The sequence below is a fragment of the Prionailurus bengalensis genome, chromosome B2, assembly GCF_016509475.1.
Source record: "Prionailurus bengalensis isolate Pbe53 chromosome B2, Fcat_Pben_1.1_paternal_pri, whole genome shotgun sequence".
Taxonomy (NCBI): Eukaryota; Metazoa; Chordata; class Mammalia; order Carnivora; family Felidae; genus Prionailurus; species Prionailurus bengalensis.
Window position 1 is genome coordinate 88,670,708 of NC_057349.1, and position 144,179 is coordinate 88,814,886.

Sequence of the window (144,179 nt, forward strand, 5' to 3'; positions counted from 1 at the left end):
TGCTCTCTGAGATGCATGCATCTCTTCCAACTGGAATCACTTTCTCTTACTGCCCAGTGACTCCAACCCCACTATATAAGACCTGCTCAAGCTCCCCTATTTCCATAATATTTTTATGATGCCTGCCTCCTACATCATGCTGTATTAAAAGCCTTTGCACACTTTGTGATTCCTACTTCATTGGTTTTGTTCAGTTCTCTACTTCTTGAGGCAAGAACTCTTTTTTTGATAATTCTCTCTAACCACTCCCCTTTCTCCATTCTCCCCCGACACACACACACCCTAGCACATAATATATACAGAAATAGGGAATAACTGTTTGTTCATAGAATATCTCTGAAGTTTTTAAAAGAGCCAGAAAGAGTTGGTATACTTTCAGTATTTAAATACTGTTGTTTTGTAGTTGTTAACAGAAGCAGATAAAAATCTAGATTTTTTTTTTGTAGGACACACACTTTAACAGCTAAAAAAAAGTCACTTATCACAGGAACTTCTATGTATTAAAGAGTGTGATTGAATATGTGGCTCAGTCAATCCTCAGGCTTTCCCAGAAGATATATTCCTAGCCTGTCCCAGAAGAAAACCTACTCAAATGTTTTGTCAGTTATCCTGATAGATCCTCATGGTTCGTGAGTTCGAGCTCTGTGCTGACAGCTCAGAGCCTGGAGTCTGCTTCGAGTTCTGTGTGTGTGTCTCTCTCTGCTCCTCCCCGACTCATGCTCTGTGTCTCTCTCTCAAAAGTGAATAAACATTAAAAAAATTTTTTTAAAGAATGAAATCATAATCAGATCAAGTCCCATAGAATAACTAGTCTTTGGCAAATATATTGTTTTCTATATTTTGTTCTGTTCTCTATCACACCAGAGAGAGATTCAAGGGACCTGAGATAGGCTATTGTAAAGTTTCCCCTTTTTTAATTGGTAACAGAATAAAAGACTACATTTTTAAAAAGGAAAGTATTTCTCATGCCATGGCACCTCCTTCAAGGTTTAAAAAGCAAAGATCAGGTAAATTAAGTGCCTAGATTTGCCCTGTACAGAAGTATTCAGAACACTTTTTAAAAATGGCTTCTCTATCATTTTTGTCTCTGTGTGTCTGTCTCTGTCTCTATCTCTCTCCTACACACATACACACACATCCAAAACAGATAGCCACCACTTATTTGATATCTTATTTGCTTTGCTGGCTGCTCTGTATCTAAATCTGAATTTTGCTTACAATAGAAATGTTAAATTTCTTCCCCTCACGATCTCCTGGGAATTACATTTGCTATTAGGTTGTGCATTTACCGATTCCAGAATTTACTGATCCAAATTTTGGTCTGTGTTGTATTTGTCTCTTCCTTCTCTCTCACATTTATCATCATTTTCTGCTTGTATATCTGTCCATTTGTCTTTCTTTCCTTTAATTTCTGTTCCATGGTCCCCAGATACAAAATGAAATATTAGGTTTGTCAAGCGTATATCATTGTTTAAATGCCTGGAGATGATGGGTTAAGCAGACCAATCAATGAAACAAACCTCCAGTGCATTGAGGGGGCTGCAAGGGATGTTCCCTTTGGCTCTTTAAGACCTAACAAGTCAATAACCTATTAATATCATATTCTGCCAGTCACTTTTACACAATTCACATGTGACTTTTTAGGATACAACTTTATAGTTTTGTAGTGAATTAAATAGAATGTTTGTGGCAAAATCCAAACTAAAAATAAGAGTGTATAGAGATTTAAAATTGAAATGGAAATAATAATCATGTGATTGTTACTCTATGATACACAGTTACTTCAGCTATACCATAAATATTATAAATACATAAAGTGATCCAAAATTTTAACAATAATCCAGACAGGACCACATGTAATGCCCTAAAAGTTAAATGTCCAACACATAAAAAGGTAGGATCGTTGAACTTTAGGGAGTTTGCACAGAAAGAGATGACAGAAAAAAATCATTTTTTAGTATATTTTTACCCATTTTGTGCAACAATGGATCAAAATTTGATAGCCTAAATATCAAAGAAAATACATTGCTCATTATGTGAAAGCAAATTTATTTAATGGATGTAACTGACAACCCTTTGTATTTATAAAGTTTTGTATGCATTTATAGATAGATAATATATATATTAGGGATAACAGCATCTGAGTTGAAAACAGACAACTTACTTTTGATGATTCACATTTTGAAATCCTGTTTCTCTTTCTGAAGTAAAAAAAAAAAAAATACTGGAATATTTTGATGCAACCCAAAACTTCTCTAAACATTAACTACTTAATTCCAAAACTGATTTTACATCATTCTTTTGCACCCAGTGGAAATCAATTAATCAGTAAGTCCATTTCCTCAAAATAAAATTCTTCACTATGGTATATCTAAAGATCAAATGTGTTCTGGGACATCAGAAGAATTTAGAAGTCTTCAGCAGTATCCTTTCCCAAACAGAATTACTACTAACCTCGTGGTTTTGGAGTCTGGCAGATTTCATATCAAATCCTGGCTCCGTTACGTAGAAATTATGTGTCCTCCGTTTTTTAATATCCATATGTAAAATGTAGATATTAACCTCTACTTCAATGGATTTGGTGAAGATTAAATAAAATGTTGTATCATAATGAATGCAGAGCATATTGCCCAGTACTGGGCACAGAGTATTTAATAAAAGGAAGAGAATGGCATTCATTCAACGAACTACATTCAAGGACTCTGGGCATAATTTGTTCAACTGTCCTTTCCCAAGTATCCCTTATATATCCTGTGTTTACCTACCTATGTTACTATAGCACTGTCTTTTGAGCTGAACATTATACAGTATTAACATGTTAATTGACATTAACGTTATTAAAGCAATCCAAAATCAACTTTTCTTTTCTTTTGTGTTGGTATTAGCCACATCAAACTTGTAGTAATGAAAAGGAAGCATCATCTCCCATTCCAGATGACAGCAATAAGGCAAGCAATAGGAATATGTTTCATCTTTGGGGAAAGTACTGTGCCTTGAAAGAGAGAACATTATGAGTATAATCAACCGGATTACAAAATAGACAGGTAGCTCTTCCAGCCTATATCCGATACTTCCAGTTTCTCTCCTGAGCACTCCCCATCAATTTTCATTCATTCAAACATTTGCTAAGCACCTCCTGTGTTAAATGCCATGAAATAGGCCTCAAAGTTAACTGAAAACACAAACATTTCTTATCCTCACAGAGTTCTTGCCCTCCCATTGTCTAACACACCACATGTTCACCATTTTCAAACCAAGTAAGATTCTAGTCAAGAGTTTCATCAATTGTTTCAGTTAGATTTTTTATTAAAAATAAAAAAGGTCACTATCTGGTCTCTACCTTTTTTTTTTACTTAGCTTCCTATTCCACCTTTTCTTGTGACACAACCACCCTGAGCTACTTACAGTTCCACTCTGTCTAAAATGTAGTCCTAGCTTTAGTTGTACTTTAGAACCACCTGGATAGATTTTTAAAATCTCAATATCGAGGTTGCAACCCAGACAAATTATGTCAGTATCCCAAGGAACGGGACCAAAGCATCAGTTATGTTTAACTCCCCAGGTAATTTCAACATGCTGCAGTCAAGGCTGAGTTTCTGTGCTCCAAAGTCTTTCTCTGCATGTAACCCCCCTTACTTCTCAACTTGCTTCTTGCCTGCTCATCCAGCAAGACACAACTCAGCTATTCTTCCTTCCTTTGAAGTCTTTCCTGAACCCAACCCACCCGGCCTAGACTGGTGTAGGAGCATGCTCTGGTTTCTTATTGCTGCATAGCAAGTTGCCACAGACTTAATGGCTTAAAACAACACTCATGTATTAGATCATAGTTCTCTAGGCCAGAAGTCCAAGCACAGTATGGCAGTGTTCTCTGCTCAGGGTCTCCACAAGGTTGCCGTTAACGTGTCAACCATATGTGTCCTCATCTGAAACCTCAAGTAGAGTGAGATCCATTTCCAAGCTCCCTCAGCTTATTGGCAGAAATCATTTCCTTGCAGTTGTGGAACTATGGTCCCCATCATCTTGTTAGCTGACAGCCAGTGATGGCTATCGGCTTCTAGAAGCGGCTCTTGGGTCCTTGCCACATGGCCTCCTCCCTAGGTTCTTCCACACTTCCAATATCCCTGACTTTAGAAAGGGCCCACCAGTCCTTGTTGAAGGCTCACCTGATTAGGTAAGGCACGTTAGAGAATCTCCCCTAATTCAAAGTCAGCTGATTAGCAACCTGATTTTGACAGTTATCCTATCATATCCACAGGTCCTGCACACACTCGAAAGGAGGGGTTTATCAGGGGCATGTGCACCAGAAAGTGGGAAACTTAGAAGCCGTCTTTGAACTTTGCCTACCAGGTACCCTTCCTATGGTCTCGAATTCATCTGCTTGCCATAGCACTTCTCACATGCATTTTTCCTACTTCACCAGACACTGAATCTTAAAAGGGCAGGGACCATATTCATATTCATATTTGTCTTCCCAGCATATAACTGAAAGCCTGGAATAAGGCAGATGTTCACCAAGACTTACCAAGTATTCATGCAGTGCGTGAGCATAAATTAGACCTTTTACATATTAGAAAATAGAGCAAGCACACATTTGGATAAAAGCCTGATCTAGGGTCTTAGGGAAGATGCAACTAATTCAATAATTTCAAAAGTTAAGAAAGGATAACTTCAAAAGCAGCCTAATAAACATAACAGTATTTTTTTCTTTGAAGATTTTTAATTAATTTCATTGTTTACAAAATCGTTGTGGTCTCAAAATATGTATGAACTTTTTTTCATACCTATTGCCTTTGGACCCAAAGGGCCCTTTTCCATTTTGCATCCTTATTTTGATGGTTTCAGGAATCAGTTTTCTCTCTACTGACCAACATGCTGAATGTATCATTTATATGATGCACAATATGCATGCAAATTAACAATAATTCATTGATCTTTATGTTTTGATCATCAGGTTAAATGTGTCATGGGGATCTTCTGCCTTGAAGGTGCTTAACAGTGAACAGTCGAGACGGGAACTTACATCACAGTTCCAGCATTCTCTAGCCTCTAGATTTGGAGAATTGACCTACACAGTCCTCAGTTTTCTCATCACTAAAATGGAGATAGCAATACCGTTTGAAAGTATATGGAAGGCTTTGAGGTAAGTTAGGAGGAGGAGCTGGCAAAGAATAAACAGTGATACTGTTGATAAATTCCAACAACTCACCCTATGCCCATCCCCCCCAACACCAAGAGATTTGCTGGAGGGAAGGAAAAATCAATTATGTATTTACCTGTCTTCTTGGGAGATGAAGGTCTCTTATGTAAAATTTTCATCTGACCTAATGTAAAGATAAAATCGTAAATTTAAAGTTTATTCTGAGGTACATTGTAGACCCAGGATTGAAAGCAGGAGAATGAATGAGAAAAGGCCACTAAAACTACTTTGTTTTTTTTACCTTTTTTTAATGCTTATTTATTATTTTGAGAGAGAGAGAGACAAGAGTGCAAGCAGGGAGGGGCAGAGAGAGAGAGGGAGACACAGAATCTGAAGCAGGCTCCAGGCTCAGAGCTGCCAGCACAGAGCTGAACATGGGGCTTGAACTCATGGACCACAAGATCATGACCTAGCCGAAGTCGGGCACTTAACTGACTGAGCCACACAGGTGCCTCAAAACTACTTTATATAAAGTTAAACAGGAAACACTATTCCCAATAATACTGCTGTATTAGGAAAATCTTTCTCTTCTGTAAGAAAGCTCTAGACCAGCGCTGCCCAATACAAACAGAATATAAGCCATATATGTAATCTTAAATTTTCTAGAAGCAACATTAAAAAGAGTTTTTAAAAAAGGTGAAATTAATTGTAATCATGTATTTTATTCAACCCAGTACATCCAAAGTATTACTTCAACGTATAATCAAAATAAAAACTTATTAATGAGATACGCCAAGTGTTCAAAATCTTAAGTGTATTTTTTACATTTATGGCACATTTCAATTCTAACTGGCCACAATTCATGCACTCAATAGCCACACGACATGTCTATGTGTGCTTCTGTGTGTATATTTATGACTGTGTATTCCCATGTATATGTTTTAACCTAAAGACTCCTAAGCCACAGGAAAAATGAAGTACACGTTTTCCTTCCCTTCACACAAGTGGAAAGGAACCTTACTCAGCTCACCAAAGTTCTCTTTGGACCATCCTGCTAGACTTGAGTACTCTGTGTGACTTCTGTCTCTGGTGGGCAGGCTCGCAACCCCCTTACCTCCTTGCCTCATCCCTCAGTAGCAGAGGCCCATGGCAGTCCTAGGATGGGGGGGAAAGAAAAAGCAAGGGGTTTGTTATAGGAAGGCCTTCAAAGGGGAGGCAGACACTTGAGCTATTTCTTTGTTATTATTGTTATTAAAAGATAATTAATTTGCTTTCTTGACAAAAGGAAGGGGGTTGGTTAAATGGATGGGATAAAAATCTGTGATTCTGCTGAGCAATAAGCCAGAGTTCTTACCTTAAATCTTCTTAGGCTGTGTGCCAAGACAGCTTTCTGTGCATGTCTGATTTGATAGAGCAGCAAAGTCTCTATGAAGAATACAGAGACATCAGGTGCTCTAGAAATAGTCTGAGAGGTAGAGAAAGTAAAATATTTCTTCAAGTATCCTGGTTGGCAATTTTTGAAAGCTTCTGTGGTGCAGAACGGCCTCCCCACCCACTCACCCCCAACACGAACATATGACACACACGTCCAGTAAACAGAATCAGAGAAAAGCTACTGTGAATTAGGTAATTTAGTAAGGGTCTTGACTTTTTTAGGCTACGAGGTTTCTATTTCCTCAGCTAGAGCAATGTTAATAACCCCCTAGTGATCCAATTAAAAAGAGAATGAATACACTATGCAAAAACCAAGCCAAAAACAAAAAACAAAAAAGCCAAGCTTTTTTAGCCATCGTGATCTGACCCTGTGGGAAATATGCTACAGCAAGTACATATGCAGTTTCAATCAATATCCTAACCTTGAAATAATCCCAACATGATATTTGATAAATCATGTGCATGTGTAGACATATGAACACACGCACACACTAGCATATAAAAATGTTCTGATGGGAAGAACTACTCACACGGATGGCTCCTGGTGGGTGCAAATGTCAGGTGAATGGGCCAACAAAAGGCCAAGTGTCCTCTCCACATGTAAATAGCACCCTTTTATCTGCAGCTGCATCTGCTATTTTTCAATGCCTAAAAGAGACTACCCATAGACAAAGCTGTTGCCAAACCAATTCTTAGGACTTAGAATCCCAAGAAAGAAGACTTTGCCCTGTCAAAAAAGATATTTGGAAAGACACTGGGTCAGAAAGAAGCCGTTTTTGCATAACTGTTTAAGCAAACCACAATTTAAAAGTCTTACTTATAATTAATGCACAAAGATCCTACTTTGTAGACAGATAAAATAAGGCCGAAATCACATCACTAGTAATCAAATAGCTGAAGTCTATCTAATGAGTTATGTTGCTGTATTAACTGAAAACAAGGAAGATGAAAGATCTGTGATCCACTCTGAAACATTTAGGGATAAATTTGAGGTTCCAATTCACTGAATATATCTGTAGAGTTTATTATAAGACCAAAGTTGCTGGTTTAAATTGACTTCTTCCCGAAGATTGGAGTGTGTAAATTGCATAGAGATGGAGAAAGAGGTGTTGTTTCTCACCAAAAATGGAGCTCAATTTCAAAGAAACTAGTTTATAACTTGAATTATTCTATCTAATAGAAGTTACCTACCACAAAAAAAGATAGTGTGAAGTGTGACAATTGCAGGTCATGTGTACCTTCTGTCAAAATATTTCTCAGATTCTTTCAGCTAGATATCTATTCTTGATCTGGTCTGTGTCCCTGTAAGAACTATGCTTCCTGTGCTTTTAAATATGAGTGTTAAAAACATCAAGAGTGTTTCCATGTCAGTGGATTTCACTGATTTTTAAAGCTCTACTTTACTTTTTTTCAGTACAAAAAATAACCGAAGTGTTAGCCTATTTCTATAATGCATATTTAATAACTGTTGAGTCTGTTCATTTTATGAGTTCAAGTAAATATCTCTTGTATACTAAGTACATATGTATGTATACATCATACATATAGAGAAAGAGAATATGCTATATATAGGTTTTTTAAAGGTCTTTATGGTCCTTACGAAGAATAGTTTTGACAATAAAAAAAAAGGAAGTCTAGAAAAATTTAAAGCACTGCTACCAAGAAATTAAAGCATCTAATTTTACGAATTAGATGAAAGAATAACCAGAGACATTTTGAAAAATCAAAGCATAGTCTAATCTATCCCACCAGCTATTGAAGCATATTATAAATCTACCATAATGAAAACAGCTTGGTATTCCAATTGTTTGTTCTTGCCTTTGAATGCCTTTAATTTTTCATCGGGATCTCCATTCTCCATTCTCCGTGTCTATTGCTCCTCTCTCTCTCTCTCTCTCTCTCTCTGGTGGTTTTCATTTATTTGCTGCAGCTTTCCCTCTTTGAAAGGAACTCTTTGGGGAGCCCACAACAAATAATGTGGGCTACTTCAGAGGTTGTCGAGCCTCAGTACATTGCCTTTTCCTGTCACCATTGCAGAATTAACACTTCGCGATTCAGAGGGTACGAGCAACGTACCTGATGTTCCGAACACTGCATGCAAGTCAGTGTGGAATATCAAGTGTCAGAGTAGCGATTCATCAAGTCCTTGAGTGCCAACCAGAAAACACAGTTCTTGACGTGATACAACAGCAAGCCAATTAAATATCCTCTACCAGAGGAGGCTGGTCAGAATGTACCGTTCCCCACAGCTAGTTAACTCTCACTCGCTTCATGTAATTAAACCTGTTGTGTGCATCTCATTTACCACTAAACCTGCATATAATGTAATACAATATATTGACTTAGGAAATGCCAACAGGCGATAGATTGTCATAATCAAAGACATTTATTCTACACCAAGCTTTCTCATCTCCAGGCCTTTGCACATGCTCTTGCTGTGTCTGGAACATGTTCATTGTGCTCCTCATCCTCTCTATCACCCCTTCCTTAACATTACCTACTCATTGTTTGGGTTTCTTTTAAATATTATGAAATGTATTCAGTCATGTAAACTTATTTAATTTTGCAATTTTTCCTCAGTCTCAATGCAGACCTGACTTACTTCAAAGCCTTTTCTGTCTCCCAAACATTGTATTAATTAGTTATAGAAATTTCCACTCTTCTTAAACAGTGCTCTGTGCCTCACCTGGGTAATTCATTCTGACCCTCAGGTCTCAGAGTCTACTCTGTTCTTCAATATGTAGACAGCCTTACCTGGTATGTTTTCTCATGGAACATGTGTTTTTCCCAATGCGTAAGTGTTTTCTTCTAGAAACGATAAGTTCTAAGAAGGCAGCGAGCACACCTGTTCTCTTCACCACGCTATCCACAGTGTTCAGCTTGGGACCTGTCTTCCAGTAAGTTCCTGATAAATGCTTTGAGTGAATGAGTGACTACTAAAGGTGGCAGATGCAGGAAGAATTCGGAATAGAAAGCTGTTATCGGGGCACCTGGGTGGCTCAGTCAGTTAAAGCGTCCAACTTTGGCTCAGGTCATGGTCTCACGGTCTGTGAGTTCAAATCCCGCATCGGGCTCTGTGCTGACAGCTCAGAGCCTGGAGCCTGCTTCAGATTCTGTGTCTCCCTCTATCTCTGCCCCTCCCCTGCTCATGCTCTGTCTCTCTCTCTCTCTCTCAAAAATAAATAAACATGAAAAAATTATTTTAAAAAAAAGAAACAAAGAAAGAAAGTGGTTATCAAGGGTGAGCCCTCTCCTGCCAGAGGAAATGTGGTGATTAGAAGAATGATTTCCAGACATTAAGACTTCATGGAACAATTTTTTAATGGAGACTTACAAAATGTTGCCAACTCTTAATTTTTCCAAGTAATGCCATTAAAACCAAAAATAATTCCAATTAAAATAAACATCGTTTTATTTAGAATGATATGTTTTAACACTGAAAACTTAAAAAAAATACCACTCAAAATAAAAGACAGTTCTTTAAGCTGGTGGAATCTGGCCTTATGAGAAATAAATTATCGTGGTGTATGTGTGTGTTTCTTCATTTCCCTTCGGAAAATTTCAGCATGAACTGGTTCACATCCGTAGACCAGTCTCTCAGTAACCACCCACCTAGATGACATGTTGCAGAAGGCAGACCCAAGGACTCAGGAATGCTCCAGAAACATTCATGAAATAATAGAGAGCCAGAGTGCAGGTTTCATGTAGGGGAGGAAATGTTAACCAGATAGACAGTAGAGGCAAAATGCTTGAACAATTTAACAAAAGTGCTTCTTTCCATTCTGTGTGGGTCACACATAGAAAGATCAGTGTTTCCAGTAGGAGGAGAGGCCAACGGAAAAGGAAGAGGAAAAGCCACCACTGATTCTCAAGAATATACTGAATATCTACCAAGTGCCTGCCCTGAATGGGGGCAGGGAGAAAGCAAGAGAAATGTGTACTGTGCTCCCTTCGTGGAAGGGCTAGGGGACAGGACCAAGGGCAGTGAAATAGCGCACAGAGTTCAACACCATCAGAGAGGCTGGGAATCGACCCAGAATTTTCAAGTATATAATAACAGAGAAGAAACTGAAAGCAACAACAGCACGTGGGAATGACCCCATTTCTCTGCTTGTTTTGTACATGCATTTCTGCCTCCTTCCAGGGCTAGGCATCCAGTGATCTGGGGGAGAAAGGCAGCCAGAGCTGCTGGGTAAGGAACACCAAAGAGCTCTAGAGAGGATTGCTAACCCCTTTTCTCTTCCTTACTCCATCCCAAACCCAAACCTTGCAAAATTACAGAATGTGGAATCATCCAAGAATCATCTTCACCTGCTTTTTTAGATAGCTCAGCTCAACTCCACCCTATCCCCAAACCCAAGATTGGTTACCTCATTTCCTCATCACAGCACAGAAAGGGGGATGATAGTGTTTGCCACCATTCCTGCTTATTAAGAATTGGGAAAATCAGTCTGAAATAAGATTACAGGTCCAAATTCGAATCAAAGCTAAAATTCTAGTTGGCCAGACTTGACTATCCAACTGAATACTGTCCACTGTTAATTTTATTACTCTGAGTAATTTGCCACATCTGGAACATCTCCTTTTCAGAGAAATCTTTCTTTCCCTAGCAGGTCCATAATATAGAATAAGCGTGTACTGCACTTTGCCCTAAATTTCTTTTTCTTCTAAATCAATTACATTTTAAATGCACTTCCAGAGCTTTCTATTTACAGGAACTATTGAAGATGCCAAGGGAGTGATGAGTCAGTGTTACTGTTTATTCATTTTAAAATGTGCATGGTTGATTGTGTAGGCTGAGATGTAGGGTGGGTTAGTCTGGAGTCCCTCTTGAGGCCACAGACAGTGCTGTCAGGAAGCATCCTGCTCCTGGGTCACTCACAGTGCATAGACTCCTCCAGGAACTTAAGTCGTTTCGTAAAGCGGACTCTTTTGTGAATGTGGATTACCATCCCCCAGTTCATTCTTTGCCTCTATTCAGAATTTAGAATGTTGAGTGTTCTTCAACCACTGTATACCTTTTCTACTTTGAGCATTAGAAGACTTGCTTCCTAATTCTTCACTCCTTCACTCTCTTTGGTATACAAGTAGCCTCGTTTCCAACTCATGGCAATGAGGATGACTGCAAAGTACTTGGTCTTTCTTGGAAGAAATCATCATGAAAATAGAAGTTCGTGCTTACCTATTCGTTTTTATTCACTGGTTTCCTGAGTCTATTAAATCCTATTTGAATAATACAAGCTTATATTTTAGTTTTGCGCCTCTCTTTACGTAAGCTCATGCACATCTCTTAGCAGCTTCAAAACCAATTTCCCACTCCAAGTGTGTTTAGCAGAGCAACTATTGAGGCTTGCTTCATCTTCACCTATGTTTCACATCAATTCTACTTCCCGGTGACTTAAAGGCGTCTGATGTGAAGTGACAAATAATATAAAATATTTCAAGAGATTTCCCCCAACACTTGGGGGGAAAAATGTCGATCAACTGAAGAACGATTGGATAGATTCCATGAGGTGGGATGTTGTTTCACAGCAGTTTCAGTGTGTACCTAACCCAGGGGGTTGTTCACGATATGTTCGTGATATGTTCATGATATGTTCCTATTAGGTTAAAATGAAACCAGGTTTCAAAGAAATTTGTACAATATGGCATCATTATATATACATATGCATAAATATTAATACACATACTGGTATGAACATCAATAAAGTTTCCGAAAGATGCACAGCAAGCATTTATAAGATTAATCTCCTTGAAATGGCAATGGGAGTAAGGAGTGATGACTGTTTCATTATATACTTTTCTACCATTATACATGTTACAACCAGTATGTGCTACTTTTAATTATAAAATAATAAATACAATTTAAAAGGAAAACAGTTGCTGTATATTGTAGGTCTGTAATAAAATCCCGAAGCAGGAGAGTTTAACTGATTTCGAATTTGTGAATCTTGATTGCTCTATGGGTAGCATTCCAAATACCGTATTTAGATGAGAACAACCTTAAATTTTATGCCAGTTTCGGTTTCGAACATTCTTGGGGATGATTGAATGTTGCAGCGTTCAATACAAAGAAAGAAATTCTGATACCAGCTAAGTATTTCCCAGCTCCTGCTCTCAGGTACTTTTCCCCGTGACAGAAAGAAATCAGAAGCTTGTAAATCATAACCAGAATGTTCTGAGAAATTTTCTGTTCTTGGTTTTCTCTGCCAATTATCTGTCCACTGACAAAGAATTAAAAAATAGCGTAAGTGATGTGACATTTTAAGGAGCAAGAAAAGTAACAGACAAGGCTGTGGTAGGCTGCCAGATGCACAGCTACTTAGCACCTTTACAGTCCTGTCATGAAGTGAAGTTATGACACCAAGTTTTCCCACAAGAGTCTTCTTTCTCTGTGGACTTCTGATTCCTACAAATTACCCTGTGACGCTTCTTCTCCCTCCCCGACACCATGATCTGTCCCCACCGCTCACCCCATTCCACCCTTACCCTACACACACACGCACATGAGCACCGAAGTCCATATATGTCATTTCCTTCCTGGATGAACTACAAACACTTATGATTTTGCAAAGATGAAGGTGGTGTTTCTACGTCTTTCAGCAATGGTGTGGGGCGTTCTGTGGCTACGAAATTATGCCTTCCTAGAACTCTGACTTCGTAACAATGGTACATCAAGAGCAAGAATCCAGCTACCAGGTTTGTCAGCAGGATTAAAACTACTTCCAGACAGGCACTGCATCACATGAACTTGAGTTTACCGGATAATTAATCATAATCAAATTGAAGGGATTCCTCATTTATCCAATTGTTACTTTATTCATATATTAATGTCACCTTGCCCTATTTCAGAAAAACCCTGTAGACTTTTCCCTTTTCTGGCCAGGATGATCATATGCAACTCATCTGTATGCAAAATCATTTACAATGTCAGACTGCCACTGACCCATCCTTTATTCTGGTACTTTTCTCTCCTACCATCACTCACCTAGTGCTTTCTTCCTCCTACTGTCTTTTCCGTTATCCCCTTGATTTTTCTTTCTGTACCTCGCATTCTATTGCCTCAAAAAGGTCTCTGTTTCTGCCCATCTTTTTTTTTTTTTTTCTGAAGCAACATCCTCTGTGTCTCACAGTGATGTCCTCTGAAGTGCCACCCCAGGTTTGGGGTTCTGGGTTGACAATAACACCTAGACTCTGAGGTAGAATTAGAGCTTTCCCACCCAGGCCGTGGTCATGGAAAAGGCACTGTGGCCACGTCAGTAAACTGTCATTATATTTCCTCTGAAGCAGGATGGTAAGGAAGTTATGATGGGAGTCATATTTCTTTTACCAAAGGTCCCTACTTAAACTCTTATAGATATTATCAAAAATATGCTTACCTTGCTATCAGGTCATTTCTTAAAATTTTCAAACATTTTCTATGAATTCATGTGACAGGCAATAAATAAACACGTGACAAAATAATTGTAGTTATTCAAGAAATGCTCCAAAGTGTTGGGGCACCCGGGTGGCTCAGTCAGTTGAACATTTGACTTCGGCTCAGATCATGATCTGGCAGTTCCTGATTCAAACCCCACATCAGGCTCGCTGCTATCAACCCGTCAGGGTGGAGCCGGGTTCAGATCCTCTGTCCCTCTCTCTCTGCTCCTCCCCCACTTGTGCTCCTCAAAAAATAAATAAATATTTTTTAAAAATCTTTCAACGCGTGGAGAGGGGAGGAGGGATTGTAGATCTTATGAGAGCTTGCTTAGTGGACTCGTACAGAATGGGGGTAAGGCTGGAAGCCAGGCATTCTCCTGAACCCTCTGCCCCTCTGCTGCCTTCCCCTGATTCCTTACCCACCTCACCCTGCGGGCAGTCCTTAGAAGTGCACTAGACATTGCAGCCTAGATCCTGAGACAGGGAGCTGGGGAAATCACAGTCCTTGCCCTTGGGGTGTTCTAATATGACTGGTAGACGGATCAAAGGGTCCCCTCCATAACCCTTTGGTCAACTATTAAACACACAAAAATAGAATCTTCTCACATCTTGGTTTTCTAACAATGAAAACATTTTTTTTCACAGTAACTGTGTTATCTGGGCTCCAAGAATCAGTGATTTGTATATGGAATACAAATACAGAGGCTTTTTATTATCGAACAGTTATTTTTAATCCAGGAATTATTTTCACTTATATTTTGGGTTTAATATTTATACAACCAGAATATATTTTAAGAAATCTTAGTGAAGTATTTGTATAAGTTATGGTGATATTTGGTGAACATCTACTACAGTATGAGCAGGATAATTTTCCTATATTGCAGATGTAGGAAAGATGTGAAATCTTGAAAAAAAAATGTATTTGGTGAACAGCTCCTGGGTATGTGGGCCAATCTCAGCCAATTAGAGGCTATTCATTAAGGCCCAAAAAGTGTTGCCTGGGTAGCAGATTAATAATGGCACAGACCTCTTTCAGGTTTCATGACAGGGCTTATTCTTTGCCAAATGTATCACATTTGAGAGTCTGTAGCTTGTTAAGTGTATTCATTAGAAAAAATAATTATAATTTCCCAAGTTTTAGGGATTACTTTTTTAAAAATTCTCCACATTTCCTCTAAACTCCAATTTCCTAATAACTTTACAATACAAGATCATAGTCTAAATTCACTAACTAGTAACTCTTTAGAAAAATATTGTATTTACTGTGTTAGCAAATGATTTGGTAAACTTGGAATGCTGCTCACCACTGCAGCCACAATTTAAACTCTTGCTTTCTGAATTTCTCTCTTCTCCCTTCTGTCTTCCCTTTGTCTAAAACAAGGGAGCGGGTTGAGCTAATTCCACGGGGGGGGGGGGGGGGGGGGGGGCAGGTGGAATTGGTTTGTTTCTGTGCTCTAAATTATCCTTCCTTTTTGTCTCTCTCCCTCCTCTCTTTCTTCCTTCCCTGGTCTCCTCTCTTCTCTCTGTCCCTTCTCCATAGTGGCATCATCACCATGAAACTTTCCTGTCACTGTCCCACATAACCTGTCATAGCAGGATACTAGGCACCAAGGAAAGGACAACAAAAGCATAGCATGCCTTCTCTGCCCTTCAGGAATTGGCAACTAAACCAAGGAGACCAAATATGTACACATATCCTTTACCCTACAAACATTTATTGAGTGCCTACTATGTGCCAGGCTCCGTGCTAGGTGATAAAAAAGACAGACCCCACCCAAACAATAACTACCAAAATAAAGTAGATGATACAGCAAAACATAGTAATCACCAAACGTGTTCGGTGGCCAAAAGTGTTACGGAAGACCAGAAGAAAAGATTTCAAACTGAAGGGATCATAGAATCCAAACAGAAAAGATACCGTGGGAAACTGTCGTCCTAACTCCATGAATATTGAAATCTGCTCTATATAAATTTGAATAGCTCTATGCCCCTTCTCTACCATATGTCAGCTAGCAGACATATGTTTGTGCTTGATTTGGAATTGTGGGTAAAGAACCGTAATCCAAAGACCTGAGTTTTAAGTCCTGTGTGTCTGTTCATTTCACTGGCATTAAATATGATCGGAAAATTAAAATTACATCATAGGTGTAAGTATTATCTGTCCCTAAAATGCCAGGTGATTTTGCTAAATTTCATTTCTTTGTCCTTTAAAAATGACGTTTATTGGTCTTAGAAAAAGAGAATTATTGAGAAAGCAGATAATGGCATCATTTTTAGGAGTCTCTGTAGTACAACAAAACTAAAGGGTCTGTATTGACAATAATTAGCAGAACCAGAAAAGGGATTCCAACTGTGAATGTACTTCCTGACATTTTTCTTTCTCACAGATAGTTGGAAGACTAAGTCAAATGACACATTCTTAAATACCACCACACCTGTACACACTCGATATGTAAATACAGCTCCAGACACTACGTTCTTGATATATAGATAAGTTGTTGCCGTTGTTTTTAATTCCGGCCCAGCCTCCTTCCGATATATTTTTTAAGGAGTCCTCCTATACTTTTCTAGCCAATTATTTAGCAAGACATTGGGGGTTTCAGTCTGGAAGAGGCCATTTTAATGTCATTGTCCTGGTGTTTAACACATCTTAGTATTTGTCACCGGTCGCTCTTGCTTTGCATTCAAATGGTTTTGGATATGATGCCCTTTAAACAACCACAACAACAACCACAACAACAACCTCCGTGGTATTGTGTAATACAGCACTGCTTCATTGTAATGCAGAACGCATAGCTTCAAGTGTTTGCTACACTCTCCAGCCAGTTCCCTTCACACTGAAAATAGACATAGGGCCAATGTGAATGCATGCTTTTTTTTTTTTTTCCCAGCTCCACTAATCTTGCAGCTGACGTCCTAGCAAACAATTAAGCATTCAAAAAAGTTTAGGAAATTTAAAGCCAAATTGCCAGCCACTCCCTACTGATAATCTCAAAGTCACATATTTTGCCAAACATTGCACCAAAGAAAAACGTGGTCACCTTAAAAGGACAAATTCAGTTATTGTCCAGCAGCAGAATCACCTGGGCCAACCCGAGCTGGCTATTACACTTACCAAATTCTTTTTTGTTATTGCGATCGTTAGAAATAAAGATATTTGGGGGAACTTCAACAGGGCTTTACCTGAAATTTTTGTCACTTATAAAACATTATATAAAACAATATATTTTATTATATATCTACATATATAATAAAATATAATATAAAATAGAGACCTGTAAAAGCCACAGTGAATCTCTGCACAGCTTTCTTTATGAGATTATAGGGAAGAATGTAAAATATAAGAAGTTACTCTTCCAGTTCTAGAATTTTCCATTCCCAAGGGGGTTGTACAGATACTGTCATCAAATCCCAGTTTTGGAGAAGAGAATAAAGATTCTTCCTCTGTTCTTTCATTTACAGTAATGATGCATCCTAAGAATGTAACACAGAAGCACTTTTCTGGACCACAACCTGGCCGGTCCCCAGCCACCCCAGATTGCAGCCCCTCACACTGGGCTGTATGATTCTAAAGGTCATTGATGGGGGACTTTCGGAGGCACAGGTCTTCCTGACATTTCTCTCACGTGTTGGGGTAATTGATAATTCTCACCTCTCCACTTCCAAGACTGATCTATGCTACATGCTGCCCCCACACCCCAGCTTCCGTCACCTGACTATTTTCTATGATCATGACAAAGTCAACCAAAGCCAGACCATCATTGCTGACAACCCTTCAGTGGCTCCACTGCCTATGGCATAAAAGCAAAAATCACTGTTAGGGAATTCCAGCTCCAACCTTTCTGTATCCAACAGACAGGTTTGGTCAGCACTGAAACTATAATAGGAGCATGAAGCACTTTCTAGATGGCTCTGCATACATTGGGTGTATGTTTGTGTAAAGCGGTTACCATGTTTTAATCACCTTTGCCATTTTCAAACATGCCACTGCCTCTTTCCTCAAACAGGCCCTCTGTCTCTTCCTTCAGATTTCAGGATGTTCTCCAAAAGGTTCTTTTATCATCTACTTGAGCCCTTGGTGCCTCCTCAGAATTTCAGTAGCATGTTACCATAAATACTAATCACCATTTCAGGCATAAATCTTTTTTTCCCAAATAAATTATGACAAGGATCTATAGGCAGTTGGTAGCACAATGCCTTGGAAAGTAAATTCTTGGTATTTCAGAGAACTTTATTAATGATATTTTCTAAAAGCTATATCCTGAATGGAAGAACAAATACATAGATTCAATATCGATGATCTTGTAATGACCCTAAAATTTTCAAATGAAAATAACATTAAAAAAGAGTGGCTTGTGGAATAAGGAAAGCAGCTCGCCGGGTCTTCGTGTTCTGGACTACACAATCAGAAATTAGCACCAAACTCAAGTGGTCACCATCCTTAAATCCTGACTCTGTCTATGGTCTTGGAAAAGTTGATTTATCTTCACTTTCTTTCAGTTTGCCCTTTTTGGGAAAAGGAAATTAAAATGTAGCTTTCCCAGAAACATGGTGACACATTATAGTTTTGGAGAAGTACAGCCTATTTAAGTAATGGAAATCAGGCTAATAAAATGCTCATAGTTATTTTCAGAAGGTATTTCAACAGAAACAAGATTGACTTATTCTCGTGGAAGTTGTTTCACCGGATGACTACTTGTCTACCAAAATTTGAAGTTCCCAGTCTTTCTGTGTGAGTCCTAATCCCTGTCGGTTGCTTAGTTAGTTCCTTTTGACGTTATCACTGAGAGAGGGAGCCTGTTACAGGCGATCTAGCTACCGCCAACGTATTAGAAGATTTTATCTTTTTAAATCATTCTCTACATTCTGCATGTAACAATTTATTTGTTTTTTTTTTTTTTCACAGAATACTTACAGAGCTCTAATGGCATTAGATACCCGACATTCAATAGGTTGGATGGCACTTGGTGGCACTGGCCTCCGAGTATTCAATGAGAATACTGTTTGGTTCTTTTTCATTTTAATTGCTGGAATGGCGTGGATATAAGTTGCTCCGCACAAAAGGGTGACAAATAATGATGAAAGACACCAGAGTGCTCTCATGTGTGGCTTCGTCAAGAAGGAGAAAAGAGATTATTGCAGCTGAACTGATCACATGGAATTTGCTGGGCCTTCCTTTACCCTCCACCCCCACCCCCATTGCCACCATGTCCCCCAAGTAAAATGCGGTTCTTCCAGGCTAGGAAGGATCCAGTTGAATAACACACAAAAATTGATCCTATTAACAATGATCTTTAGAATGTTCAAGGACATAACGCCGCTTTTGTGAGGTTCCAACATAAGCATTCTCAAATCCTTAAAGGAGCAAATTGTTTCTGCTTCTGTTGTTTTCTTCCTAGGGAACTGTTGCCTCAAAACAGGGCTTCTTCTGGGGGGGCGGGGGGATGATGGGGAGGGGGCGGGTGTGGCAAGGAGAACACAGGCTTCCAGTTTAAAACAGTGCTCATGTTGGTCTTCGCAGCCACTGAGATGGCACTTACTATTTTTAATTAACATTGTAATCCTTTAAAATCATTTAATACTAGGCAAATATGTTAATGCCACAAAATCGATGCCAAGAAAAGTGTCAGACGAAATAATAGGTAAAATTAATTATCTTATGATCTACTAGGTTTTCAATTGTTCTTTTATTTAAAAACAAGCAAAACAAAAAACAACAACAACAACAAAATCCTCTTACAGGGAGTATCGGCGATCTTCAAGGAAAGAATGAGTTTGTGTCCCAAATCACGTTTATACGCCTAATAGAGTCTGGATATTTCACCCCCTTTTTTCTGGTGGCAAAGTGGCATCTATATTAGGCAGCACTGGAAAAACCTGGGCTTCCTCCGGCTGCTACAGTTACTCCTTCTTTTTTCCTCTCCTCTTCCTTCTGTTATAGGGAATTGCCTCTGCTACCTCAGAGGTGGCTTTCCAAATGTCTGCAGCCAGTGCCCTCCCTCGGCCCCACTCCTGCGGCTCTGTGTCCCTTACTCCCTGCAGCCAGCCTGCAAGCCCCCACGGCTATGGCCCTAACTATTGGCCCTTGCCTCAAAGTTTCTTTGGTACTTTTCTTATTTAAGCCATTGGAAGGATCCTATGAGAGACTGTGACTCATAAAAGGATGAATAACTTTGTGCATATTGCACAAACGCTTCAGCAATGGAAGGCTAGCTGTTTCATATTCTGTTTCTGGATCTTTCAAGATAGAATCACACACACACACACACACACACTCTCTCTCTCTCTCTCTCTCTCTCTCTCAATCTCTCATCTTCATTCCTAACCAAGCTGTTACTTGCAGGCATTTTCATTATTACATGGGGACGCTAGTACACAAGAGCCTGGGCTTTATAGTCATTATATACTGCTGGTCATTATAGAATCCAGAGAAAATTCACCGATGACTACAGATAAGGGTTATGGTTTTAGACTTCTCTCAGTGGGCACTTTATGAATAACGCCAGGGGTGACAATTCTACGTTAAAGGAGAATGCCTATAATTAGGCCTTGGGCACACATGTTAATAAATGAGTTTCAGCTACGTCTTCCCACAATAGAGCCCCATCATTTCCATCAGGGAACCAGAGACAGAGAAATGTTTTCCTTCATTAAATTCTACTCATTCTGTGTTGGCTTTTTAAGTTCTTCAAAATCTGGGCAGCAGAAGATTTACGTGGAAAAAGGGCAGCCTCCCTGCACCCCTCCCCAAGCTAACTTCTGAGAATAGGAAAAATGATAGGCCTTAATCATTTTCGCTAACACTAAGGTCTCTTTGTGTGACAATATGGCTTTCTATTGAAGGGCCCAACAGTGGGGGAGGATTCGCGTCTATGTACAGCTGAAGCCCCCAGTGGCAGGCAAAATGAGGTTTAGTATCTTAGGGCTGCAAGAATTTTTTTTAAAGATGAAAGGTGGATAATGAAGTAGAGTCTGGTTAGAGTTGAGGGTGGGGTGGTCTCTCAGATTTAAGAAAGGGCCTTCCCATCACACCCAAGTCCTCTGCATTGTGTTGTGAGATGGTTTAAAAGCTCTCACATGGAAGCCCCTGTTTATCCCAAATAGCCACGGTTCATTTCTGGGATGACCAATTTCAGGGTTTCCAGTCATCCACTGCAAATGATATTGGATGTTTCAAAAGCACACACACACACACACACACACACACACATACACACACAGTTGCTGGTAATGAGTTAATTAAGTGGCTTCTTTGCTTGTTGTCTGCCTTTATGATACATTCAGCCAAAGAAAAAAATTAGGAATTAAGGATCTGTTGTCGTTAATTAGACTTTCCCAATTTCCATATTCTAAAGTAGGAAACATGAAAAGGTTTTGTAAACGGTAATAAACGATAAGACAATGAAAGGTGTCATCGGCATCCACTCTCATAGAGCTTTAGTGAGACACCTCTCTTTTTGAAAAAGAAAACCTGGTTTGTTGTTGAAGTTGATGCTGAAGTTTTAACAGGACCTTTCAACACTCCAACACCTAATGGAGTCAATGGAACGGGAACATTCCAGCAAGTGTTCATGTAAGATTTCCTTACGTGTTTAAGTTTCAATTTTTTCCTACACACAGACCAAAAAAAAAAAAAAAAAAAACCCTGTTGAGCTGAACAGTTTAAAATCATTTTTATTGAAAGTGGGAGGGGCAGGGCTTCATGTCAGGAAAAGGTCTTTTTGAAGCTTCTGAGGAGTCCAGCATTTTCTTCTTCTGTCCCATGTACAGTGGGAGGGGGATCGAAGAGGGTGAATGGGAACGGAAAGCAGTGTTCTTTGTGCAGCTCACCCTCTCCTGATGTGGTATGTGTTCCAGGAAAGAGGACAGGCACTGAGACTAAACACAAAAATCAAAATGGACTTTGCTCTGCCTTCAGTAAACAGCACGGCACAAAAGTGCATTGTGCCATGAGGTAACCGCTGAGATGAATGGAGTTGGCTGTCACGGAGGTGATTGTGGGGCCGGTCTCTATTGGATCACAGTCCGGGGCTGAATTCCTTTCTGGTTCATCAGGGTCTGTTGGTACCACAGGAAGTGTCATGATCCTTTTTTTCACTAGGGCCAGATGGTGTCCTTTTTGAGGCCTTACTAATGCCCAGTTTTCCACATGTAAAACTCCTGGGAAAATGACCTAACTCACAGCTGCTTAGTGAGGCTTGAGCAGATCTTTAGAAAGACTTCTGTCAAGAGCAAGAAGATTGTACCACTAGCAGGATAAAGGGGGAGGCTGTGGCCAGAAATGTATCAATTACAAACTATTTTTAAACTACTATCATAATTTGAATTGTGAGTTGCACAATGTGTGTCTTCACAGGCAGTGGCTGTAAGGGTAGTTCACAAAAGCTCCCAATTGCTAGGGATGCTGATTGTTTTCTTCGCAGACGTTTTACCTTCCTTGAGAGCAGATGGCCTGAATAAGAAGAGAAAATGTGGTCCAGAAGGGTCGGGAAAGGACAAAAAGTGAAAGATTCCCTGGATAGCTGCAAGAAGCCTGGGGAGAGGGGAGGGACCTTGGTGTTAAAAAGAGCTGGAAAAAATGGAAACTTTTGATGTATGTGGGTTGTATTCACCAATGAATTGAATGATTCCCAAGGAGGGACAACTGCAGGTGTGATATTTAGAAAGCAAGATGCCTTTTTTATTAACTGACTTATACGGAGAAGGCATCCAAGTTGTTACAGGGGTCAGTGAGATTCCTACAGAAAGTTAGTGTAGGATTTTTCTCCCACCCCAGAAAGCACTGGTAATAATTACCTTTGGGATAAAGCTACTGGCAATAGCATCTTTGAATCCTTGCTTATTTTTGCATGTTAAGTAGTGATTGATTTTTGCCTGTCTGTATATATTTCCTTTTGTGGGAATTTTTTTTTTATCTTGACTGTTGTTTTCAACTTGTTTAAAGGGGCTCTTTCTAGCCATTAAAGTTTTCAGTACCATTTTAATTAATTAATGTGTGGCAAATGACAGATTTTTCATGTCAGGTTTAAATGGAATGTTGATTTTTTAAAAAATCTAAAGCTGTGTAAAAATAGGTTTGTATTTTTTTTATTCCAAAGTGTAACTAAAACAATTAGTACCGTCTCTTTGCAAACAAGTGAAGCATCAAATAATTACCATGGTGATCTACTTCTAGAAAGCTACTCTTTTCAAGTCTGTAATGTTCATCCAAATTTGCCTAACTTTTTCATCATAAAAATCTAATAATGTGTTCCTGGAGAGAAGAAGGAAAAATAATGTAAAACGTTTGACTTGTGTTTTCAGCCGAGTGCCTCCTATTAAGTCCACTTTTCAGAAATGTCTCATTCACTTCTTTTACACCTAACAATAGCAGAGTAGCAAACGGCAGGTCAGTAACATGAGAAAAATGCAATACTTCTGTAATTTGTATTCTCGTTGAGATTTTTTTTAAAAGCATACAAGATGATGATTAGCTATCTTCACTGCTCAGAACCTGGAAAGCATCAACATCCATAATTTGCAGATTATTGACTTAATTGTTCGTGAATATTTCACAGAACCTTGCCTCTCTTATGTAACTGATTGTGGCTTATGCGAGGATGTGAGCTGTCATACAATAAGGCAACATTCATAAAAACATTTTAGTGAGAGGCCGCCAACCTCAAGGGATGATTGATATTTTGCTCGAGTGCTACCGGTTTTGTTCACACTGAAAATGCCCATCTCCGTAGAGAACTTGGATTTTGTACGTTTAGGACACTAATCTGAGAGGGTAGGAGAGAAGAAGAAAGTACATTCTCCTCTGGTTAGCAACGAGCTGCATTAGAACAAAGACCTAAAAACTTTAATTAAAAGCATAATCTGTTTACTTGTTTTTACTTTCTCCTTGAACAATAATAGTTTCAAATATAATTCTGTTGATTGGTATGGGTTCCCCTTTTGTTTTACAGGGAGAACGGACACACGTACCCTGTGAACATGTAGGATCCATGTTGAACAGCTAACGAGCCCTGGAGATAGAACCAGGATTTCCTCTGCTGGGTCAGTTACATGCAGCCGGGCTTTTAGTGAAAACTAGCCTTCTGTCTCCTTCCTTTCATGGGCACGGTTAGTTACATTTTGTTGTGGCACAAAGAAATCCTTCCCTCCCTTGTTCACAAAGCCCCACGGCACTGGCTGTTCTTTATCACTGCTCTTTTCTGTCTCTGAATGCTATATTTTTTTTATTTAAATAAGAATTCTTGTAGATGTTTTATTTCCATATGTATTCACTCATGTTGGATGAGTGGAAGGAAGTGAGGAAACCCTAAACCCAAAAGCACATTTTTACAAAGACCAAAACCCATCTCTGAAGCTTCCAGTGTCTGAGAAAGTAACTCTAATCTTGCTTTTATTTGTCTTCATTGTTGAGTCTTACTTCATATCTTGGGTCAGAAATTCAGAGGGTTTCGGTGTCTTTCCAAGCTTCAAGTTTGATGCTATGTAGTTTTGTTCTGTGAAGGTGAGGAAGAAGAGAAGGATATCGTTCAAAGAAAGGCTCTCTGATGCTGTTCAGTTATTACAATGGATCATCAAAGAAAAAAAATAACTGTGTTGAGCCCATGTGAGTGACCATAATAGCTTTACCTATGAATTGTTAAGATATGACTGATGGAAAGCAATGGATAATCTTTTAAGACAATCAAAAAGTAATCTTCAGCATTGCTCATGATTTAAATAAATTCTGACCTTTTTTAAAAGAATATCCGTTCAATCTACAGAGTTTGGAAATTTGAATTTGCCAGTACAATGTTAATTTATAGCAGAAACCAGAGCCTCCATATTTTTTTCAATATTTCAATTTTGGCACCAGAGAGGGGGGCAGGGAAAGGCCTTGTTGAAAGTTTCCAGGTCATTTCTCCAACAAAAGTTTTATTTAATCTTGCAAAAACAAAACAAACAAACAAACAAAAAACCCTCAGTTAGTTTTCATGGTGCAGGAGTATACAAAATAAGCTTTTCCCATTTTTAAGCAAGTATTACTGAGTTAAGACATAATTTTTGTCCCCTCAGATTTCTTGTGTGTTTCAGAATAGTGACGTCTCAGAATTTGACCTACAAACTATTGGAATTGTACTCACTTTTTGTTGTTGTAGTTGTGTCAGTACATATTAATTGGAGTTCCTATTGTATCCGGGTAATTAGGCCAGATGTAGTGGCACAAAAAAAAGACTGGGACATAGACCCTCTTTGGCAAGATGTTTGTGGGATCGTCTGATGACAAGGAGCAGACACTACACAGGCTGGAGGAGCTGGATGGACCTCCTACATACAGCATGCCAATCTCATCACACCCTTTTCCTCTCCTTTAAGTTTTTGAAGATATAAGGCTGTGTATACACTACGAGTTCCAAAAATATCAACTGTTGTTGATTAAGTTCTAGTATTGTCACTCAATGTGCCATTTAAAAAAAATTTACTTCAGGGATGCCTGGGTGGCTTAGGTAGGTAAGCCTTGGACTTCAGCTCAGGTCATGGCCTCATGGTTCATGGGTTTGAGCCCTAAGTCAGGCTCTGTGCTGGCAGTTCAGAGCCTGGAGCCTGCTTCCGATTCTGTGTCTCTTTTGCTCTCTGCCCCTCCCCGACTCTCCCTCTCTCTCAAAATGAATAAATATTCAAAAAAATTTTTTTTAATTTACTTGACTCATTCTTTACCTTATTCCTAGAGAAGTTTGCAGCTGTTTTTATTTAATCTGGTTTGTTTGTTGCATTATTTGGATTACTCCAAAATCTTTATATGAGTTCCAATTGTAAAACCACTTTTAATTCACTATAATTGCAGATGTGTGTGATTCCAGTCTGGGTGGTGAAAGGGTCTGGAATCTATGTGACCTGCTCAATCTTTGGATCATGTATCTCTCATTTAACATATTCACCTGCAAGTCAGCTAAGAAAGACCAGCTGTGTATGCAGGTATCCCTATGACAGGAACATTATCAAGAAGGATGATGTTATACATCTACAGAGTTTGCAGCTAGAAGGAAATTTCAAGATCATCCAATAATCTCATTCTACATAAAATAAAAGTTAAAGGAGAGAAGCATTTTATCTTCTCTATAGTACCTGAAACACAGTAAGACAATAATAAATAGAAACTTTGTGCCTATTATAGTGTTTAGCATTTTCTGCACATTATCTCATTCTTACCATAAAATCTGAAATGGTGCTGGGGCACCTGGGTGGCCCAATGGGTTAAGCGACTGCCTCTTGATTTCGGCTCAGTAATGATATCATGGTTTGTGGGAAAGAACCCCCGTCTAGCTCTGCGTTGACAGAGTGGAGCCTGCTAGGGATCTCTATCTTCCTCTCTCTCTCTGCCCCTCCCCCACTCACATTCTCTCTCCTTCTCTCTCTCTCTCTCTCTCTCTCTCTGTCTTTCTCTCTGCCTACCTACCTATCTCTGTCTCAAAATAAAAAAAACTTAAAAAGATAAAATAAATTAAAATAAATTTTTAAAAATCTGAAATCGTGCTAATTTCCATGCTTTGCAGATGAGAACACCTAGACTCATAGAGTAACTCGCTCAGGTTCCATAGTCATTAAAAAGTGAAACCACAAGGCAAATCTAACTCCAAAGCCTACGTTCCCACCCCCACCCATTATTACTACCACACATGATTTTATACTATGTGCAAATAAATGGGTTGAATTTATAATATTAAAATTTCCTGGTTGATGGGAAAAGAGATCAAGGGCAGGAGGTGGGGGGAGAGAGGATGAAAAGAGAAAGAAACCCCAGTTCAAAATATTCTTGAGTACTTTAACTTCCACAATCTCTAACTGGCATCTCTTGCTTCTGGTCCAATATTTCAATTCTTAACACCAAGTTCTACCAGGTCATTATTCAGTGACTCTTAATTGGTAAGCTCAAAAGATTAAGTAAACTGTATCAGGTCAGTAAAATAAGTTATTATGTAATGTAAAAATCTTCCTAATGTCGATCTAAAAGTATTAATACTGGTACCTCATCAAGCACTGGAAAAATCACTTAAAACCTCTGCAGTTATGTAAACATTACAAATGTTTTAAAATTCACTAATCTAAATATGCTTTACCAATCAAATGCATTATCTTCTTCACGTTGGATGAACATCACATTTTACAGAAATTTCCAAACTGATGGTGTTTAGGGGTGCTCGGCTGGCTCAGTTGGTTGGGGGACTGATTCTTGATTTGGGCTCAGGTCATGATCTCATGGTTCATGGTTTGGAGCCACTGCATTGACAGCACAGAGCCTGTTTGGGATTCTCTCTCTCCCGCTCTCTCTCTCTGTCCTTCACCCTCCCCTCAGAATAAATAATTACATAAACTTTTTTTTTAAAAAGGCATTTAAAGAAAAGCCCATTGGCCTAAATATTTGAGAGCTTATTTCTATGCATGAATAAATGCATTTTACATTTTGTTTTTTAATATATATTTTGGTTTTTGATACATTTTAAACTAATATTGTTTTCTTTGTATTTATTCTAGTGTACATGTATAAAATATATAATATATTAATTTTTAGAAAAACGAAATCCACAAAGTGTTCTGGGAATTTTTTTATGATACAATCCATGTAGTATATTATATATTATATATTAAGATTTTATTACAATGCAGAACATTGATTAACACTTTGCCATAAGTAATAGTTTTCCTTCCCCCCAAGTATTCTTTGTAGAACATTTTAAAATTGTCAAGTAGGGGGGCGCCTGGGTGGCTCAGTCGGGTAAGCGTCCGACTTCGGCTCAGGTCATGATCTCGCGCTCTGTGGGTTCGAGCCCCACGTCGGGCCCTGTGCTGACAGCTCAGAGCCTGGACCTATTTCGGATTCTGTGTCTCCCTCTTTCTCTGACCCTCCCCTGTTCATGCTCTCTCTCTCTCTCTGTCTCAAAAATAAATAAATGTTGAAAAAAATTTTTTTAATTGTCAAGTAGGGTTCCAATTTACTAGTATTGTTATGTTTAAACTATTTTAAAATGACATTATCATTGGGTGCCTGGGTGTCTCAGTCATTAAGCATCTGACTTCGGCTCAGGTCATGATCTCAGGGTTTGTGAGCACAATCCCTACTTTGGGTGAATGCAAGCCCTGCTTCAGATAAAACATGAGCCCCACTTTGGGTGAACCCCATTTCTCTTTCTTTCTCTGTCTCTCTCTGCCCCTCGCTCACTTATGCCCTCTCTCTCTCTCTCTCTCAAAAAATAAATAAATAAAATAAATTTTAAAAAATTACACACTATTGCTATTATTTAAATATTAGTTATATTTTCTGAATTAAGCACCTACTACGTGTATGGTCCTGAGCCAGAAATTACAATGTAGTCAAATACAAGATGAGCATAAGGCTTCCCCCGCCCTTTGGAGTTTATTTGCTGGGTCTTTAAGTTTTAAATATTTTAAGTTTATAGTGATTTAAGGAGGAAATGATAAAACCAGTGACCAATCCTTTGTCATTTGTTTCAGTTCAGGCTTTATCTCAAGCCAGGTTTTTAGAAGGTTTTCTTATTGAGAACACTTAACTTACTTAACTTACTTGGCTTTATAAACTTGGGGGAGTTTATCATGCTCCCCCATAAAAGAGCTAAGACAATTTTAGAACATCTGACCCATGACGTTAACACATTTTGAAAGCATTTTATGAAGTCAGACTAGTAGTTCTGTGTAATTTTTAATCCCATCCATATTTTGGTAAGATATGCTCCACCCCAATTTTTGTGTTCTTGTAAAAGCAAAGCAAACATTTTTTCCTTGAAATAACTTCTTAGATAACACTCTTTAACAGGATTAGAGAAACTTTAGCTGTAATTTTGGCAGTTAAAAGACGGGCAGGTTTACATCAATTACATTCAGAGAATGACTCCATAATGTGATAGAAACAACCACACCTAAAGGTCAATGAAATTGAGATTTCTTCACCTAGGAAAAGGAGAATACTAGGGAAGAGGGAGAATGATTAATTATCTTCAGGAATATGCAGAGTATTAAGGAAGAATCCAGATACATTCTTCTTCTCAAATAAAGATAAAGAGCAAATAGATTGAAATTTCAAGAAGAGAAAATTTAATTAGAGATAAGATATAATGTCTTGACGCTAAGATAATGAAATATTGTAACAGATTAAATAAAAAGGTATTTTGAAAACTCTGTATTAGTTAAGGCTTTGATCCATCTAGGACCTGAGAAATAAACCAGACAAACTCAATTCAATGAAATAATCATGCAAAATACAGATTATCCACCAATAAAATTTCCCTTCTAGGTAGGATCTCTTTTATTTTATATTAATAATATCTACAGGCCTATTTTTTCCTCTCATATTACAGGTATTAAGGTTATTTATGGGTGGCTAAGGAAACAAAATGTGACCATAAATGCTTACTTTTCTGCTTTCATATAAGTGGTGACTCCTCCCTAAAATCTCCACTAAAAGGTCCATGTGGTTAAAAAGAGCCTATCAGATTCTTCCATTATTTTTTAAAAGATTTTTTAAATGTTTTTTTAGGGGCGCCTGGGTGGCGCAGTCGGTTAAGCGTCCGACTTCAGCCAGGTCACGATCTCGCGGTCTGTGAGTTCGAGCCCCGCGTCAGGCTCTAGGCTGATGGCTCAGAGCCTGGAGCCTGCTTCCGATTCTGTGTCTCCCTCTCTCTCTGCCCCTCCCCCATTCATGCTCTGTCTCTCTCTGTCCCAAAAATAAATAAATGTTGAAAAAAAATTTTTTTAATGTTTTTTTAATTATTTATTTAAAGAGAGAGAGATTGAAAGAAGGTGAGTAGGGGAGGGGCAGAGAGAGAGAGAATCCCAAGCAGGTTCCATATTGTCAGCACAGAGCCCAATGCAGGGCTCGATCTCACAAAATGTGAGATCATGACCTGAGCTGAAATCAAGAGTCAGATGCTCAACCGACTGAGCTACCCACGCACCCCACTCTTCCATTATTTTTGTATCACAAGATTCAGATGGCCTAAGCTGGCACTGAAATTGTAGAGCAGTGGTTCTCAAACTTTTCCACCAATAAACTCTTGTATCTGTCAATGTCTAGTCAATAAAACAGAAACCAGTCTAGGTATTTCAAACATCAGAATTTTAATACAGGGGGTGGATCACAAACAAATTAGAAGAATTGGAAGAACAAGAAGAAAATGAGAACACCCTAGAGACATACAAGACATAAGAAAGTTTTTACCTAAAGATGAGGAAGCTGCTACCACCTTTAAGATGATGGCCATTGGCCACACTCACTGCTACACTGCTTCTGTACCTGCCACTGCTGTTGGAATCACATTGCTGACACAGGGCAAAAAAATCAATAATCTGAACTCCTATGGAGGCTGCTGAAATTAATGTTGTTGCTGTTGAAGCCCATTTGCAATCACTCCGATAACCAACAACTGCCCCTACTAGAAAATGATGGAAAAGAAATCTAGCCTTTCCCTTCCCCTCAACTTCCCAGTGAGGAAGTACATCCCACTGGCTAAACCCAACAATAGTAATTCAGTTCAAAGGAACTGAGAACATATAGTTGGTAGACTTCCAAACTCAGCAGTACAAAGGGCAGTATAAAATAGTGAGTGTGGATCTAAGAGTGTGCTAATTCTGAGCACAGTCCTATCGCCTACCTTGTACTCTACGGATACTTATCGAATAAGCAACTGATAGGAGGAGGGAATGTTCAAACATTAATAGAACACTGTGATTTCTTTGTCCCTTGGCCCTATTCTTTTTCCCCCAAATGTTTTGAGATTGCTTAATATAAAAGATATCTGAATAGGCAAACAATTAAAGTGAAGATAATATAGTAAGATTCATTTAATAAGGGAATCAAGATGCCAGTTTTAGAGAAAATCTGGGTTATAGTTAATCAAGGTTTTAGATTGCTTATTGATGCCAAAGTAGGTTTGCCAGATAAAATACGGGACATCCAGTTACATTTGAATATTATATAGGACATCGATACATTAAAAAAAATATGCATTATCTGAAATTAAAATTTAGCTTTCTATTAAAATTAACTGTCTGCATTTTTATCTGCTGTATTGGGCAACATTATGCCAAAGGGCACCAGACTCTTTTATTTATTCTGTATCTTGTTATTTAACATCACATTGTAAGACAGTATGCAGAACATATAGCAGAACCTATTTAATACCAAAGGGTTCTATACTACTGAATTAAATTTTCTTATTTGACTCTGAAGCCTTAATGTTTGGATCTCTCCCAAGGGAGAAAAAAAAAATAACATGATGATTCACATTTATTAGCATTTTATATTTTACAAATAATTTCACATATATTCTCATTTTAAAAGTATTACAATCTCATGAGATCAGCCTAACTACTCTTATGTTTCAAATTTTTAAAAAAATGGGACTCAGACCATTTAAGTAATTTGTCCAAAATTACAGGATGAGCATACATGCTGCCACTTGAATGTCCTTTCTTCTTACTTCCATGAACTTTCAAAAGCCCAATGCCTCAAGTTTGGTTAGTACAAACATGAAGGGTAAGCCCGGCAGAAAAAGAAATCCAAAGAGAATAAACTGAACATTAAAGTAAAGAGAAGGAGTTCTGTCTGCTTTGCCTTAGTAAACAACAGTCATGGGTTTTATTGGGTAATCACTTGTACTCCTTCAAGCCTAGGTCTTTTTCAGAGCCAACAGGCATTGCTCTGCATGTTGAGGACACAAAGATAAATAAGCCATTGTCTGTGAGATGGTGAACTTACAGGCTAAAGGGAAGATAATGGTTACTGATAGAAAGTTGGATCACTCAACCCTCCCACCACATGTTGCTAAACAGACATAAACTGGACATTGTTGACTAGTGTTGCAATTAAGCTCCCTGAGAGATCCTGTCTGCATGATTTCATTCATCATCTCAGTATTCTTGTGGACTTAGAGTTCAAGATATCATTTATGATGAAATATATATGTACATATATATACATACATGCATACATATATATATATATATATGCCTCTATTACTCAGATATCTCAGAAACAAGATCAATACCCACTTCACAGACCAGCTGTGTAATTTTAGATTTTTTTTTGTATGTAACTATTACAGTTTGGACAGTGAAATTCCACTTGTGGTATGTCTGATTAGTTTTATGATGAATCTCTACTGTATTTAAGATACTGCTGTTTGGAATCAGAGCTCTCACAGAGACCTCCAGAGGTCATCTCCTCCATTCTCCTAGCCCCAGGCAAAGTTACTTCCAATAATCTGAGACAGAGTTCTCTTCCCTGTTCTTAAGAATTACCATGCATAGCAATTTGGTCTACCTCTCCCGTAGTAATTCTCACTTCAATACAAATTATTTTGGAAATCCAGATTTATTTTAAAGGTATAAAAGCTTTCATCACTTTCAATAATTTGAAGGAAACCATGTTTGTAGGCTTGCACTACCATTTCGGATTCATGTTTAACCAAAATCTATTCTAAAACAAATGATCATGGCCAAGTGTATTTGATAAAGTTGCCCTATTGCAGTTCAATAAGGGTTACTCATTTCAGGTTAGCTTTCTTTGGATGGCTTATCCGTGATTAAACAAACTGTTTTTTCCCTTTGATAAACTCCCCTTTGTATGATCATTTTGTGTTCACCCAGGTTTATTAGGATAAATGATTGATTTAAAATTTTATAAGGTACTTACATGTCAGTCACATCTTCTTGTTGATCTAAATCGGTATTTTTTGCTCATTTCCTGGGTAGATTGCATCTGGTCTGTGGGTAAACACAGAGGAGTTGCCCCCTCTTTCCAGGCTTTATAATGAGAATATCCTGTCTGATCAGGTGCACGCGCCCTGCTGTCATTTGCAGCCTGACCTGTAGGTCAGGGGTGATGTGAGCTGGCTCAGGGATGCATACAAATCACATCCTCTTGTCTGTCTGTTTTGTTGACTGGTTCTCCTCAGGGTCGTGGCTATCTTAAGTAGCAGCCTGAAGGATAAAGTGTGCCCTGTCTGAGCTGTAAAACTTTGACTGTGGACCAATTGCATCTGACATACAGCAGCATGAGGTTTGGTTTAGCCTTTGGATTCGGAACAAATCACTGGCTATCAATGGCTGATAGTGACATGCAGTTTACCGAATCTCTCCTTCTTTCTGACAGCTCTACACGGGGAAGAAATGGATTGTTTTTAAGTTGGGGACTTTCAAAACATAAAATACACTCCACGTGAATTTTTTTACGTGAAAGCAAAATTGCTAAATTATTCACTTTTTAAAAAAGAAAATATTGTATTCCAAGACTCTGATTTCAACACGCAATGTCTAGGCTACAGGGGGCATGTTTATGACAAAAGTCAACAGTAATTTGGGACACATGAGACTATTAAATGTTTTCAATGAGATTCTGATGTATATAAAAGTTCTCACATTTCCTACTTTCACTTAGAGGACTCTAACCACGGAATGTATCCAATAAAAGACAAGTTGAATGCCTTTCCAGTGTCACTCCACCTAGCATCAAAATTTGTTCATACCAGATCACATTAGAGTTTTTCTCTAGGCTGCACTAGAATTTATGGTATATTTGCATAATTCAATTTTGAAAAAGTTGAGTGCTTCTCCCTCTTCAATAACGGCATCATACCCGTTGCTATGACAGACACAGAAAAATAAATAAATGACGTGACTGAGGCCCTCAAAAAGCTTACAGTCTAACAAGAGAAATAAAACCTAAAACAAAGCAGGCTATCATAAGTACTATCAAACAATAGAAAAATTTATGGGAGCTTAGAAGAGAGAGTATTCACTTCCAGCCAGACTTTGAGGAAATGGCAATATTTCCAAAGATGGAAATGCAGGATTAGCAAGGAAGAGCATCCCAGGAGAGAACAAGGTAAACCCTCAGGAGTGTAGGGTAGGTAAGGTGGCCAAGTATTAGATGGGGTGTGGACACTATGCTCCAGGAAAAATAATGTGCTAATAATTTGGAGGGTGGTTTATAGGCAGGAGAAATTAGAGGTTAGAAGCCCAAGTAAGAGACAACTACATTAGGCAGAAAAGAAGGCAATAACATCTCAATGAGGGTCACTGCAGCCATAATGGGAAAGAGAAAATGATTTCCAAGAGATATCTCAGAGATGAGACGAATATGGTTCTTGTTTGGAAAAGGGGAGTATATGTTCCCTGAAGTGCACTCCTGTATGCACTCAGGATCTTTTGGTGTCATTCCAGGACTTCAACAGCTCACTGAGCAAAGATCTATTATTGAACTTACAACATTGTTAACTTTTCCATCATTCCATCTAGACTGAGATCCTTCATTGTTTGTCTTTATCTCCAGGATGGTAAAGGCTTGATAAATGATTATTGATTAAATGGATGGATGACTACATCATTTCAGTGTTTTGTTTCTGGGTTTCTAGAGAATTATGACATCACTGATAAAATAAAAAACACAGAGAGAAGGGAGAGAATTTGTCAAGAGCTATGAGTTTAGTCCTAGACCTCTCCTCCCACGTCAAAGCCCCAGAAACAGAGTCATTATGAGACCTCAAAGCAGCTTTTTCAGTCAAATTTTTGGATTATTTGCAAAATCAATCATGCATTAATGTATGTATTGTATGTATGTATGAAATATAATGTATGTATGTATTTTAGTAACACATTACCCTGAGATATCTAGCTCAATCTCCATGTCCATTGGCATTGTAACTTCTCTATTAATATTTACAGTGAAATGACATTATAGTATCAATTATGTGTGAAGAGTGAGCTGAGATTAAAACATGCATCTTAGGTTCTAAAAACTTAGGTTTCAACAGCAAAAGTGAAGAGAAAGTCATTCAGCCTCAAAAATTAAACCAAGTTGGCTCCCAACCTTCCATGTCATCTAGTTTTCTAATGTTTACATTTTCAACAAACTACTCCCAAACTGTTTTGTATGTGTGTGTTACATGTCAGGATAGATTTTTAAAAAGAATATGAAGAATGCTTATAAGAAGAAACACTTGATACACTGTATTCAGGGCAGGTTCATTAAGTATGTTGCTAAGTCCAATTTGTATCTTTACAGTTTTATCAGCTTTGGTATCAGAGTTCTATTAAATAAACTTACAAAGTTGTGTGAGTAATGCTAAGGCACACTATATTTTTCATGGTCTGGAAGTACTGTAGCTGTGTTCACTCTGGAGCCATATGCCAATTCTGGGAAAGGAGAGAGAGAGGGAGAGTGGGAGGGAAAGGGAGAGAGAGAGAAGGAGAGGGAGAGAGAGGGAGATCTGTGCTGTGTTACAAGATGATCTGTAAGAAAAATTCATAGGCTACATTGTTTTCTGGCTTCCCACTGGAAAACACAGGCAAAAAGGTAGGAGAGGGGATTGAGATAGCTTCCCATAGGGTTCCTATGGGCTTTCTGTCAGCATCTGGCCTTCTTTGTCCTGGGTTCTAGTAACTTCTTTTTCCCCCTTCAAGCTTAGGAGTAAGAATGATGCCTTGTGTTTCTAGTCCTAAGGCAATCCAGTCCTTGGATATTTAGTCCTTGCCACTATCCCTTGTAAACCCTGTTTTTTTAATAAACTATCTCGTCATTAAACTTGTGAATTATCCCCATTTAACTATTCCATCCCATTCCTATCAGGACACTAATCAATACAGTAGTCTTTAGAGATTGAATGTATTGGTTTTAAGAGTTTCTACAATTTTATTCATACTTAAATTTCACTCATTGAATGTTTTGGGAGCTTTAACTTATGAGTAAAAGTGTTAGCAAAATGCCCCTTTTCAGTTCATCCTGAGGAGAAAAGGGAATTATTAGAAGAATCCCAAAGGAATCTGCCAACTGAAGTCTCACGTTTAACTGGTAATCAGCTAATTGTTTAGGAAAAAAATGCATCAATACTGAAGATATAGCAAAATTGAGAATAGACAATTAAATTGTAAGATATTATATTCTTAAATACAATTCAACATCATACAGAATATGATTTAATTTCTTGTATTTGTGATGTCTCCACTTTGGAAGGCTCCACGTTGTGGTAGTCAATGCATTTCTCTGTTCCATTCATTCCCTTGATAGCACAACCAGTCTCATGACTTTAAATATTATCTGACATTTTACTTCTGGATAGCATGGAGTGGGTACCAGAAGACCAGAATTCCACCAAGAACAACTATGAAACCAAAAAGAAAAAAAATAGAAAGAAATCAATTATCATCTGTCCAAAGCCAACAGACTGCTTCTTAAGCAACAAGAACAGAAGGTGCTAAAGCTTGGAAGAGGTAAGAGCTTCCTAGAAGTGAGCTGACTTCCTTAGCCATTTACTTTGGCCCACTTGTCAATTCTGAACAAATAAGAGGCTTAGAATTAAGCCTTTGTGTATAGGAGGCCCTTTCTAGGGGAAAGGGAAGTTAGCAGAGATTTGGTGGAGACTTGAGGAAACTTCATGCACTGGCACTGCTTCAGTCAGTGTCTTTGATGTTCAAGATATTTTTCAAATTCTACTGCTGAATGGGGCAAGAGAACCACTACTTATGCAGAGTCTCTGAAAAGCAGAGCAGAGCTTTCAGAAGCCTCACAAGGCAAAGATTAGAGTTTGAGACCTGCCAAAGGGGAGTGAGAGGTGGGCTAGAGATAGATTGAGCCTTACTTGGGCTGTCACCCAGCCTGATGAATCACCATGCTATTGGCCTAAGCAAGGGTGAGGTGAACCCTCTCTGGAGGCTATAACAATGTCTGCAGCTCCCAGAATGTGTTTTTTTTTTTAATTATAATATCTAGCATTCAACCAAACATTGCTAAAAATGCCAAAAGAAAATAACACATCATTTTTGAAAAGAGAGAGAAAAATAAAAGGCAGCCATCAGAAACAATCCCTCACAAGACCCAGATACTGAAGTTAAGTGAAAAAGGATTTTTAAATAACTAAATTCCGTTTATACAGATCATTCTTTTTCAAATTTTTAAATTTTTTTTAATGTTTCATTTATTTTTGAGAGAGACAGAGTGCAAGCAGGGGAGCGGCAGAGAGAGAGGGAGGCACAGAACCTGAAGGAGGCTCCAGGATCCCAACCATCAGCCCAGAGTACGACAAGGGGATCAAACCCACAAACCATAAGATCATGACCTGAGCCGAAGTCCAATGCTTAATTGACTGAGCCACCCAGGTGTCCCCCTTTTTTTAAATTTTGTTAATGTTTGTTTATTTTTGAGAGGGAGACAGAGTGTGAGCAGGGAAGGGTCAGGGAGAGAGACACACAGAATCAAAAGCTGGCTCCAGGCTCTGAGCTGTCAGCCCATAGTCCGATGTGGGGCTTGAACTCAAACCGTGAGATCATGACTTGAGCCAAAGTTGGGCACTTAACTGACTGAGCCACCCAAGCGCCCCAGATTATTCTTAAATTTGTATCGTCAGCCTGGATATCTCCCTTGGGCTCCAGACTTATATATAGAACTATCTACTTCACATCTTCAGTTACATGGCTAACACATATTTCAAACCTAACATGTAAAAAATAAAACTCCTGATTCCATCACTCAAAACTTATTTCTTTTCTAGTCATTCCCATTTCAGTAAATAGCAACTCCATCCTTCCAATTGTCCAAGCCCCAAACTGAAGTCATTCTTAAATATCTTTCTTTCATACCCCACATCAAATACATCAGAAAACTCTATTTGCTTTCTTTCAGAATATACCTATAATCCTGCCATGTTTTGCTGCTTTCATTGCTGTCGGTGTGAGCTGCAATCATCTTTTGCTTATATAAATGCAATTGCCCCCTCCTCATCTCTTGTAACTGCCCTTGCCTCAATGGACTCTTCTTATTACAGAAGCTAGAATAACAACCCGCTTGATACAGAAGTTGGATTATGTAACTCCTCTGCTCAAAAACCTCCAATGATTACCTGTATTAATGAGAAGGAGCTCCATTATGCTGTAACAAACAACTCTCAAACCTCGGTACCTTAAAACAACAAAACTTATTTCTTATTCTTAGTACCTACTTATTATAAGTGAGATGAGCAGTCTATTTCTCATCATTTTATCTTAGACACCCCAGGACCTAGGTTACTATAGGAGCCACCAACTCTAACATCATCAGGCAGAGTCCCGAGGAAAAGAAAAGGAAGGTGAAGCACACATGAGTTCTCCAGAGTAATGATGTCCTTGCTGCTCACACTGCATTGGCGAGAGCCAGTCACCTGTCAATCTAAAACCTATCTGGTCTACAGCACTCTGATTATCCTCTTCCTGCATTACTTGAGCTTCTCTCATGCTATCTTATTACTCAACCGCACTCACACTACTCCAGTGACACTAGTCTGTCTGATGTTCCTCAAGCATACCACACAAGTTCCTGACTTAGGACTTGCTGTGCCTTCTGCATGGAACCATCTTCTTCCAACAATCCCCTCCCCAGAACTGTCAGGTCTTTGTTCAGTGTTGCCTTCTCATAAGGCCCTTCCTTACTATTCTGTTGTAAATTTCAACTCTTCATATCTACCCCCATCACTCTCTATCCCTTTTCTCTTCTTTATTTTTTTCTAAAGGACTTACCATCATGAAATGCTATATATTTCACTTCCTTATGATCTGTCTCCCTTCATGAGAATATAAGCTTCATGAAGGCAGGGACTTTTTTTCCAGCTAATTTATTCCCAGTACCTACAGGAATGCCTGACACATAATGGGAGCTACATAAACATTTGTTGCATACCTACAATGCCCCGTCTTATTCTTATAAGATTTTTAAATGTACAAGCCCTTCTGATATACATCTTCTCATTTAATATTTACAACCACCTACGGAAGTACTAGCATGTGAATATACATATTTAAAAAAATTTGCTTTAATAAGATGCTAAATGCATAACTTTGGCAAGTGTAGTTTGAAGTACCCAGTAATAACCACCAAGTTTAATACAATGAAAAATGGGTAAGAGAGATGGCTCAAATCATCTACTGAAATGTAAACATTTTACTGCCTGCACATCTCTAATAAGAATTGATGTGGTGTGTCATCTGTAATTTAATCACCAGCATTACATCTTGATAGTAAACGAGGATCACTAGACTATTCCCTATAAAGTTAGATTACTACACATACAAAATATATACTGAATTTGGGTAGTATTTCAGGTGTGACATAAGATGATAAATGGAAAGAATTCAAACTTAACATAGTGCTCTTATAGCTGATGCTATCATGCCTCTAAATTTTAGTGCTTACTGTACCATATCACCTGTCCAGCCCAATCTCACCCTGAATATCTGACCACAGGAACAAATTAAACCCTGAGTTTTATTTCTGGATTTAAAATTATTTTATCTACTTAATGTATTATTTTCATCGTATTGAGGAATTTTTTTAGGATTTATGATATAATAACAGTAAAAATAATTGGTCTAAGCAATAGCAGTATAAGACCCATCACTTATTTATAATTATAGATTGGGATACATTAGTTTTTAAAATATCTCAAAAGAAATTTGTTTTGTTTTTTACCAAAAGAAGTTTTTTAAACAAGTTTTCTATGTGTATTGTGAGTAAAGGATTTTTCTTGATTTCTTAGACTCCCTGTACATAACAGAGCAACAGAATCCATCTAAATGCAGAAGCTGGGCAAAAAATGAACATTTTACAAACACACACACACACACACACACACACACACACACACCACATATTTACCAGGCTATTATGATCTTCTGAGAAGTTAATGATTTGTTTCATTGTTTTACTGTTACACAAAGCTTATTTCTCAGCTATAAAAACTAGACTTCAATATATATGACATTAAGCAGTTGGTATAAGAAGGGTCAGTGGTTTATAGACTACATAGGCCACAACTTTGTATGCAAATGAATAAATAAGAAATTAAGCAAAATATTCCTTCTTGAATCAAGTGGAAAATTAAATGATTATAAAAAGATACTGCACAATGAAAGTTTCCCCTTATGGTTCTTTTATATCTGGAATTCTGCTGCTCTAGTAAGGATTATGTGAGCATCAGGACCATGGACAGCATCTTGAGTGCCATATGAAAGCATGTTTCCATAATAGAAATTAATAGTGGATTCTTAAAACTGCACTATAAGCAATGTTATTTGATGTTTGTTCTATTACCAAAAAATTAAAACTCAGTTATTAAAATCGTTCACAATGTCAGAGGATCTTGAAGTATTAACACAAGCAGTTTCTTTCTTGAAGGGATGTCAAACCACATTTTCCATGTTCCCATATGTAAGAATGATCAAATAACTACTTTTAGAGGAAGATTATTTGATTTTCAACAAACGGAAAATCTGGGTCATCAATTGTTTGCTAATTTGGTTTTTGGAGGGAGGGGTGAAAAGAAGGGGGTCACACATCATTTCCTCTGCTTCCTTCACTACTGTTTCTTTGTAGTAACACAAAAATGTTCATATACATAAAATGATTTCAGACCACTTCTTCTCAAATTGTGCATCTATTATACTTTTCCTTACATTGATCTTATGATGCAGTCTTCTGATCTTGGTTCAAATAAAAAAAAAGTGAACTTGTTCTGAACTTACAGAATCAGGCATTCTAATCACAGGTACTGGGTAGAGAAGCTGATGTTTGATAATCTTCACGGCAGAGCTAGTGGTGTTTGCTTGAGAGCAAGTTAGCATTAATGTATTTGTCCTCACACTTAATTCAAAGCATCTTACACAGACACCATTAATGGTATTTTGCTAGCACTTTCAAATGACTTCTAATGTAATTTAAATCAATTCAATTTAACAGCCATTTATTGTGCAAAGATCTGCACTTTGTGTGTTTTAGGTGATACAAAACTTGGTCCCTATCCTAAAGGATATTTTGGTCTATTGAGGAAAATGGATGTAGGCATCACTCACATTATATAATAGAGATTGCACAAAGTGTTATATAGGGGGCTCAGCATAATTCTAGGGGAGCACAGAGGAAATGCATGGATGGATTCTGATGGGATTTAAAAAAAAGTTTCAAGAAACCAAAGACTTGAATGAAAATGGGATTTCAACAGCCACAGATATTGAGAGTAGGGAAATGAGTTAGAAGAAACAGATTCCGAGTTTGAGATATGGGATGAAGTGCAGAAGCAGTAGTACACAGAATGTGGAGGAAACAAGAAGTCATCTTGTGTAGGGCACACTGGTGGGGAACATGACTATCCTGGAAATACACCAGGAGAGGTAAATTAGGCCAGACAAGGGAAAAACTTTGAACCCTCAATTAGAGTTTCAGTCCTAGTCTTTAAACACTGCAGTTGCTGGTGGTTTTGAAGGACATTTTGATAAAAAGAAGCCTAGTACAGCATGATGGATGAATTGGGGAGACAGGAGAGAATTTTGATGTGGAAGCTAAAAGAGAAGTTTTGAAAGTGATTTTGACTGTAAAATATTGAGAGGGGAGCACTGCAATTTTCAGATACAAGGAATGCCAGAAGAACAGGTATATACAGGAAGATGATGACTTTAATTTCAGACTTTGTGAGTTTCAAATTGCAGCCTAACATCTCTGCAAAAACAAACATTCTAAAATAATCATGTCCAAGGAAAATAATTTATCGCCAATATTTTTTAGATGAATGTGGTTTGCTTCTTTAAAAAACAAGTTTGCACCACTTTTGGAATCTAGGCATAGAACTTACCAATTAAAAATAATTATTAGTGTTAGATATTTTAGTAGATGCCTCTTTTAAAAATTACTGTTTTCCTTTACAAAAAAGTAATACAAGCCCTGTTGTAAAACTTCTGAAAATTCATTGAAAAAGAAACAAAAAATTACACTTCACACCACAGATCAGAGACAATGACTGCTGACTGACTTTTTGGTTTGTGTGTTCAAATATTTGTGCGTGAGTAAATACGTGTGTGTGTGTGTGTGTGTGTGTGTGTGATGCACATGTAAATGTATTTTAAACAAAAATAGGATTCTAGAATTTTGTGATCTGTTCTATTCACTTAACACATTATGAACATTTTTCCATGCCACTAAATGATTTTCATAGCCTATTTTTAAACAGACTTTTTAAGGGAAGTTTTAGATTTACAGAGAAGTTGAAAGAACAGAGTTCCCATATACCCTTATCTCCCCCACATATACAGTTTCCCCTATTATCATCTTGCATAAATATGGTACAGATGTTATAACTGATGGACAAATATTGATACATTATCATTAAACTAAAGTCTGCAGTTTACCCTAAATGTCCCTTTTTGTGTTATGTTCTATGGATTTTGACAGATGCATAATGTCATGTATCTACCACTAGAGTATCATACAGAATGGTTTCAATGTCCTAAAACTCCCCTGTGTTCCACCTTTTTATCCTTCTTTTCTTCCCCTAAATCTTTTTATTGTGTCTATAGTTTTACCTTTCCCAGAACGTCAGGGAGTTGGAAGTATGTGGGCTTTTCAAACTGGCTTCTTCCACATAACAGTATGTCTTTCCTCCACGTCTTCTCGTGGCTTAATAATTCATTTTCTTTTTATCACTGAATAATATTCCATTGTATGGGTGCACCACTGTTTACTCATTCACCTATTTAAACACATCTTGGTTAACTCCAATTTTTGGCAATTATTAAATAAAGCTGCTATGAACATTTGTATACAAGTTTTGGTGTGGACATAAGTTTTCAATTCATTTGGGAAAATACCTCAAAGTGTGATTGCAATAGAATATGATAAGACTATGTTTAGCTTTGTAGGACACTGCCAAACTGTCTTCCATAGTTGCTATACCATTTTGCAGTCCTACCAGCAATAATTGAGAGTTCCTGTAGCTTTACATCCTCATCAGCACTTGGAATTGTCAGTGCTTTTAGGTTTTTAGGCATTCCATACAATATGTAGTTGTATTTCATTGTTGCTTTAATTTGTATTTCCTTGTAACATACAACGTGAAGCATCTTTTCATGTGCTTATTTGCCAGCTATATGTCTTATTTGATGAGGTGCATGTTCAGATTCTTTGTTTAGTTTTTAATTGGGTTGTTTATTCTCTTATTGTTGAGTTTTAATGGTTCTTTGTATAATTTGGATACAAGTCCTTTATCAGATGTGTGTTCTGCAAATATTGTCTCCCACTCTATGTCTTGTCTTCTCATTCTCTTAACATTGTCTTTCACACAGCAGAAGTTTTTAGCTTTAATGAAATCCAATTCATCAATTTTTTTTCCCATGGATTGTGCCTTTCGAATTGTATCTAAAAACTTATTGCCAAACTCAAGGTCACCTAGATTTTCTCATTTTTTAACGGTTCCATAATATTCTAGAACTAATATCAATCTTCCATTTTGGGTCATATAAATTGTTTCCAATTTTCCATTGTTATAGACAACACTGTGACAAATATCTCTTTAGCTATATTTTTTAGCAAACCCGTAATTATTTCTTTAAAATTAATTCCTAGAAGTAGAATTACTGAATGTAGCAGAAACTGAAGTTGGCTCATCGATATCTAATCCAACCTCTTTCCTGAATGCCTTCTTATACTGGAAAAGCTGAAAAAGCTATAACTTAGTTACTGGAACCCAAGTCAGCTAGAAGTCTGGATGTCATCCAGATTCTGCTATAAGTTCTTGAATTCAGAACTAGGAGAGAAAATGGGCTTGAGGCATCCACTAGTAAATCACTAGTGACAGCATGAAAGTGACAAGATTCTGGAACTAACTCCAAGAGCAACATCCTCCCATTTTGACCTATCAGGGCAGTGGCTTGCCCTTACTGACCAGATTTACAGTGTGTCTTGAGAGTTATTCCTGAAAGTCCAACCTCAAGTCTCTTTAATTGTCACCAATGCAATTGGTAGTTAATTGTCTAATAATCTGATTATTAGAATAAAAGTTTAGCAAGGGGGCAAGGAATCAAGGAAATATTAACCAAAATAAATGATGCTAATTTCCACTTGATAGAGATCTAAATAATGATAACAATTATATTAGCTCAGGTATAAACTAATGGATAAACTCAAGAACATGGGCTAAACTTTTTCTTGTGGGTATTTTGGCAACATACATTAAAAGACTTAAACCAAAGAATCTTTGGGGCGCCTGGGTGGCGCAGTCGGTTAAGCGTCCGACTTCGGCCAGGTCACGATCTTGCGGTCCGTGAGTTCGAGCCCCGCGTCGGGCTCTGGGCTGATGGCTCAGAGCCTGGAGCCTGTTTCCGATTCTGTGTCTCCCTCTCTCTCTGCCCTTCCCCCGTTCATGCTCTGTCTCTCTCTGTCCCAAAAATAAATAAATGTTGAAAAAAAAATTTAAAAACCAAAGAATCTTTTACCCAAGAATTCCACTTATGGACATTTGAATTCTATAAAACTTAAAGATGTGCACAAATAAGTTTGTTCAGGGATACTGATTATGATAATACTTATAAGAAAAAAAAGGTACAACTAACAAAGATGATTTAAAAAATATGATAACAATGTGTTGGACATTCTTGGGGGTTTACTGAGCAGCCATTCTGTCCTTCTTCCATGCTTTGATTCAGGAATGGGGCAGCCAAAGACTTCTATGAGGATGAGTCCTCTCTAGATAGGATTTGCAAGGCCTGTCAGAATGATGCCATTTCTATTGAGTAATTTTGAATAAGCATGTGACAGATTTCTGGCCAATGAAACATGAGAGCAAGTCTGCCTTTGACAAAGTTTCCATCTCTCTTATAAAAACCATTAGTCAGAGATTGTCTGTTTTCTTCTAGTTGGCATTGATGGGTCTGCATGCAATGCCTGGAACCGGGCCAGCGTCTTGGAACCATGAAAGCATCTAGCCTAGCACAACAAGCCCATATGCTGAGAATAGAAGAACAGGGAAATGGAAGGAACTTTGATGCTGCTATTGAGTTGCTGGATTAATCCACTTTAAAACCAGTCCACAAGACCCCTTCATATGTGAAATAAGAAGTATCCTTATTATCAAGGCCACTTTTGATTGGCTTTTCTGTTTGACCTAGAGTCAACAGTAAACTAACTGAAACAAATGTTTACATAAGTTATAGTATAACCATTTTAAAAAGTATGCACGCATTAAAATCTGTTTCAAAGTTCTTTAACAACGTATCTTTTTAATATCTTTATGATATATTGTTAACAATTCTTTTAAAAGTTCCTTTTGAAGCATGTTAAGTAACCTTTACAATTTCATCCTTATTTTATGGATGAAAACACTAAGATTGACAGAATATAAGGTATTTGCTTGGATTCAGACCACTACTAAATAGTAGGTTGTGGATTTGACCTCTGGCAGTGTGTTCCCGACTTCCCATTCATAACATCTGGGCATCACTGTCTTGCACCATACGATAGTCTTTAAAAGTAGGTGTGGCATGATCCTGACTGTCTTTGTTTTATAAATATTACACATTTATAGATGTGCACATAGGCATGGAGGGAAGGCCTGAAGCAAACACACTTAAATTTGAAAAATAGCTACCTATGTATGGGTATTGGGATTGTGGATGATTCTCATTTGATTCTTTGGCCTTTGCTTTATTCTTCCAGATGTGCTACAATATATACATATAACTTTTATATTAAATAATAAGTCAAATGACATGTTATCTAAAAAATTGTGAATGTCAAATGGAAGGTTCATACTTAAGAGAAAAAGACATTTTGAATAAAGCTAGCTTTTAATATCTTTGAAATGAATGGTTTTAAAAATTATTACATAAAACATAAAATTAAACTCAAGACTTGCCAAAATATATTCACAAATTGAGAATAATTATATCTGAAAATTAGAAAGATGGGCAAGATACACTGTAAATTTCCAAATATCAAAATACATATTTTTATTGAGACATAATTGACATATAACATGGTGTAAATTTAAGATATGCAATGTGCTGATTGGATACATTTATATATTATAATATGATTACCATGGTAGCATTGGCTAACACCTCTTTCACATCCCATAATTATCATTTCTTTTTTGTGGTAAGAATATTTAAGATCTAGTTTCTTAGCAACTTTGAAGTATGTAATACAGTATTGTTGACTATAATCACAAACACTCTGCATTAGCTCTCCAGAACATACTCATCATATATAACTGCAAGTTTGTACCCTTTGACCAATATCTCCTCAATTCCCCCCATATCCACCCCTACCATTCCCTGATGACTACCATTCTACTCTATGAGTTTTGCTTTAAAAACAGATTCCACATACAAGTGATATCATACAGTATTTGTCTTTCTCTGTCTGACTTACCTTACTCTGCATAATGACCCCAATGTCCGTCCATCTTGTCACAATTGACAAGATTTCCTTCTTTCTTATAGCTCAATATTAGCCCGTGGTGCATATATACCACATCTTCCTCATCTATTCATCTACTGGTGGACATTTAGGTTGTTTCCATATCTTGGCTATTGTGAATAATGCTGCAGTAAACATGGGAGTGCAGATATCTTTTTGAGATTGTGATTCTGCTTCCCTTGAGTATATACCCAGAGGTGATATTGCTGGATCACATAGTAATTCTATTTCTGTTTTTTGAGGAACCTATGTACTGTTTCCCATAGTGGCTACGCAAATTTACATTGCCATCATCAGCGCACAAAGGGCTCCCTTTTCTCCACCTCCTCATCAACACTTCTGTCTTTTACAGTCATAGCCATTCTAACAGGTATATGTGTAACAAGTATATATATATATATATATATATATATATATATATATATTCTAACAGGTATATAGTTTTGGATATAACACCAAAAGCACATATAATAAAAGCAAAAATCAACAAATGTGACTCCATTAAAAGAAATATAAATTTTCATCATAATTTTTATAGGCTTGTTTCTTCTTGATGAAGACTCTTTGGAAAAACTTTGATGTGCTTATATCTCTAAGACAGCATATTTAACTTGGGAAAGTCTTTGGAAATAATGGTCACCACCTGAATTACAGTGATGCTTATATTTTCATAACAAAATTTCTACTTTAAAAGCTATAACTTACCATAACCGTTATAATAGCCAACACTCAGATGGTGCTTACTATGTGTTGAGTACTATCCTAAAGTTTTCCATGTATGAATTCATCTAATACTCTCAACAACTCTATCAGATAGGTACTATTATTTTCCCCACTCTATAGGAAACTGAGGCGCAGAAAGGTTCAGTAACTTGACTGATGTCACTAGCCTAGTAAACAAAATACCCAGTTTTGAATCTAGGAATTCTAGACCCATAGTTCCTCACTGTCACTACTACATGTTTTTTGTCTTTTATTAAATGAACTTATTTGACTTCAGAACTCAAATGGCTACTCTTCATAATCATCTAGGTTCACTTAGCAACCTCTAAGTAGTCTTTTTTGTTTTTAAAAAGAGTTATGAACAAAGGACTGAAAATAACAAATATGAAAGAAATCTGTAAGTAACTTCAGATTTACATGACGTGCTGACTATCAAGGGGTCAAATTAGATACTAAAAATTCAGTGTCCCTAGAATACTAAAATGCTATCTTAAAACAAATGTAGATTTTTTATTTACAAGTCATGTGTGAAGAGTCTATTTTAAAAAGCAGTACTGTATTACTTACGTATATCACTTTTTTCAGAAATTAATTTCAGAGACCAGCCACAGACAAGCAGAGGAATGAAATATATATATTAAATGTATTCGTTAGACATATATATATTTGATACATACATTAGATACATATTTACATGTTTTTTTTCTTCTTCTGCTCCAACAAAAACTATGTGTATAATATTCCCTTGCACTCTCGGATAGGCACACACTGAAATACACAAAGAGCTGCAATTTGAATGTTGCTTTCTGGATTAGCCTCTCAGCTCTTTAACCCGAGCTGTAAATTTAGATGTCTTTGTTCAGTCGGCTTTTTGGTTCAGCACACACAGACTGGCCAAGCCAAGGCTGCTGAAGGCGCTTTCTCCGCCCCTCTGAGAGCTGCAGGACTGATTCCGTATGCTCCAAGCCAGAGGTAATGTAATGTCCAGAGCTTTATTCACTGAGTCAGTCAACCATCCTTTCAGCCTTTGACTTTCTGGCCGTTGCTAATCTGTAGACCTCACAGAAGTCTCCAGACAAGGGAGATGTCGAACACGTGCTCCAGCGGAAGCAAAAAGGCTGCTGTGCGTGCAGCCAGGCAAAGACCTAGACTTCTCATTTATAGCAGCCGTACTCCTTGGGCGCAGGACCATCTCAACTGCAGCATTGACTATAAAAGTCAGAAATGACCCCTATTCCATTAAAAATTGCAAATAAAACACTTTTATAACTCTTCCCTAATGCTTCAAACAGGCAATTGTCCCAGAGCACAAATATTTTCCAATCCCTAATAAATGTAACCTTTTTTTCTTTTCTTTTGCTCAAGGGGACAAGCATATGCACATACAACCACTTCAAAGAATTGACTCTATTCTTTTTTTTTTTAACGCAGTTTCGAACTGTTAAATTGTTCAATTTAAGGTATAAATACAGTGTGTGTGATTTCCCCAGATTTATTCATTGTCCAAAAAAGTATATGAAAATATTTGTGTACTCATTATCCTTCAGAAATACAGAGAATTCCAGAAACAAAAAAAGAATTTTTGACCTTTTTACTCTCCTTGATACTGATTAGGCTCTTTAACAATATACCCTAGAACGTTATCTTCAAAAAATATATGTAAAATATTGCAATAATTTTATATAGTGACAGATAGTAACTACATTTATGTAGTAAACATTTTATAATGTATATAATTGCCAAATCTCTATGTTATACACCTGACACATATAATATTGCATTCCAATTATACTTCCATTAAAAGTAAAAATTTTAGGGGCGCCTGGGTGGCTCAGTCGGTTGAGCGTCCGACTTCAACTCAGGTCACGATCTCTCACTCCGTGAGTTCGGGCCCCGCGTCGGGCTCTGGGCTGATGGCTCAGAGCCTGGAGCCTGCTTCCGATTCTGTGTCTCCCTCTCTCTCTGCCCCTTCCCCGTTCATGCTCTGTCTCTCTCTGTCTCAAAAATAAATAAAACGTTAAAAAATTTTTTTTAAAAAGTAAAAATTTTACATACATGACATTTAAGCCACTATATCTGGTATATTCCCCAAAATGTAATCATTTAAGGAAAAAGAAATCACCATTGCTTGCATATCCTAGTTTAGAACTTAGAATCTTTAGTCAGAAAAACAGTTTGATTCAACAAATGTCTATTTGGCACTAATGCTGAAAAAGGAAAAGAATTTATGACACAGCCCCTGCCTTCATTAACTCACAGACTCAGTGGTAAGATAAGACACAGATAACAATGTGAGACAAAAGGACAATAAAAGTCAGGCTTAAAATGGGAAGGCTATGGTGACAATTTCTATAAGTAAATCTGTTCATCTGTAGAATAAATGAAGAAAGGTCAATCTACAAACTGAATACACCGGGAAAATCTGCTTTCTGGCTATATCTCGACTACACGGATGTTCACCCTGTGTGAAGAAAGCAATGTGGGAATTAAGTCACCACCATCTTTTGCCAACAAGGGAGCCTCTAGAACAGTTCTTGCAATAGAACTGTCTGTGATGATGGAAGTTCTATATCTGTTCCGCACCGTCCCATACAGATCACCATAGCCACCTGTGGCCACTGAGCACTTCAAATGTACAATCATAACTGGAGAACTGGCTTTTAACTTTATTTCACTTTAATTAAATTTCTGATTTAAATAACCACATTTGGCTGGCGGCTATCACATTGGACAGTACAGGTCCACCAGATGTGTTCAGTATCACTTGACCACAAAATAGTACTGGGACTCTAGTGCTAGAAAGTCGACAACACTGGAAGATGCTTTGCCTATGAAACGGGGCTAAGGTTTCTCAGAATATAGTCTCAGGGCGCCGGGGTGGCTCTGTCCGTTAAGCGTCTGACTTCGGCTCAGGTCATGATCTCATGGTTAGTGAGTTCCAGCCTCGCGTCGGGTTCTGTGCTGACAGCTCAGAGCCTGGAGCCTGCTGGGGATTCTGTGTCTCCCTCTCTCTCTCTGCCCCTCCCCCACTCACAGTCTGTCTCTCTCTCTTCTTCAAAAATAAACATTAAAAAAAAATTTTTTTTTAAAAGAATATAGTCTCAGACTTGCTCCTTATCAAGTACCTCTGTAGTGTTTTCTCTTGATTGATGTTCCTGTGCCTCGAAAGCAGAATGGTAAGTGTTACTTTTCTATTTTCCAGGTGGGAAACGGTAAAGAAAACTAGCTAATACTTGAACTTTTTCCACAAGTACGAATGATTTCATAGGTTTTTTGTTGAAGAAAAAATAAAACATTCTTATGTAAAACACATCAAGAAGATGAGACTATGCAATGTGGTTACAATCCTTTGCACTCGAGAAAATGTTTTCTTCTAAACCGGAACTATACTGAATATGTCTGCCATAAGAATATAGAAATTTTTAAATAAAAGGATTTGGGACGCCTGGGTGGCTCAGGCCTCGGTTAAGTGTCCCGCTTGGGCTCAGGGCAAGATCTTACCGTTGGTGTGTTTGAGCCGGGCTTCGGTCTCTGTGCAGCTCAGAGCCTGGGGCCTGCTTCAGATTCTGTGTCTGCCCCTCTCTCTGCCCCTCCCCCACTCACGCTCCGTGTCTCTCCCCAAAACGAATACACATGAAAAAATGAAATAAAATAATAAAAGGATTTATTAGCACATTACAGATGACTCTGGCGAGGGCCTCGGACATTTAGGGCAAATTGCTGGCAAAGACACTTGCTCCTACTTAGGGAGCCTGATGCAATCAGAGTGGTGCTTGCACAGGTCTTCCCGTCCAAAGTATTGTTGTAGGCCTTATAGGCAAAGCTGGGGAGCACGACCCCCGAAGGCTGGAAGAAAGACAAAATGCTGTCAATCTGTGCCCTCACTGTGAAATGCTTTCCTAGACGCCCGCCCTAATGAACCAGGCCGGACAGCGGCGGCGTCCTCGGCTCCTGCACGCACGGCGGACACTGTTAATGAACGGTGCCATTCTTGCCCAGTGACCGTCTCCACACGGGGCCCCACTCACTGTCGGGATCGGCACTTGAGCTGGAACCGCTTTTCCGACTCCTGTGCTGCTGTTGCGTACCTTGCACTCTCTGAAGTGTGGCTTGAAAGTGCGACACCAGCGGCAAGGTCTCATTAGGTGTTAAATTGTGGGTGAAAAGCTCCCTGGAGAATCCGTACACTTGATCAAAAAACTTCAAAAGCAAAGTCGTATTGGTGCTTTCTGCAAATTGTTTCCAAGAAGGCACCCCACCTAAGCTCCAGAAACAGCAGGAATTATGAGTTGGATCAAGGAACCTGTAACCAATGGGGGGGAAAAAATCTATAAAGTGAGGTTTTTAGGAAACACCGCTTTTTTAGTAAAACAGAAATGTTCTTTCTCTTAAGTCTCTGGTGCCTATAAGCTTGGGGAACTTCAAGGTGATAATACTATAACAATTTTTGGACAGTAGAAATTATAATTGAAATTTGCTACTACGAGGATAACTAAAACTCAATCATTTTACACTCTCCCATACGTGCCTGAGGATACTTGGGTGTAAATAGATTTCTTGGAAGCAGCCACTGACTATGGTTAAATTACATCTTACCAAGTAAATTCATTGGTTTTTTAATTACTCTCCTGATGTCCACATGCTGTCTCCACCATCTCAAACTAAAATGATATCGATTCGATTCCTAACTCTGATACACCAAGAAGAAAAAAGCAGAGACTTTTTTTTTTTGGTCTCCACTTTCTAAATAAGAGCTAATTATTAAAAGTACAGGTATATATTTATTTTTTAAGAATCCTGTCTTTGGGGCACCTGGGTGGCTCAGTCGGTAAGCGTCAGACTCTTGATTTCAGCTCAGGTCATGATCTCATGGTTCTTAGGGTGAAGTCCTGCATCGGGCTCTATGTTGCCAGTGCGGACCCTGATTGAGATTCTCTCTCTCCCTATCTCTCTGCCCCTCCCTGCTTGTTTACTCGAGCGTGCATGCCCTTTCTCTCTCTCCCTCCCTCCCTCTCTCTCTCTCTCTCTCAAAATAAATAAATAAACTTCTAAAAATAAATAAAAACCCGTCTTTACTGTAAGTTGTCACCATTTGATATTTGCTTTAGATGGTTCTCTTTGTGGACAAGCATTTGAGTGTGGTTCACGTGATCACTGTCCTCCACAGAATTTTCACAGAAACAAGAAGTGCAATGTCCAGGGGAGACAGCAGAAACGGAATGTTTGGGGAAAGAAAACATTCTTAGGTAGAAGTACCCGGGTACAGAACCATATCAGGAAATAGAACGGAGGGGAAAGGGAGCTGTCCTCGTGTGGTATGGAATAATTTAAAGTTTTGCAGCGATTTAAGCACAATTAAGACAGTTGCTTTTCCTTAAAATAAGAAGTCATTTTATCTCAGGTTGACAGTATTGATAATAAAACGCTATTTTCTTTTGGAGTTCACCCCGTAACTACTGTTCCCTTGCTTGTCAGAAGCCCTTTGAAATTGTTTCTGATCATCTCCGCTGAGAACTTCATTTCCTTTTGGTGGCCTAGTTAGTCATGATATTGCAACATGCTGGTAAAGCAAAATGGGGAATCGGAGGCAACTAATCACATAATTAGAGCCAAAAACCTCAGGTAATTCAGGTCAACGAGAGTTCTGGGCGTCAGTTATCCAGACAGTTATCTCAATCCTTCACTTCAATAGAGTGACCCTATTCTTTAATTACCCTTAATTAATAATGGTGCCAGATCTATTCGTTACAACCTTTTAATTTGCCACTATATGTTATGTATCATTCTAACTATTGGGGTTCCAGTTTTTTAAAAGCCAAATTCTTGAATACTTACCATCATGATTTCACATAATTGAACAATAAATAATTTGATGTCAACTAATTGCCTGTTTATTGCCTGAGTCTTACGCATAATGAAGCAGAGTCCCCTAGAAAGAACTACAGCCAGCTTAATACTCAGGGGTCACGTTCTTGTTGCACAGCTGTTAACAAGTTGGGTTCCAAACTAAGCTTTTTTCTTTCTCATTATGGAATAGAAGTCCCTTCACAGTCTGGCCCTGGTCTACCTCACACACTCCATCTCCCACAGCCCCCTGTCCTCTGACAATCTGAAGCCTCGAAAATCCTTCGCAAGAAGCTTCTCCCTATTTTCTAAACAGCTCCTGCTCATGTCTAACTCTGTGCTTCAGCATGTGTCTTCCCCTCAACTTGGACCGTCCTCCTCGTGGTAACCTTGTACTGGTGCTTTGACATGGATACGTCTGTGAATCTCCTCTTTTCTGCACCCTTAGCACTTTATCCATATCTCTGCCCTCTGCTTTACCACACTTACTGTTTAAGTAATTAAGTCTCTCCCCTCCGCTCCCCTGTGAGCCCTTTAAAGGACACCAAGCCTGTCACAAACTTTGAGGAAATATTTAACGAGGAAGACTAGGATGAAAAGATTCTCTAAGGACGGTGGAATACAACTCCTTAAGGAATAGTGAGGAACTGAGCTATTCAGCATTTTAGGGTTCTCAGATTTGCCTAATGCAGAACATAGGCTATCTCCTGAATCCCTGGGCTTTGTGGTGAAGATATTTCCTTCAGTTTCCCAGTTGGAGCTTAACTACAAAACTTTCTGGCAGCCTATATTGTTCGTGCACAGACACAGCAAACTGAAAAATGACATTAAGGAATCCAGACATGTTTAGAATGAGCATTACTTAAGCAAAAGGGGGAGGAGGCAAGATTTGAGCTCTAAAGAATAAAACCTTGACCCCAAACTATTTGTCTGACATAGACCTAATGCTTTGTGTCAGAGGTGACTACAAACTAGATCAGATGAAATAGTTTCTGTCCTTCTTCGGTTCCTGCGATCACATTAAGAATCTAGAGTGCTTGTAACTAAGATTCTTCTCCGCTCCAGTGCTGCTATGAGACTTTATACAAGCTGTTGTTTTTCTACAATTTTTATAGAATTTACTTAAAAGCGTGGTAGCAGGGGAAATACATATCCTACTAATCACATTTTTGTGATTTTATTGTGATATGAAGTATATGTGTGCGTGATGCAGATGGTTCTATTTTCTATGGCACCGATATACGTGGACTATATCGGAAGATACTTTGAATGTACATAAATTTCATTGTATTCCTTATTATTTCCTGCTACATGGAACTAAGGAATGCACATACTTATGCAGGACACTTCCAAAACTGAATTATGACTCACTTAACTAGCATTTCGCTGATATCAATTAAAAATGAATCGCAAAAGTATAAAGATTGCACGGGAAGTTTGGGTGCTATTGTAATTAATATGTTACTTCCTCTCTATACTTGTGGTTCAGTTTTTATTCATTATTTTCTCTTTTCTTCACACTTCCCCTCAGTAAGACAAGTTCTAAAATCCTAAATGGTGTATGAGCTATTACATAATTGTCCTTTTATGCCTGCATAGACACTACCCTCTAATACATTCCTTTGTGAAGTAATTTGGGTTACCTTGGATGTGAAAGACAGTTCAATTGTAGCACATTCCACTGTGTAGCCAAAGGCCCAAGAAAAAATACAGAGTCCTGGAATGGTCTCTGCAGCAAATTAAACTTCAACAATCTTTTATGAAATGTTGAAGGTTTCCAGCCAGCTAGATGATTTTGGCAAAGATCAGCATGACTCGATTGGAAAAATAGTGTAAAATATTATTTAGGCTATTACAGAGTTAGGGTGTTTCTGATGTGACAAATTTTAGTATTTCATTGGTATTTCAGATATCTGTCTAACCCCAACACTTGGTAGCTTAACACCAGAATGATTTATCATTTCTCATCATTCTGTGGGTTGATTGGGCAGTTCTGCTGTCTTGGCTGAGCTCACTTGTGCAGTTACAGTTGGTCTGTGTTAGAAATTCCCAAGTAGCCTCACTCCCATGTCAGACAGTGCTGACTGTTGGCGGGATGACCAGAACTCTGTCACTGTATGATCTTTAATTCTGGGGTTCTACACAGCCTGGTGGTCTCAGCGTTCTAAGGAGGTGAGGACGAGTCTTCAAAATATCTCTGGGAATCTTGCAGTTGTAACTTCTGCTACATTCTATCCATCAAAGCAAGTCAAGGTGAGCCCAGATTCACCAGGGTGGAGAAACAGACTGTACCTCTCAACAGTAGGAGCAGCAGCATTGCATTATGAAGAAGCATTGACACAGGGTGGCATGTGTCATTAGAGGCCATTATTCTGACAATCTACTATGACAGAAATTTCAAAAAGGGAATGGATCTTTATTGTATTAGGTAAGAATAGCACCTGCTCTGCCTGTCTAAACAGGAATGTTCGTTTCGATTTAAAAATAAAAAAAACTGGTATGAAACAAGATATTAAATTTTATGTCCATGTTTTTGCCTGCCATTTTCTGAAATTCATATTTAAACCACGTTACTTAAGATTGTGTCCAATGTGTTGGATTAGTTCCACCTACACTGAAAAGAACGCAAGACAGCATGAAATGATACCTTATCCCATGAGTTACAGAAAGCCACCCCACTAAACAAAAATACTCAGATGGCATTGGCCTTAGATCATGGCAGAGGACATGATGTCTGGAGACATTTCACCATAGAGAAGCAACCGAAATTCAATGTTTTAATGATTTTTTTCTAAATAACATTTATAGACACACTTAAGAGGATGGATTTTTAATAAATTGTGCTGAAATGTCTAGTGAGGAGCCTTCAAATGATAGATGAGAGTTGCCATTTCTGTGCCCACCTGTAAAGTCAACAATGACATGTATCATGACCTGACAATAATCTTTAAAAGAATGAACTGACAGGAGTACCTGGGTGGCTCAGTCAGTTAAGCATCTGACTTTGGCTCAGGCATGATCTCACAGTTTGTGAGTTTGAGCCCCACGTCGGGCTCTGTGCTGTCAGCTGGGAGTCTGGAGCCTGCTTCGGATTCTGTGACTCCCTCTCTCTGCCCCTCCCCTGCTTGCACTCTGTTTCTCTCTGTCAAAAATGAAATAAACATTAAAAAAAAATTTAAAAGATGAACTGACCGAATTTCTACAATGTCTTCCAGAAACAACCAAGCTTTATCTAAGTAAAAAGTAACTGATCACACTTCTGTACAGAGCACACAGTAACATGTTTTAGAAAAGGTCAATTAAAATAAAACCATATCTATAAAGCCTTCTAAAGTACATGGCTTTTCAAATATAACATATAGTACTTAAGCAAACAATACTGCATTTCACATGATCTAATTGCAAGTCATTTTAAAATAGGCGAATACATTAGTCTATTAATTTAAAAGCACTAAATATAGTTTTTAAATAGATTTTTCAACTTTGAAAAAGTAGAAAAAAACTAATTCTAATTAATCACAAGAAATGTCCTTTAACTCTGGTGACATGATAGGAGAGAGGTTGTTAATGACTAGCATTTAGATTTGTATTTGATTTGCCTTGTTTTCAATTTTCTTTGTGTCAAATGTCAGGTAACTATAAATGCCAGATCATCGACTAAAATAAAAATTTCACTTTCTTATCATTCAATTATTCAGTCAACCAATCTTCATTGGGTGCCAGTGTTGCAGAACCCCATGCTCAGAAGCATAGGGATGAGGCAATGATGACCATAATCGTGCCAGAGTTTGGCTCTGGGCAACTCACAGCTGTATTATGCTTAAACATGTTCACTAACATTTTTTTAATCAATACCAAAGTTCAGCTGAGAAATTCAACTGTGCTGAATTGTAAACCTAAATTCAGTTGCCGTTTTCCTCTTATAACCCTGCACTCTCAAAGCTCGATTTCCTATGCTTGTGTTTTTTTCCATTTTCTTTCCTAAAAGTTAAATCTTAGAGGAAAGTTCAGGTCTGAAATCTGGTCATAATCATTCAGATTAGTGACCTACTGTGCCATTTTTTTAAAAATTACCAATGCAGAACTCATGGAGCAGCTTTGCAAATCATTTTCTATGATGAAAGGCTTAAAGTCTAGTTCCAGAAAAAAAAAAAAAATTAAAGAAGTTTTATACAAACACATCTGATGTTACTGGCCACCACTCTATTCTGCCACCCCAGAAATATCACCATGATACCCACATTGAGTAGTGGTGAGGGCTGGGGCAGTAAACCACCCAGAATCCCTTCACAAGGTCCTTGTAGGGATTTTCTAAGGCTAGGAATAAAATCCATGTACACAGAACAACATTTTTATCTCTGTGAGGTTAAATGGCCGGGGGAAATGTGCCTTAATACCATGATTAGTCAGCCAACACCAAAAAAATTATACCATTTAATAAGGGCTTGGTCATTGTTTTTAATTAGGTAAAGCGGAATTTATGAAGCATGAGTGCTATACAAAGACCAAGTGGTGGGTTGGGGAACATGACTTGATGTTAAGGACACTGAAAGACTTATTTAACCAAAGAACACAAAATGTTCACCAAAAAAGGGGAAGAGAGATTATTACCAAGGTCAGGCAGAGGATGCTACCCTTCTTTTGTATACACTAAATAGTTGGCAGAACTGCAGAAATTCTAACTTTCAGGACGTGAGGCCAAGGAAAGTAAAACTCCAGCTAGTCTTAAAGAAGGCAAAACAAAAGAGAAGTCTTAGCCAGCTGAAGCCAGAGCAAGATACCAGACTATGTGAGAGGCACAGAGAGTGATAAAGGAGTGATCCCAAAGGTAAACATCTATATTTCACTAATTAGTCTAAAGTCAGCCCTCTGAGCCCAAAGTATGGGTCTTTCCCCCTGCAGCCCTGAAATTCTCTCCAGCTCTCAAGATCTGCAGGCTCGTCTCCACCTCCAATATGACTCCAATGGCTCCCAATCTGCTTTGCCACAGAGGCTCATTTTTAGCCCTCTCCAGATCGGCAGCAACAGGAGTCAGAGCTTGTCATTCAATTTATAACTCTTCTAGCTAGCTCCATGTCAGGGCACTAAATCGGGTTTTTCTATGTTCATTTGCTGTGATCCTTGAGCTCCAGCCTAGTTGGTCTCCCCGATGCCTGTGAACACATTGTATTCATTCCCTTTACCGGGCCTCTTCTCAGCTTTGTCTCCCTTGATCCCAATGCAGCCTTTCCTTTAAAGTCTAGATCAAGAACCATCCGTCCCCTAAAGCCTTCCCCAACTATCCAGACTATTATGCTTTCCCTCCCTACTCTGAGCTCACTGCTTTTAGAGTCATACCATTAACTCTTAAATTGTTTCATAACTCCTAGTCTTATCTTCTATTACTGTAATTTCAGAGGCATGGGGCCATGACTTGTCTCTTTTCAAAGCTACACCATAGGTACCTATACCATACCATACCTTAACATATGTCTACACACTAAGAAGTTATTTATTAGACATTTATTGTTTGATGGAACGACTCCTATATTTCAATTCCAAATTTCTCTTTAAAGAAATTTAATGATCAGAGTCAGACTTATTTTCCACCTATGTATACATAAACAGCTCATCACAAACTTTAGTAATAATAGAATGTGGCCCTGAAAGTTTTCATATTACCGCCTAAATAAACGTGTATGCACATACGTACCTATGTGCTCCAAAAGGTTAAGGCTCAACGAGAGTTTTTTTATAGTTCACTAATTGTTATATTGAATCCTTTTATCCAAATTGTTAGTGTCCTGCTTAGTCAATTGAAACATATTGCTTTGATATCAAAGCTGCAACCCAGGCCTTTATTTCTGGTGTATATTCTATTCAGAAATGCAAGTCCTTCTACACAGGACAGTGAGAATTGTCTTAGAGATCTTCGCAATTCACTGTGCCACATGCTCAAGAACAGAAACAACAGATTTGGTCCAGTGACTATATATAAAAAACTTTGTAATAAAATACACTAGTCAAGGGCATACGGTTAGGAATCAGAGTTATATGATTTCCTTGGTAATAGATCTGACTTTGATTTTGAACTGAGCATCGCATCCACATTCACAAATACTATTACTTTTAAGAAAGAGGAAGCTACTGAGGAAAATAGGAAAGGAGGAGGAATTAACTAGAATAGCCAGATAATTGTCAATCAAGGGTAAGTCATGTTTCAGTCAACTAAGTTTTTAGTCTAAAAAGCTGTGGCATCTTATAGTGAGACTAAATCATGAGCTATCTGATGAGTGTCACAGTGAGAATACGGTTCAGAGGTAAAGTTTTTTCTTTCAAGTACATAATAAAAATAAAAAGTGAGTTCATTTAACTTAACTTATGGTACATGCACTATCCCCTTACTTTTATTTTTTTTTAATAGTAATCTACTTTTTTTGTTTTTTAATTTTTTTTTCAACGTTTATTTATTTTTGGGACAGAGAGAGCCAGAGCATGAACGGGGGAGGGGCAGAGAGAGAGGGAGAGACAGAATCGGAAACAGGCTCCAGGCTCTGAGCCATCAGCCCAGAGCCCGACGCGGGGCTCGAACTCACGGACCGCGGGATCGTGACCTGGCTGAAGTCGGAAGCTTAACCGACTGCGCCACCCAGGCGCCCCCTATCCCCTTACTTTTAGAAATGCTACCCATTCAAGTACTCTCAGCTTCTCCTGCTACTCACAGTTTGGGTCTATAAAAAAAATCAGACCATACAAGGATGGATCAGCTTATCCGACCACACTTTCCAGTTAATTTACCATTATATTATTTGTAAGACTCCACCCACACCACTAATTAGGTATCATGCAACTAATCAAGGATGATCATTAAGCAAGTCAGAAAATAACTATGTTGTAGAATCACTGATATTATATTATATATAGAAAACCTCAAAGTTTCCTTACAAACCCAAATTCTTTTATCACCATCTATAAGAGGACAAGGCTTATTCAAATACTCAATTGTTCATTAAGCATACTGCCTCATTTTTTAAAAATCTACTGTAATTTTCTTCTTTTAAGTCCTGGGAAACAGCGCAGGCAGACCTAGCAAGTAAGTAAACAGACTCACAAACACGAAGAATGAGTTCCTATGAAACGCTCGGGAAACAAAAGGTGAGACATGAATGGAATTTGAAAGGAAACAAAAAGCCAGAGAAAAAGTCAAAGTACATAAGACAGTGAGTTCTTCCAACATTGAGAGAGTAACTTGTCTGGGGCATTTTCATCCCCCCTGAAGAGAAAAGAGCAAAGGCCTAGGGAGATTAAGGGTAGGGAAGCTGCAACAGCAGGAATTAGTGATAAGGAAGAAATACGGATTTCAACAGTGAAAGTGTCAAAGTAAGGAGGCATTTTATCATCCTTCTTAAGCAAATGTTTCTTTCTTCCTTTATACATTCTTATTTGTAAACATAAGGCCAGGAATGGTACCAAGGTTTCCGACCTTGGATGTGGCGTTGTTAGTACCCATCTTCAGGGAGTACTAACCCCCGAGTCCTTCCCTCACAAATGTACATGGACCTCAGGGAAGACAGGCATGCATATATCTAACCCCTGTATGTTCAGGAAGAAATGTTTGTTTCTCTCACTGACATCATTCCTGATTTGAAGTTCCTCCTAAAGTCTACCAATGCTTTTGAAACCAGGTTATCACACTTCTTTGCTCATGTTTTACATTTTTTTCCAGGGGCTTTGATAATAAAAGTCACAGGGGAAAAATATGGTTCATAAAGAAATATTTTAAAATAGTGTGGATGGCTCAGTGTATGTAGTTTGTGGATATGAGTTAAAAAAAAAATAAAGAAAACACTATGCCATTTCATAAGAACACATCAGGAGCCCAGTCCTGATATAAGCTATGGCATTCTGAAATAAGTCAATAAATAAAAAGGCAATGGCATTTTTAACCACGTATGCTAACTAGGTCATCTAATAATGATGACATGATTCCAGTCATGCAAGGTTATCATCTACTCATTATGATTCAAGTTATGGTCGATGACATTGATATAACTTAGAAGAGTATAAGATAGAGGGAATATTTCATAGTAAATAGACCAAGAATGATTCCCCTTGGAATAGTAAAGGTACAAATTGCTTTAGTTTTCATTTCCATGGCGCTAAATTTGTATTTCATGTGAGGGCCTATAATTGATGACTGCTTACTTGTCTGGGGTGAAAAAGGATAAAAAAATAGATTATGATTGTCAAGGTTGTTTGTGTTAGTAGCTAAAATGGCAAGCAGCACCCTGAAGTCTCTGTAAACAGCACACAAATATTCTTCTTTTTAAAGAAAACAAGAAAGCGTTGGGCAAAAAGTTACAAACCAAAATACCCTATATCATCCAACTGACATGGCTCACCGTTTTTCTTGGAACAATGATTATATCACACAGCAAAACAAACTCCAGGGCATCCATCCATATCAGTCCTACATTTTCTCAAAAACATTACAGGATTGAAGATTATTTATTTATTTATTTATTTTAGAATACAAAGTACCTGCAGTTGTTCCACATTTTGGTATTCTCTTTTGTAAAAAAAAAAAAAAAATGCCTAAGTTGGTTAACAAAAGCATCTCAATGTTGCTATACTTAGTAAATAATTTAAAATTCATAATAATTACTTCCATATGTCAAATTCCCCTCTTCCCCAGATTCCCAATTGCCTCTCATTATCTTAGATAGTCCTATTTCCAAATTTCTCTTGATGTGTTGTAGATACTATTATGTCCTACTTCTGAGAATAATTCATTACCATTCTGTGTATTGAAGTATTAATTTATATAAGCAAAGGGGCAATCACATTTAGTTAGGAAAAGTAAAAGCTATTGTTCTAATGTGTATTCATTTTGGTTCTTACCTACATAAGGTGTGAGCACAAGTGCGTGCATGTGTGCGTGTGTGTGCATGTGCATGCACGTCTGTGTGTACATGAGAGTGTGCAAACAAAATAACTGACGAATCTTCACTTTCCAAATCCTCAGTAAGTTGTTTCTCACACAACGAGAACACTATCATTTTAAAAAGGCTAATTTTGAAAATAATTATAACTTCTACGGTGACTTTTTATACAACCTGATATATACCCATTACAGTAGTGTTTCTCAAACTATCTATGATAGGAAAGGAGGGAGGAAGGAACGAACGAACAAGCGAACAAACGAAGGAAGGAAGGAAGGAAGGAAGGAAGGAAGGAAGGAAGAGGAAAGGAGAAATCTTTTTTCAAGTTTCCAATCCTTAACAGACTAAGACTTCTGTAAAATACAATAAAAATGAAGTTTCAGTCACGTGGTATTATTATGTTATTATGAAAGTTTCTAAATGCTTGCTGTCAGTGTCTGTTTCACCTCATTGCAGACCCAGCAACCAAATGCAAGACTGCTTTAGACTTGGTACCTCGCACCTATGAGGCAACTTCTAAGTGTTCCTCCAATGGAAGGCATTGAATTCTGTTTTTAGAAAACTAATTTAAATGTTAGAGAAATACCTAAGTTTATTTTTGTGAAAGCAGAAAACCGATCTTTTTTTTTTTCTTTCTGGCATTCAATAATAGAAGTTAATGGTTGAGAGATAATTCTGTCCGGGTAATATGAGTAAAAATGAAAGTGGGCAGGGGATTTGGAAGAGGCAAAAGGTAAGGAAGGGAACCCACTGGATTTTGGCAAATATTAAAAGTAGCAGGATATGGGAAGCAGGATGTAGGGGGAGATGCTTTGGATCATATGACATAATTTACTTACACCAGTAATAGATATTTACAGTGAAGCTTTATTTGGTTAGTCAGTAATATTCCTAACAGAACTTTTTAAAAAATTATATTTAATATTGCTAAGATTAACTCCCACCTTAGCTGGATTGCAATCAACTTTTACACCAAGAAAATCCAATAAAATAGTAGATCGAACAAAATAGAAGCTTCTATTTACTCAAGTAGACGTTGTCCTGATAAAATGGTTTCTGGTCTTGATTCACTGGTGCATGGGTATCTGTGCTGAGGCCTCTAGATTTCTTGTCCATATTCTCATAGTCACAAAATGATTGGTGCATCCGCAGCCATCATGACTAAGTAGCAGGTGGAGAGGAGAAGGAAGTGGCAAAGAGAAATGTGGCATCTTTATCAGCAAAGGAGATGGCTTTCACTTATGTCACATTGGACAGAACATGTTAAATGGCACTCATAACTACCAGGGAGGCTGGGAAGTGAGTTTCTTTAATTGGATTTGGCATGAACCAAGAAAGAAGGGAATAAGGGAAATTAACAGTATTTGCCATATATTCCAAAAAGGACCTTACCCAGGAGGAAAGTAAGCAATAATTATTTAACACCAACTCTTTTTCTTTGGGAACTATACGAGATGCATGATCTCATTTCATACTCTAAATAACCCTCCAAGGCAAGTATCATGATCCCCATTTAACAGATGGAAACCCATTCACTCTGAGTTTCTTAATCTGAAGGTACAAAAATATATTGAGGATTATGTGAAATATAATGCACATTTTAGATGACATTACAAGTAAAGCTTAGTGAAAATCCAAATTACACATAGACAACTAAAGTAACTATAAACGTATGATATATCACAATATCATTAGCCAACTAAATACAAATAAAAGTCTTATTTGGGACTGCTTAGGTCTACACTGGCCCATATCTCAGCTGTCCTAGGTCTTGGTCTGATTTATATCTGCCTGTGGGGTTACAGAACATCTCTAGTTCCCTCTCCCGGAGAGGTGGAAATATCTTAAGATCTTTCCCCACGTGAGCGTCAGGAGACTCAAAAATGCATGCTATGTGCAGCCAAAAAACCTCACTTGAGCTGCATGGAGATGCCCCCTGTGATGGTTAATTTTGTGTATCAACTTGGCTAGACGAAGGTACCCAAATATTAAGTCAAACATTATTCTAGATGTTTCTGTGAAGGCTTTTTAAGATGAGATTAACATTTAAATCAGTAGACTTCGAGGTAACTTTACTTTCCATAACCCAATCACCTGAAGGTCTGAATAGAAAAAAGACGGACTTCCCCTGCAGAAGAGAGAATTTTGCCAACAGACTACCTTTGGATTTGGATTGCAACATCAGCTTTTCCATAAATCTCCAGCCCGCTCATCCACCCTGCAGATTTTGAACTTGCTAGACTCCACAATCATGTGAACTGATTCCTCAGAATAAATCTCAAAATAAATTTCTAGATAGATAGATATAGACAGACAGATAGACATCCCATTGTTTGTTTCCCTGGAGAATCCTAACTAACACACATTAATGAGCCATTTTCTAGTCTCTCTCTACTCTTACTTTGCCTCTTAATTTTCTTCATGTAGACACTTCATACAATGCAGTACATAGTCTGTTTTCTCTCATAGGAGGGCATTTACAACTCTTATCAAACCCCTTTGTTTATATGGGAAAGAATTAACCTACCACCATAAAGATCACTCCACACATTTCCTCCAGACCAAGGATACACACACACACACACACACGCACGCACGCACACACACACACACCTTTGTTCGCATTGCTTTCTAGCTCATGTCTTGGTAATCGAATCAGTGGGTTTTTCACCCCTAAAGAACAGGCCACAGCAAGGATCAGACCTATCTCTTGCACATCAACAGAAATGCTTTCAAATTATTCTGAATCCCTTACTGCCTACTATATAATTGTTACCTAAAGACTTTGATTTACACAGTAACTTATTTTCTATATTAGAAAAATAAGGGAGATGGCCTTTTGGCCTCCCACTGACACATAGGAGCTAGAAAGTCCAGTCAGTGTACATTCCTTTCAGGCCTCCCCACCAAAGACTAGCTGCTTCACTTAGCTGTCACATGGCCTCTTGAACACCTGCACCCCAACACTGCCATTTACCTTGAATGGCTTCTTGCTCACTGTTTCCAGCACTCCAGACCTCTTCTGCCCCTGAAGGAGCTCATAAGAGCTCACCTCTATCACAGAAGCCATCTAAACTAAAGCATGTCTAACCAAAAAACCATAATTTTTAAAATATGTATTACTAGTTTCTGAAAGCCAACTATCGAGCACTTAGAGTAAAAATACTGCCTTTGTGTTTATCAAGCTTAACGTTTCAGAGGTTACATTAAACATCCCATTAAGGAGAAACATATACATATGTACACACACATGCACATGTAAACACACATATATGTTAACTCAAAGCATGTTTATTAAGCACCTACTATGAGTAAGAAAACTGCCCAGGTACTGAGATGGTCCACAGTACCATGTCTCTGTATTTCCCCCCATGTTAGCATCCCCTAAAATAAAATCATGGCCTGCCTTTCTGAAGTGCCAAAAGAGATAAGCACGTAAAATAGAGATACTGCTTTATTCAAAGTTTTTCATAAGGCAGTTAAACAAAGGATTTTTTAGTCCATGCTATTACCACTAGCATGGACTGCTTTCATTCCTCTGTTTATTTCACAAATATTGAGTACCTACTAGATTCCAGGCACCAAGCGGGGTGCCCAGGAAATGGAGAAAATGCACACATTCTTTGTCTGCCCGTTGCTCCCAGTCTAGGGTGAAGAAAGTGAGGATTAAATTTTATTTCTCCAGCTGAAATCGTACTGCAGGATGATCTCTCACAGATTCACGGGACTGAAAACTGACATATTCTCAACAGTCATTGATGGCTACAGAAGAAATTTCTATAGGGAGTGAGAACATCATGAGGCCTCCTCCTTTTTTTTAATATGGCCTCTTCTGGTCCATCTTTGAGATTTTTCTTTCATGAGTCATACAGGTGTTAGTACAAGTGTTAGTGTAGGTAGAAGTAAAGAAGTTAAAAAACAAAATCTCAGCTGAGTCATGAAAAAGTGTTAGAAAACCCCTTGATTAAAAACGTCTTTTGCCTTACTGAACCATTCATTCATTCGTTAGATAATGGCCTACCACATTAAAATCACTTTGTGGTTGGAGGAGGGGATGGAATACAAAAGAGATAAAACCTGAACCCTTCCTACAAGCAGCTTCTTTTCTATCAGAGGAGCCTACACCCATATCTTTTATGCACAGTATATCTTTGACTCTTCCATTTGCTTCCCTTTGTATTTTAACAAAGTGGCATATACAGTCAAGACGGACGATCATACAAAGCGCCTTAAGAAATGTCTCATTATGAAATGTCTGCTGAGATGCCGTGTCCACAGTGAGCAGCTTGTGGCCAACGTGTGAATGGGGCAGGACGGGAACATTCCAATTGTTCAGCTGCTCTCCACCCAGTGTATTTATGAAGTAATTATTTCCAAACTTGACATCCTTCAAGGTCATTTTTCCTTCTATCTTTTTTCTCTAAGAGATTATAGTTTTTAAGTAGCAGGCATGAGGCATAAATAAGAATGTGAAATTCTGTCATGAGCACACACGAAATTTGGTGCCCGCTACCCATTCTGCTAGTTTAAAGGCAAGAGTTTGGTTTATTGAATTGACAATACTGTGAATGTGCTTTCATGATTCACAGAATTGGGTGCACACAGGATGGCAGTGGTCTAGTGCATTTTGATGCATCATATTCATTGCCCAGCTGTGAGCTGAGCAGTGCTGGCTCTGGGCTTGGGCCTGCCAGGCAAGGCTGCCCCTTGGCCAGCCATTTCTCCTTTGAAATCTCCAAGGAGGAAATTCACAGATTCCCTGGGTATTTGTGACACCGTCTGGCAACTCTTGTGGATGAAGTCAGCTCTAGGTAACATAAGAATATTTCCCTTACCTCTGGGGCACCTGGGTAGCTCAGTCAGTTAAGCATCTGACTCGGTTTCAGCTCAGGTCATGATCACAAACTCAGGTTTGTGACTTGGAGCCCCATGTGGAGCCTTGTGTGGAGCGGTGCATGGAACCCTGCCAAAAGCATTTATCCTGCTTAGGGATCTCTCTAGCCCTCTCTCTCTCTCTCTCTGCCTCTCCCACTGCTCATGCACACACTCTCTCTCTCTCTCTCTCTCTCTCTCTCCGCCTCTCTCTCTCTCTCGTCTCTCTGTCTCACTTTCTCAAAATAAATAAATAAAAACTTAAAAAAAAAAAGAAAATTACCCCTACCTCCTACCACCACTCTTTCCCACAGGTTTCTCATTCCTGCGTACGTTTACTTTCAAAACTGAACCCCCAAATCAATAATATGACAAGTGTTTAAGATCTTACATACAAGATGGAATATCTAAAAGCCTCCACAGGACACAGAAATAAATCTCTAATAGTGGAATGTACAGTACTGGAAAAGATATTTTGAAGAAGGGCATGGCATTTTCCCCACGCCCCTCAAGTCATAACGTGTCCATGACTGTGTACTACACCTAAGCCATCTGTAAGAGATTTTCTAGGACAGTCATAATCCAAAATATTCCATCCATCTGTCAGATCGTGTGTCAGACCATGTGTCTCAATTTCTAGTTTAGAAAGTATGGCCCCTGTCCTTACCTCAGTCCAGTTTACAGTCCCTTTTCATCCAAAGGTTGCTGGGTTATTGTTGGGGCTTTGCCTTACTTTTTGGGGAAGAAAGCTGCTCACCACCACCTCCTCGATCTCATCTTGTCCTTGAAAGCAAGTGCTAACTCGCTCCTGAAGCTTTTCTTCTCTAGCTAAGCCATCTCAGTTCTTCTGGGCTCCCACATCAAGCCAGCATGGTCTCTGACACTGAGAAGCACTTAATAAATATCTCATACATAAACAAATGTCAATCATTTCTTCCTTCCCTGAAGTCCAGAATTTCATGGAATCTGCAGGGACAAATAATCAGGAAGACTTCACTGAGAGCAGGAAGATGAGGAGCCCTCACTTCCACGGGGCATGGATCTGAGCCTTCTGAACGAGCAAGGGTGTTGCACGTGGGACACTAGTTAGTTCAATTACTACTATGGGACATTTAGAATCATCCAAGTAGATCCCAACTTGAGTGATGATTAGATTAGCATAGGCACTGTGCTTAAAACTCCAATTAGCCATCTACAAGTATTTATTATATATCTATACAATGAACTATACTTCTCTGGAACCAGTGTTTGGGGAAGTATGGGCCCCCTGTATGTTTTATGCATGGATCCAGATGATTTGTGGGTGCGAATGGGCATATCAACACTACCTGTCCTTAGTGATTTCTAGCACGTTTTTTGGTGTTTATTTATGTTTGAGAGACACAGAGACAGAGTACGAGTGGGGGAGGGGCAGAGAGAGAGAGACACACACAGAATCCAAAGCAGGTTCCAGGCTCTGAGCTGTCAGCACAGAGCCTGACGCGGGGCTCGAACTCACGGACCGCGAGATCATGACCTGAGCACAAGTTGGAGACTCAAATGACTGAGCCACCCAGGCGCCCCATTTTCTAGCACTTGTTAAAGGCTTTAGCTACGTGAACATGTTTAGTGCTGTCAAAAATCATTCAACATGCATTTGTGCACTGATTAATTAAAATATGCCTTTATTGAATATCTATTGTGTGTCAAATACTATTTTTGCTGTTGTGGATAAAGTAGTGAACAAGAGAGATGAGGCCATTGCTCCCACATAATTCACAACCTAGTATAAGGAGACACATTTAAACATATAAGCAGAGAAATGCATCATTGTATCAGGTGGTGATAAGAGGAACAAAGGGTACAAAGAGTTCTGGGAACTCTATCCTGGGCTGATGGTTTTCTTTTTTCTCTCTTCCCATGAAGCTGTGGGTAAGACAAGGGTCAGAATGAGGCCAGAGCACTTTATCTGCCTTTGGAACTGCTAAGGGTCCACAGCGGTCCCTGGAGCCAGCTTCACTTGGGGCTGAGTCTTCTCCTCTCCTTGCAGAGCAGACAAGCTGGGGAAAGGACAAGAGATGATGGAGTCCTCTGAGTTCACAAGACCCCGGCAACCACCCAGGGTAGGAGCAGAAAACAATGGTTCCTTACCATTTGTTAGTCCCTGAGTTCATAAAGTGATAAAAATGATGGGCTATACACACACACACACACACACACACACACACCTTCCTTGCCTGCAAGGAAGCAATGATTAGGAACTCCCGTCTGTCATAGAGTTTGGAGTCATAATGTCTCTTTATTACCCGACAGGCCCCTGGGCATCCTCCTAAGCTCACCCCCAAGTATGGAGGGCACTGACCACTTCTTGAGAGGACTCAGTCCAGGCTTCTTCAATCACAGCAAGCACCATCCGAAAACTAAAACCAAATTTTACCAGACATAAAATCACAAAGGAAAAAAAGCCTTTTGCAATCAATATCACATCAACAGACAAATTTTGAAGGTCCACCAGGATTGGCTCTGTGCAAGGCCAGAGCCACAGAGTAACAGGGACGTTTTTCCTGACCTCTAGTTGCTTAGAAAGGAAGTCAGGGAGATAGAACACATATGTAAAAACAATCAGCATTGAAAATCTGAAGTAAAGCAATGCAATTACAGAAATACAAGAAAGAAAATACAGATGAATATTTTTCAGTCTCGGGACCATGAAGGTCTCCCTAAGCATGGCACCAATGACAGAAAACCTTACTAATAATGTTTGTAATGATGATTAGTATACTGGTGATGACAAAAATAAAAATCTAGCCCCCTAGACTAGAGGGGTGCCTGGGTGGCTCAGTCGGTTAAGCATCTGACTTCAGCTCAGGTCATGATCTCCCGGTTTGTGGGTTCAAGCCCCGCATCGGGCTCTGGGCTGACAGCTCAGAGCCTGGAGCCTGCTTCAAGTTCTGTGTGTGTGTGTGTCTCTCTCTGACCCTCCCCACTCATGCTCTGTCTCTCTCAAAAATAAATAAACATTAACAAAAAAATTTATTTTATTTTATTTTCAACGTTTTTTATTTATTTTTGGGACAGAGAGAGACAGAGCATGAACGGGGGAGGGGCAGAGAGGGAGGGAGACACAGAATCAGAAACAGGCTCCAGGCTCCGAGCCATCAGCCCAGAGCCTGACGCGGGGCTCGAACTCACAGACCACGAGATCGTGACCTGGCTGAAGTCGGACGCTTAACCGACTGCGCCACCCAGGCGCCCCAACAAAAAATTTTAAAAAAGAATTAGAGACTATCAGTTCTATCCCCACTCTGGAATTGAATGGACATAGCCCTCCCAGTGATAGCAAAGGGAAGGAGCACAATCTGAGCTATCAGAAGAGTCCGTCGACTTCATCGTTGTCCTGCTCAGGGTTTCCCATGTAGCAATGTCAATTGGGCAGGACATGAGCAGGAAGCATCGTGAGGATACAGCACCCCAGAGAGGCTCAACCATGCCTGCTTGATTTACATATTTATTCAAAACCAACCCCAACTCCTCTGTCCTCACTTTTGACTCCATGCCACTTCTACCTTGTCCTACCACCCTCCAGGCGGTCTTGACCATCCTGGGCAACCCCCAAGTGCTACCTGTTGCCTTGCTCCAAGCTGGATCATACAGACACCCCCATGTATGACCTCTTCATCTCAATGTGCGGCACATTTTCACATCCCAGATTTTCTCATATGAAGCCTAGACACTTCTTCTTGAAAGACAATGCTGAGTTTTTTTCTGCCAAGCACTTGCAAACTATATTTTGTTTCTGTGCTTAGAATGTTCGAAGTATGAGAAGTTTCTTTTCTGTTGCAGCTTATAGAGAGTATTAAACATACTTGTTTTCCATCCTCCTTGTACTTCTGGGCTTGGTAATTTGCACAACTTGTTTTCCCCAAATGGTTACTTTTACTTATTTCTAAAATAACGATTTGAAGTTGAACTTACACATATTTTATTTGCAGTTTTCTTTGCCATATTTACTCTCAAATAACAATAAAAATAATTTTTAATACTTATTGATGTATATACTTATTGTGTTGGGCACTTATCTTTACGTGTATTATTTTATTCAATGTCCATCATCGGGTAGGTACCACTGTCATCTCCATATTACAGGTAAGGGAATTGACAACAACTGAAGTAAATTACTTGACCAACACCACGCAGGTAATAAACAACAGAGATGGAATCCAAATTTAGGCAGTGTGTTTTGAAAACCTAGGTTTCTTAAACACTGTGCTGTACATAAAGGAAACCACTGGTAACTAAAATTATATAAATGCCTAACACCTTACCAATGGTCAAAAACAGTAATAGCAAAACCATGAATAAAAGTACAAGACAGGCAACAAACTGAGAAAAAAAAAGTAAAAAAAAAAGAACACACACACACACACACACACACACACTTCAAATAATGTGTTAACATATAAAGAGCTCCTGTCTACAGGAGGTAGACAAAAATGGTAATGGGAAACCCTCACAGAATTTATGTAGATATTCACTGAAACTGTGTTTATGTAAGACCAAAGACTTAGAAAAAATCAGAAACAACCCAAGTACTCACCAGCAATGAATAATAGCTTGAGTCAGTCATGGTTCATTTACATTGTGGAATACTACGAGGGCATAAAAATGTAATTGAGATCTATATTTGTTGATATAGAAAAAATAAAAGAGTTTGCTAAACAGTTTACATAGTACCATTGAGTTTTTAACAGGCAAATAGGTGTGTATCAACATAAAGCTAGATCTTAAAGAATAAATGCAAAATTATTAACGATGGCTACCTCCAGGCAATAAAATGACAAATGATTTTTAATTCATCCCTTACATTTTTATTTCTGTACGTTCTAAGATTTTTCAGTAACTCTGGATTCTTTTTATCATCATCAAAAAATAAAATCTTTTCCCGGACAGGTAAGGAATAGTACAAATTATGATGTATTAAGTTTCAAATGAATGACATCAGTCAAGAGCTAGAGGCATCACCCTCTGTGGTCTCTGGATTCCAATGTTAAAAGTCCTAAAACGTGGATAAGGCTCTCCCCATTCAGGACTATTATCCCTATTCAGTTGAAAAGGGCTCAGAAGCCAAGAATTGGGCCCACTGCCTTCCCAGGGGATTTCTAGTAACTCCTCAGGCAAACTGCAGGGAGAACCAGAAGAAAGATGGCCAATCCACCCAGAGACAGCAGCTCACACAGCACATGGCTCCCAAGGGAAAGAAAACCGGGATGCATACTTTTCCGACCCAGGGAGCCCAGGCTAGGGATGGAAACAGGCCAGGGAGAGACAAAAAGGAAAAAAAAAAAAAAGCTCATTTCTCAAAAGTTTTATTGTTAATATTATTGCCAATTTGTCATTATGTACATTTCAGGCCCCCAGTTGGTCCTCTTGCTCGTAACAAAAGGTCAGAGACGGTTCTTATTGCTTCGCTAATGCGGAATTCAACAAATGGACACTGGTGAACTGTCAAAACCCCGCAAACCCCAGTGGCTTCTTATTTACATGTGTATCTTTGTTATCCTGGGCACGTCCTCCCAGTCCTCAAAGGAACTGTAGTGTCACTGCAGCTGACAACGGCCAGAGCTCGTGGTTGTGGAGGCTGGCCCTGGCCAGGATTCAGCCTTGGACAGCAGGAGGATCTGGCTCTCCTAATAACATGGCTGCTGCTTTTCTGTTTCCCTCATCTCCTCACGGTGCTGCTTTCTGCAATAAAGGGAAAGCATTCTCCCCTAATATTCGCTGAGATTGAAATGGCTCGACCGCGTACTAAATGCTGTCAAAGGGGCCTTTCGGCTGTGCCTAAATGAACATGACGCCGGAGAAACAGCTCCATTGGTGACAGCTTCTCAAGTCTGACTTCTTTCAAGAAGGCTGCCTCCGGTATAGAAGTACCTGGAATGAGTTGTCCAGAACTTGGGTTTTCCCTTTCATGGGAATGGGACACGTTCTTGGTCGCTGCTTTTCATCTCCATCTGCCAACAGGCACAGATACCCAGGCAGCGTCTAGGGCTCAGGTGCTCAATAAATACTTGCAGTGTTGAATTGAAACTCATTTCTGGAATTTCCTTCTTACAGTGATGTGGAGCATACCTTGTGCAGGAGACAAAACCAAAAGAGAAAAGGAGTCGACGGTCCCAAAGAGACATCGGTCCTTTGTGACGGAAGGGCAAGAACCAGTGCTACCTTCTGTCTCCCTCCCTGTTCCTGGTGGGCAAGGCTGTCAGGACGCATGCCTGCTTTGTGTCTTCCCCACACTTACTCCCTGCTCCGTCCTCAAGAGCAGCCGAGTTCGTCCTGGCCACTGGAGGCAGAAAGACTTCGATCCCTTGGTCCTCTCTACGCATCCAGTTATCCCCAAGCCCGATTTTCAATTTCATCTAAATGCACCGAGCCATGGTGGACTGTCGTGTGCGTGTGAACATCAGGATCAGCGGCGCTGACGTGGACTGGGATATGCCCGGTGAAACCCGCCGGCAACGCTCTGATGGCTTTTCTTATTTTTCGTATCAGATTTTCAGAATAAGCTATTTAAGATGCATCTCCCTGTTTATGCCATAAATACTTTCATCCCTGAAACCTTTCCAGAGGGTGGTTCTATGAGCAGTGCCCTTTTAGCACATTTTAGCACATTTAGCCCTGCAGCCTAAGCAGTTTTGGTCACAATATCAAAAGCACTGATTCAATTAAAAGGACACCTGTGAGGGTTTTTTTTTTCTTCCCTCTCCTTTGTTTCTTATGAAATGCTCCAATAAATCGGTGAACTTATCTGTTTCTGAAGGAGAAGGTGATACTGTCTCTCATTGGCTTCTTTCTCTGTTACGCTCCTTTAACAGAAACGGACCTTCGTTCCATACACAGTGTCCTTCATCCAGTTAACGACCTCACAGCGTCAAAATGCTTCTTGTAATTAACCAATAACTATGACTTACCCCAAAAGTCACCCCCATTCACTTACCAGCCCTGTGTGCTTCTACACGCCTCTTAGACCTCCTCTAAATCAATACCAGAGAGCATAAAAGTTGCTTTCCAAAGCACTGGCTTATTTATTGGTAGTTCTTTCTGGCAACTTCCTGGAGCTTGTTGGAGTGCAGGCCTGAACTCCACCAATTACCACAGGTGAAACACACCAATGCTCCTAAGGAAAATTTGATAAGCTTGGTTTCTCCTTTCTATTACCTTTTGGTTAGAATTTCACAGGGCTTAAATCAAGCAGCATCTCTTAGGGACTTGAGAGCTGTTCGTTTCTCCATAAGCACAGAGGAAAGGGCAGGAAATTGGCCCTCTAATCAAATTCAGACTTCACGTGATTGACAATCAGTGGGTTTTCACGTTTGGGTCTGGACTGTTGGCTCAGCTTCAGTGTTAGGCCCGTGGATAACAGAGGCCAATAAAGCGTAAAAGTATATGTCCTGTAACATTGCTTCTTCTTGTTATCCGGGGGACCCTGGAGAATCCCAGAGAATAACGTAATTAGTAGGAATGTGCCATTGTATGGGAAGGATAAGGGGAAAGAAGACAAGTTTATTTCTGCATATAAGTAACTTAAGTACAGCTTAATCCAGCGGCCCAGTGGACCATCGAAAACACTTTTACTCCAAAAGCTGGAGGTAGTGGAGTCAAGAATTAGAGCTAATTGAGAGGCAGGAAAACGGAAAAGTTTTGTGTGGCTTAACAAGTGCATCTGAGTAAACATTGCATCTCTACCAGAACATTTTCATCTGTGGCCTCCCAAAAGTTTTTCATTAACATCCATGTACTGTGCAAAGAAATACACTTTGATTTTACAGTCAGAGAGTACAGCCTTGGGGAGGGGCTTAAAATAGCACAGAAGAGAGAAAGTTGAATCGTGCTGTTATTATTAATAGCAACAGAGTAATAGTAACACCAGCTACCATGCACTGCGTCTTACATTAACGTGTTCAACCTTTGCACACAATTCCACTTAATCCTAACAGCAACCCCAGGAGGCATGTTCCGCTGCTACCCACCCTTCTTACAGATACAAAACCTGCAACGGAAGGAGGATGAGGAACTTGCTCTGGTCACAGAACTGCTAAGGGGCAGAGCCAGGATTGACCCTAAACCACGCAATGAATCGCTACCCCTTATTTTCTTGATTCCATCTTCATTCAGATGGGTTTCGAGAAACGAATCCCTTTTCGTGAAAAATTCTTCATCAGGCAGGAACAGTTATTGCAAACCTATCAGCAAAACAACTGGTCAGAAACGTGGGGGGACATGAGCCCGATCCATACGATTTTTGCTTTCAAGCTACCATAGGACAGTAAGCTGCCCTTGACCTTCTCCCTGTATCACTGTGACTATGCATATTCATCCCACAATCCTCTCTTCTGACATCTTCTACTTCTGTCTCTCAGAAAAAATGACTATTCTGAACTTTACGAATCGTTTTATGTTCAACATTTAAATATAGAGGAACATGTTTGGTAGCGATTGTATCTTCTTCCCCAGGTGTGGCCTCTTTCTTCCTAGATTTCTCTCCACTCTTCTCTGATGTGCCCTCCCCCTTTCTCTCTTTATTATCTTCTCTGCCACACTCTCTGTTCCTTGCTCTTTCCCTTATTTTTCTCTCCTGAAATCGTGACCCTCAGAGACTGTATACACAATGCATTCATTAAGTTGATCTTTATTCTACCCACTCTCCTGTGACCATCCCAGGTTGTCTGTTTCTTTGATTTTGAAATTACATGCCTGGCATGAAACTCACCAGGGTGAAGGTGTCCAGAAACTGTACATGTATAGCGTGATCCTTTCTTTAAGTACATTTCCTATAATCTGGAATTCTGAGTGGCTGCGTCCCCTCTTTCTCTGTTGTTGTTGTTATTTTTGTTGTTATGTTTGTTTTTCTTCTTATAATAACAATTATTATTATTCAAATTTGAAGGGAGGAGGGGAAATGAGAAGGAGGCTCATGAAGAAACGAGATCCAGTGAATATTGGAGGGTTGGGAAGACAGTCTCTTGGGCAGCACTACATAGCCCTGGCTTTCCTCACTCTTCCCTGCCCTACACACAGCCCACCTGTCTGACACCCTACATACTCAGAGCACTAAGGGTGATCCAAGGTGCCAACAAGCCGATCACACAAATTCCTCTATATTGAGAGATACGGATGAATGTCACAAATGGACCATGGGGCAGAGAAATAGCCCTCAGTCTTCTGTATTCTGCTTTGCTTTATTTTCTCATGCCAAGTAATAATGTTTGTGAGGACAGGAATTTATCCTGGTGTAGGACCTTGGCAGCAAAATTCACTTGTTTACAGGTACGGGCTTCTAAGTATCATACTTAGGATCACACCCCTAGATGGTGGCCTTGGCCAGTTTTAAAATAATAAATCCTGACAAAGGAACAAAACTTTTTATGGAACCAGTCTTCTGTGCCTTTTTACAGGTACTTCAGGGATAGTTAGTGGTTTGTGCCTATAGAATGGGTTCACCATGACTATTTTCAGTCTGGAGATCCCCTCAGGATCATTGTGGGTATTTACCAAAGATCAAGGACAAAGATTAGCCCAAAATTCTTTAAAAAAAAAAATTATTGCCCTGTTGTGGTTTTAGTCTTTAAAGTTGGCTCCCCAATGCCCCATGCCCCATGCCTGGGGTTTATACTCTGTAAATCCCTTCCCTTTGAATCTATACTGGCCTCTGTGACTCATTTTGGCCAGTAGAATTGGCCAGCAGTAGAATTTGGCCAGTAGAATTGGCCAGTAGAATTTTGGCAGCAGTGATGCCTCATGGCTTCAGAGGCCAGGTCATGAAAACACTTGTAGCTTCGTCTGGGTCTCTTGGAATTCTCACTCTGAGGAAAGCCAGCCACTAGGTAAGACAGTTGACTACTTCGATCACCACTACTTAGATCTACCCAGATAGAGAGGTTCCATAGTGAGAGAGACATCCCCAGTCCAGGGCCATTCTGGCCCTCCCAGCAGAGGTGTCAGACATGTAAGTGAAGATGCCACCTTGGACATCCAGACCCTTCAGATGACTGACTCAGTCCCAGACTCTATCCAACTGCACTTGAATGAGGCACTGAGCCCAGTTGATCCAAAGAACCATGAGAGATAGTAATAATTATTTGAAACTACTAAGTTTGGGGATGGTCTGTTACACAGAAATAGCTAATTAGAACATTTGTCTTTCATCAAAGCCAGTCCCCAGACCCAAATTGGACTCAGAAATCTGTTTCCCCAAGGTTTCCTTTCAGTCCTTAGAGGATTCATAGCATATCAAGTTCCACACTGGGCACTAAGAAAGAGCCCTATGGAACTCCTCTATGACAAGGGACCTAAAAGGTCAAAAGGGGATAGTTACAAGATAGTAAGTTGCCTCACTGGTGTGACCCTTATTTTCTTTGGCCAATATCTAAACCACTAGCCTGAGAAAGAGTATATATCAAAATATCAAAAAGTAAATCAAAGAATTTGAGAAAAAAGAAGCAATACAGAGAGTTCATGATACCCAGCATTTTCTAATTCCAGGGTCCATAATTCGCATTTGCATCCACACTTGAGACTGCTTGTTGAAGACGTTATCATCAGGGATGGAATGAGAGATGTTCATTTGAGACAGCTAATAACTTGTGCCTTCTGCCCTTGTAGAGGGCCAAGGTGTGAACCCTCCAGGTGTCTCTTGTAAAGCAGGTTAAATAATCTTCTAGTCCCACTTTTGGTAGGGCTACAAGGAAATCTGCAGGGAGGAATAAAATCCAGTAGGATCTGATTAAAGATACTATTTCTAAACATCATCTTTGTTGTGTGCTCTTCACATAAGACTCCATCAACTCTGGCTCAAATCTAATTGTAGAAAGGAAGATATTTTTCATAGAGTAATTATCTCTGTGAATAAATGTGTATCTCATGAGTTGTCAGAAAGTGAGACTTCTACAAAACCAATGTCTTTGTTTGCCTTTGCTTCTAGAAAACAGAGTCCATGTGATGCCTGAAATCCCTGATGTCTTCTTCCTTCAGAGTTGATTTTATCCTAAAACATCATACCAAGTTTAACTTGTAAATTATTTCAAGCATTTTTAAAAGTAGGACAAGGTCCAATGTTTAATAAATTCAGCGGGCCCTCTCTGCCAACCCATCAGCAAAACTGAACCACCTAAAAAATGTTGATGATGCGTGTACCAGGGCCAGCACTAGATGCACATTTCTGGCCCCCTGTTTATAATGTTCTCGGGTGCCCACTGAATCTGGACCCCTGAATCCACAGCAAAGGGGTCCATCTTCATTCTGCTGTGGCTCTGATGGTCAAAACTTTTTCAAACAAAACCTTCTTCTAAAGGGCAAAAGCCCCCCACCTTTATAGCTAACTGACTTCCTCTTTTAAAATGTGAATACTTCTGGGGCACCTGGAGGGCTCAGTTGGTTGAGGGGCTGACCCTTGATTTCAGCTCATGTCAGGAGCTCATTGTTTGTGAGACTGAGCCCCAGGCCTTGCTCTGTTTTGTTAGAGCTCGAGATTCTCCTTTTCTCTCTCTCTGCCCCTCCCCCACTCGTGCTCACTCTCTCGTTTTCTCTCTCTCTCAAATCAAATAAAAATAAAACTTGAAAAATAAAATAAAATGTGAATATGTCTATGGAGAATTACTTCTACAAGGCTTTCACACATTAGAAACAGTGTCTGGGATCAGACCCCGCCTGCATCACTTTACTCCCTGGGATCTCCTTTTAACCCCTGGGATCTCATTTTTGTAGAGTATGGGAAGAGGAAAGGACAGTAGTGGTGCAGCCAGGACAGCTAGCCCAGTATGTATGGTTATCCCATAATTTGTGCTCAGCAAAGGGATTAGGCTCGGGTGTCAGACAGACCCAGATTTAAGTCTTCACCGTGCTGCAGAGCACAACACCCGGCCTCTCAGGGTCTGCTCCTCTGGAACAATAAAGGTAATGATACTCACTCATCAAGTACAAAAGAGTGGGTGTTCAGTGAGGGTTTGCAGAAGGAAGGGCTATGGTACAGATTAAACTAATTTTACAGGACGCCTGAGTGGCTCCGTTGGTTAAGCATCCCACTTCAGCTCAGGTCATGATCTCACGGGTTTGTGAGTTCGAGCCCCACACTGAGCGCTGACAGCTCAGAGCCTGGAGCCTGCTTCCGATTCTGTGTCTCCCTCTCTCTCTCTGCCCCTCCTCCTCTCGCACTCTGTCTTTCTCTCAAAAATAAATAAACATTAAAAAAACGAATTTCGCAAATTAGTCACTAAAATCTGGAAAAAAACAAAGCTATCTATATTAGAAATGGTGCAAATATTGGGACTTGGGGGAGATTCTTAAAATATAAACAGTAATTGAACAGAGGTAAAAAGAAAGTATCACATATTGGGTATTCAGTAAAATGTTCATTCTTTATCTTTCCTACCAAAAAGGGCTCATACACGTGTGTTTGCTCTGTACAAGCACGAAACATCCTGAGAACTGAGTGGTGGAGAGAAAGGGAACCAGCCAGGTTGGGGGAGGTTGCTCTCTGTAAAGCCAAAGGTAATATAACCAACATTTTGTAGTTTCGGAGGTTAGAAAAGTCTACTTACAAATGCTCTCGTCTTGTCTATATACGGCGTGCATTCTAATGTAACTGACGCTCATATATTACTACACGTCTATGTGATTTTGCTATTCTTATTTAGCTAAGAGGAAATCAGGGCACACTCCAGGGTATAACATCTGCAGCAGAAGCCCATATGTGCTGTTTATTTTTATGAATCAAGCACTCTGTTTATAGTTACTTGCTCTTAATTTGAGCCCTGAACTAGAATTCTTTCTTTTGAAGATATCTAGTTAATTATAAGAGCACATAAACTAGAGACTGAAACACATTCCAGGGATATTATGTATGTTTGTAATTTGTGTCAAAAAAAAAACCTCACTTATATTTTTTTAATCTGCAGGAAAGAAAAAAAACCAGCAAAGATATCTACAGCAGAAAAGCAGTAAACATGGATTAGAATTTTGTATTCTTCTTAAACTATTAGCAAATTGTGACTACAACTGGAATTTCAAAATAGAAGAAAACAAACAAGAAATAAGGTATCTATTTCACATGGATTCATCTTATTGGGTAGATGTTAAAATCACTAGTAATGATCTGATGATTTTTTTAAATATGTATATATGAAAAAAAATATGTATATATGATATTTTGATGATGGAACAAAAATGTCATCCACCAATGAATCTTAACTTTTGGTTCAGCTGGTTTTCTGCTTGTTAATGGTCATAATTCATTGATTCTGATTTTTGTAATTTAGCGCCATTCTCTTTTTTTATGTTTTGTTTTGTTTTGTTTTGTTTTTGAGAGACAGAGGGACAAAGCATGAGCAAGGGAGGGGCGGAGAGAGAGGGAGACACAGAATCTGAAGCAGGCTTCAGGCTCTGAGCGGTTAGCACAGAGTCCTTTGTGGGGCTTGAACCCATGAACCTCAAGATCATGACCTGAGCCAAAGTTGGACCCTTAACCGACTGAGCCACCAGGTGCCCCAGCACCATTCTAATGCCCTTTAACTAATAACATCAACAAGACCCCAGTTCCCATTATGCTCATTTTGTCCAAGGAGAAAACTGGGTTCCTCAATAGTACACTCCACTTAACTCAAATCATGTTCTAAATGTGCTTTCACATAGCTGTCCCATAGCTCCTATAGATGTCTGAACTTGCCAGACATATATCCTGATTTATTTTAGGTATGAAATTTAGTCCTGATTATAAGAAGGACTGAGAAAGACTGCATATCTACCTGGCACCATCACTAAAAAATTAAATTCTAAACCAAAAACCAGAGTGAAAAAAATTGTTTTTAAATATTTGCCTTTTCCCCTTAAATTGTCCACATTCTTAAATATATTTTGCAGTATAAAAATATTTTAAAAACAGTCGATAGTATGTTTACCTTTTGCTACAAAGCCTTGATTTCTCCAGAATAATTTCTCAAGAGTTTTCAGTATAAGAATTTTTTTATGTACTCTTTCCTAATCTCCAACACTGGACTCAGAGGATGCACTTTGGTCAGATATTTCTTACTGAATCATCTTGATAAAAAACCAACAGCTTTAAAACAAAAAAAAAGAAAGAAAGAAAGAAAAACCTTGATGTGTTTCCCACTTATTATGCAACATGAAGTGATTTCTTTACAGGTTATTTTTTATTTGAAGATCAAATGAGATCAGGTATGTAAAACACTACTTTAAATTACAAAATTGTCTATGTACATAATTTTTTATCATCGATATCATCAGCAAATTCATATCACTGCAAATCTCAGGGTATAAGATTGGAGAAAGAAAAAAGGGGGGGGGGGGATTTTCTCCATGACAGTAGATATCAGAGCAGAAACCCCTTGGATCTCGTGGTGGGCAGAAAGAGCTTCTTCAGACGTTTGGGCTGGCACGGTCTACACATCTGCCAGGTACCCCCACCTACAACAGGGGGGTGCAGCCTTGACGGCACATGGCCACCCACCCCACCTGCCTCTCACCAGTCTGGGACGCTGCCATCTGCTGCTTCACACAGAAGGAGCAAGCTTTCCAACAAGGCAGGAAATAAACTAAAGTGATAAAGAGCACAGAAGGGTTTGTTGGGTTTTTTGGGTTTTTTTTTCACTTTAGGAAAGTCTCTGTTAGAGAGATGAGAAGACAAAATGTAGTATGAAAAGAAACTAGCAACAGTGGGCCATCAATAGTTCAGAAAAGAAGGCAGCTGATGCAAAGTCTGAGTTAAACTATATTCAATCCCTCAAGGAAGTTTATTCTTATTCTTTGTGATTATTTTCCATGAATATGTTTTGGCATATATGCTTAATACTGCGGAAGGCACCTACTCTGGGAACCACCATTATGCTCATATTCTACTGTAGTGTTTTAGTTGGTTCTATTTCAGATGTTGCCTATTTCTCACAGACTATTGGCACTATCAGAACTCAATTTAAAATGTGAGATTCTGTTATAATTCAGATGACTGGGGAGGCTGGAGGTCCAGCAGGCTGGAACTGGTACCTACACTTACCAAATCCACTTCCTCAAAATCTCTTCAGTTCCACTTGGGGTTATTTGGCCTATTCCATCACTATTCTACTGAAACAGCTTTGTTTGGGGTCACCTGAGACCTCCTAATGTTTCATGTTTATTATTTATTTTTGAGAGAGCGAGACAGAGCATGAGCAGTGGAGGGGCAGAGAGAGGGAGACACCGAATCCGAAGCAGGTTCCTAGCTCTCAGCTGTCAGCACAGAGCCTGACGTGGGGCTCGAACTCACAAACCATGAGATCATGACCGAAGCCGAAGTAGGACGTTCAACCAACTGAGCCACCCCAGCGCCCTGAGACCTAATGTCTTAAAGGTGCTAACTTTTCCGCTCCCATTTTCCTTGACGGCACTGCTGACCACACTTTCTCTCCTGAGACTCTCACTGAGCATTTGACATCACACAGTCTTTACTCCCTCTCTATCCTTTCCTCTGCTAACTCCTGCCCTCTTTTTGTTCCCATCAATGGTAACAGCCATGTAGTTTCATTCCTCTATTGTCAGATCTTTCTTCATTCCTTCCTCCTCAGAAAACCCATCAAGTCACAGGAATCCCAGGATCGGGGGTATCTAGGGTTTCAACCCAGACTCCATTTTTTCCCCCACTACACTCCTTGGTACAGTGCTTCCCTCCAAATGCCTCAAACATCTCTTGTACGCTGATAAACCCCATATTCAAATCTCTGCTCTCTAATGTGTCATGAAATCCTGCCTATTAGAACTCTTCCATCTTTTTGTCTATCCCTTTGTCCCCATTCCCACTGACACTGTCTCAAAACGGGCCCTCTTCATTTCTCCTTCGTAACTAAAGAAGTCGTGTAACTAGTGCTCCTGACTTCAGCCTTTCGTTCTTCCAATCAATTCATCACACTGCTGCTGGAGCAGTCTTTCTATTTCTTTGATTTTTAAAATAAGAATCGTATATATTTAAAGCATTCAATATGATCATTTGATATACAGATTTAGTGAAATAGTTATTTCAGTCAAACTAATGAATAGATCTTCTCACATGCGAGCACCTGACATCTATTGTCCTAGTCTATTTCCAGTATTCAATACACTATTATTAACTATGGTCATCATTCTGTACATTAAAACTCTACACTTATTTATCCTACATAACTGCAACTTTGTGCCCAATATCTCCCCATTTTCTCTCCACCCCTGGTAGCCATTGGTCTACTCTGCCTCTATGTATTTGACTTTCTTCTAGATTCCACACATAGGTAAAATTATGTAGTTTCTTTCTTTCTGTATCTGGCTTATTTCACTTAACACAAAGTCTTCCGGTTCACAAACTGCTACTCTTACCAAATTGCTTCCAAGCTTAAGAGAAACCCACAACCCACAATATGGAGTCCAGTGCTTTGGGGCATCCCATTTGTATGTTCTACAAAGCAGCTCAAAGTCACCAAGAGCCCTACAAGGCGCCCCACAGCTTAACTTCTGCCCTCTTCTCTTTTCCCTCTCCCTCACATGGATCCATTTCTCCAGCCAGATCCCAAATAGTCCATGCTCCCTTTTGCCTCTGTACCTTTTCACATGCTGTCTGTTTGGTCTATTAAAGACCCTTTACCTCCTTCTTTCCCTGATGAACCTCTACTTGTTATAGGACACAGCTCAGGGGACAGCAGCTCCAGGAGGCTCTCCCAGCACCCCTACTCTGAGTTGAGTGCCATTCCACTGTGCTGCCATTCTACCACAAACATGAGTCTCTTAGCCTATAGCAAATGGTATTATAACATCCCGCTCCCTGCTCTTCAAGGACAGAGGCCACACTTCTGCGTCTTTGCATCCCAATTTCAAGCTCAGCATCTGGCAAACTGCTGATTCCAATCACTTGGTCAATGAATAACTAAGCGAATGAATTGAACTATAATTTCATCAGGAGAACCCCCTAAATCTATATCCTGCACCCTGAACTCCCCCGACCGTCCTATATTTTCAACCCAAAGCTGTATATATCTACTTTGGTATGCCACTGTCACCTCAAAATTCAAACACCTAAAAATAAATTTGTCATTTTCACTCTGAAACAAGTTCCTCTTCTGTCATCCTTACTTCTATTCCTGGTACCAGCCTTCTATCAATCAAGCCTCCTCCAAGCCTTCAAGTCACCCTGGGCTGCCTCCTGCCCCTACCTCGCTTAGCAAGTCGATTTGAGAATGACGGCAACTCTTCTTTTTCCGTATTTGCCCCTTCCTTGCCCAGCCCCACTGCTTCCATCCCAGCTTTTCGCATCCAATTGTGAAATCTTCTTGCTGATTTTCCCAGGCTCTTCCCTGTCCTGTACCTACAGCACACAACTGCCAGATTCTCTCTAAAGCATGGCTTTCATTTCATCAGGCCCTTTGCAAAGCCAGTCATTAGATCCCTAGGTTCTGAGGAATAGAGTAAAATCTCCTGAATCTGGGTCTTGCTCCACCTATAGCACCCACACCCCTTGAGACAGATGAGCTCCTTGGGACAGAACCGCAAGTTTCAATGTCTACCCACCATCTACCACGCTTTAGCATAGTTAGACCCTTGAGAAATACTAAAGATATAAATCTGGCCCCAGTCTTCATTGCTTTAGACTAAAGGTCCTTCGAAGAGGAATTAGCCCACTTTTCCACAAGGACTGCATTCTTTCATGCAGGAAACTTCAGTTTAAACCGAATGACTCTTCTCACTCTCTCTTCAAGAGTGTCGTTTGGATGGCGCTTTTAGTCCTCCACAGTCCCATTTTCTAGGAATTCTCATGCCTAGATGCCTTGCAGTATCCTCTCCACCCACAGAAAGCAAACCCATCTTTCATACCCCACTTTCCTGCATAATTACAGCCCCTGAAGCAAAGCAGAGTGAGAGCTTCCAAGATTGGCAGGGGCTCTCCTTGAGGACTCAGCTGAGTTCCTACCCATGAATGTGTATGAGCAAACTTCGTGCTGTCCAGGAAAGAATGATGTGAACGAATTAGAGTTAATAGTGCCCAGAGCTCATACAGGGCTAGGAGTAATAATGCCTGTTTCCACAGCCAGCCTGGAAAACCTTACATCCCACGGTATATTTGGTGGAGGTCTTGCCTCAGTCGTGGGGAACGATTAGCCCTGGAGTGAACACTGCTGCAGACCCATCTAACAAATGATGAGAAAAAAAAGCAAGATTCAAAAGCCTCAAACTGTTTGCACATAATTAATATAACTGCATCCCAGAATATACATAAGACTGTTTTCAGGAATGGAAAAATATCTAGCACCAAATAAGATCACACATCCAATCAAAAATCACCAGATATGCAAAGAAGCAGAAAAATATAACCCATAAATCAATACATGGAATACAGATTTTTGACTTAATATACAAAGACATTAGAAATGAAAAGATTTAAGTTGAATTCGTAGAAAATAAAAATTAGGACATGTCTGATAAAAAATGCTCTAGGAGTAGTATTAGCTGGATTAGACGTTGTAGAAGAAAATATTGATGAACTTGAAGAAACAATAACTAAAACTATCCAAAACGAAATGCAGAGAGAAAAGAGAATCAAAGCAATGAGCATGAAATGCTATATACATGAGCAGAGAACTATATATATATGTATATATATATATATATATATACACACATATATATACATACATATATATATGGCATAATTGAAAGAGAGCACACACAAAAAAAAAATTAAAGAAATAATAGCCAAAATTTTTCTGCAATGGATGAAAATTATAAGCCTACAGATCAGCAATTATAGAAGTCCAAGCACAAGAAACATAAAGATAGCTTCACCAAAACATATAATAATCAAATAGCTCAAAAATAGTGACAATGGCCAAGATATGGAAATAACATAGGTGTCCACCAATAGATATATGGGTAAAGAAGAAAGGGTACATATACAATGGAATATTATTCAGCCATGAAAAGAAAGAAATTCTTCCATTTGCTGCAACATAGATGGACCCTGCAGGCAACGGGGAAATGTATGATATCATTTGTATGTGGGATCTAAAAAAGCTGAACTCACAGAAACAGAGTAGAATTGTGGCTAGTTGTGTGTTGGGGAAATATTGGTCAAACAGCATAAACTTGCAGTTAGTCCATGAATAAGTTCCAGAGATCTAATGCATAGCATTGTGATAATAGTCAACAACACTGTATTATATACTTCAAAGTTGCTAAGAGACTAGACTATCATTAAAAAAAAAAAATGATAACCATGTGATGTGACGGACTTGTTGGTTAATGCTATGATGGGAATAAAATTATAATACATAAATGTTTCAAATCAACATGTTGTACAACTTAAACTTCTGCCATGTTGGATATCCATTACATCTCAATTTTTAAAACTAATAAGTAAATAAATAAAATTATACCAAATCTGCACAAAGTCTTCCAGAATATTGAAGAGGGGCAGCAAATACTTCCCACCTCATTCTATAAAGCCAGCATCATTACCCTGACAGCAAAACCAAAGTTATTACAATACAAAAATAAAGTACAGAACAACATTCCTCATGGACATACATTCAAAAATTCTAAACAAAATTTGATCAAGTCAAATCTAACAATGTTAACAAGAGAATATATCATGATCAAGGAGTAATTTCTCTTAAGGTTGCTTTAACAATCAAAACTCAATTAATGCAGGGGCACCTGGGGTGGCCCAGTCATTTAAGCAACTGACTCTTGATTTCAGCTCAGATCATGACCTCATGGTTCATGAGATGGAGTCTCACGTCAGCTCTGCACTAAAATGCAGAGCCTGCTTGAGATTCTCTCTCTCTTTCTGCCCCTTCCCTGCTCTTTCTCTCTCCCTCTCAAAATAAATATTTTAAAAAAGGTTTAAAAATTCAATTAATGCAATTTAAAAACATAACATAGTATTAACATTATTAAAAACTTTTATTTTTAGTGGTTTTTATTTTAATATTATATAACAACAAAAGATTTTTTAATATTAGAAAACAACAGAAAAGGTATTTGAAAACTCTCCCTATATATTTCTTACAGAAACTTACAGCAAATTAGACATCTATTGAGAGATTTCCTTATTCTGATAAAGGGTATATATGAAAAGACTGCAGGGGCACCTGGGTGGCTCAGTCGGTTAAGTGACTAACTTCAGCTCAAGTCATGATCTCACGGTTTGTGAGCTCTAGCTCGGCATCAGGCTCTCTGCTGTCAGCACGGAGCCGGCTTGGGATCCTCTGTCTCCCTGTCTCTCTGCCTCTCTTCCATTCCTTCTCTCTCTCTTCCCACCCCCCTCCCAAAAACAAATAAACATTAAAAAATGTTTTTAAAACTTCAGCAATATCATACTTCATGGTGAAAGAACGAATGATTTTTTCCCTGAGGTCAGAAACAAGGCAAGACTTTGATCTTACCACTTCTGTTCAAAATTGTAGTAGAGTCTAATCAGTGCAATAAAGTAAGAAAAAGAAATAAAGGCATCGTATTGGGAAAGAAGTCATTAACGGTCTTTATTCACATACAGCACAATTGCCCAGATAAGAGATGTCTAAATAAGGAATGGAATTTACAAAAAAACACATAAATACTAATAAGTGGGTTTAGCAAGATTGCAGGCACAAGACAATATGGAAAAATCTATTGTTTCTGTACACTAGCATTGAACAATCAGAAATCAAAATTAAAAATCAATAGCATTTATAATAGCAACAAAATTTTGAGAAACTTAGAGATTAATCTCATGAAAGATGTGTCACACTTTATACACTAAAAATTATGAAACATCGTTGAGAAAAATTAAGGAACAGCTAAATAAATGCAGAGATAGACCATGTTCAGGGGTCAAAAGACTCAATATTGTTAAGAGGTCAGTGTTTCCCAAATTGATCTAAGGATTCAACACACCCCCAATCAAAATTCCAGCATGCATTTTTATAGAAATTGATGAATTGGTTATAAAATTCATATGGAAATTCTATGGATCCAAAAACAATCAAAACAACTTTGAAAAAGAAAAAGTTGGTAAATATTTGTTCTTCAATATTCTGGAATAGTTTATGTAGATTGGCATAATTTCTCATTTATTTATTTACTATTATTATTTTTAAAAATTGAGATAAGACTACTTCATCTCAAAATTTGTCTTACAGCTCATATAATTAAGACAATCTGGCATACATACAAAAATAGACAGATGAGTGAAACAAGAGAGTCCAGAAATAGACCCCTACACACTTATATACCACTGAGCTTTGACAAATGTATAAGGCAATTCAGTAAAGAATTTATAGACTTTTCAACAAATATTGTTGGCAAAATTGGATATCCATATGCAAAAAAATTTGGATATCCATATGCAAAAAAAATCTCGATAAATATTGTTAGAAAAATTGGATATCCATATGCAAAAAATAAAGACAAAAAACAAAAAACTTTGATCCATACCTCATATCATACACAAAAATTCACTTAAAATGGATCATGAACTAATTGTAAAAATTAAAATTATAAAATTTCTAGAAGAAAACTTTTGTGCCCTTGGGTTAGGTATAGAGTTCTTAGATACAACTATAACATGATCCCTAAAAGAGCAAATTGATAAATGGACTTCATCAAAGTTTCAAACTGCTGCACTACCAAAGACTCTAAGAACCACACTGGGACAAAATATTTTCAAATCCTATACCTAGTAGAGGACTTACATCCAGAATATGTAAAGATCTTTCAAAAATTCAATAAACAATTCAATTCAAAACATGGGCAAAAGATTCAGACATTTCACCAAGGATGATACACAACAGCAAGTAAGCACATAAAAACATGCTGAGCATCACTACTCACTGGGGAAATCAAACTTAAATAACGACAAGAGATTTCTATTTATCAAAAAAATATTCCAGAAAACGGAAACTAATCTTTAGTGACAGAAAGTAGATTAGCGATTACCTTCGGACGAGGTGCAGGGAAGTTTGGGAAGGAGAGATTACCAAGGGGCAAGTGAAACTTTAGGGAGTAATGGATACGTCCATTATCTTGATAGCGATGATGCCTTCACAGATGGACAGGTAGGTCAAAACTCAACAAAAGGTACACTTTAAGTATAAGCAGTTTATTGTTTGTCAAATTATACCTCAAAACAGCTGTTTTTTAAATCTTTTTTTTAAAGGATTAGAATATTTTCTAGTCAATAGGGTTCCTAGTGGCCTCTTTTAGAGCTGTACGATGTTTGAGGTGGTTTAGTCCTAGTGCCTCACTTTACACAGTAAGCTGTGCAGCACAGAGAATACAAAAATCACTAAGCTTGGACTCTTCAATAGGACACATTTAAGTGCAAATCCAGGCTCTGCCCTCTTCACCTTTCCAAACCTGAGTTTTCTCAACTCTCAAGTGAGGCTAACAGAAGTGGTCTCTTATGGTCCTTGTGAGTATGAGATGCGACAATAGATGTAAACCACTTAGCCAGCACATAGCATGGACACCATAATTGGTAGCTATTATTAGGAAACTAAAGCCCAGAAAGATGAAGTGACTTGCCCAACGTCACACAGTTGGGTCATAGCAAGAAGGACCCTAAAGCCATCTCACCTGCTTCCTAGTCAGGTGGTTTTCTTCCATGAGCTGTGATCCTTCAACTGGTATTTACAACATCAGACCCATTGCTCAACAGCAAAAGTGAAATCAAGAGGACCCCATGTAGAATATAGCACCAAGTAAATTCAGCTGCAGCACCAAAAACTAACAGAGTTGGTACCCAAAATTCTACACAACCACTAAATTGTGCAACTGATACAGACATCATGTTAGGACCCTTATATGTGATACTAAATACAACACAGCTTCCAGCTGGGGTTCATGGTAGGTAGAGGTCAGAAAGTGGGACAGTGAAACTCAGGAACTTCTATGCTAAATCATGAATTCTCGATCTAAGATCCAAGAACCTTAAAGTTTCCTGCATAATCGTTCAGGGCCCTGGGGACCTCCTGAGATAGTATGGAGAAAGTATATGTGCACGAGCGCATACACACACACACACGCACACACACATACTTCACCTTTATAGCTTTTATAAAACTCTTAGAGATAAGTGATCCTCCTAAAATATTAAGAATGGCTGGCACAGGGAGTAAGCTGATTTCAGAGACGGACATGTTACCAAAAATCATAACCATCAAGAAGTCACATTGAAAGATAACTTGAAATGGTAAGTTTGATCTGTTTCCTTTGATTAAATGTGAAATGAAATCAATAAGCAACACTCAAGCAACCTCTGGGGTTACAAGCAGAGGGAAGACCCCATCAAAGGCAGGGGCCACGGCGACAATTGGTCTGACAGTTCGTGGTGGCTTGAACAGCAGGCAGCTGGTTAACAGAGTCAAAACAAAATTGGTTAATTTTTTACTACCGTAACCCTAATTAAATCTTAGTAAAATCCTTGTGTGTAAAATAACCCAGAATCGGTCAAAAGAGCTTTCGACGACCCTGGAAGACAATGGTGATTCTCAATCTCCAGCATTTGGAGGCTGCTTCAAAAAAAAAAAATCCGTGAGGTCCTCCTAAGTGTGTACACATCTAGCAACATATACAGTAAATTCCTCATAGAATAAGAAAAGGAAAAGACCCAGTAGTAAGGGGTCATGATTAAAGCTTATCCTCCTCAGAATGGAGAGCAAAATCAAAGTTTAAAATGCTTCCACAGAAGGGGCTGGTGGGAGATTAATAATTAATGTACGGCAGCAATACGGAAATTTTGAAATGTAAATCTGATGAACAAAAAGTGGCATACGATGACAAGCAGGCGCAACAAGGGAGAAGGCGTGGAGGAGGGCCTTGTGCTGGGAGACAGGATAGAAAGTAGCCCTGATTGGGCTTGCGGGGTGGGGGGGGGGGTCCCTTCCCCACCCCCCACACCCCCACCGCCGGCGCCAACTTTCATTTGGACGCGGACAGCTGCTGAAAAGTTAGGAGAGAGCGAGGAGCGGGAAGACTCTTTAACCAAAACAAATCAGGTTCACTTGTAGCTTTCCCAAGAGTCTTTCTCTGAAAAAAAGAAAAAGAAGAAAGTTTAACACATCACTTTGATATGTGCTTTGCCAGCCAGTTCTCTGCACTTCCCATTTCCTTCCCATCCTCTTTGCTCGCGTTCTTACTGTTAGATTTCTTTTTAAAAATCCATTTCAATTTTCCTCTAATATTTGTGTATAATTTTTCCTCCTTTTAACTAAGCTCCTTTTGAAATGCCTCCCTTTGTGTGTCTGCAGGCAGGGGGGCAGGGACTTTGCTCTCCTCTTTGGCCCAGTTTACGGGGGCTTGGGGCTTCACCGAGAGCTCTCAGGAGCATTGTGCAAATTGCACCAGGGCTTCCGTTGGAAGGAGCCACTCATCCCGGCGACCCCGTGCTGTGCCCGAGTGCATCAAGGCCATGTCAACCCCTTGATGCTGCCTCACGCTGTGATCTTCCTTTGCACTGTGTCATATGTCACGATGGGTTTTCCCACAATGCATTCTTTAGTTCAGTGTCAGGGAAAAAGAACAAATAATGTGCTCCTGTGGCAGCCAAACATGCTACCTGCAAGGTTGGGGAGCTGAACACATTTTCCTCCTCTGGAGTGAATTCCCTCAGCTGAAGCTGTCTCTCTTGCTTGCCATTATTCTCACTCTGCCCACCCCTCCCCTACTCTGACTTCAGCTGCTCTGCAAAGTGCTTTCTGCAGGTTAAAGCATTCGTTTGGCAGGAAAATTTGGAGTTGCAGACAATCTTTGTGAGTTCATTGATGGGTCTGTTTATGCTAAATATATTTACACAAGAAATACTGATCTAAGGTGTTCCATATTGTCTATATAGAGTTTCGTCATGAAACCGTGTGAAAATTTGCAGAGGGCAGAAGTTCCCCTAGAACAAGGCCACTGAGAAATCATCCCTAAACTCATGAAAATGTCTGTTTTTAATTGCCAGTTCATCATCACTTTACCTTTTTAAAAAAAATTATGATGGAGAACACCTCCTTTGCTGTGCAAAATAGCCAAATGCCAGACTGGCTGCCCTTAATCTGTCTTTCTGAGAAAGGAAAGAAGGCTTGCTTGCCCCTGATGATTGCATTTATTATCTGACTACATACAGTCTCTTTTACGCACAGCACAGGCTGTAGCATGTGTGGTGTTTGGAGGTATTCATGCAAACTTTTTATACCCACTGGCCTTACACACAGAAGGAAGAGACAAACAACATGTTAAACCTTAGGGCATCTGAAAGGATCAATGGAAAAAAAAAAAAAAAACCAGACTTCCCTCCTCTGTGGAGTGTCCACAGCTTACAATAAAGTGTAAAAAATAAATAAATAAGATCATATCATATGACTCTCCGCACCCTGCTACACAGGGGATTTGTTAGACATGCAGGCTTTCAGACTCCTCCCCACACCTACCAATTCAGGATCTGCATTTTGACAAGATTTCCAGATAGTTCGCTTACACATCAAAGATTGAGGAGCGCTGCGCTGCACGATGGTGTGGTAGGTGTTTCCGAAAAGATGCAGCCTGAGGAGTCAATTGCACGTAGAACTTTTGCCCTGAGAGCAAACCACCTTGTCTGGTATACGTACAAAGTATCCTCATAAACTACAAATGGTATTTCTCATATCAACAGAGGAAGAGAAAGCGAAATAAAAACATGTACTCGGTGCAAACATCCCTTTTCTATTTATGGAGAAATGCATATGAAGTATATATAATTTTATATATATTAATGCACATGAAAATGGCTTAGCAACAAAATAGAGACAGATCCTGGGTTGCTATAACACTAAATGGAGGATGGAGAACCCTGATGAAGGTTAAAACCAATTCAAATTTGCAGGTTGTGCTGACTATATTATTCTGAAGGAGTTTGTGGTATGATAGTCTACATTGAATCATTTAGATACTTACAGTGTGCATAAATTGAAAACTGTTATTTTTTTCTTCTGAAATGAACTGCTAAGTATGTGTGAGCCCAGCTCTATAAAGCGCTCCCTCTCGCGCGCTCTCTCTCTCGCTCTCTCCCTCTCTTCCCCTTATCACTTTTTTCCCCCCGTATCTTTCTTGATGTCAAACCATGATGGCTGATGCTATCATATGTCTCTTGGTTACACTGGAAGTATTCTTTAAACTCCTTGGTAGAATGCATCCCCCCTACAGCCCTGTTCCACCTCTGCCCTTATAAATACACTTCCATTGCCAATCCTACTCTCATTTGTAACAAGGTAAATTCTTACTTAGGCAGTGTTTATTATCAGGTTCATGTTTGCTTATTGATACTTTGGTTTTATCAAATGTGTCTCAGCGTGAAAATCTTATTTCACTAATGAGAAAGCTGAGTTCAAAGACTTCTTTAGAAGTGTTATACATAAACAACCACGAAAGAGTGTCCCCAACCATAGCAAGCAAGGCCTTGTATTCCTACTCTTGAAATACCACTCATTACAAACGTTGGGGGATTTCTTCTGATTAGATTAATTTCTTATCATTTCACCTTACTCGGTCGCTTCTTTTTTTCCTCTCACTACCAAATACCCATTTTTCAAACTTTTTAAAAACACTAGACTTCATTTGGGGAGCAGTTTCAGGTTTACAGAAAAATTGAGCAGAAGTCCAGACTTACATATCGCCTCAAACTCCTCCCACTTAGTTTTCCTTATTTAGTAACATCTTGCGTTAGTGTGGCACTCTTGTTGCAATAGTGATATATAATTATTAACTAATTTACATAGTTGAGATCAGAGTTCGCTTTTATTTCTATGGGTCCAAATATCCATTTTTTCATTGCATCACTGCTGTGATCCTTTCTGGATTTTCTTCCCACCTAATTAAGAGAAATACATACTGGTACAAAAAAGAAGCCCATTCCAATCGATCACCACATTACCAGAGGTAAGTAGTAGCTGTTTGTTTCTTCTCTTGAACATCTATTGCATTCAAAGGACCTTGAGGCAGCAAGTGACTCAGACATGTATCTGACATGGACTCCCTCTCTGGAACCTAGGCTCAATTAGGAGGCATAAAACATGGATAAAAGTACTAAGACAAGGATTGAAGAGAGCTCAGGAGAAAAACCATGGCAAGTTGAGTGGGTGGAGAAGGACAGGCTCTTGTAGGGAAGGCAGCATCTGAGAGCCAGGAAAGATCAATAGAATTTGAGGGTGTGCCAATCAGGTTTAGGGACTGGCTGAGAACAACTCTAGTGAAAAGACTGGCGATGGAGAGATGTGGGTCTTGTAAGAAAGCCAGAAGGAATTCAGACTGGTTGACTACAGACAGGATTAGTGAAGGGCAGGGATGGTCAACAAAGCTGAGAGTGGATTATCCATTTCTGTGGAGGATACTCCTAGAACATTTAGAGAAGTGGTTCTCCAAGTGAGGTAACAAGACACCCCAAGGCTGTTTCTAGAGCCAGGTTTCTCTTAGTATGCTACTTGGCTCATCAAAACAGAACCAGTCTCCTGAGGCTCTTATTTCCAGGCCTCACTTACACTCACCTATTCAGGATCTGGAGGGAGGAGGTGAATGTAGAGACCAGGAATTCACATTTTGAACAAGAATTCCAGGGGCGCCTGGGTGGCGCAGTCGGTTAAGCGTCCGACTTCAGCTCAGGTCATGATCTCGCGGTCCGTGAGTTCAAGCCCCACGTCGGGCTCTGTGCTGACAGCTCAGAGCCTGAAGCCTGTTTCGGATTCTGTGTCTCCCTCTCTCTCTGCCCCTCCCCTGTTCATGCTCTGTCTCTCTCTGTCTCAAAAATAAATAAATGTTAAAAAAAAAATTGAACAAGAATTCCAGGTGATCCTTATACTATAGTATGAGATAATTTTTCTAAGACAGTTGGGAAATGTGCCAGGGCACAATAGTACTTTGAGCAGAAGTACGGACTTACATATCGCCTCAAACTCCTCCTTTTTTCATTGAATTCAAAATCCACACACCTTTTTAAAAATAAACACATGACCTCAAAAAATTTATCTGTGAGGTAGACACACATTCACCCTCCTCTCTCATTAAAAATATTTGGATGGAAACATATGAGGAGCACTGTACCAAAAGCAGGCAGAAGACCCAAATATGCTGCTAATATGTGGAAACGTATATAGATTCTTAGGCATAAACTCTGCTTTGTGTGTCTGTATAAATATCGCCTTTCTCTGCAATGATCAGCTTTGGCCTCCTCCACACCTCCCCTGGTTTGATGGCAGACCATAATAATGTCACTTGGCTATTCTTGAAAAACAGCTACTAAATGTTGATGATACTTACTGCAGCAATATTTATGTGAGAATCCTAAAATACTTGGGAAAATGTTTTGAGGGTGCAAAGGCTGGCATAGCCATAAATTCTGAGTAACGCTGCAGTTGGGCAGGGACATAAAGTTCAATCGCCTCTGATTTTCTGGACGGTTTTGTTCACTGTTTTGTACACTCATACGACCCTTCTTAGTCTAACTGGATGTGGGGCTCTTCCTAGCAGGTTAACTGTCAAACTGAGGAACTGAAGAATATCGTGATTTCCCAAGTCTCATTTGCTCCTGGGGTCATTCTTACCCACAATGAAGAAATCAATTCAATGGCCAGTCTCATTTATCTCAGATTCCTGAAAATTAAACTTCAGACGTTTCTGTACACACAGAAGTGAGAACAGAAGGAAAATCCAAGTCTTCAAAACCATGTGCCTTGAACATAATGGCTGCTGGTAACAAAAATAGAAACCCCTCCCTTTGAGAGAAATGTACTAAACAATGCAGATACAAAGACATATGCAATTTGTAACCAGAGAGAGGAGTTGTATAGGCAAAAGCAGCCAGTGCTTGATTTAATGAACCAAATCACCAATTATCCACAAGGGTAAATGCCTATTCCCCATACTCAGTTCTCACCTCCCACACACTCTGCTTTGGAAATTATTCCTCTGAATGGACATGCAAAGCAGAAGATGCAAAGAGAACTTTGCCTTTGTTCATTCTTCCTTCAAACATTTATAGGGGAGCCTGGGTGGCTCACTTGGTTGAGCATCTGACTTTGGCTCAGGCCATGATCTCACGGTTTGTGAGTTCGAACCCCGCATTGGGCTCTGCACTGACAGTGGGAGACTTCTCAGGATTCTCTCTCTCTTTCTCTCACTCTACCTCACACATTCTCTCTCTCAAAGTAAATAAACTTTTTAAAAATGCTTTAAGGGGCACCTGGGTGGCCTGGGTTGGTTAAGCGTCCAACTTCAGCTCAGGTCATGATCTCGAGGTCCATGAGTTCCAGCTCCGCGTCGGGCTCTGTGCTGACAGCTCAGAGCCTGGAGCCTGCTTCGGATTCGTTGTCTCCCTCTCTCTCTGCCCCTCCCCTACTCATACTCTGTCTCTCTCTCCTTCAAAAATAAATAAACATTAAAAAAAATTTTAAATAAAAATGCTTTAAAAATGTTCATTCAAATGTAAACAATTATTCTTCAAGTGTGTTGTGTGGCTGTTTTGTGTTTTCCACAACTCACTGCTCTATTTTGTAAGACCATGTCACTCTAACATTGATAACATGGCCCTCTCGCCATCTTTAGTACATATCTGGAACTCATCTGGGGGTCCTGGGCTACTGCCGTGTCATTAGCTATTTTGCCTCCACCCTTTATTCAACTGAAATGATTTTTTAATTATTATCATCTTACCTAAGCTGCTACCCTTTTAGAGTCTTTGATCAGAGAATCATACCTGCATTGTCTCTGAGGTTTAAGAAATTTACTTTCCCAAAGTCTAAATTTTATCTGACAATGTCTAGTTTTGCAGCCCTTTGCCCAAATCTCTACAATGGGCAGTAATTTTCCCTATAGTTTCATTAATTTTCACATTCTTGACTATTCTCCTTTCTTACTTCAGTGACAGGCCAAGATGGCTCCTTCCGAACCCATCCATTTCAACACCCCCCCAGGTCCCTCCATACACAGACACACACAGACACACACACACACAGACACATGCACACGCGCACACACACACACACACACACACACACACACACAATTTCTCAGGTTCTATGATATCTCTAGACTACCCCAAAACAAATTTTCTTGAGTGGGGCCAAATATTTGAGGCCATAGTCATGAAAAGAAAAGGTCACTCAGGCTCTCAGTAGTTTTAACCTCACAAATAGAATCCAATTTTTGCAAGCCCAGTAAAGAATGCATCAGATTAGATGCTATGCTTTGCTGGAGTGAAACTTCCAACAGAGTTCCAAATATTTGACATCCCTCATGTCTGTCTTAGCTTAACCCTCTCATTGTCGTTACCTGAATTATAATAGTTTATTCCACAACATCCATCTTTTCAGGAAGGCTTAAGTTTAATAAGAATAATATCCATTTTCCTTTGCAAAATAACATATATACACTCACATTATACATATATACGCCCACAAACATATACGATTTTTGACAATGTAACTTTCCATTTTCAGAAATATTTCTGTTTACTGTAAGCAGATTAATGACAAAGACTATTCAAGAGCTCTTTTAGGCTTCTTTGCCTCTTTCCCTGGTCAATCCAAATTTAACACTTATATTTAATAGTAATTCCATGTGAGAGCAAGAAAACACCTCTCTACCCACCCTTGAGTGTAGAGCAGTAAAAGATAAAAAGTTATGATAGTATTCTGGTCTTGAGAGAATCAGAATGCCTATTTATTTCTCTTTTGTGGAAGTGCACTTGAGAAGTAAAATGTGAAACCCTACCCCAGTGTGAGATTAAAAGCAGAGGGAGGTTTTCCTCATAACTACAAATGATCTACACGGAGAGAACAAGTAATGATGAGTTTTTGAAAATGATAAGATTGTAGCAATCCGAATCACTGCAAGAAATTGGCAAATTGTAAAACGACCAGAAGGAGCCACAGTGAAACTCTAATTTTGCCGGCTCTCCAGCCTCAGCAAACGGAGAAGATGCAGGCGGCAGGGATGATTTTCCTCTTTCCAGGGTGGCCGGACCTTCTAAACCATGAGATACAAGAGGTTAGCTGTGTGGTCTCTGTTGGAGAGAGTTAAAGGATCATGGTCGCAGAGCACAGGGCAGTTGAGATATCTGTAAACTCATTTCTGTCATTGCTTTAGGGACACAAAATCCTGTTGGCTTTATTGAATGTGGTAACTGTCAGCGTGTTATGAACATTAACAGGGTCTGCAGAAGTGACCTCCACCGTTGACTAGATAGTTCCCATTGGAACGAGGTTATGACTTGTATCAAGCAAAGTGATGCCTGTTCAAAGAACGGGAACACTCGGGTAAGATTCTGGAGGTGTCTGGAAGTTAATAACCATCTATTGGTAACTAACACCTTCACGTCTACAGACCAAAATTCTGTCCCGGCCTAAAATTCCTTATTTTTTTTAAATGAAACTAAGCACAAATAAAGCCCCAATGATGAAACTAGGAATGCTCAAACGTCATTTTGTAGATCCATTGAGACCCACCCACCCCCAAATTTTGGAAAGTACTTGGGATTTCTTGGTCACAGTCATGAAAGAAACGGACCATCAAAGGTTCTAAAAAATCACGACCTCCTTGTTTAGATCAGATTATCCTTTTACCAGTCAGCTGGTCGGGCATCTCACCCTTCCAGACACTGCCACCAGTGCTGTGTATTAGCCCCAAAGACCCACGCCCCACGACTCCATATTGTATCTTCTTGGCTCCTTATGTAGTCTCTTGACTGTGTTCCCATAGTTGGTACCTCTGTTTCTCCTTCATACCCTGGCCCTGGCCCTAGCCTGGTCCCTAAAATTCCTCAGGACTGCCTCAGCTTCTTCCAGGTAAGCCTGCACACCTGACTATGACAGCAATACACCACGCTTAGGAAACTACCTTTTCCCCTTATTCTCTGTAATCTAATAGCCATTTTTGTGAGGTCTTCATTGCTAGTTTTTTTTTCCAAATGTGAATAATGTTTACTATCCCTCTATTTTTTTGTTCTTAGAGAAAGGATGTAAGCAATTAGCTCAACACCTTCAATATGGTAAAAAGTAAACTGAGTTTTATACTAAACTTCATGTCTTAATTTGGTCATTTCCTCTTGGTAGCACAGTACTTTATTAAAGGTCTCTAACCTCTTCAATTCACTGATTCACTCATTCACTGATTCATTCATTCAACAAACATTTATCCTTTCCATTTTCTCAATTTTTGCATTATAAAACATCTTGCCTAAGAGAGTTTTGTTGTGATTGGTGAATCACATAACTGATGCTTTTTATTCTTACAATTATTTCAATGCAAACATTTCCAGCCTGCTTTTATTTCCATTGATTTTCACACATATTTACCCTTTCTCATCTTAAATAATGGATTTTTCTTCTTTTCTATGCCTGTGTTTAAATATTTCCTTTATTTGTTATATGTGCCTTTTCTTTGCAAAATAATTATAGCTACAGTGTATAATTATGGTTTAATCGTTGCATCCATTCTGTTCAATGATCCCTTTACTAAGTGGAATTACATGTCGAGTTAACACCTTTATCAAGTGCTAGTTTTCAAAGAATAAGCTATGCAGTCTTGCTGAGTTTTTCCCAGCACTCGCCTTTTCCAGAACAAAGCATTCTTCCAGAGTGAATGGTTTACAAAAATCTGATAGCAATTCAGTCGGATAGAAAAAATGAAAACTCTATATTTTAGCTGTGTTGCAGGCAAAAAAGAACGATGAAACTGAATCTATCTTCAAATTATAAAAATTGACTGACTTCACAGATGCATTAAATGGTTCACCTTTTAAGATTTAACTTTTTAAGATGTATTCAAATTGAATTTTTGAGATGCCTACAACTCTTACTCTTTCAATGACCCCTGTTTTCTTTTTTAGATGTTTTGCTCTGAAGAAATTTCATTGGAAAAAAATAAACTTAATATAATCTCTACTTTTCTTTTGATTTTTATTTTATCACCTCAAATCAGTTTTAAAAAATAGAATGTAAACCAATCAATAAATAAAATATTATCTTTATTAGCAATATTTATTTTTAAGTTCCTATATGCTGGATACTCTGCTAAATTCTTTACATAGATCAGCCTCTTTGATCTATATTCAAAATAAGGTTGTTCCTATTATTACCTTCATTTTACAGATAAGCTAACAGGTCTTTAAAAGGGTAAGTGACTTCCCAAAGTCACAGAAGTATTGTGATTATAACATCAATAAGGGACCTCATTCGAACCCACATGCTGATGAGTCCTGTGAACTTTTGGGTTATGTGAGTCAAATAGCACTTCTGAAGGTCATTGTGGGAAAATCAGAATCTATTGCATTAAAATCCCTAAGAAATGAGAACCTCACGCTATGTGCATACTTCAGTATCTACTCCAGTGGGTGCAACGTGCCAGGGAAGACTTTAGTGGAAGCACAACATGGACATCAGACTTTAAGTCACTCTTGGTCCCTATCTACAGTTCATTGACACCATCTAGCTGCTGTATTATCATTTTTTTATTATAACACAAGGGTTTCCCAATGATTAGATTACAGGTAAGAAAGACCAACCACAGTTCGCAGGGTTCAGCCAACACCCTTTTGATTTGCTGTGTCACAAATGGACCAACAACTATCACATACAGTTGACCCTTGAACAATGGGGATTAGGGGCACCGACTCCCAGCCCATGCAGTCAAAAATTTGAGTATAACTTGGACTCGCCCAAAAATTACCTACTAAGCCTACTGCTGACCAGAAGACTTACTCATAGTGTAAATAGTCAATTATCACATATTTTATATAGGTATTATATACTATATCCTTACAATAAAGTAAGCTAGAAAAAAGAAAATGTTAAGAAAATCACTAGGAAGGGAAAATACATTTACAATATGCATTGTATTTATAGAAAAAAAATCTATATATAAGTGGATCCGTGCAATTCAAACCCTGTTGTTTAAGGGTTAACTGTGTGTGTGTGTGTGTGTGTGTGTGTGTGTGATATAGATCATATTGTGTGTGTGTGTGTGTATATATATATATATATAAAGGCAAGAATAATTTATTAGTTTGCATGTCTTTAAAGAACATGAGATACTTATATGCTTTTATCATGAGATACATGTTTGTGTGCCTTTTAGTGTAATCTCTTACATAATCTAAATGTGAAATATTTTTGAATAATTCTATACTTTGTTTAAGGAGTCACCATACATGTCACAGAAATTATCTCTGCTCAAAGAATTCAAAAGCAATAAACATCAAGTCTCAATAGGACTTAATTTAAGGATTTTGCAGTGTCTCAGGCTTATAATATAGATTAATAGCATCATTTCCACAATGAACCACAATTATGTCAATTAATGGAAATTTCCAGGTAACAAGATGCTGAGATAGACATTTTATTACACACACACACATACACACACACACACACACACATATATATATACATATATATACATATATATATCAACACGTCAACACTCATAAATAAAATGAAGGGGGTAGTTTAAGCTCCATTTCTTCAGCAAACTCTCAGTAAAATAATTTACATTATTTGTAGTCTGGTTGCCCATAAAGCTTTCAACAGCTGAATAAATATCTGAGTTTTGCTCTGTCTTTGTTTCAATTTACTTGCATACCTGTGAGCCCCTTTCCACCACTCCTAGGTAGACCACCCGGAGCCCAGTTCCTGGTGGTGCTAGTAAGAGTTGAGTGCTCAATTTCCTGCATGCTGCATATAAAAGCACCCTTATGTGTCAGGCTCCAAAGGCAAAACACAAAAAGGAGTAAACACTGGTTTTATATGGAATCCTTCATATACAAATTATCCCAAAGAGCTTTACAAACAATGAATTCAACACTGGGATGGTGTGAACAAATGTGGCAGCCATTGAGTGCTCACCTATAACTCACACAGAGGCCTCTTTGAAATGTCAGAAAGTATACAGTATATCTTCCCCAGCATTCCCTCCCTAAGCAGAGTCTGCCCACGAAGCTTGCTGTCAATCACAGAACTCCACTCACACTTAATGTAAAGAAAGGGAAAATTCCTCATTTATAGGATTGATACAATAACTTGCAGAAGAACTTACCCTGCGGGGAGGACCGCGTGCTCAAGTTCAGCCAATGTACTTGGTGCAAGTTACTAGCCCCACCGATTGCTCCTCGGTAGGGTTCCTATATGACTCTTTACAACCACCTGATCCCTGTCCCCAGCCCCTCCCAACATACAAACACCCCTAAATATCAGTTTTGAACAACCAAAGAGTACGTAGGTTAATACTTAGCTCACACACAGCGTTTTCCCTGCCCTCATTTCGTGTTACTCATTTCATTTTATAAATTGTGCACATGTCTTCCTCACCAAGTGAATAGTAAGAAATCCTGTGTTGTTGCTTTTGTAGCCACCATTTTCCCCCACTACCCTCAACCAACAGCACCTACCCAAGTCCTACTGAGCTAATTACTTCTGGGTAACAGGCTCTCAATAAGAGCTGATTAAATAAATACAGCAAACTTATTCCAGGACATAGGCATGGAAAGGAAGTTGCACTTTGTAACTTTAGTTCTAACAGAAACTGTATCTAGATCATTATAAGAATAAGTTTTCTTTCTTTCTTTCTTTTTTTCTTTCTTTCTTTCTTTCTTCCTTTCTTTCTTTTAATATTAGTGGAAAGAAATGAGCTTTTCCAACAACCCATTTACTGACTAATATCCAGATACTCCTTATCAAAATTTCTGTTAAGTTCTTTCAGGTCCCATGGCAAGCTTGTTCTGATGGAATGTCATGAAAAGCAGAACTTTCAATCTTTGGTTATTGCCCTGGGAGGCTCTTCCAAAGCAACCCTTAATAGCAATAGTTGTACTTTGTCCTCTTGGAACGATGGGCTAATAATGGCAGGATGCTTGATGTCCATATCTGCTTGAGAGTTGCCAGAAAGGAGAGCAGAAGGACAAACAGTCTTCTCCCCTTGGCTTTTTCACACATGGCTTTTGTGAGCTGGGGCTTTGGGTCACCTGACACCCAGGCTGACACATTTGCAGCATTTTCAAGGTTAGGAATCAGTAGGGATGCAGAGCAGCTGGATAAAATGAATGTCCAGCCCCTGCCCACCCTCCCCTCTGCACCTTGCTCTTCTCTGCAGGGGAGCCTCTCTGAGGGATCAGTTTGAGGTCACAGGGAACCTATAAGTGCAAGCATCTCTTCCCCTCTTCCATCAGGCTTCATTTGGGGCACTGAACACACAGCTCACTCTACCCATCTGTCCCCTACTTACAGTTCTTCCACAGCTCCAGAAGTTCAGATTGTAATTCGTTTTCTCTTTTAACCACCCTGTGACCCTCCCCTGGGCCAGTTCCTCTACTTATTTACTTATTTATTTACTTATTTACTTATTTATTTGTGTTCATGGTCAGAGACCCACAGCCATCGGGCAACTCATGCATGGGCCAAAATCATACCCCTTTCTCCTAACTAAAGGGAACATAGTTTGTCTTCTGAAAGAACTTTACATCAGAGAGAACTCTTCAGATATTTAACTGCAGTATAGTCTCTGGTGCTACACTGTCCAGGTTCAAATACTGTCATATTCCTTCCAATTGTGTGACCTTGGGCAAGTCAACATTGACTGGGCCTCATCTTTAAGTACTTACCTCATAGGATTTGGATTTGGATTAATTGAGCGACTATAAGCAAAGCGTATTTGGAACACAGAAGCACTGTATCTATGTTGGTTGTTTCTGTTATCACCAGCACTGAGTCAGACTGTGCTTTCAACTGTAACAGGCCAACACTGAAATCTCAGTGGTTTAACAACACAGAAATTCATTTCTTACCTTCACAAAATCCAGTTGTGGGGATTCAACAGCACGGACACCACCCATCCTGGTTCTGTGCCATCCCCTGCTCATCTGTGGGATCTTCTCTGGCCAGCAGATCAGGAAAGAGAGAGTAGTAGGGAGCAAGGAGAAAGGAGGGTTCTGAGGGCAGTGTTGAAGGGCCTGGCCTGGAAAGGACGTACCCTACTCCCTTGTACATCCCAGTGGCCAACACTCAAGTCACATGGCCACATCTCTGAAAGGGAGCTTTGGTCTAGTTGTGTGCCCAGGAAAAACAAACCTTCAGTGATCTTGTGTTAGTTTAGTCTCTCCCACAACTGCCTCATGACCCTCAAGGGAAATTGTTCCTGAACAAACCTCAGGGCTAATTTAAGACTGAAGTAATTTAGACGCTAATTAACTCACTTTGAGTTATCAACTGTTGATATTATCTCCTATCAACCATAAGCTGTCCTCCCTCTCATTTCCTTATCCTTATCAGCATGAAGCAATGAAGTTTTCTAGCTAGATGATTTCAGGGTTGGGGAGGAGGGAGGGAGAGAGAGAGAGCCTCAGATTTCCAGGTTGATTCTTTCTGTCCTAGGGAATTGTACAAAAATAGAAGTCACTAAACTGAGTCTGACCTGGCTCTCTGAGGCTGAGTTGTAGTTGCATGTAGTCCTGGGAAGTGCCCCCAGGACTCAACATGATTACTGTACCTCCCAGATCCCAGCCCTGCTCCTCACTGAGGATTCCTGCTGCACACTGTCTTCAACTCTACATTGTTCCATCAAGTGGAATTTAAGCAGCCTCGATTTTGCCAGGCCAAGAATAGAACCATCTCTCCGTGGACAAGGAACCCTTTATTGTGCCTCCCTCTGGGTCTGGATCTCCTGATCACCTAAGGACCTCTTTCCTATCTAGAGATAAAAGAAAAAAATCTCTACTTGTGGAAGGTGGCTGGTTTTATGCTCAAAAATCAAAAGATTCAGTTCTCATATTCCTCCTGCCCAAAGTCAGTCAGGACTTTGTGTTATAAGAATTTGTCTTCTCCAGATCTTAAACCTGGCCTTGGCCCAATGCCTGCTTTTGGTGGGATTTTTCTGCTGCCTAGAATCTTCTCAAAGCATTAGGGACCCAAAAGGCTTAGTGCCGGTATTATATGGATTATTGGCTTAGTCCACCCTTCTTGCAACTGCTTCCTTCAGGCAATATAATTTAAGAGTATAATTCTGAAGTCAGTCTGCATAGGTCCAAATATTGTCTCTGTCAGTTACTACAAGTCTCTGTGACCTTTAGTCAACTGCTGGTCTTCATATGCCTGTTTCCTCTCTCTTACTTTGGGAGTAACAACACTATCTACCTTGTGGGTAGGGAAAGCATTAAATGAATTAGTACACACAGAGTGCATAGAATGGGGTTTGGGGCATAGTAAGTAGTTGCCATCATGATTATAAGCTAGGTTACACCATTTGTTCACTATGTAATAGACATAGTTCCCCTAAAAAAAAATTACCAACCTTTGAAATGTAAGTGGACATACTAAAAATACAGACCCTCAGAGATGCTGGTCCAGGCCTGCAGTCACCTCTGCAATGAGCAGCCTCAATACTTTTCCCCAACGTAATATACAAATATTGTCATTCTATGTGCCACGATGTGACAAAGCAGAAAAGCACTCGTTGAAAATTTCCTACAGAGACCATGATCAAAAAAGCAGAAATAGTATTCCACTAAAGTTGAAACAGAGCAAGCAAGGATAGACTCACCCAATTTTCCACCACATTAAGACCATTAACTTCTGACCCAGGTTTCTGAGAAATCTTTCACAGGGCAGAGGATCATACTAGAAGACAGAACAGAAGATGCCAGAATTTCTTAAGCACTGACCTAAACGTTTTCAACAGTGATTCCTGAACTGGGAATTATGGACAGTGTCTGACAAAGGGAGACTCACCGGGGGTACACTCCTCCACCCTCAGGATAACAGAATTCACCCCGCACCTGGTTGGGATTCCCATGGGAACACTCACTGCAGCCTCTGCTAGCTTGGAGAAGTCTGATTCTCCCAACCTTTGAGTCTGTGAGTGAACTGGCACCTACACGCTCACATCAAAAGTCACACCCTCCAAATCCCCAGCCCTGTCTGGTTGCCAAAGTTATTCATGGCGGAGACAAACTCAGGCAGTGGCCCCCTAACCACCCACATGTCAATTTTTTTTTAATATGTGCACAAATTGCATCCATTGCTGTGGGTTTGAAGACAGTAAGGTGAAGACTAGGTCTTGTGTAAAAAAAGGAAGAACTGTACCAGACAACAAGAGTCGCTCCAGCACTGGTTCAGAGTCAAACTCTGACTTCTTTCAGGTCTCCTGAAATGAGCCCTCCCTCTAGTCAGCCTGCTGCAAAACAGGTAATTAATACAGTACTTACTGTCCCAGGCTCCCTATATCCAAAAACATTTTTTGCTGAAAATGACAATCATAAAGCTTTGCTTTGCACAACACTTCACAATTTAAATGATGCTTTTGTGAGTTTTGATCATAGAAAAAAACCAAAAATCTTGGGAACTGTTTCCATTTTAAGACCTCTCCCAGTGCTAGTCTTTCCTTGTCACAGTGAGATTTCATTTGGGAGGGGGCGATGTTAAGAGTTTCGCTGGAATCCAAACACCAAAAAAAAAAAAAGAGATTTTTATTTTATAAATGATTACTATAATGATCACTATAATGATCACTATAATTACAGAAAGAGCTATCATTTCCTGAGCTCTTATTAACTGCAAGAAAATGCCTCTCATAGTTTTGCTCTCTTCCTCACTAAGGTATAAACCAAGTATCCTTTAAAGGACAAGGGGATTCACATTTTCTTGATCAAGCAGTTTGAAACTTCCTTGAAATGCCTTGTTAATCTCTGAGTCCCTGTTGACACATGGTAGGTATTGAAAAAGCTTTCAGTAAATTAATTCTTTAAATGATTAGTATAATAATCTTCTCTGAACTCTTCAAAAATTGATGTCCCAATCAAATATGCATCAACATTCCCCACTAAGAGTCACTGAGATTTACAACCAAAGCAACATACCTTCAAATAAATTGGAGAGTTCGTCCATATCATTTCTTCTCCATTATGTTAACTTTCAATATTACCAATACCTTATATAGTTCATTAGTTCAAAGATTTTAAACATTATTCTTTTTTTTTAACATTTATTTATATTTGACACAGAGACAGGGACAGAGTGTGAGCAGGGGAAGGGTAGAGAGGGAGGGAGACACGGAATCCGAAGCAGGCTCCAGGCTCTGAGCTGTCAGCACAGAGCCCAACATGGGCTGGAACTCACAGACCACAAGATCATGACCTGAGCTGAATTTGGACACTCAACCAACTGAACCATCCAGGCACCCCTAGTTCAAAGATTTTAATACATATAAAGTATACATTTTAAAATGTGAGCTTTCCATCAACTTTTACACAGTATATGCTCATTGTGATGAATGATTTACTCAAAGCTGCTCTAGTTAATGCACGTGATCAGAAAAGTTTATCATCCAGTACTTTTATATTAGAATTTTTAATCAGTTTCACCTTAAAATTGTATCTAACACTTTTGTTTTCAACCTTTGTAGCTCCAGAGAAATGTGTTTAAAATAATAACTTTAATAACTTAATGGACTTGATATTTTATGTCTGAATGAAATTTAGTTACCAATTTCATACAAGTACACTTAATGCTAAATAATGCCGTGTTATCATGGGCAAATCAGAGAGATTTAATTTATCTACTTGAATCTCTCTCTTTTGGTGTTTCAATTCTGGTTTTTCTTTGACTTTTTATGTGACTTTTTACATTCTCATTTGCACAAAACCATTCTAACATTTAAAAACTTTACACGCTCCTGTTATTTGCCTAAATATCATGTTATCATCAGATAATGATTGAAGCCACAATTAATTTCACCAGTATTTGCAATGGAGTAGTTACCATCATTTGCAGACTTTTATAATTTCAATAAAAACATTAATATAACCATTTTTGTAGGTCAAAACAATCAAACATTAGGATTTCTTATGGCTCCATCTAATACAAACACACATTCTAGCCTTAAATTGAGGTAGCTTATTTGTTTAAACTCTGGGAGGCTGCAAGAATATGAAGAGGGAAGTTAGTCAAACCTAGTTTTGAATCTCAGTCTTGCATACATACTAGTCCTGTGACCTTGTAAAACTTCTTCACTTCTCTGAGCCCTTAATTTCCTCACCTATCAAATAGTAATTACTACCTGGAAGGTTATCATGAGAATTACATTAAAAAACACATACAAAGCATCAAGCACAGTGCCTGGAAGAAGACATTCACCAAGTATTTCGTCTTTTCTGTTTCTTCTTGTTTTTAAAAATGGAAATCAAATCAGCTCCAAAAACTGTAGTGCAAAGGGCAATTGACAAATGGATCAGGTAAGTGCCTCTAATTTGTTGCATGAATCAGGTGTTTGTATATGTGTGTGTGTGTGTGTGTGTGTGTGCACATGCACACACCCGGGCACACTGAGATGAGCTACATATCACACTATAACACAATTTGCCTTTCTGGCAAGAATCAATCTCATGAAATGCTTCCCATTTATTTTGATCTCTAGTGTAAATTCAGGAAATGTTTCATTTTCTTGTTACAAAAAGGCTGTTTGGGGGGGCACCTGGGTGGCTCACTGGGTTTAGCGGCCAACTTTTGATTTTGGCTCAGGTCATGATCTCACAGTTTATGAAATGGAGCCCCACATCAAGGTCTATGCTAACTGCATGCAACCTACTTAGGATTCTCGCTCTCCCTCTCTCTCTCTCTCTGCCCCTCCCCCACTTTCATGCTCACACGTGCACATTCTCTCAAAATAAATGCATAAAACTTTTTTTAAAGACTGTTTTATGAATTATTAATCATTTAGCAAATCCAATAGGTTGTGAATGTAGATTAAAATCTATTAGCTACTTGCAGTTGACTACCGTGATTCTGGGGATGTTTCCTTCCAAGTGATCCTTATTGCTCACTTTGAGAAATGAATGGGCAAATTTCACTCTTCTCAAATGGAATTTTCCTGTTTTTTAGACATCCACTAAGAATTTGTAACATGTCTCCTGGTGGTTTGAAAATCTATGACTCTACTGGGGCGCCTGGATGGCTCAGTCGGTTGAGCATCTGACTTCAGCTCAGGTCATGATCTCACGATTCGTGAGTTCGAGCCCCGCGTCGGGCTCTGTGTTGACAGCTCAGAGCCTGGAGCCTGCTTCAGATTCTGTGTCCCCCTCTCTCTCCGCCCCAGCCCTGCTTGTGCTCTGTCTCTCTCAGTCTGTCAAAAATGAATAAACATTTAAAAAATTAGAAAATCTATGACTCTAGGGAAAAACTGGTATTTTAAATTATTTATACTTCTCCAAAATTGCTTTCAAAGAAGACACAATGAAGAGGGCAGCAATTTTGAACAGAGCAGCATTCATGGGGCCAAATGCTTTGTTTGTAGTTTTGTATTCTTTGTTTAAAAAAAACAAATTCTGTCCAGTTCCATTTCTGAGTTTTACTGAAACCTTACCAAGTTTTTGGTGTAGGCTTCAGTGCTTTAAGCAGTCCCTGTTTTGTTCTTTGATCTCCTGCTTCAGTCCTCCAGAGTCAAAGTGGAGGTCAGAAATAAACCCTCCTCAATTCCTGATTTTAAAGGATGAGAAAATACAGGCAGTTAAAATGTGAGAGAAAAAATATTCAAAGCACTTATACCTTACCTGATCAAATTTTAAATTCTAGTTATATGAAAGAAGGGATTATCTTATTACAGACGTTATGTTTCAACTATCTGGGATTGATAGTTTTCTTATATCAAAGATTACAGTGTTGTTTCATTTATCTCAAGACACATTCAAGAGCAGCAACTGAAGTGATCTCTATAATAAAATGTAGCACTGTACCGCCTCCCTGCCCAAAACTGTTACTGGCCTCCCATAGAACCTTAAAAAAAACCTAAATTTCTTACTATGTGTTGGTGGCCATCTGACTGCTCAGCAACTAAACTACCAAGGCGGAGGGCGATCCCCATTTTGTGAGTCTTCTCGAAACCACAGGTCTGAGCGTTACTTCTCCATCCCTGGCCTGCTAGAGCACACAGCCATACCTATGTTTGGCTAGTTGGACCCCTCCAGGTGGCATTCTGAAGCCTGAGAGAAGGCCACAAAGCTATAGAGATAGGTGAGAAGTTCTTCCTTGTCCGTGTCAATTAGTAGCATTAACTAGCCAATGGAGTCATGAACACTGGCATTATCCTAAAGAGATAGTTTCTCCCCCTACCCTTCCTTAGTTCCTGCTCATTTTCCAAGCGTATTGGTCCACGTTTTCCATCAATTATGGATCTTATCCACTATGTGACAATAAATTCCTTTCTGTTTAGGATACCCATAGCTGCCTTCCAGTGTTCGCAGTCAAGAATCTGACTGATACCTGGCCTATGAATCTTCATATTTACCAAACTCTTCCAGAGTTGACTGCATTCAGGTTCACTGGACTTTTTCTTTTCAGTCCTTCAAACATTTGATTATTTTCCCTTCCTTTGCACATTCAATTCCTTCTGCTGAGAGCTCTTTTTTTTTTTCCTTGTTTCTTACATGCATAGCTATCTCTTTTTCTTCTCCTGGGTCTTCCTTCAAATGTCACTAACTCAGAAAGACCATCTCATGTGGTAGAGATGATCCTATGCCCATGTTGTTTTTTTTCTCTTCTTCTTCACTTGCCTATGTATTAGTCCATTGCTTGCCAATTCTTAATTTCTGGGGAACACACAAACAAAAAACCGCATATTCTTGAGATCACAAATGAATAAAAGATAAAATTTTATATACACTTTCACTATCATTTATACTCACTATATATTACATGCAGAGTGTACATCGCATTGAACATGAAATTTAACATTAACAAAGGTGTAAATATCACACTTTGCGTAAATTTTCTTACTACCAGTTGTCAGGCATAATCCTCAAGCCATAAGATAAATTATCTGAAGACTCAGGTTTGAACAAAAGGAGACTGGAAACTTAGAGATATTTGAAATTCTAAAATTCAGAATGTAGGCTTTAATCTGAATGTTATAAACTTTATGCCAAAGAACATTTTCTTGATATTTATTTTAATGCCAATAAAACAAAAGACTGATGTCTCCGAATTCTTGAGCCTCTCTATACAAGCAAGCTTAAAAGGACTTCTGCTGGGTTTTGTTAAAGCAATAGTATTACAACATTCTTATATTTTCCCTATGCTTGGGGACATTAAAATGAATATTTTCCTACTATAAATTGGAAATCCTGGGACTTGGGGGACACGGAATTAATCTGTGCTGAAGAAGCAAGTAAAGATGACAGGGGAGATTGAAGGATCACCTCGGCTTCCTTGAGACCCTTGTGGTGGATATATATCATAAATACGATATGTATATTATATATGTACTGTGGGACCTTAGCATAGAGCCTTCTGAGAAAGGCACAATAGCAATCAGCAATAGGCATGCTAAAGAGCATGATACTTGGGCACAATGCCCATTTATGAGTAAAAAAAAATTTTTTTTTCTCCCTGGAGCAGCAAGAAGAGAGCTTCCATACTTTGTCAATTCCACTTCAAGTTATTATGCTCTTCACCCCCTTCATTAAAGCACTGGTATGCAAGTGATCATTCTTAATAATAGGCTCTCCACTATTAGAAGTGGGTCTGTTTCATTTTTCACCAAATTATGAAATAGCTTCCCATTATAACTTATGCTCTGTATACTCCAGCCAAGACTTTTCTCTCATCTTAAAATGCTCTGCTTTAAATGGGCCTCTAATGTATAATTTTATTGTTTGAGCATTTCATTTTCTTTTTGATTTATGTTTCTTTATAGCTGGTTAGACAGCTCTTTGTGATCTTTTGATGAAAGATTCTACATAAATAAAATTGACTGAGAAGAGGGACCTTGACAGTAGCGTTGGAGAATGCTCTCTGCACTCTGCAAACTTAAGATCAAGATTCAAATCTCAAATGAAAGATTTGAAGAATGCTCTCACATTCCCCCTTTCTAATTTTTACCTTAAAAATTCAAATTAACGTTGGTAATTTACCCAATGCTGGATTTAATCTGCTGTGTACTGACTGAAAGGTGGTTTTGGATTTTTTTTTTTTTAACCAAAATGTATTTGTATTGAACTGCCAAGGCTAGAATAAGTAAGTAGTTACAATAATTATGCTGACTGAATTCAATACCATTAGCCTTTAAACTTCAACTTTATTTATTTATTTATTTGTTTATTTATTCATGCATTCACTTATTCATTCCTTGGTATTTAGAACAGACAACTATTTGATGCCAATCTTTTGCAAAACAATAATTACCTGGAAAAAAATTTTTGAGGTCTTTGTTATTTCCCAAATCTCTTTAACAATTTTTTAAGTATTTCCCTATTTGTATTCTACATTCATTTAATCCCAGAATATCAACTGGTTTTATTTTTTATTTTTATTTATTTTTTAATTTTTTAATGTTTATTTATTTTTGAGACAGAGAGAGACAGAGCATGAACGGGGGAGGGGCAGAGAGAGAGGGAGACACAGAATCGGATGCAGGCTCCAGGCTCTGAGCCATCATCCCAGAGCCCGACGCGGGGCTCGAACTCACGGACCCGCGAGATCGTGACCTGGGCTGAAGTCGGACGCTTAACCGACTGAGCCACCCAGGAGCCCCAATCAACTAGTTTTGATTGTCAGTGAATCATTGATGCAACCTAAGAAAATCCCTTTTCCTTCTATCCTTTCAGATACTCATGAATGCCTTGAAAATTGATGATTTTTTTACCTTTCATCTAGTTTACTCAATCAACAGGATCTGCCTTGCTTAACGCAAAGATCTGAGATTCTTCTAGTGATCTTTAGAAAAATAGTGTATACTTGTAACTTGTGCTTTCACCTAAACATTCTTTTCTTTCTTTTACTTCCCTCAACTTCCCATTTTAAATAACTGCTATTGTTAACAATTGTTCTTGAAGAATCATCATGAAACAGAAATCATAAGGAAAACAATTTAACCTCACAAATCTAGGTATTTTAAGCCCCTCAATCCATTTACACAATAACAGTAATAGCTAACATTTACTAGGATATACAATGTGTTGGGAACCATGTTTAAAGTTACCATCTCATTTCCATCCAACCAAACAAGTCTGTGACATAGGTATCATCTATCATCATGGTCCAGTTCAATGGAGAGTCAACTGGGTTGGAAGTTGAGCTGGGAAATATCATGACATTGGTTTGGGACATCTAAGACGCTCCGTAGAAAGTTGGAAATATAGATCAAGGGCTTAAGAGAAAGACTTAACCTTGAAGCTTCCAGGAATTTTCTCTACTGGAAAAAGGACAAGAATAAGATGAAAGAACCAGAAAGAGCACTAAGAGAAGGAATTGGAAAGGAAAGAGACAATAGTTTAGAAAAGGAGGAAAATCAAGAAGACGAGTGATATCATGTGTTTTTTCACCAATAAGATTTGCACATCTACCATGTGCCAGGTGCTATGTAGTTCACCATCAATTGGGAATGGAAAGGAAACTGAAAGTTAAATAGTTGAATATCTGATTAAAAAACAGACAGGATATACTGGGAAATACGGAGGAGACCAAAAAAAAAATTATTGTAACTTAAACTTGGGTCAGACCCAATCACCATAATTCTATATCTTGCTCAATTAAATCTCCATCAGTTCAGGATTGAGAGTCAAGATCAGAAGCTGAAGGTAAGTTAAGACTTCAATTCTTACACCCACATCAAGAAAATATTAGAAGTTTTTGTTAACTGACTTATTTTTGTTGTTTATATCCTAAGATTCAGAGTCAGAGTGAGGTGTCAAGGAATTGCAAGAAGTCAAGGAGATAGGAAAAGAATAATAATTCATGTAAATATTTCCATTTATAAAGCACTTTTACATACACTTTAAATTCTTACAATAAAGCTATGAAAGAGATACTATTATTGCTATTTTGCAGATAAGGAGATTATACAATCAGAGAGCATGTGGGATGAGTCCACTATCACAGTATCAGAGTCGGTGAGGGTTGAAGTCACGACTGGAAAGGATCTTCTGATTCCATCCTGCACTCTTATGCCAGCATTGAGGGCACTGAGTCAGGGGAGACTGGAAGGCTCAGAGAATTCAGTGTAGCCTTGGGGGATTGAGGCTCTCAGGGCAATTGGTGGGGTGAGTGGCTGTAGTTCCTTCTGGAGGCTAAGAACAAACAGCAAGGGTGTGGGAGGGAAAGGATAGAGATATAGGTGATTGTGATTGAGATAAAGCTAGAGTGGTGAGCAAAATATTTTTCATATTAACTAATTCTTGTTCCTTCTGGACTCTTTCTCTCTCTCTCTCTGATTTCCTTCACCCAACATATACAACCCCGTTGCATTCATTGTATCAGAGAAGGAAAGTTGCTGTAGAAGGCAGAGAAAAGGGCTTTGCATTTCAAAAGCCTAGATTCTGATGGAACTCAGAATATAAATATAAACTGGGAGAGATGACCTGAAGAGAAAGAACTCGACTATCCCATCCCAGGGCTAGATAAAAGATTCCTACATCTAGGAAGGGATGTTGAGGGAGAACTGGGTAGGGAAAGATGGGTAGGAATGATGGAGTTCCCAAATGGGTTTGGGAAATCTGCAAGGAGAAGAGTGTATGGCCCTTTCAGGGTAAATCTCTGAGTGCATGGGAAGACCATGAGGAAGAACTGACTGTGGGTTGTGTCCAAGCAGAAAGAGGTTTTGACACACTCATGGAGTACTGTGCAGTACCAGGTGAAACAAGATACACAATGGAGAGAAAGAACTTGCCACTGGGAGCAAAAGTTGGCACAGCAGAAATTTAGGCCAGATGCTGAGTCAAACAGAAACAAGAACACCCAATCTATGCAACATGGACACTTATCTATGAGGACCAGACCCTCCCGATCAATCTGCATAAGTATGCCCTCCTCCAACCCAGAACTTAGCTGCAACATGGGAAAGGTGAAACCTTGAACTGACCAAGATCATGCTGTACCACCTAGGAAATAAGAACTTACAATAGAAATTAAGTTTGGGTGGGGCACCTGGGTGGTTCAGTCGGTTGAGCGTCTGACTTTGGCTCAGGTCATGATCTCACAGTTTGTGAGTTCGAGCCCCGCGTCAGGCTCTGTGCTGACAGCTCAGAGCCTGGAGCCTGCTTCAGATTCTGTGTCTCATTCTCTCTCTACCTCTCCCCCACTTGTGCTCTGTCTCTCTCTGTCTCTCAAAAGTAAATAAAATGTAAAAAAAAAGAAAGGAAGGAAGGAAGGAAGGAAGGAAGGAATTAAGTGTAGGCAATACTAAAAATACGACTAAAAAGTTGTGTTTCTTGTGTGCCTGAATTTCTATGCTTAGATTCAGCCTGCCAGGCTGAAGTTGTCTTAGCAGAGGTGGCCCACTGCCTTGGAATCTGAGGGTACAGTTTGGATATGCCTCTAAGTAGCCAATGTCAGATGGCAAAGGCCAGCGCAGTACCATGGAGAGAAAGAAAATATCAGGCAGAAGAATCCAAGGGGTGATAAATAAAAGTAGAGACACAGCTGAGGACAAAGCTGAAGGTGAAGCTAAGGATGATGGCAGGAAATATGCAAGGTGGGGGCAGGTGAGAATGGAGTAAGGCTCCTCAGGACAAGAGAGTAGGAAAGAAGAGTCAACAGCAGAAGTAAAGTGAGAGGTCATGAACTTCAAATGGAAAGAAACACAAAAATGATGTAGCATGAAATGGCCCCAAAGATCAAGTCTTCCAATACTAACCCCAAGAACCAAAATAAGTGAACACTCGCGTAATCTACAGCAGGTAGAGGAAATCACCAGGAAGCAAAAGAGAGAACTGAGACGAGAAGGGAGGAAATGGAGGAAAAGTAAAAATGCATGTGAAGTGGCCATAGGTTGTGATGTCTGGGTCTGGGACAGGGAGAAGCAACATAGGAAAGCATGTTAAAAAGTGAGCCCTGGGCTGGGGCGTCTGGGTGACTCAGGTCATGATCTCACAGTCTGTGGGTTTGAGCCCCATGTCGGGCTCTGTGCTGACAGCTCAGAGCCTGGAGCCTGCTTTGGATTCTGTGTCTACCTCTCTCTCTCTGCCCCTCCCCTGCTTGCACTCTGTCTCTCTCTCTCTCCTTCAAAAATAAATAAACATTTAAAAAGTTAAAAAAAATAAATAAATAAGCCCTGAGGATAAGGAAGCATTTTGTTTTCAAATAAACTGGAAAAAATAAATAGGATATATTGGCTTGGGTTGATAGAGGGGTATAAATGATAATACACAGGCTAAGAAAAATATATTTATTTATTTATTCAAAAAGATATGTCTCCCCTGTAATCCTCAAAATTATCCTGAAAGCTGAGACAAGTAAAGTGAGACATGATGTTGCCTTTCCATGAGATTACAACTTAGGAGAGGTGGTGGGCAAACCAGCAAATCAGTAACACGATTCATCATAAGATGAAAGCTTGAGAAGTTTTGAGGAAAAAAAAGCTTGAGAAAAGAAAGCTTGAGAAAAGGTTGCATACACACACACCCTCACAAACATGATGTAAGCCAGACCCCGTTTTCCTCATGTGTAGAAACATTCATATTGGGACTTGGTCAATTACTCACGAAAAGTAGCCCTGTGGACTTACTTGTATTCACTTGATCAGACACATACAGGCATATCAGTTATGCATCACTCTTTTTTTTTAATTTTTTAAATATTTATTTTTGAGAGAGAGAGAGACAGAGTGTGAGTGAGGGAGGGGCAGTGAGAGAGGGAGACACAGAATCTGAAGCAGGCTCCAGGCTCTGAGCTGTCAGCACAGAGCCCGATGCGGGGCTCGAACTGGGGAATGGCAGATCATGACCTAGACTGAAGTCAGGCACTTAACCAACTGAGTTACCCAGGCACTCCAGTTATGCATCACTCTTAAAAGGCAAATGAAAAGTATTCAATGATACATGACACCAAAATTCCCAAAAGTGAAAAAATCTGGTTTGTCGGCAAGTTCTTGCCCTAACGTCTTCCAGTGATTGTTCCTCCCATGTAACCTCCAGGGTCTGCCCGAGGAAACGGGAATGATGCGATGAACTCTACCTTCACTTTGAGAATTCCAGGACAATTCTTGCCTGTGGGCTGTAGTAAGATACAACACCAAGAGCAAAACATTAATAATTAGGAAAGTCAACTTTTAAACAAATACTGGGAAAGAAAATAAAAAATTATAAAACTTACAAATCCTGGTAACATGTACAAAAAATATGTTACACACAAATGAAGTTCACAGAACTATAAATGTTACACTGTTACTATTTTTCTGTACATTTTAGAAGTACTAAGTAACCAATACTATATCTTTTCTTTCTTAGTAACAGTGATGGATTAAAAGTCATTTTTATTTTTCTTCAGGTATTTTTAGTTATTAGAGTTATGAAAATTATAAATATATTATTAGATAGTAAAGTGATATTGGCAATACATATATTAAAGAAAGGTTATTTTTAATTAAAAACATACAAAAATTTTAAATTAGATTTTCAACAAAGATTTAGGACAAGAAATTCATTTTTGAGATTATGTAGTAATTTAATTGAGACCACTGGAAAAATATGTATATTTTTAATTTCAAATGGAATGTTCTATGTAGAATACATTAAAGTAAAATAGAGATAATTTTTGCCTTGTTATACATGGACTAAACCATTACACTGTAGAATCATTTCAAGGCGAATTTCAGTTTTATGGAATATTATAAATTAATTCCAGTGAATATAGTATTGATGTCTGTATTAAAATAGGAAAGTCTATGTTATGGTAAAAGAAAAAAAACCCTGAAATTTTAGTTACTTAACACCATAAGGGCTATTTCTTGTTCACACTATGTGTCCAGTGCATTTCAACAGCAGGTTCTCCTCCACAAGTCCCTTAGAGACCTGGACTGACAATGGCATAATGATATCAGTTGGGAATAACACCTTCTGGGTCATTGGCAAGAGAGTGGAGGAGAGAGAGAGCGGGAGAGGGAGAGAGAGAATAGCTCACTAGCAACTAAACACATTATCCCAATGGGAAAACTAACCACATGACCCTGCTTAACTGTGAGAGAGCTGAGAAGTGTCTTTTTTCTTGATTCCAGAAAAGAATAAACATGGGTGTTAGTAACATCTCCCACAACGGCTTTCATCACTTCTTATTGCTGCACATCCGAATAGCTCTTCGTTCAAAATTCTAGCTCTACAACAAGGTAGGGAAAGAGCAGAGGAATATCTGACAGAACTGAACTCCAGGCTTGTCTTTTCTACGGACTAGCTGGTTATGCAGATTTGGACAGGTTACTTCCACTCTCTGGGTCTTGGCCGCTATAGCTATAAAGTGAGGAGGCTGGGCTGGATCATCTCTAAGACTCTTAAGGAAGTAAAATTTTGTGAATCCATTTCATACTTTTATATCAAATAAACTAATAATTAACTTCCTCTTAAAAATATTTTTAAAAATCATTTACTTCATAAAATTCCTTTGAGACTTAATTTACTGTTTTGGTCTTTATTATATATCTAGAGATAGAGACAGAGACAGAGGTAAGAGGAAAGAGAAATATTTACAGATTTCATTTTGTTGTTCCAACATCTATAGATATCTTTTGACTCCTCACTTTGGAAGAGGCCAATATTAATATCTTTTTTTTAAGTTTATGTATTTATTGGGAGGGGGGGTGGGTAGGAGCAGAGAGCAGAGAGAGGAGAAAGAAAATCCCAAGCCGGCTCCACACTGCCAGCACAGAGTGGGATGCAGGGCTCAATCCCACGAATGGTGAGATCATGATGTGAGCCCAAATCAAGAGTCAGACACTCAAGGGACTGAACCGCCGAGGCACCCCTATACTCTTACCCTTCCCTTGAGCTTTCTTTCACTCTCCAAATTTTACCGTCGCTGGTAATACTTACATTGCATTTTAATATCACAATTAGGTCAATCATAACCATAACGGCATTGTCTGTAGGTTGATTTTAAAAGTTGGAAATGTGAGTATGTGAACACTGTTCAAAGCTCAAGTAGCAAACTATCATAATAGCTGCTTCCACATATAGCTCACTTCTTTCCTGAAACTCCTCACTGATTTTCTTTTTCAGCAACTGGTGGTCTCTGTCAGTGTTTTCATTTTTTATAATTCTCCATCTCTATATATTCTATCCATTGTTTTCTTCACCCAGAAACCGTCCTCCCAGAACTTTTGCTTTTTCATATCTAACCTAGACTGATTGCTCCCATGGCATGCCACTTAGCCCCCATCCTGGTGCCTCACTTCACTGCTTTCTTGAGTTGCTTCTAGTGTTTTCTGCATCGCATGATTTCCCGTTCTTGATGTCATCTTCATCATGCTGGAGTGTATCTTCAAGCATCTTCCTAAAAAAGTCGGCTTGAGAGGTCCCCGGTTTACTCTGTTCTTCAGGATAAATACATCCACCTCTGTTGCCCATGAGGTCAGGAAACCAGGTAGCCCATCATATCACTCTGCATGCCCAGTTGAGATCTTCCCATTGTCCAGATCTGCACTCTGGCCCTTCTGAGGACTCTTTTTCTTGGCCTGCTGAAAAAAATAAATAGATACAGAAAGCTATGCTCCCCGTGAGCAGGAAGCGTACAAAAGTCCTGAGCAATCCACACGTGCTGGGAGCACACCGAAGCAATCGCTTTCAGGACTTGTATCAATACCCCAGCTCGTCAGCCCCTGGCTGCAATAATTCTGAGATGGTTGCTTTGTCCCATTTCCCAGAGTTTCCCTGTGCGATTAAGCCACAGTTGGCCACAATGATAGCTGGCTTGATATCTCGCTTTTGCTTTTTTAGCAACCCACCTTCCCCGTTCTACTTCCCCCACTGCCCTGCCAGTACACCTGACACTTCCCACATAACCTTCGGACACTCAAATTTGTGTCTCAGGACGTGCTTCAGGGAAAACCCAAACTAAGTCAAAAACTAGCAGCTTGGAGTTCCTGTTTTGTGATGTATATAGTCCATCATTTCATCTCCATATTAACTCTCTAAGAAAAACGATTGTAGGGATTAGAGTCGCAGAGTATTTCATCACAGATGTGGAAATGAAGGTCAGCAAGTCAGCGGTGTGGATTCTCACTCCTGCCACCTAAGGCTCAAGTTCCAGTTCCATCCACTGTGCCCTGTGGCGCTGTTCCCACCACAGGAATGTCAGTCCCTCCTTGCAGCCTCTACGTATCCCTGAAGAAGGTGCTGAACCCCTCCCCGGTTCACGCAAACATTAAAAACCTTTTTCTTTTGTTAACGTCGAATTCCGTATAAACCCACACAGTGTTCATAAGTAAATATATTTCTTCCATACCTTCTGCCTAATTTTCAATAAGCCTGCCCTGATTTCCTTCAGGCCTTTGGCTTATAGGCCAGTGCTGAGTTTCGTGGCTGATTAATGGTTCTGATTAGTCCTCCAAGCAGGAAATCCAATATCCCTTAGGGGAACCCTAAAGATGCAGATGACCATGAATTCAAGGAAGCCTATTCACAGCAGAAATCAATGGAGAAAGGAGGCAATGTTAATGTAGACAACAGTTCTACCAGTTTCTAAATGCAAGTGCTCTGACAGAGGGAGTAGAGGGAGGGGCGGGGACAACAGAGAATGTATTCAGAACACCAAATCACAGTTTCATCTCTCGAAAAGCCAGCTTTCACAGCTCCCTTCCCAATGTGGAAATTTAAAGCTTCCTTTTTGTGAATTTTGACCGGTTTATAGCCCCAAAAGAAAACTTCACCCCTTTTAGAGATTACCTCTTGGATCGAATGTGTGTCCACGGGCCGAGAGAGCTTGATTTCACAGAAGCCACATCACAACCACAGCGCAGGCATCATTAGAATAATTTCGAGACCATGGAAATTTTTTTAAAAACTATAGAAATGTAAAAACTATAATATTTTCTGTAGCATGTATCTTATCTGAGTACAAATATCACTTACAAGATGATCATAAAATATTCTAATAGGTCTTTAACAGAATGGATTTTTTAATCCAATAAATGATCCAATAAATAAAACTCTCCTGAGCCACCATTTAATTATTCTACTGGTTAATTCCCTACAGAGCCCGGGACAAAACAGCATCCCTCCCGCTTCCTTTTGACTGTCCCAGGAAGACCAACATGAAGGAGAGGGAAGTGTGGGTTTTTCAAGGTCAGGACTACAAGACAGAGGGTTTTGCTCAATGACTGGTTGTCTCTCTCCTCTCCCGTGACTGACTCAGCCGTGAAGGGCCATATCTTCACAGCATATCTTCTTTCCTTGATCCCTTACAACTTCTATGTAGGCTGTTAAATAGCAGCCTGAAGTCAGAGGAATTTTACTTTGCTTATTATGCACCACAAAATTTTACATCTACATTTTGGAACATTTGTCAACAATTATCATCCTATTGGGTAGCTGGCTCTGTGATGGAAAGTAGATGGGATACAAAAGGGCTATTTTCTCTTACATTTAAATCGTATATTACATATACCTAGCTTCAAAATCGTGTCACCCATTCTCTGCAGTACCAAGAAACCGATGAGAAAGGACAAGGTATAGAACCTGTCAGCTGCCTAGTTAACCTACATCAAAAGCTACTTCGTCTTATTTGTCATTAAGTCACACAATCATGTTATCAAGAAAAATATTTTCGTTAGAAAACACAATTAAGAATCAACTTAGGAGGGGTGCCTGGGTGGCTCAGTTGGTAAAGCGTCCAACTTTGGCTCAGGTTATGATCTCATGGTTGATAAGTTCGAGCCCCACATCAGCCGGCTCTCTGTTGTCAACATGGAGCCGCTTCAGATCTTCTGTCTCCCTCTCTCTCTGACCCTCCCCTGTTCACGTTATCTCTCTCTCTCTCTCTCTCTCTCTCAAAGATAAATAAACGTTAAAAAAAAAAAAGAATCAACTTAGGTTAAGACTGGGAGCTCCATATCCAGGTCACCTCAAGGAGTAGATTTCCCCAGTTCACACCAAGATTGAGTCCTCTCTCTCTATCCTTCCCCCGCCATCCTTTCCCAATATCCTGCAGGCAAGACAGAATCACCAAAGTGCCTGTGGGGGACATCCATTGTTTTTGCCGGCCAGCATCCATATCCAAATTGGTCTTGGGCAAAGACCCTAAATCTGCTTTTACCCCATGCATTTGGGCAGAATTAATCCCATGGCCAATTCCAAGGATATGTCCTGGTCGGCTAAATCAATTCACACATCTCATTCCTCTCAAAGAAATGAGGGACAGGCACATGAACCCAATCAGCGCCAATAACTTTTGCTGAGACTTTGGGGACAGATGCAAGGATTCTTCTCAGATGGACTTGAGCCTTGAAGCATGTAGAATAGAACTGCTTCTGTCCTCTTTACTCCACATGAATTCTGAGAAGGAAAGAAAAGCCAATAAATAGAAAGAAATCAGATCCTGATTTGAGCCATGCTTAAAAAACAGTGCTCGTGTACCATTTCGTTACATGAGTCAGTAAGACAGCTTTTTGGTTTAATCCAGCTTAGACTCAATTCTCTGTCACTTGCAATCTAGAGTCCTATGTGAAATGCTGTGTATGTCCTCTCTTCCTCTCCCAGGAACTCAACAAACCTATATAAACCAGGCATGGATGTGATTACAGCACAACATCCAAACTCCTGATATGATTTGTCATTGGTACTTGGTACCTATATGTGCAGAGTGACAGGCTTAATTGTTCATATTGGCTCTGCCTTCCTACACCCTTTCCTAAGACATATAAATAAATATCACCTCTGTCTCTAACTGCATGGAATTATTTTTAAAATGCAGACAGGATTAATGTAAGGAAAACAAAGGTGAGTGCAGGGTTGACCTCTTCAAGTCTAAAATCTAGAATTTTAGAGAGGCATGACATAGTCTACAAGAATCAATAAACTCAGCATAAAAATTAAGTCACATAAAATTCTTAGAACATGTCACTTCAGAGTTACGCGATGGATTTTAACAAGCTCATCAAAAGTTTTCTATCCAAGTACGCACTGCCCCCTTCAAAGGTGATACGATACAGCAAAACTACTGCCACAGTAACAAGTATTGGGACTTCAAAAGCTAGTATCACATTCATTTGAGTATTTTTCAACTACGGAAAATCTTCATTCTTAAAGAGAGGAGTTGATTTTCGGAAATAAAATGTACTCAGCACTGAATCTTGTGAATAAGAAGGTTGAATGAGCTAATACCATTTTGTTCAAAAATAATATAGAATTAGACTAATTTTTGTGTGTGACTTCAAAATGACTATTTCAAAAGAGATATGTTTTGAGCAAACATTATTAAATACGGAAGCTTCCAAATACGGTTTCTTAGAAGAAAAATAATGCATGGGTAAACATTTAAGTTCTTACATGCTTGTAAAAAATACCAGTATCATTACTTTTGGCCTGGTGCATTGAACTTAAGATATTTCCCCTTCGAGATACCAAGTTACAAAATAACAACATTATGCAGAATTTGGCCTATAATCGAAGCTATTTATATCTTTAGTCCTCTAGTCCTGCATATTTTAAGAGTAATTTGAGGCTAAATTTAATAATGCGATTTCACTAACAATTCCAATTTGTAATTATCCATTAAGCAAGGAAATATCGCTCATGATATTTTCTTCCTGAATATTTTGATGATACAAAAACTAAACCTAAAATATAAATTTTGAGAAAGTATTTCTAAAAATAGACTAATTGGGCTAAAACACAAATTCACATGTGATGCCATGCATTCCAATGCAAAAGACCATTTTAAAATTTACACCTGCCTTTAAAAAGTTTAATGAGCTATTATTAATATAAAGATTTCATTTATTAGCAAAAGGAGGCATGCAGTAGAGAAGAAAAGCTAGATTTCTTTCAATTGTTCTGTGTTGTTTATTCTATACCCAATAAGTCAGCCAGCTCTGCTTAGAAACTCGGCCATGTCTACAAGATGCAAGCGTTAGCCCTGACTCAACGGCTGGATGGGAGGAGAAGACAAGTAGGAACACTCCTCGACAATCCTCCCTGAAACCCCTAAATCTGCTACTGCATCAGTCCTGCCATGCTGGGTGGATGTTGGAAAGGCAATGGTGGCAGCAGCAGTCTGGGGAACAGACTCGATTTCAACGCCTCAGACTGAGCACATCCCATAAGCAGATAAACACTGTCCAGCCCCAAACAGAAGCCTACCCAAGGCCTAGCAAAGATACTGTGTAACACACATCCACCAGAGGAGAATCATCAAGCTAATTTCTTGCCTTGTTGGGGCAGATTGGCATCTGTATACTGTACACTGAGATTGGTCAATTACTCACGAAAAGTAGTATTTTTCTAGGATGTTTTTCTAGAACATTTCTAGAACATTTTTCTAGAATGTTTAAGACAAGAAATTTTTCCTTTGGAATGTACCTATAAAAAATGCCAAATAAATGTCTCAGTAGGTCTCAAAATACTAAACAAGTGTGTTATTAGATAAGCTTAAGCTTATAAAAATATTAAAAAATTCGGGGCACCTGGGTGGCTCAGTCGGTTAAGTGTCCAACTCCGGCTCAGGTCATGATCTCCCGGTTTGTGATTTCGAGCCCCGCATCAGGCCCTGTGCTGACAGCTCCGAGCCTGGAGCCTGCTTCGGATTCTGTGTCTCCCTTTCTCTCTGCCCCTCCCCTGCTTGCACTCTGTCTGTCTGTCTCTCAAAAATAAACTTTGGGGCGCCTGGGTGGTTCAGTCGATTAAGCGGCAGACTTCAGCTCAGGTCATGATCTCGCGGTCCGTGAGTTCGAGCCCCGCGTCGGGCTCTGTGCTGACAGCTCAGAGCCTGGAGCCTGTTTCGGATTCTGTGTCTCCCTCTCCCTCTACCCCTCCCCTGTTCATGCTCTGTCTCTCTCTGTCTCAAAAATTTAAAAAAAGTTAAAAAAAATAAAAAGTAAAAATAAAAAATAAATAAACTTTAATATATATATAAGAGAAACAATAACCCTCTGGGTGTTATAAAAAATTCAATTTTTAGAAAAAATTATTTGAACCTATTTTTATGATAAATTAAGCAGTGCCAATTTGTTAAAGGTAAGAGTAGTCTGAAGGATATCTAACCTCACAAAAGATATTTGTGTAAATTGTATGCATGTAAGTGCATAATAAATGTATATAAACGTAGTCTATGAAGATAAAAGTATAGGCATTTGATGTATCATGTTTTAGTGAATAAAGATAGGACAGAAAATCTTTCCCATCCCAAATTATTCCCTAATAATGTCAGTCTTAGTTGTTAAATTAGATACAAATAATTTTAACTTTTTTACTGAACTTTTTTAAACAAAGTCAAAGTATAGTGAGCAGCATAATGAGCCCTCATACACTTGTCATCCAGCTTCAAAATATGTCAACATATGGATAAACTTGCTTCATCTATGCCCTTCCCAACACACATTGGATTTCATATTATTTCATTCATAAATACTCACATATGTATGTCCAAGAGATAAGGCTTTGACTCTCTTTTTTTACACGATCTCAACAACATCACCACACCTAAAAAGTCATAATAGCTTCTTCATATCATCTGATATTTAATTAGGATTGATATCCTTGATTGTCTCATAAATGTGCTTTCTTACTTTGGATCAGAATCTAAATGAGGTTGATATATTGCATTTAGTTAAATTATCCCTTAGGCCTTCTGCGATAGCAGAATCTCTCTTCATTCTTTTTCCTTCCTTGCCATTTGTTTGTTTAAAAAGAAGGTCACTTATCCTATAGTGTCCCATATCCTGATTTAACTGATTACATCCCACAGTGTTGTGAACATGGTCCTTTATCCTTAATAAGTCTTGAAGACTAGCAATCGGAGCCAGAGGCTACATCAGGTTCAGGTCCAATTTTGTGGCAAGGATAATTCGTAGGAGGTGCTATGTATGTTCTACACATCACATCAGGAATTCGTAATGAATGCTTTTCCCTTTTTGTGATTTAAGCTTAATCAGGGACATCAGCTGTTGTCAGCCTTTCCCTGGGCCATAGGGTTTCCTATTGGTCTTCCACTTCAAGGTTTCAGCAGCTATGGATAATCATTGCCTAGACTCATTACTTCCAAAACCACTTTTAAACTAATAAATACATAGCATTTGATATTTTAAAATACATCTTCACATCCATTACCTCATGAGGTATCGCATTTGGTTATACTAAGCCTCTATTCTAAATTTTTTTTAATGTTTATTTATTTTTGAGAGAAGAGGAGACACAGCACGATCAAGGGAGGGGCAGAGAGAGAGAGACACAGATTCAGAAGCAGGCTCCAGGCTCTGAGCTGTCAGCACCGAGCCTGCGGTGAGGCTCAAACCCACAAACTGAGAGATCATGACCTGAGCCGGAGTCAGATGCTTAACCAACTGAGCCACCCAGGCACCCCTAAGCCTTTATTCTAATAACTATCACATGGATAGTCTACTATTTTTTAATGTATTTCAGTAAAGTTTTATGACGTTATAGGTATGTTTTCCTAAGTGACTTAGCTTTTTCAACTTCACCAAAAATTTTGTTTTTATCTCCTTAAAGTCCTTCTCAGCATTGCATATTTACATGTTTACATTTTAATTTAATATTTTTAATTTAAATCTTTAACTTCATATTAAAGTATAATTTTGGAACAGAAAAGGGTATAAATCCTAAGTACATGGTGCAATTATTTTTCCCATAAAAAATACATCTATGTAAACCGCCACTCAGATAGAAATGTAGGACACTTCCAGCATCTCAGAAAGCTCCCTAATAGTCTCTCCCAGCTAATACCTCCCAAAGGCAACCACTACTACCATGGACTGATTTTGCTGGACTTGAACTTCAAATAGAGTCATACCGTAGAGACTTTTTTGTGTCTGTCTTCTGTTGCTCAATCTTATAATGGGATGTTCCTCATGTCGTATGTGCATGGTTATGATGTATCCCTAGGCAGAATAAAACAGGCTATAAAAGAAAGAGGTTGTGGGGTGCTGACACTACTCTTCTGTTAAGTGCTGTGTGTGTGCGTTCATGAGTGTGTGAGGCATTTATTTGCTGCTTTAGAATAGCCCGTGTCCATCCCTTTTTCTTTTTGATAGCAATTCTGTAACTTTCATCAGGTATCCGTTCCCCCTGCAGCCTATGCGCTCAGAGAGAAGTTGTTTCCCACTCCCACCCACTCCCTCCACCCCCCTGCACCCAGCTGCTGGGTGAGTCTTATCTGACCTGAGCAAATCCCCACATCCATATTTGGATCAGGGATGGGCTCACAACCTATTTCAGACCCATGAGACACACGATTTTTGAGGAAGCTTCTGGATGGAAGGGAAAAAAGTTATTTAGCTCTGCAGAGAAAGCAACTGAAAGAGACTAAAAGAGCTACCCTGCCTTCCTCTGGTTAGTACACTGTAAGCGCATGACCGGAACTGCCACAGCTATTTCTGCATTTAGGAGAGAGCCGCCTGAGGCCCGAGTTAGCGCCCAGCGGGGGTGAAGATGGAAGGACCACGTAGAAGTGGAGTCAGTCCCGCTGCGGACCGGAACCGTGCCTTCAACTGCCTACAGCCAGAGACGGATCCCTGGCCTGCTCCGTTCTGCAAGCCAATTAATTCTCTGCTCTGCTTAAGCCAGTTTCGGCGAGAAGTGCTACAACTCGAAGAGTTTTAATTGTACAGATCGTGTGTACAAAGATTGGGAACACCTGGGATTTGCTTTTTATGCTTCACTCTAGTTTGCCTATTTTCTACAATGCACCTGTTATTTTATCATTAGTAAGAACAATAAATGTTATTTTAAGTAGTCCATTCAAATGCAGTAGTCCATTCAAATGCCCCACACTGAATATGTTTCATGATTATTTATATCAGATAGTATACTGAGCTCAACGCAGAATTGAAAAATCAGCCTTTTTTGCAGAACCTCAATATTTGAGATAATGATCATAATAGCACACATTTGGCTAAGACTTGATTGTTTTCAAGCATTATCTCATTCGGTAATCCGAGCGTATATACGAATTAGGTAAGACAGTATGACAGAGACCCCTGTAAGTTTGCAAAAGTGCATTTTCTTTTCCTCCCTGGCAGACAGATATACAGTATTTCGCAGCCTCCCTGGCAGATGGGTGAGCCCACGACTGAGTTCAGCCTAATGGACTGTGAACACAGTGATGTGTGCAGTGCTAGGTCCAACCCAGAGAAGCCTCCCACAAGTGATTTTTCTTCATTCTTCCCATGTCTGCTGCCCAGGTACAGGGATTCTTCACCTGAACTTCAAGAAGAGAACTTCAAGACCCTAGAATTAGTTGGAAGGCACTTGGACCCCTAATTAACTTCATAGAAGGCCATGTGCTAACCCAAAACATCTTTATTGGCATGTCCAAGAGTAAGAAATAAGAGTTACCTTACTAGGCTATATTAGTCAGAGTTCTCCAGAGAAGCAGAATACTAGGAGATGTGTATGTGAGTGTATATACAAAAACAGAGAGAGGGAGGGAGGGAGAGGGAGAGAGAGGAATTCAGGAATTGGCTCCCACAACTGTGGAAGGGGCAAGTCCAAAATCTGCAGGTAGGCTGGCAGGCTGAAGAGCTGAGTAACAATTGATGTTACAGTTTTAATCTGAAGGCAGGCAGCTGGCACCATTCCCTCTTCCTCCGGGGAGAAGCATCTTTTTTCTATTCACACCTTTAACTGATTGGGTGAGGTCCACCCACGTTGTAGAGAGTTATCTGCATTCCTCAAAGTCTGCTGGTTTAAATATTAATCTCATCTAAGAATATGCCTTCATAGAAACATCTAGAATGTTTGACCAAATATCTGGATACCGTGGCTTAGCCAAGTTGACATAAAATTAATCATCACATAAGGAAATGGTCAACACTTTTGAGATTGAGTGTAAATTGGCTGAGGAATCTGGGTTCTGGGCTTTACTGATAAATCTCATTAAATATCCAGTATGATAGTCATTCTATTTAGTCATGAGAAATGTCCATCCCTCTCAGTGCCCTGGACAATGGCTAGGCCTGGATTCTTACCCTTCTTGCCACTACTGGATATATATGATTTCTGTTTTAGAGGATTTTTCCTTGACTTTATCGAAAAAGACTGCACTCAGTTTACTTTTCCCCAAAATAGGATACTAGGCAGAATTGGTTTCCCTTCCCTTCCCCTCTCCTCCTCTCTCTCTACCTCTCTCCTTCCTTCCTTCCTTCTTTCCTTCCTTCCTTCCTTCTTTCCTTCCTTCCTTCCTTCTTTCCTTCCTTCCTTCCTCCCTCCCTCTCTCTCTTCTTTCTTTCTTTCTTCCTTTCTTTCTTTCTTTCTTTCTTCTTTTTTTCCCATTCACCTTTCCTCTGCACTGTTCCTGAAAACTAGGAGCAAAGTAAGAAGTAACACCCCCCTGTACCATAATCTTCCATTTTCTTTCTTTCACCCCCAATTTTTGAAGTTTATTAATAAAAAGCATATTCTTTTCCTTACTTGACTGCTGCTGGGAATTTAGGGCCAGACTTTTTTTTTTTTAATTTTTTTTCAACGTTTATTTATTTTTGGGACAGAGAGAGACAGAGCATTAACGGGGGAGGGGCAGAGGGAGAGGGAGACACAGAATTGGAAACAGGCTCCAGGCTCTGAGCCATCAGCCCAGAGCCTGACGCGGGGCTCGAACTCCCGGACCGCGAGATCGTGACCTGGCTGAAGTCGGACGCTTAACCGACTGCGCCACCCAGGCGCCCCAGGGCCAGACTTTTTACAATGTTTTTAAGCTTTGGGAGGAGGGAAATTCTTTGATCCTTCTCTATTCTGCCATCTATATCCCTAAAATCTGACCTACTATATTTATTTTTCTGTGAAAATACGTCCAAAGAAAGGTTGTCCTAAATTGCAAAACAGATTCACAACCTAATCTAAAATAAAAGCTAGGACAAAAGATAATCAAATTTGGAACCAAGGACTATCTTCAAAATTTTTCTAAGCCACAGCACAAATTCTGAAAATTTTGTCATTACAAAATGCTTTTAGTTCAATAGCTATCCTTGATGGCTACCTTAAACTACCTCCTTGTAACATATGATGATGCAATTGCTATTTATAAAGCTGAATGCAATTTGAGAAAAAATATTTACTATACAGGATTTAGGCAAGTTCCAAGCGAGTCAGGTATTTGCTAGAAGGCCATTCATTATATTGAAACCCAAATGAAAATAATGTTACTTTTAGACAAGGCAGGCATTGCCCTTACCTCACCTGCTTGTACTGATCATTGCACGGTGCCTTACGTTAACCGTTCCCTGTAATAGCAGTCGGATGAGCCTGATGACCTCTCAAGGTCATCTCAAGCCTTTTGATTATATGAATTTTGTGCTGAAAATTACATGCTAAAATATCTCCACCAAAGCTATGTCATTTTCTTTCTACAACTGTCATCTTTAATGCTACCTCAGGCTTTATATTTAAGATGTAGATCCGTGTTTACCTGTTCCTAAAATGGTTTAAAAACTGTTACAGGCCTTTCTCAACTTTCAGTAGGAATAGAGGCAGATGTCATACAAGGTTAAACAAAGCCGATTGTGAATACCGCCGTTTGCATGTGTGGTAACAGCTCTCAATTGCTTTTCTTCTTTTCCTTAATGTAAGCCAGAGAGCCTATGATATCCATATCACATCAATTTTTAAAAATGTTTATGTCTATATCTCTTCATTTTTTAAAGAAATGGACACCATAACGAGTGTGCCATAAAGTAAAAACATTCAGAGGTTAACTTATTAACGCGGATTTTATGATGCAAATTAGGTTGCTATAATTAAACTTTTTCAATAATTATGTCTTTGCCTGCATTAGGTAGCCACCATAATTTTGAAAGTAAATATTTCACCAGGTGACACTTATTGAATGATATTTGCTAGTATTTTGGGCTCAGAATTGGCAGAACAAAATCAGTGCTGTTGACATGCCAATTTTAGTCATTTGTTACTTTTAAGCACCTAGAAGTTTTTGCCCAAAACTCTAGGTTTCTGATGGAAAGTCCTACTAAAACTTTATTTTTTTTTCTGAAATTTATTGACAAATTGGTTTCCATACAACACCCAGTGCTCATCCCAAAAGGTGCCCTCCTCAATACCCATCACCCACCCTCTCCTCCCTCCCACCCCCCATCAACCCTCAGTTTGTTCTCAGTTTTTAACAGTCTCTTATGCTTTGGCTCTCTCCCATTCTAACCTCTTTTTTTTTTTTTCCTTCCCCTCCCCCATGGGTTCCTGTTGAGTTTCTCAGGATCCACATAAGAGTGAAACCATATGGTATCTGTCTTTCTCTGTATGGCTTATTTCACTTAGCATCACACTCTCCAGTTCCATCCACGTTGCTACAAAAGGCCATATTTCATTTTTTCTCATTGCCACGTAATATTCCATTGTGTATATAAACCACAATTTCTTTATCCATTCATCAGTTGATGGACATTTAGGCTCTTTCCATAATTTGGCTATTGTTGAGAGTGCTGCTATGAACATTGGGGTACAAGTGGCCCTATGCATCAGTGCTCCTGTATCCCTTGGGTAAATTCCTAGCAGTGCTATTGCTGGGTCATAGGGTAGGTCTATTTTTAATTTTCTGAGGAACCTCCACACTGCTTTCCAGAGCGGCTGCACCAATTTGCATTCCCACCAACAGTGCAAGAGTGTTCCCATTTCTCCACATCCTCTCCAGCATCTATAGTCTCCTGATTTGTTCATTTTGGCCACTCTGACTGGCGTGAGGTGATACCTGAGTGTGGTTTTGATTTGTATTTCCCTGATAAGGAGCGACGCTGAACATCTTTTCATGTGCCTGTTGGCCATCCAGATGTCTTCTTGAGAGAAGTGTCTATTCATGTTTTCTGCCCATTTCTTCACTGGGTTATTTGTTTTTTGGGTGTGGAGTTTGGTGAGCTCTTTATAGATTTTGGATACTAGCCCTTTGTCCGATATGTCATTTGCGAATATATTTTCCCATTCCGTTGGTTGCCTTTGAGTTTTGTTGGTTGTTTCCTTTGCTGTGCAGAAGCTTTTTATCTTCATAAGGTCCCAGTAATTCACTTTTGCTTTTAATTCCCTTGCCTTTGGGGATGTGTCGAGTAAGAGATTGCTACGGCTGAGGTCAGAGAGGTCTTTTCCTGCTTTCTCCTCTAAGGTTTTGATGGTTTCCTGTCTCACATTTAGGTCCTTTATCCATTTTGAGTTTATTTTTGTGAATGGTGTGAGAAAGTGGTCTAGTTTCAACCTTCTGCATGTTGCTGTCCAGTTCTCCCAGCACCATTTGTTAAAGAGGCTGTCTTTTTTCCATTGGATGTTCTTTCCTGCTTTGTCAAAGATGAGTTGGCCATACGTTTGTGGGTCTAGTTCTGGGGTTTCTATTCTATTCCATTGGTCTATGTGTCTGTTTTGGTGCCAATACCATGCTGTCTTGATGATGACAGCTTTGTAGTAGAGGCTAAAGTCTGGGATTGTGATGCCTCCTGCTTTGGTCTTCTTCTTCAAAATTCCTTTGGCTATTCGGGGCCTTTTGTGGTTCCATATGAATTTTAGGATTGCTTGTTCTAGTTTCGAGAAGAATGCTGGTGCAATTTTGATTGGGATTGCATTGAATGTGTAGATAGCTTTGGGTAGTATTGACATTTTGACAATATTTATTTTTCCAATCCATGAGCAGGGAATGTCTTTCCATTTCTTTAAATCTTCTTCAATTTCCTTCATAAGCTTTCTATAATTTTCAGCATACAGATCCTTTACATCTTTGGTTAGATTTATTCCTAGGTATTTTATGCTTCTTGGTGCAATTGTGAATGGGATCAGTTTCTTTATTTGTCTTTCTGTTGCTTCATTGTTAGTGTATAAGAATGCAACTGATTTCTGTACATTGATTTTGTATCCTGCAACTTTGCTGAATTCCTGTATCAGTTCTAGCAGACTTTTGGTGGAGTCTATCGGATTTTCCATGTATAATATCATGTCATCTGCAAAAAGCGAAAGCTTGACTTCATCTTTGCCAATTTTGATGCCTTTGATTTCCTTTTGTTGTCTGATTGCTGATGCTAGAACTTCCAGCACTATGTTAAATAGCAGCGGTGAGAGTGGGCATCCCTGTCGTGTTCCTGATCTCAGGGAAAAAGCTTTCAGTTTTTCCCCATTGAGGATGATGTTAGCTGTGGGCTTTTCATAAATGGCTTTTATGATCTTTAAGTATGTTCCTTCTATCCCGACTTTCTCAAGGGTTTTTATTAAGAAAGGGTGCTGGATTTTGTCGAAGGCCTTTTCTGCATCGATTGACAGGATCATATGGTTCTTCTCTCTTTTTTTGTTAATGTGATGTATCACGTTGATTGATTTGCGAATGTTGAACCAGCCCTGCATCCCAGGAATGAATCCCACTTGATCATGGTGATTAATTCTTTTTATATGCCGTTGAATTCGATTTGCTAGTATCTTATTGAGAATTTTTGCATCCATATTCATCAGGGATATTGGCCTGTAGTTCTCTTTTTTTACTGGGTCTCTGTCTGGTTTAGGAATCAAAGTAATACTGGCTTCATAGAATGAGTCTGGAAGTTTTCCTTCCCTTTCTATTTCTTGGAATAGCTTGAGAAGGATAGGTATTATCTCTGCTTTAAACGTCTGGTAGAACTCCCCTGGGAAGCCATCTGGTCCTGGACTCTTATTTGTTGGGAGATTTTTGATAACCGATTCAATTTCTTCGCTGGTTATGGGTCTGTTCAAGCTTTCTATTTCCTCCTGATTGAGTTTTGGAAGAGTGTGGGTGTTCAGGAATTTGTCCATTTCTTCCAGGTTGTCCAATTTGTTGGCATATAAGTTTTCATAGTATTCCCTGATAATTGTTTGTATCTCTGAGGGATTGGTTGTAATCATTCCATTTTCATTCATGATTTTATCTATTTGGGTCATCTCCCTTTTCTTTTTGAGAAGCCTGGCTAGAGGTTTGTCAATTTTGTTTATTTTTTCAAAAAACCAACTCTTGGTTTCGTTGATCTGCTCTACAGTTTTTTTAGTTTCTATATTGTTTATTTCTGCTCTGATCTTTATTATTTCTCTTCTTCTGCTGGGCTTAGGCTGCCTTTGCTGTTCTGCTTCTAGTTCCTTTAGGTGTGCTGTTAGATTTTGTATTTGGGATTTTTCTTGTTTCTTGAGATAGGCCTGGGTTGCAATGTATTTTCCTCTCAGGACTGCCTTTGCTGCGTCCCAAAGCGTTTGGATTGTTGTATTTTCATTTTCGTTTGTTTCCATATATTTTTTAATTTCTTCTCTAATTGCCTGGTTGACCCACTCATTCGTTAGTAGGGTGTTCTTTAACCTCCATGCTTTTGGAGGTTTTCCAGACTTTTTTCTGTGGTTGATTTCAAGCTTCATAGCATTGTGGTCTGAAAGTAAGCATGGTATAATTTCAATTCTTGTAAACTTATGAAGGGCTGTTTTGTGACCCAGTATATGATCTATCTTGGAGAATGTTCCATGAGCACTCGAGAAGAAAGTATAATCTGTTGCTTTGGGATGCAGAGTTCTAAATATATCTGTCAAGTCCATCTGATCCAATGTCTCATTCAGGGCCCTTGTTTCTTTATTGACCATGTGTCTAGATGATCTATCCATTTCTGTAAGTGGTGTATTAAAGTCCCCTGCAATTACCACATTCTTATCAATAAGGTTGCTTATGTTTATGAGTAATTGTTTTATATATTTGGGGGCTCCGGTATTCGGTGCATAGACATTGATAATTGTTAGCTCTTCCTGATGGATAGACCCTGTAACTATTATATAATGTCCTTCTTCATCTCTTGTTACAGCCTTTAATTTAAAATCTAGTTTGTCTGATATAAGTATGGCTACTCCAGCTTTCTTTTGGCTTCCAGTCGCATGATAAATAGTTCTCCATCCCCTCACTCTCAATCTAAAGGTGTCCTCAGGTCTAAAATGAGTCTCTTGTAGACAGCAAATAGATGGGTCTTGTTTTTTTATCCATTCTGATACCCTATGTCTTTTGGTTGGCGCATTTAATCCATTTACATTCAGTGTTATTATAGAAAGATACGGGTTTAGAGTCATTGTGATGTCTGTATGTTTTATGCTTATAGTGATGTCTCTGGGACTTTGTCTCACAGGGTCCCCCTTAGGATCTCTTGTAGGGCTGGTTTAGTGGTGACAAATTCCTTCAGTTTTTGTTTGTTTGGGAAGACCTTTATCTCTCCTTCTATTCTAAATGACAGACTTGCTGGATAAAGGATTCTCGGCTGCATATTTTTTCTGTCTAGCACCCTGAAAATCTCGTGCCAATTCTTTCTGGCCTGCCAAGTTTCAAAAGAGAGATCAGTCACGAGTCTTATAGGTCTCCCTTTATATGTGAGGGCACGTTTACCCCTTGCTGCTTTCAGAATTTTCTCTTTATCCTTGTATTTTGCCAGTTTCACTATGATATGTCGTGCAGAAGATCGATTCAAGTTACGTCTGAAGGGAGTTCTCTGTGCCTCTTGGATTTCAATGCCTTTTTCCTTCCCCAGTTCAGGGAAGTTCTCAGCTATGATTTCTTCAAGTACCCCTTCAGCACCTTTCCCTCTCTCTTCCTCCTCTGGGATACCAATTATGCATATATTATTTCTTTTTAGTGTATCACTTAATTCTCTAATTTTCCCCTCATACTCCTAGATTTTTTTATCTCTCTTTTTCTCAGCTTCCTCTTTTTCCATAACTTTATCTTCTAGTTCACCTATTCTCTCCTCTGCCTCTTCAAGCCGAGCTGTGGTGGTTTCCATTTTGTTATGCATTTCGTTTAAAGCGTTTTTCAGCTCCTCGTGACTGTTCCTTAGTCCCTTGATCTCTGTAGCAAGAGATTCTCTGCTGTCCTGTATACTGTTTTCAAGCCCAGCGATTAATTTTATGACTATTATTCTAAATTCACTTTCTGTTATGTTATTTAAATCCTTTTTGATCAGCTCATTAGCTGTTGTTATTTCCTGGAGATTCTTCTGAGGGGAATTCTTCCGCTTGGTCATTTTGGATAGTCCCTGGCGTGGTGAGGACCTGCAGGGCACTTCCCCTGTGCTGTGGTGTATAACTGGAGTTGGTGGGCGGGGCCACAGTCAGACCTGATGTCTGCCCCCAGCCCACCGCTGGGGCCACAGACTGGTGTGTGCCTTCTCTTCCCCTCTCCTAGGGGTGGGATTCACTGTGAGGTGGTGTGGCTCGTCTGGGCTACTTGCACCCTGCCAGGCTTGTGATGCTGGGGATCTGGCGTATTAGCTGGGGTGGGTAGGCAAGGTGCACGGGGGCAGGAGGGGCAGGCTTAGATCGCTTCTCCTTAGGTGATCCACTTCAGGAGGGGCCCTGTGGCAGTGGGAGGGAGTCAGATCCGCTGCCAGAGGTTTGGCTCTGCAGAAGCACAACGTTGGGTGTTTGCGCGGGGCGAGCAAGTTCCCTGGCAGGAACCGGTTCCCTTTGGGATTTCGGCTGGGGGATGGGAGGGGGAGATGGCGCTGGAGAGCGCCTTTGTTCCCCACCAAACTGAGCTCTGTTGTCAGGGGGCTCAGCAGCTCTCCCTCCCTTTGTCCTCCAGCCTTCCCGCTTTCCGAGCAGAGCTGTTAACTTATGACCTCCCAGACGCTAAGTCGCGCTTGCTGTCGGAACACAGTCCGCCCGGCCCCTCCGCTTTTGCAAGCCAGACTCGGGGGCTCTGCTTGGCCGGCGAGCCGCCCCTCCGCCCCGGCTCCCTCCCGCCAGTCCGTGGAGCGCGCACCGCCTCGCCGCCCTTCCTACCCTCTTCCGTGGGCCTCTCGTCTGCGTTTGGCTCCGGCGACTCTGTTCTGCTAATCCTCTGGCGGTTTTCTGGGTTATTTAGGCAGGTGTAGATGGAATCTAAGTGATCAGCAGGACGTGCGGTGAGCCCAGCGTCCTCCTAAGCCGCCATCTTGCCGCAACTCGGCCCTACTAAAACTTTAGATGACCTTCCCATTAACACAGACACTTTCTTTTATTATTATTATTATTATTGTTATTGTTATTGTTATTGTTATTATTGTGGAAAGAACCCTTAACATGATATCTACCCTCTTAACAAATTTTAAGTGCACAATATATTATTGGTGACTATAGGTACAATGTTGTATAGCAGGTTTCTAGAACTTATTCATCTTGCTTGACTAAAACTGCATATCCGTTGATTAGTAACTCCTCATTTCCCCTCCACCCAGCCCCAGGCAACAACCATTCTGCTCTTTGATTCTATGAGTTTGACTATTTTAGATTCTTCATAGAAGTGAAATCATGCAGTATTTATTTTTCTATGACTGGCTTATTGCACTTGACATAATATACTCAATATTCACATATTGTTCCCTCGTGCAGAACTTCCTTCTCTTTTAAGGCTGAATAGTAAGCATCCCATTGCCATGAGATACCACTTCACACCTGTCAAGAGGGCTATTATCAGAAAAACAAAACATGGTAAGAGTCGGTGAGGATGTGGAGAAATAGGAACTTCTGCGCACTCTTGGTGGGAATACAAAATGGTGCAGCCACTGGAAAACAGTATGGAGGCTCCCTAAAAATTAACAATGGAACTACCAAATGATCCAGCAATCCCACTTTCCGGTACGTGTCCAAAAGAACTGAAGTCAGAATCTCAAAGGGCTAATAGCACCCCTACGTTCACTGTAGCACAATTCAGAGAAGCAGCCTCAATGTCCATCGACAGAGATCTTCTTTTGATAAAGATGTCTTGTCTCTGTTAGACCTCAGGTTACTCTCGATAAAACACTGAATACACACACTGTCTTTCTTATCCAAAGAGTCGGTTTTTCTCTCTCTTGTCAATTTCCTTTATTCTGATATCAGAATCTTTAGTACTTTGTTTGCTCCCTCTTTCTTTTGAGAAAAAAAGATCCCAGTTTCCAAAATGCAACCTTCACCTACCCCTGCGATTGCAAGGCAAAAAGCTCACGGAAACCCTCAATGACACATTTTCTCTGTCACCAGATGCCTTTTGGTGTCTAGGAAAAGTCCGGGTACCTTTTTAGCTAAGCTTTGTTTTATTATGTTTTTATTTTCTCTCTCTAGCAGCCTTTGACCACTGATAATTTCATTAGGTCTCTTTTAATCTCCCTGTCTCTAATACATAACTCTGTATGCCTTTTATCTTGTTTCCACTATAATTCTTAAATTACTAGTTGGCTAATTCACTTAGGCATTCTCATGACTTTCCGAGAAATTTTATTGCCGTATCTTATTTTTCTTCCATGAGTTCCCAACCTATTCTTAACAATTTCTGCATTCTATTAAATTGGGCCATTCCAAAGTTCACTTGTTTCTGCTCTATCTTCTTTCACTTTCATTTTCAGCCTGATCCCATACACAAGGAGATTGGGATCGCTATTTCCTAGATTCCTCTGAACCGTTCTGCCTGCAGTCAGACCCCATGCATCACACACAATGCCCAGGCTGGTATTGTTTCTCCTCCTCATTGGCCATCGCCCGCCATGAATGAGAAAGCAATCCTCTATCACAGCTACAAGCACGCGGCCTGCCTTATCTGGTCTGCTTCCTAACACACAGTCTGTTAAGAAATAAGAAATTCAATGCTGCTGGCCACTACTGGCCCCTTGGATGTTTGCACACTTTTTTGTTTTTAATAACGCAGTCATTTCCTTATTCAAGCACTTTTTCTAATTGTGGGACATATAAGGGATTCCACGAAATAATTTTACTAAAACTTTCCAGTGAAATTGCACAGTTTCAGGGTCAAAGAAGATTTTTTTCTGTCAGATGCAATACTATATATGAACCATCTTGCATTATTTATCTATAAATTGGTAATATTGAACATCTTTCCAATCCATATCGAAAATGCAAACTATGAAATACCTTCCTCTAGTTTTCCACCAGAGATAAGATTTTCAAGATCCCTAGGTGACTGGGAAGAGTCTTAAAATCTTAATTTAGAAAAGAAGAAACACAATGAATGCCCATCAGTAGCCGATAGCTGAAAAGGTATTAGCTACCTCCAGTTCATGGACTATAATGGTGTCATTAAAAACATGAATTAGATATATACCAATCAATTTGAGAAATATTCATGAGATTTTATTAAATGAGAAAAAACAAGATATAGCCAAATAAATATTTAATTCTACTGTGTGTAAAAAATGGCAAAAATTTTATATGTGCATATATACATCAAAAACAATAATCATATATGTATTACATAGTAACTCTATTTTAGATTCCTTAAAAAGCTTGAAGAAAGCATAGAAAAATACAAAAGATGAACAGCATGGGTTCTTTTAGGTAAAGGAGAGCGATTTGTAGTAGGAGAGAAATATAAGAGGAGGGAGAGATAAGAAAAAATAAAAAATGATTTGAAGTCCTGTATTAAAAGATAGCATGTGATATGATCCCATGTGTGTAAAATGATGTGTTAAAGTGTTTGTACGTGTATATAAAGAGATGCATGTAAGGTTTAAGTTCATTTCTATTTTTTGACAACGATTTTTTTTTACAAAGTTTGAATTTTTTTCAGCTAAATTATTGAGAAGACAAAATAAAGCTGTTTCCATTGTGGATGAAAAAGAAGAAACATGTGGAGGGGTTTTGTGTAATCATGAGGCTACTATTCCGGCTCTGTCACACTCTCCACCCTCGTCACTGAGACCCTCCAGCGAAGGGGTAGCCCACCTAAAGAGGAGCAAACTGACAGGGAAAGTTGGAGCCACGTGCTTCGCGTGAGACGAGGACATGCTGGGTGGCAGAGAGCCGCAGAAAGTGTTCCAAACTCGTCTTTTGGCCAAACCAATCAATACCAGCACAGCCTCCTAAGCGAGCATAGCGATTGTAAAGGAACCAAATTCATCTTTCTCAAGTGTAGGTGGGGGAATGGTAGCCAACGTGCCCGGCCACTGACCGTGGCCCTGAATGGGCTGCCAGCGTTCAGATTCTCTTCCCGCTCGGAGTTTTCCAGTTTCTCCGTATATGACGCAGGCAGAGTCATATAACCCAGTATACAGGATGGTTGTGAGAATCAAACATCAGTATACCACCCTTAAAGTCATCCCTGCCTTGTTGTGGGTGGTCAGGGCCTTAGCTCCCAGGCATATCCACTTGTCATTTCAGAGAGCATAATAAAGGCTTAATTTAAAATATTTCCTTCAATTGTTATTTATTTAATTAATCATTCTTATTCAATTATTCACAGCTTACAAATCCATGTTTGAGGAGAATGGGACTTTGAAATCACCTTTAATATTTACATTTTGAGACCAAAGCTGCGAATGTATCATTTATTCAACAAATACTGAGTCTTACAATGTCTGCATGCTGTTACCTCCAGGATCAGGCTATTTGGGTATAATAAAACTTGGCCTTTCTTCATATCTCCAGCAAGTGAGTCCCAACTCCCAATCTATATTTAATCAAAGCATATGCATTAGTTTACTATGTTTAAAGCATGTTCTCTCCCTATCTCAACCCTCCTTACATTAGAAAAAAGAAATATCAAATGAGAAGAGAAAACCAGCATGAAAAAAAAAATGTTCTCCAAGTTGGTGTAAGAGTAGATATTGATCACTATGCCCTACCATCTCCAGAAGTGGCCTTTTTTTCATAAGTAACAGAGAAAAATATGGAAAAAGTCGCAATGCATTTGAGGGTATCCAAGCCGTTACTGATCAGGAGATACGTTGCAGAGTATCAGCGACTCTCTTGATCTACCATTTCCTTCTTCAACTTCCTTTTAGATATCACATAGTCTCCACACTCTAAGACAATTCCCCATCTCAAAATCCGGCTTAAGATTCTTCACTGGTACCTATTGCCCATCCACAGAGCCATCAGAGAACTTAATGTCACTACATTTGAAATTAAAAGGGTTTTGTCCATGGGGTGCCTGGGTGGCTCAGTCGGTTAAGCAACCGACTTGGGCTCAGGTCATGATGTCACGGTTCGTGGGTTTGAGCCCCACATTGGGCTCTGTGCTGACAGCTCAGCTCGGAGCCTGCTTCGGATTCTGTGTCTCCCTCTCTCTCTGCCCCTCCCCCATTTGTGTTCTGTCTCTCTCTCTCTCTCTAAAAAATAAATAAAATGTAAACAAACAAAAAATTTTTTAATAAAAGGGTTTTGCCTTTTCCAGGCATCATTCACAAACATCAGAGCAATGAACTTTAGCAGCTACTACCCCTGGTTGTCCTAGGGTTCCTAGTGAGGGGGGGTGGGTAGTGCATTCACCCTGTGCTGGGAAATGTACTAAGCTAACACCTTCTGGTTTCCCTTCTCCCTCATTCATTCTTACCTGGGGAAGAAGGCAGGATGTATATGATTATTAATGTAAGACAGCGATCCTCAAGCTTTCTGGGCTCAGGATCCCTGTGCACTCTTAAAATTCATAAATAACCCCTAAGAACTTTTAGTTAGGAGGGTGATATTGATCAATATTTACTGCATTAGAAATTAAAACTGAGAACTCTAAAGATTACTTATTTTTAAATTACAAGAATAAATTCACCAGATGTCGACATAAATAACATTTTATGAAAGAATATATTTGCCAAACAAGATTGTAGTGAGAAGAGCACTATTGCGTTACACTTTTGCAAATCTCTTTAGTGTCAGACTTAAGAGAAGGTAGATGAATTTTCATGTCAACCTTTGGTAATATTACATGTATGTGACCTCTGGAAAATTCCACCGTACACTCTTGAGAGAGAGTGAAAATGCAAATACTTTTGACCTCATGGCACCAGTGACCACACTCTGAGAAGAAGCACCAATTTAGGAGAATGCTCAATTGGTAAGCACCAATTTAGGAGAACCCTAAATTGGTATCCATGGCTTGGCCACTTGTTTGGCTTCCTTTGAGATCTGCCTTCATCTCGAGGAGAACTCTCCTTTTAGCTCTGCCTCTCCCTCCAACAGGAGGTTCTTTCGTGCACCTGGAGTGGAGTGGGCAACTACGTCTCACTCCGGGCTTGGTTTAGGAAGCCCTTCGGGGGCAGCATACCTCACCTGTGCTCTCCAACATCTCCATCAGGAATAAAACTGGAGTTTTTGTCTTCATCCACCCAACTCCTTTGCCTTTCTCTCAGTTATTTATGAATGTGGTGGGGAAGAGGAGCCATTTATAAGACCCCTTCGACACCAATAATCCTGACCACTTTTATACACATATCAACCTCAGGGGGCTTAGCATTAGCCGAGCCCCTGACTCAGTGTGTTCCAGACAGAATGCTGAGGACAGGAAGTGCAACCTGGCCTGGGGTCCCACTAAGCAGAAAATAGGAGGCATCCTTGAGCACTGTGAGCTCGACGTAGACATCGGCACCATTAAGGAGCAAGCCTCCTTGAAAACAAGTTAAAATGTCGCCGTAGAGGGCCCATGTGGTTTCTGCTCTGGCAGAATGAGACAATCAAAGCAAGCTGGGACAAAGAGAAACTACGGGATAATTGACGAGCCTCTCAGGATTTTCTGTCAAGGTCCAACCCATTGTTTTCTCCCACTTCGCAGCACATACAGAGCAGAGTGCTAGTTTGGTTCTGACTATCTCCATCCCCGGTAACATAAAAATGGAGGAAGAGAAAGGAGCTCTTCGATGGAAGCTGCCAGTAAGGAGACACGTGGGCAAAACTGCATTGTCAGCACATGCGGGGTGAGTGGGGCCCTCGGGCAAAGGTAGATCGCAACATCAGAACTTAATGGTTCTCGGGGCGCCTGGGTGGCGCAGTCGGTTAAGCGTCCGACTTCAGCCAGGTCACGATCTCGCGGTCCGGGAGTTCGAGCCCCGCGTCAGGCTCTGGGCTGATGGCTCAGAGCCTGGAGCCTGTTTCTGATTCTGTGTCTCCCTCTCTCTCTGCCCCTCCCCCGTTCATGCTCTGCCTCTCTCTGTCCCAAAAATAAATAAACGTTGAAAAAAAAAATTAAAAAAAAAAAAAAAAAAGAACTTAATGGTTCTTATAGGCTGGTGATTTATCCTCACCAAGCCTATGAATAGAGAATTAAACTTGCCTAGTTTATCAGAAGGAAATGGAACTTGACTCATCAATACATCTCATGGTGCTTCTAGAAATAGGGCTTGGGTGTACCCTTAATAATAAATAGCATCTATTCTAAACAGCATTGACTTTCATTTCAGAGGTAGAGCATGACTTAACTTTGCTTTACATGTCTGACCTGAACTAATGTTCTTATCCTCAGACTCTGCTAGCTACTTGATTGTCCAATAGTCACACTTGTCAAATGTAAACCTAAGGGCCTTTCACTCTCTTCGATTTCAAAAGGGGGCTTCTTTAGGAAGCCTATCCCAGGTCTTGAGGACCTGTATCTCCACAACCCCCACCTGGGGGAGCTCCAGGGACAACGAGCTGATAAAACTTGAATATGTACTCTGAAGAAAGGTGTATGTACAAGAAATGCTAAGCAGCATAAGACAAAAATAATTTTCATCCATTTTCTTGACTTCCGTCCTTATCAGCAGTCTTGGTCCAAGTCTTAAGAATGTGTTGCCACCTCAAGTATCAGTGTTATTTCTTTAATGAACACGTGTAGTATTTACTATGTGTAGGCACTATTAAGAGCATTTTACTACTAATAAACAATTTGATCTTCATAATAACCTAGTGAGGTAGGTACAGTTGTGATCATTTTACAGACAAGGAAACTAAGGCACAGAGATGCTGAGTCACCGCCTGGTGGCTACGTGGGAACTCATACTTGGGCGTCCCGTTCCAGAGCCTGTGTACGTTGTGGTCTAGCCCTGCCCTTAACTGAAAGAATCCTGCTTTGGAGTATTTTGTATAAATCTCTGAGATAAACAACGGCACTGATCTCTGCACATCCTAACCTTTCCTTTTGTAAACTAAACGCTGCCGCCCCCGCCTCAGTACGTATGTAGCTCTAAATGTCTCCCCCACAGTGTCTGTCCTTTCCCTTTTCCAAATATTCCCTTCCGCTAAGATCAAGGCAAATGGCCTCCAGCGCCCAGGGCCTCCCAAACAAGTAAAGCGTTTATTTGTGACCGTGTCACCTAAGTCTTCCACAGACTTTCCCACGGGGAAGATTATTTAAACTGGTGGAATATTCTGAAGGACATAGATACAATGTGCAACTTCCCACTTTTAATTCCAACATCTCCTGGAAGCACCGGACAGGCCCAGTAATGGAGCTACTGCTGACAAAAATAGCGGCTATTCTAATCCGCCAAATGTTTCTTGGTAGGCATATTCAATGTGTCCTTCGCCCATTGGTTCTGAAGTTTCTGGCTCACCCTGGAACTGAGCACTGAGTTAGTAGCCTGGACGATCACTTTTAAGTATTTTATCTGGTAGACCCTCAGCCCAAAGAAATTCTGAAAGTGTATCAACGGCTAGGAAAAAGCATTTGCACCTCCTATTATAAACTGACACCGGCCTCCGTATGCGGCAACTTGATTCTATTCCTCTGAGAGACACCCGGCAGATCTGTGTTCACAACATGCAAAGTGGCCCATTCAGGCAATCCGCTCCAAGGACCGGCTCACCTTTTCATCCCTCCTGAGCTCTACTGAAAGATACACTCCAAATACCACTACCACCCCTCCACAGGGTAAGTCTGATTTAACAAAGAACTTCAGAAGCATCTGAGGATTTTTTAGAAGAGCATCTTTATTTGGGCACACCAATTCAGGCTGGGGGGAGGGGAGC